We start from the raw sequence: 121,896 nt of genomic DNA, 5'->3' as shown, positions 1-121,896 counted from the left end.
TTAGATCAAATCCCCTAAACTTTAAGTGATATAACTTAAAGGCATTTTAAAAGGACCATTATAATAGCTTTCTGGCACTTAAACTTTCCTATCCATCTATTAAGGATGGAAATGTACTTTGTCTGGTTATAGGAGAGTTTTCCTTCAGAAGAATGCTAGACAGTAGCAGGCTGTTTGAATCTCAGAGCCGACACCGCTAACCCAGGCTGTTCCAGCAGCAGAGCGGGCTGTGGGTGAAGCGCTCTCACCCAGGTGCCACCGGGCTTGTTGCAGCGCAGGGACTCGGCTGCAGTGCAGAAACGCTTCTTCCCACGGTCGGGGTCACGGTCGTTTTGGGGCAGGTTTGCACCACAAACACCAGCCTGTGGCTGGCCAGTCCGTACCTGGGAACCCAACGCAGCTGGTAGTAAAATTTCAAAGGAAGGAACGTTCAAGAAAACCATACCACACTCTTGCTGGGTTTTTTGCAGTACTTTAATACAGCATTAAAATGCTAGAATACTAGAGGAAAGCTGTATACTATCCAGCAAATAAGGCACATGTCGGAATGCCATTTTATGGACAATCCACAACAGAGGTTTTACAGTCTCTTTAGCAACACAGTCACCAGATGAGCAAGCTGTCATCTCGATTGCTGAAGCAGAACTGGTACCTCTGAGGCCTTTGTCCATAGGTTTTGTTTGCTTGTTTTAGCTGTACAAGTTTATTAACAGTTACAGGAAAAGAAATTATACAAATCGCCAACTGAATCTGACAAGGTCAGTGGGTACAGCTAAACAAATGTAATAATATATAGGTTATTTTTTTTTTAAAGCTGAAGAAATTCATAAGATACAGTGTTAGTTTTAGCACTAGTACACAATGCAGTTGAGTGCTGTACTAAATAACCTTTTAAAGGAAACAAGAATCCAGTACAGGGTTGGGCAGACCTCCCATTTCAGTATGGTAAAATATCAAACTAAAACCCCAATCCTTCATAATATAATCAAACTACATGAAATGTAAAGTGTAAAAATGCTTCAAATACGTGCACATGCATATTCTATATTGCTATGAGTTCTAATTAAAATAAACATAAACCTCTACAATAATCTACTTCAATCCTTTTCTCTTACATCCTTTGATTGATATTATTGCTGTAGCCGATACTGCATAGCTGAGCTCACAGTCTGCAAAGAGTTGTGAAAGTCAAGTTGTCAAATAGTGTCCCAAACATCTCCCTTCCCCTCTGCTTACGGGAAGGAGCCACCATCTGAAACCCAACGCTTGTGCTTCGGAGTTTCTGAAAGCCGAGTCTCTATGGTGCTTTCAGCATCTTCTCTCTCTCTCACAAGGCCATAAAGTGACAGTATACTGTTATTTGCTCCTCACTTGCTATATGTCTAGTGATAGCTTTTTCTAGCAATCCTTCCCCAAATACACATAAATAAACTGTATAAGCATTTTCATATAAGTCTAAGCACTTGAATAATATATTGGTTACTTAATACTGATATTTTCATCCAAGGATAACAAAAACAATATGGCTTAAAGAATTGCAAGGTTTTTTTGTCAGAATTATGTACCAACTTTCATATAATATTTTACGTAGACAATATTTCCTTCTTAATGTAGTTCTGTTGCATACTTTATACAGACAAAAGCATTGTAAAAAAAAAAAAAAATTACTTCCATAAATATTTTCTTGAGGATACATCCTTAGTTCTGTAAAATACTTAAGAAAATCCTTACCTCTGTTAGTATCCTAGTTGAAAGGAAGGCCCTTCTGAAAGCTTCCAAATTGTAAAAACTTTTCCCAAAAAACAAACAATACTTTTTTAAAAAGGCCCTCAAATATATACAAAAAAGTTACTGTAAAGAGTTTCCAGGTAAGATAACAATTCAGTATTACAAGAAATATTTGTAACCATTCAAAAATTTTAACATCTAAAAAGGTTTCCAAAATACACACATAGTATTAAAAAAAAAAATTGAAAGAAACTCTATGTCAAGTATAACTCAAGATAAATACACATCTGCAAGTAAAACTGTAAAATACTTCATACGGGGTAAACATTTGTATCAATCATCTATAGCTAGTAACTGCACACGATTGTCCCTTTGAAATTCATCCTAGAAACCCAAACCATCGTCCCTATATCTAAGCTCTCAAACAGCCCTCTGAGCACTTCAGCAATATAGCAAACTGAATGGACAGCAGTGGTTTTGCAGATAGGAAAGAGATACGTCTTGAAGCCCAGTCGGGAGTGGAGTGATATCTTGAAGAATGATTTTTGTATGGGGATAGTTCCGTCACGTTTTAAAATATGTTGGCAAAGGCAAGTGGAAAATGTATGTTGATTCGCTTAACTTGAAAAACACATGTTGATGATTTATTGCGTACTGTTCGCTGGACACCTCTCAGGACTCACACTAGGAAAAAAAAATATTCTGTGTGACTGCAGGACAAAGAGAATGAATCTATGAAGTTTGACATTTTCAAAAGTTCTTAACTTTCAATGTTTTGTTTTATTTTTGGAATAACTGCTTGAGCGTCACAGGTATGCAGCCCATGTATAATCTAAATTTCATGTTCTAAAAAAGGTAAAATGTAGAGAATACTTCTCGGTATAAGGCTTCTCTCAGACATACGTAAATTCACATTTTTAGTTTATAAACTAAATCCCATATAATGGGGAACTTCAAAATACACCTATTTTCAGAAAGAATATATACTCTTGTGTATTTATCGGATATTAAAAAGCAACTTTGAGACTAAAAAGCCTCAAACGTTGCTTCTGTGGCATCATTTTACATCCATGGTAGCAGCAGCAGAAACTGGCTAAAATGGGGCCATCCTTTAAACTACAGGGATTTTTCTTCATCGCCATTAAATGAAGTATTTGTAACAACTTCATTGGAACCGCATCAAGTTAGAGCAGCAAAAAACCTACACCACACATTTCAAATCACTGATACTTTTCTCCAGAGTAGTGCCAATGCCAAATTCTGTGTGAAATGTTCTGACCGACCGAGGAAACAAATTGTGTTTATTTTTTTAAAGAAATAAATGAAAGTTTAAAAATCTCCAAAGGTTTGGGGGGAGAAGAGGAAAAAAAAAAAAACCAAACTCTGTGCTGGATGGATTGGGAGACAGGCAACAGCAAACATCTGAGGTTAAAAATCCAGTTTGCCAAATAAGTGCGCAGAGCCAAATTTCTCTTAGGTACATCCCTAAAGAGTACTCGATCTAGGGAGTACTGATTTAAAACTTTTACTGATGCTTGTGTTGCTTCGGAAAGACTATCTAAGAATGTCTTCGAGGATTGCTAGCTGATGTTGTAAATGCAGAGCTGGCTAAAGAGAACGTCAGAAAGCATTCAAAAAAAATCTAAAAGGTAAATCAACTTACCTTCTTTTCAGTCAAAAATCTCAATTTTTAAGCTTTTTTTCATTTTGGAGAGAGTTAGGTCTATGGGTGAATTACCCTGGTGGGGCAGGAGGGGGAGAGAAGAAATTTACATTTTGTAATCAATCTTTTTTTTTTTTTTTTTAATAAAAATTCAGAAATTTCCCTCTGTGCCATTAGCTTACGGCCATTGGCTTTCAGTTATTGTATGTTACTTATGCGGACGTGTTTTCCCAGCAACCCACAAACTATATACAGCCGAGCGCGGAGCAAACGCCCAGGGCTGAACACTGCGATGGAGTTGTGGTCTCTGAGTCAGGCAGTACAAACTATGGCAGTGTCGCTCCTTGCTTTCCTGCACGTTTTGTTCTTCAGCTGCTTTTCCCCTCCGTAAGTGCAGGGGAAAAATCTGATCTCCTCCTCATTATTTCAAATATGCTGAATATTACTTAAATACTTTATATGTCTGCTGCTTAGGAAAATAACAATGATATAAATATTGAACTCTCATAAGTATGCTTTTAAGAATTATTGTTCTACACCTACAGATACTTACTGTTTTAAAGTCGATCATCTATATTTTTAGGAACCTTATTTTAAAGTACAGCCTAAAAATCCATATGCTAAAGGCATTGCCATGCAGTGTTGAATCTGGATAAAAAAATTTTAACACTGTCATGAAAATAGCAACAGTTGCATTTAATGGTATCTTTTAGTTGGTCTTTGTTCAGAACCTGGTGGTATATTGATGTAGCTGTATCACGGATGTGCTGTTTTACTGATGTAGTGATTATCATAAGATGGAAATCATTTCAACACAGAAAAAATGGTTGATAGCAACATCATAATTTCAGGGAGAAAATAAAACAACATTTTCCTTATCTTAATCTAACAGAGTTTTGCTCTACTTGTCCTTTAGCTGGATGTGAAGCATCAAGGCTTTTTTTTTTTTTTTTTTTTAAATGTATTATTAAGCGCTCAATAGGAAAAAATAGATCTGGTTTAGTATGTGTCTATTTCAATACTAATTGTGCTTGAAGAAAAATACCAAGATTAATACTGGAGGTCAAGCTTTGAAAATCGACCTCTAGATTTGCCTGTCTATTTTCTTATTCTTATTTGCATGGGCAGATTAGTATCTTTGCTTAGAAAATTTGTCTCTAAGGTAATTTCTGAGTCTGTGCAAAAGAATGTGTTTCCATTTGAAAATACTCAAACTGCATATCCTCACTGAGGCAACCGAACTGTTATTAGTGTTTTCTTTCAATACTATTTTAAGCTATTTTAGTTGATGGAATTGCCAACTGGGCAAAGCTAGTTTCAAAGTGATTAATTTAGTCAATACTATTTTAGCATTACATAGCACTTTTCATCCAGTGATGTCAAAACACGGATATTAAGTAAGTCTCACAACTCTCCTGTGAGGTATGTGTACTGAAGTATTATTATCCTCATTTGGCACTTGGGGAAACTGAGGTCTAGAAGCATCTTGTGACTTGCCCCAAATCAGGGAGCTAATGGAAGAGCCATGGTCAAAAGCCAGGAGTCCCAAGCTTTATCCATTGCTCCGACCAGTAGGCTGGGTCACCTGGGCTACCCATAAATAAGGGAGTTTGCAAGATATGTACGTGACATTACCACCAGAAAAAGCAGAAACAATTTTGTCCCACTGATAGAAAGGCAGGGAAATGGCAAAAATTTCACCCTAGAGCAAAATTGTACAGAGCTTCACATTTCCTATATGAATACTCACTGTTAAGTGTTCAATTTGCTTTACAAGCGCTTGACTGTACCTACTGGTAACATCCTGTTATAACTTGGCATAAAAACCCCTCTGACTTAGCATTATGGAATTAATCCTCAAAACAAATTTAATCCGCATCAAGTTTTTTAGGATTTAAAGTATTTCCACTAAGTATCATTCAAACAAATCAATCTCTCTAAAGGAAACTTCATAAAAAATACAAATTGTTGATTTTTTTTTTTTAAAAGGCAAACATTATCCCTGTAATTTTTTTAGTGAATAATGCAAGTGAGTTGCTTGTTGTGTCTTTTTGCCAATGTACACTTATGTAGACATACAAACAGGATATTGTCTCGAGGTACTTTCAGTTCATGGTATTTCCAAATCCCTGACAATATGCTTCTTTGTAGCAGGATGCCCCTGCACAAAGTTTTACCTGAAATGGGACACTGAAATATAACTCCTACATTTCTCCTCAGATATGTAGGTGTTTCAGGAAGACATAAAGAAGGAAGGTTATATAGAGTGTTCTCCATGCCTCGAAACACTCCTATGGCCAAGAAGTTTTATATTATTACAAATTTGTACAGTAGAAAACAGACATAAAAATATTTCTAGAAAGTGGCTTTAAAACTATTATAAATAGTCAGTTTGGCTAATATTTCAATTAAGAGTTTTAGGGACAGTTTTAAGTATTCTTATCCCCCCTTATTCACAGTAAATTTAGTGTGCTTGTGACCTAAAGAACAGCCCATACACATACAGGGACCATTTGAACGGGATTATATGACAAGAGAAGGATCTGTTAGTCACACAAGCAAGCCAATTTTGTCTCCTCCAAAAACCTCTTGGAATCCTTCCTGATTCTGGGTCCCATCATGGCATTCCCTTTCTACCCAACCCACACCCTCAAACAATTATTCACTTTTTTTTTGCCACATCCTGCAAAACTGATTTTATCTAAGCCCTGCCCAAGCGATGGCAACAAATAGAAAAAGTCCAAGAAAGCAGCAGCACAAAACTTCTCAGACTTTCTAAAACTGGGAAAACGATAATTTTCCTTCTTTTATGCTGTGGCTTGTTTCATTTCCTTTGTCTTGTCATATAATAGGAATAATGTTCATGTTGTGGGTGAGTGCTTGCAATTAGTGGCCCCACAGCTATTCAACCTCTGCAAAAGCCATACATATAACATATTTTCCTTGTGAAACCTTGCCTATTGAATAGTACTTCTTTTCACCTGGCCATGATATAGGGTCTGTGTAAACAATCAGCAGAACCTGCAACCACGGTTCTGTTGTGAACACTATCAGTAACGCTTCATATATGTGTGTGTACATATACATATAAATTTACATATATGTATGTATAAAAATCATAGTCCCGTAAATACCTGTTGCATGCATGTGCGTGCACAGGAGAAATGTTACATTCTATTAATGGTAAGGCATATTATTAGATAGGCAATATTGGCAATTATTTTAGCTTTTATCTTGATTTGTTGTGTTGCTGTTGATCGCGTGCTGCCAGAGGATCTTTAAGGATGACGGGGATGGGAAGAGGCCACTTCGAAGGCTTATTGCACACGGCGGCAGTAGTAGCCCAAAACTTTGCACTTCTCACACAGATGCTGAGGATGTTCTTTGCTCTGATCCGAAACATCCAGGCCATCTGGCTTTTCCAGGGGCCTCTGCAGTGAAGGGAAGGAAATCAGATTAGGTCCCAGGTTTTGTCACTGTTACTCTTTACTGTGCCTGTGAAGCCTACTTTCATGCTTAAACTGAGCTTTCTCTGAGCAATTATGACGGTACTGTATTTATTTCCTGAAGGGATGAAATATTTGTTCAGCTCTGCATTGGTTCAGAGTGGCCTCACAACTTAATGTCATTATTCTTCATAAAGGTGGTGGTATTTTTATCATAGACAAATTACTAAAAGACTTAATTGGGGCCTATATTTATAAAAGCAGTAACACAGAAGAGTTTATTCTCTTGGCCCCAGTAACCGAGATGTCCCAAAGGCATTAACTAATACCTCAAGCATGGGAATGCTATTACCCAGCAATGCCAGCAAGGTTTACCAATGTTTGGATTAGCTACTATGACAAGAAAACTGTCTTAACCATGCACAGGTATTATGTAGCTAAATGAGGTTTTCCCAATATCCAGCGCCATATTCCTGAGGCTGAAGTTTCTGAAGTAGAGCAGCTGCAAAGCTAAACAATAAAAACAAAACCAAAAACCCCCAACACAAATCCCTCAAAATAAATAAACATAAAACCAAACAAAAAACCTCCAACAAAAACCAAAACCAAAATGCAGTCAACCAACCAATCGAAGACCCCAAACAACAACAAGAATGAACCTCACACCACTTTGCCTGAACCTGAGTAATAAATTGACTACATATTTGTAATAATATTTGTGAAATTGCAGGGTCAAACGTGTATTTGGCTAAAGAAGGGAATGAAACTGCTTTGGGTTTAGTAGTTCTTTGATCTTTAATGTTCCATGACAAGTAAAAGGTTTCACAATTATTCTGAAAATACCCATGTGAAGTAAGGTTAAGTGTTTGGGAAGTCTAACAGGTAGAGAGGTAATGGAGATGTGAGGTAGAACACCATAAAGTGCACCATTTGTTTGAACAACAACAACAAAAATTCTCTAACCCATAATTTCTCTGTTTTCCTGAAATGTACCTGAAGGACTGTTTCATTACACAGTGCCCTCCCATGAAGACAGTGGTTGTTCTGGGGGCCTGTGGTCCATGCAGCCAGCATGTGAAAACAGGCCAGAAGCTTCTCACTGTTCTCACAGGGATACTAGACTCTCGCTTATCTCTTCAAAACATGATTCTTGGAGCAGGTGGTGGATAAATATAAATTACAAAATTATTACCATTTATGTTTTCACACCGTTCCTAAATACTAAAGATTTTCCTTTAGCTGTAAAAGTCTTAAAGTACACCTCATGATCTAAGTTTTCCTTTGTAAGTTCTTCATTCCAAAGCCACCCACCTGAGATCCTGTGGATAGGAAGAACAGAGACATTCAAACCTTTTTTAAAATTTTTTTGGCTGTGTAGCATTGCAAAAACAGCTCATAATCCAGAGAACAGAAGGGTTTTTCAGCTCTCTCAATAGCTTAAATGAGACAAAATATATTCTATTATCCTGAACAAGGGATGTGTGCAAATTCTTGCCTGGTTGTATTGGATTATAAGTGCAACACTTATTATATTGCACAGCTAGTAAAAACTATATCTGGGAGTAACTGTGTAGTGGATTGCCAATGGTTTGTTACTGAATCAGTGTTCTTACCCATGATATTCCCTGAAGTTTTGTCTGTCCTGGGCCACATATTATATGTCTTTCGGTTTAACTTTTTTTTACAATTTAATTGAAAATTGGATTTCCTGTATCAGGTGGAGGATAAGGAAGGCAGATGGATCCCTCATCTCCTCTAAATCCTTTAATTTCCCCCTGAAACCCCTCTGAGCTTTGAATGACTTGTTGGAAGTTAGTACATTAGGATTTGAGATCAGAACCAGCAATCCTGTTTCTAGGCTTGCAACCCAACCCCTGGTGCAGGCAGCGCTTCTGCCACGATACAGACAAGTTGAGTAAGTTCGTTTGGTCAGAAAAACTGCCCTTCTGCGTCTTATACTACTTATTCCATCAACGCCTGCCCACAGACTCTCTACAAGAATTTGCGTTACATAAAGGCAGTCAAAGATGATGCTCAGGTTCATGTGTCCCAGGAGTTAATTTATGCTCCTCAACAGAGAATTTGAGAATTTTTAAATGTTACACTTAAAACAGGCTCTTCGACTCAGCTCTGATTGCTTCTACATGCTAGCTGTGCTCTGATTAAAGAGGAAAAAATACAGCAGTTATCATGTTTATTGATATAAGCCAGATTTTTTCCTTTTTTTTTTTTTTTTTAATACGCAAGGCCTTGGGAGTAATTTTTCCTGGAAATAGTGCAAAGGACATTGGGAATGCCTTAAAGCGCCAAGAGTTTTTGGATGGTTTTCAGAAACAATAGCTTTCCGTGGTTTGCTTTCCCCCTGCGTTGATTGAGCTCAGCTTTTTGGCCTGCAAAGCATTTAGATTTCAGAAATGTTATTGTTACCAGCGTGTTACGACACACAGGCTGGGGAGAGAGGGGTTACGAATGCAGGAAAGCAGGTTGCCAAGGGCCAGCTGGAAGAAGCTGAGCTGAGCCCACGCTACGTTTCTGGTGAGGAGATCGAGGGCTAGAGGCTTCAAAACTGGTACTGTGGTAGTTTTTACGTCCCAAAAGCACTCCAATCCAACTTTTGCATAAAATGAAGTCCCAGCTTATCTCCATTTTTTTTGTTTTCTCTTCATGGGTTTCTTGTAAGGCAAAAAACCCCCCCTTCATATACCCTGAGAAGTAAGTGTTCTTGTCCTGCTGCTATTTGTCTGTTATTAATTGTAGAGAACTTTAATAACCTTACACCCTTTCAACCTTTCTTAGACCACACTGAAACGGTAGGATGTTAGCCGAAGAGCTGTGTGTCCACCAAGGTTGGGCTTCCTTGGCACAGGCTGACCTTGGATGATTCCCACCAGCTTTGGTGTGGTGGAAGCAGAGGGGCAGGAGAAGATGCTGGCACAAGAGGGGTGCAGCAGGATCAGGCTGCTGCACACTGGGTATTAGTTTTTGGGATTGCCCGAATTATGCAAAAGATCTGAATAGCTGAGGAGTTTGGTGGTGATGCTGCTGAGAGGCTGGTAGCACAAAAACTCAGCCATGGGTTTGGAGAGAGTGTGGAGAAGAGGACGAGCTATTTGGCTGAAAAAATAATTCCTTTCCTTAGAAAGATGTGAAATGGAGTTTGTAAAACAACAGAAAATCCTGCTATGTTTCTCTGGGAAAGGCATACTTTTTTCCATTAAATGGAGAGTTTAAATATAATACTTCAGTTTTCATCGTCTTTTTTTCTAAAATGTAAGCATCCTGGATTTGGCAGTCCATATTTTCAGTAAAAACTGCAGGGATGGGCACTCTTACATTCTTCATTTTAGTGCATCTTTGCTTCATTTTCTCCTAGTAGTTGCCAAATGGAAATAATCTTGTGCAGCTCCACCAGAAAAACATTTGGTGGTTGTGACTAAAGCTGTTGCCTCAGGGGAATGAAGCTGAAATAAATTTAAATTTATATAGCAATTCCTGTCCTGCAAATTAACTTTTGACTGTGAACTATTGCTGTCCCAGTCTACATGTACTGAATGAACTCTGCACTCCCCACAAGTCAGTTAAAAAGCCCAAACCCTCAAAACAAAAACGCAACCTTATGAAGTGTTAGGTGTCAGAGAAAATGTCAGTAGGACATCCTTGAGGAAAATTGCTTCCACTAAGAAGCAAAATGGAATAATGTGGCTGCTTATGCTTGCATTTAGAAGACTGATTTTTTTTTTTTTTTTTTTTTTTCTGTAGAATGTAACTATTTGATTGCAGCACTGATGGATTAAGGATTGCATCAAAATTCAAATGTAAGAAAACACTTCTAAATAATTTTCTGGATGCATTACCTCGAGTCTTATTGCAGCAAATGAGATGATTAAATGACAGAGTAGTTACGCGAATAGAAATGGATTCTATAACTATGGCTGGCAGGATAATTGTTAGGTTAACAGTCTTAAGGAGCCATAGCTAGCGTGGATTTGTAAATTTTTAGTTCAATAAAAAGTGTGCACTGGGGATAAAGAATGAAATGCAATGTGCATTCTTGAACAGCAGACCCTCTGCTTTTCTGTCTGCCTAAGGGAACAGGGATGTTGACAAGGTCCTCAGTAGTTGCTCTGGACCCAAGAGAGAGTGACAGGAATGCTGCAGATCAGAGGCATGATGCTTAGAGAGAGCAAGGATCCTCTGTCAGCAGCATGCCACTGGGACAGGCCAGCTAGGAATGAATGATAACTACATGGCTAATGGTGAAAATCTCTTTTTAGAATTTACAGAAGGAGCAGTCTGGGGTGACCTGTATTCCTACTGCTGAAGCATGCAAGTATGGGCATGCTAGGGAGGGTTTATTAAATCTGAAGTGTCAAAAAATTGTATGCCTGTAAGTGTTGAGAAGTTTATTGGGCTTGAGTGATCAGACCCATCTCTGCCCATACTGAGAGAAGAGAGGTGGCTGTGGCTGCACCCAGGTACGGGAATTGTGATGGGGCCATTGCATTGCCCATGGAAGTAATAGCTCGGATATCGTGAAGAACATATTTACATACCAAATTATTTCCCATCCAGCGGTAAATTCCTGACAGATGGAAAAAAATAGTGTCCAAGAGGACAAGTTGGTCACCAGATGGCTGGTTCTGCACTGGTGTGACAGCTGTCATCACAAACAGCACTGGAGTTAGCCACAAAGTCAGAGGAGAAGCCTTGATAAGTGGCCAGCCAGGAAGCAACCACAGGCGCAGATGTTGCTGCTATAGCAGACAGGGGAGGAAAATGAGAATTCAAAGCTTGACGTCTGGGCTGTTATAGTGCCAAGAATGCCGGTGAATGGCTGCAAGGACTAGCTCCATTGCTGGAGCAGGGTAAGAAGGAGCATAAACAACTACAAAATCCAAATTCCTTGGAAGAATAAGAGGTAGGTTTAAGTCCCATCTGAGTAGCTAAAGTAACTACCCAGGAAATGGCTTTTGGAACAGCCATAGAGCAACTTTATCGGGGTAGTTCTTTGGTCTCCTGTTCCTCAATAAGGGTTGAGCTCAACTGGCCTTCAAATTTTGCCCCGTGCCCTGTGGATTCCTGCAAGCACTCCCACGGGGAGGTTTACTGTTTGAGGGACGTGGTGGAAACCCAAAAGGAGGAACACAGTGGCATCATTTGGCCACGAAACCAAAAATGCATACAGAGCTCCCTTGGGACAAGGAGCAGTTTTACAGGTCAGGTGCATGAGCCACCTGATTCCCCTCTCTGTGGATGAGATGGGGAATGAATGGCAGCAGCCCTGCTATCAGGATCTTGCGTTACTTATTGTAATATGTGCTCCACCCATCTCTCTTAAATGCAGAGGTTTAGAGCTGTATTTATAGAGCACTCTGAATTATATACACAGCTGTAAAATTGCTGAGAAGACTTTTCCTGCTCCAGAGAGATTAAAAGCTCCTTCTAACAGATAGGGAATATGGAGTGAGAGCACAGGGCTGAACTGAGACATTCCTTGTGGGGAATTGGCACAGGATCGTTTCCTGGAGTGAAACGAGCCTTCGGAAACAGAGAGCAGGTGGCAGGGAAGTGTGGCTGCTCTCCTCTCCAGGGACTCACTAATGAAAGGTATGCATAGGAAATCAAAATTTGAGCATAGCTGTACAGGCCATTTACAGAACCAGCACGTGCTTCAACAGCTCCCCCAGAGCACTCCAGAGCGGAGATTATTATCTTCAGTACTCTGATAGTATTGCCTGAGCCAGTTAGATGGGAGTACTCTGGCACGAACCATCCCTTGTGCGACAATGTGGACAAGCTCTACTGGACTCAAAAGTCCATAGATTGAGGAAAGTAACCAGGGAAGATGAAAGAAAGATGGAGATGAGGACTGGAGAAAAGGGCAAGCCCAAGTATTGAGAATAAGCTCCTAATTCACTGCAATGTCAGGCAAACCTGAATATAAGGACTTCATTTTTTTTTCTCCTAAATTGGACAAAATCTCAAATATTCAGGATGATGTAGCAAAGCATGGTGGCCCATGTGGTTGTATTTCAGCTATTGAATAGGCTCCACAGAGGCTGTTCTCTTTGGTGAGAAACTGGGGGAATGGAGATACTTGGCAATACCAGAGGATGGAAAAGTATCCTCAGAGGTGGCTCCTGTGTCTTGTCCTATATCCACACCTTCCTTTAAGTGTCCTCTGCTGCCCAGGATCACATGTGGAATAGGGAAGTATGGTGTGATCTGGTATGAGTTTTCATTCTGTATGCACTATTGTGAATGGAGACTTCTATAATATGCCCTCACCAGGGAAAGGTGGCACCTGAGTGGCTTCAGACATGGTCCAAGTTGCTTGCAGTTAAGTAATTTCTGTAGTTTTGGAGGCTTTTGTTGAGGATCCAACAGTGATTTGCATCTGGTGATAAAATGACCATTATTTTTTAAAATAACGTTTGAGATAACTTTTCACCTATTAGGCCGCAATGATATGTTTACCAAACAGTAGGGCAAAGAGTAAGAAAAGGAGATAATGAATTTCCAACACATTGCAGAGAAGAAATATTTACAAAATTGCTTTGAAGCAGAAATAAGACTCTTTAGTGGTGCTCAACGACAGGATGAGGAGCAAGGGGCACAGACTGAAGGATAGGAGGTTCCATCTAAACATGAGGAGAAACTTCTTTACTTTGAGCGTGCCAGAGCCTTGGAACAGGCTGCCCAGAGAGGTTGTGGAGTCTCCTTCTCTGGAGACATTCAAAACCTGCCTGAGCACATTCCTGTGTGATCTGCTCTGGGTGAACCTGCTTTAGCAGGTGGGTTGGACTAAATGATGTCCAGAGGTCCCTTCCAACCCCAGCCATTCTGTGATTCTGTGATAATTTATTTTACTAGAGCTAAATAGTGTCTGGGCTTGAATGGAAGTTGAACTTCTGTATGGCCGATTCATTGGCGTTTTTTTAAATTCAAAAATAATCCACTTATGGATTACCTGTACTATGATCACATCACACAGTGTGGTGACTTTGCAGTGGAAGAGTAGATACTATAAAACAATATTGATTTCTTCATTTTGAATGGACTTAAAATGGCACAAGAGAAACATGGCTTCTAGTAAGAGGCAGCATCTTCTCCTAGACAAATTAAGTTGGAAAAACTGTTCAATGGAAGATTCAGATGAGAGTGAAAATACTCTAATCCCATATAATGAAGGCAATAGGAGCACATAACTCGCTGAGGACATACACTAATGCACTGAGGAGGGAAAAAAGTGGTTGCTAGAAACTTACAGAAGTGCATAGGAGCTTAAACATGAACGAGGACTCTCCTATTATAGTTGCCAACAAAGTAATCAAAATCTAAAGAATAAATAGGAATTATATACAGAAAAAGCTAAGGTGGTGCTCACAGTGCTAATTAAGAAAACTACTAAAAGAATGTTATGTGCACAATAAGATTTTTTGTGCTTTAACTCTCAAACTAGAAATATTTAACTTTTAATTAAATATTTTTCACTGTGCTTTTACGAAATATAGTTGTTAGTGTAAGAGTATTGGTGACTGGGTAGAGCATATTTTCCAAACTGGGGCAGAATAACACCACACAGATAAATGTTGATCAATGTTTAGAGAGAGTCTGGTGTGGAGCTGGATGCTTGGACGAAAAACATGTATGGGTGAGCAAACACTAGGCTCTGTCAAGAAGCAGTGCTGACCTCATGCAGCCCAAGTTAGCTCTCCTTTGCTGCTGGCTCTGTGCATGAACTGGTGCCGTTTTCTTTACTGTCTGGCTATTGCTCATAGGTTTAATCAGAGGCAGCACAGGGCACCTCTGGAAGAATGAAAAAGTATAGAAAGAAGGATGATAGTAACACTGAGAAATAGAAGCTAACAGAGGAGGCTGTCAGTTCAAATTTTAGGAAGGAGAACTAGTGACCAGCTGCAAAGTATTTCTATCTGGAAGCCTGGTTGAAATGCACTCTTGTCTTGAAGACATCAAATAGCTGCAATACCTACTGGTGGGACATGAACATACGGATAGATAAGAAGGGTAATGCTCTTCTACATCCTGAGTTATGGTGTCCTGAGGGAATGACGTGGAAACAGTGATGGAAACCTGCACCGCACATGCTGTGATTCTTCCCTGGAGAACACCACGTATGTGGCTCCAAGGCAAGCACAGGTTACAGAAGCACTGTAGACCTTAACCTTTCCACAGCATGTCCTTGATGTTAGTACTACTGTGCAGATTAGACTCCTCTAGCCCTGCTATGAGGGGCAATTCTGCCCAAGGGACTACTTGCAAACCTTCTTTACTACAAAATATACATATTCCCAAGTCTATGCCTCTTGTGTACTGTGGATGGGATACCTTTTGAGCAATTTCTTGTAACCCTTTGAACAGCAACATAAATGATGAAAAGAATTTAGAAGAACAAAGTAAATACTTATAAACTTGTATTGTAAATCAGTGGTCTTGTAATTTCTCTCACCCTCAAAACTGTACTTCCATGCATGTGGTGAATGACTCCATTGCTCAGCCTGGATTTTGGTTCTTAGTCTACACAAGCTGCCTAAACAGGGGCAAGGAACCAGAGACCTTGGAAGCTTTGAGATTGTCTCATGTACTTTAGCGAAAAAGTCCTTGAATTTTCTTGCAATATAGTTTCCAGACACGGTTTTGTCAGGGAGATTAGACTGCTGATTCTAAAGACGACATCTTGTTTTCAGGTTTGGAATCAGAGTGGCATTAGCCCAGAGAAAGGGGAACAGATCACATCATCTCAACTGGCCAACAAAGATATTCACTGTCTCAGCCAGGGAATTGTACAAGTTCATTGTAAAGTACAAAAATTCCTGTGATAGAAAGAAGGGATGATAATCTCACAGTCAGGTTTAAACCAAGGCTTCTGCCACAAGCATGGCAAGCTTCAAGCACCACATTTTAACTGCGGTTCGTATTGCTTCAAGGTACTAGTAATTATAAATCAGTATTTTGGGCTGCATATTGGAATGCAATGTTGCTGTAGAGACTGAGCCAAGTCTTGCCTTTAGAATTAGATGAATATGCATATGCGTGCAAGAGGAGGAAATATAGCTGATTGGATATTCCTGGGTGTGATAAAGCTTAATAAACTTATTTGTATCTCCTCTTCTTGTCTATTGCAATACATTTCAATATTCCTCTGTCTTTTCATGATAATAAAGTCACAGTATCCTCATTTAGGATTTTTTTTTTTCCTGACACCCTCATGAAATGGTATGACGTGTTCCTTATGAGCCCATGGAAAGAGCAGAGTGTTTATAGCAATTTTGCAAGCACTTGAGTAACTAATGAGGCACCTAAGGCTCTTGATGGAACTTCCTTTGCACCTATTGCAAGTACACCCAAATGATCTGTCTATGGTTTGAGCAGTATCTGAGTGGGCAGCAGGCAACCTGACTCATGCAGAGCTCTATTTACTACTGAGATTCAGCTAGGATGAATTACACCTGAGGCAAATCACACCTCCCAAACTCTTCTAAAATAATTCTTACCTTTTCCATCCACAACCATTTTCTGCAATATGCCCCTCAAACTTTTCTGTTATGGCCAAATTTATTTTTCATGGGGTTGTCAAAAGTGACTTTCTGCATGAAAATACAGCTTTGACAGCCAGTCTGTGGTCTGGTTTGTCAGCGAAACAAAAGGGGTATGAGCTCATGCGGATGGTCCGTCTGTCTCCCTCTAAAGACTGCTGAACTGGTTGACTGTTTGTGACCAATGCTGGTGGGGTACAAGCAGGAACTCACAGTCAGTTTTCCCATCGTGAGCTGGAAATGCAGGAAATTACTTCAAGGGATGGGCGCGAGGGCAGGCTGCAGGGAGCAGGAAGGAAGGCTGTGTGCGCCCTGTGAGCTACGGCTGACAGGATGGCAGACACAGCTTTCCGAGCAGAGCTACTGCTCAGATTCAACCCTTTCGGCTTAGTAATAGACTTTCTCTCAAAGTTCTTTGCTTGGGCATCACTTGGTATTATGGAAACAGAGAAATCACTCTTTAACCAGGTTGTCTTGGTTTACTGTCATTAACCAAGGAATTCTGTAGGCAGGAGTCATTTTAGTATTGTTCTCTTTTATCACTTATCTTTATAAATAGACATAGCCTCTTGGCCAAATCCAATCTTATTTCAACAGGTGAAAAAAGTACTGCACCGGTGAAATAACTTCACTGACGCCAGTGGAATGAAACGTTAAATTGGTGTAAATATTAAGAGAATCAGAAGGACTGGGAGGCCCATTGCTACTCCTGAACTTGTTTTAATCTTAGATTACAAGGCCCCACAGCCTGTTTCTGTAATAAAGGCAGCTGTGGCAGTTGCACTTCCCCTCCGCACCCTGGGAACTGGTGTGGCAGCTGCCCATGCCCCTCTCAGAACTGGGGCCTTCAATGGGCACCTGATGGCTCTTTGTGGAGACCCAGAGTGGGTGGGCAGGGTCGTCAGCAGAGGAGGGGCCAAGCATGACCACAGCCCAGAAGCTTCTGGAATGCCCACAGCCAGACCTGATCAGCCTATAAATGAGTTTCCTGCCAGAGACCCCCTTTGTGTGGTCTCCTCAGAGCTGCGGGTCTGCCGTGCTGCCGGAGTCCCTCCCCTCAGACGGAGCGGCCTCTGAGGTAACCTCCCGGGATGGGGAGCGCCTCACCTCCGCGTGTGGGTGAGTGATAAATGACTGGATATATGCTTTAATAAGGCCTTGTCTGGGACAGACAAGTGTAGAGTCCTGGCCACAGTAGGCTAGTGTTTATCTCTTATGGGCAAAACGGAGCAGAGAGGGCTCTGGTTTGTTTTCTTGCGAGTGCGTGTATGCGCGCTGTGGATCCTCATTATTCTTATTTTGCTGCACCCCGAATAATCTCCTAACCTGATATCCGAACCTGTATCTTATGTTATTGGAGTGCTAACTAATTGTATAAACCCCGTTTCTAATTGGTTTATTGGCGGTACTTTTCCAGCTAGAATGAAGTTTGGTTTGGACCTTGTTGTCTGCCTAAACTTATTTTGGGGTGCCTCTGTGACAGCAGGAAAAGATTCTGGTTTGCAGATATTTTTACTGAAAGATAGGACGTTCAAACTTTGCAACTCTGATACCAGTTCAGATTCCCAGGACCGAGAACAGCAGCTCATCTAGGGAACAATTTTTTGTGGCCTCTTGTAATCCGTGTCGAGTCCTGTTTAAGCCTTACCCACGGTTTACAAAGGCAGGAGCACTCCTAGTTCTAAGCCTGTATGCTAGCAGGTCTGCACTTCTCCTACCTGTTTGTGAGGATAAACATTAATGTGGCACTTGATACATTCTTGTCCCATGTTAGCCCAGGAGTTTCCACTCATCCATTTTCTCTTGCATTTAGGGCACTTATATTCACCGAAGCAGCGTTTCTTGCCCTGGTATGGAGTCAGGCCTTCTCCTTTTGGGCGAGCCTACAAAACAAAGGGAAGTAGCAATGAATGACCAGAAAGGGGTCTGGGGGAGTGGTAGGAAAGTATGGGGTTTTTTAATTAGGAAATTTTGCGCAAAAGATACTGGAGACAGACATGAAGGTCATAACCCCTTAATGAAGAGTTCATATGTTGAAGTTCAAGTTTAACTGTTCTGGGAGTTACTTCTGTGAGAAGTATGCAAAAGATGTAACACTTGCGACACTGAACATAGTATTGAAACATATGCCTGTGTGCTTTTTGCAGTGAATAGTTTTGATAGCCATTTCATTATATAAGATCGTCTCTCTTGAGGATGTATTGCTAGCATTAGATACAGCATCTTGAGAAGTAGCTTTGTAGTGAAGGACTATATTTCTTCACTAGATCCTTGCCTATTCCCCAGTAGAACCTACTATTAAGACAGCTTTTTATAAGTTAGCTTTGCACAACCTTTAAATGACGAGATATTAGGAATTCATTAGTATATGGATCTGCATTGCTATATACATGAGAGTGAAAAATGGGGTTAAGCATGACAGGAAGACATGTTTTTGATTAGTGGAAATCATTAATTTCATGACCTTCTTTATTTTGTTTGGGGTTTTTTGGTGCTCTTGGTAACAACGTTTCAACAATTTCTACATTTTGAAGGAAATAGGAATAGATTGCCAAATATAATGGGCTGATGTGCTGTCTAAATGTTAAATGTTCCCTAAAGAAAGCCTTTTTATCTAAGGAAGCTAATAGAGTAGGTAATGACCTTATGCAAATACTGGTTTTATTTTTTCTAAATACACTTACTAAAACTGTGTGTCGTACTTAACAAAAGTAGAATGCATAATATGCTAATATGTTAAGGTGAAGATGTGAGTATTGCATACAGCTGTTCTGAAGATAGCTGTAAAGATGAAGCCATTTTCCCAGAGTCTCAAGCAGGTGTTGAAATATTGTCCATGTGTTCGCTGTATTTTGTTTATTGTTGCCTAGAGGGAGATATTTTGCCTGTATAGTGGCAGAATGGTATGATCACCTATCAAAGGATTCTTTGTCATTTATTTATGTCATGCCTCTGCGGCTTTTTTTTTTTTTTTTTTTTTCCCAAGGTTCCCAGCTGAAGTTTACAAAAGTTAAATGACCCATCATGCTGGGAAAACGTTTGTTTTTGTTTTGGGAGCTTGTACGATTTCTCAGTATAGAGGTCCAAATTGCGTTCTATGTGAAAACAAGGGCTGAAAAAGCAGGTGGCTGGCAGAAGACCCGAGCTTGGCAGGAGCTCTGGCACTTGAACTCCCATGGCTGATAGAGATGGTGTACGCTGTGTTACCTCCAGGGTCGCACTTGGGAGCAAGTGGGAGCGGAACATTGAGTGCACTTCACCCTGCATGCTGGCAGGTGGAAGAGGAGCAGGAGGACCTCAAACCTATTCTGGACTTTTTTTTTTTTTCTCTGTAGCATCAGGAAAAAACATTCTCTTAGCATAGCAATGCTCTTCTTTAATAGGTCAGATGCAGGAGCAACATCCATCACAAACAGGCAAACATCTATAATAATTTGCTTTGTGACACTCAATCTGACAAGCCAATGTAAATATTCTGGCTTGTAGCAAAGACGAAGCTGACACTAGGACGCGCATATTTACAGAAGTATTGCTTAGAAGGCAAAAAAAAAGTTCATTGGCATAATGAGAAACACTTGGACTCTCATGAGTAGATGAGTGCTGGCAGGCACCCAGAGTGTAATCCTCTGATCCGTGGTGTCCCTTGATAAGGATGGGAGATTGTAGTTGAATGTAGGGCAGGAAAATGTAAATTTATGGAGACATTCTTATTCTGGACACTTAATTTGGCTTTGCATCTGAGGAATCTGTAGCAGAACTCAAGTCAGTGTAAGAAGGAGCGACATGCTATCTTCATTTAGGAATTGAATAGGAAGCCTGTGTACAGAGAGCTCCCATGATTGAGAGATGTTTCCCCTCCTCCTGAGGTGTCACAAATTGCTTTATTTGTAGCTTCAACTGGGGCTATGTTATTGAACATAAGACAAGTTATTTCTGATTCTCAGGTTTGGTTACGCTCTACTTAAACCCCTCCTGCAGTCAGACCTGGAAATGCAGCTTCATGGCCCCTCCTAAGAAGCAGTCCTTCGAGAAAGCATGCAGGTCACTGAATGTGTTATTTCCAAAAGTAATAGCACTGACTTTGGAGATTGAGTGTGTCTGAGAAGTCTTGTAAATGTTTACAAACAGTATTTAAACATAACACTCCCACTGCAGTATGTTACGCCAGCCATAAAGAGCATTTAAACATCAGACTCCCACAGCAGTATGTTGCGCCACAATTCGCAGACAAGGGACACTTGCAGAGACAGCCACTCTGAGCGGGCTGATAACTGCAGGTTTCTCCAGCTCAGGTAGCTGACTTCAGAGGTGCCAATGCCCCAAAATGTTTTGCCCTCACAGATGCATGGAAGGGTACTAAGGAAGATAGTCAGTGAAGTCCTCTGTGTGTACAGCTGGGCATCAGAAATGGAAGTTTTCCAAATTAGAAGCTACTTTCAAAACTTGGCTTCTTCACCTTGCTCAGTAAATCGGAAGCAGAACCAGGAAAAGAACGTAGGAGCCTTGACTCCAGCAGTAATTTCCTGTCATAATTGCTAGACTAAACTTCTGATTTATTTTTATTTTAACTTTTCGGCTGTCACAGCTCCCTACTCAGTCAGTGACTTTAATTAGTTTGCTGGCAAAGCTACAACATTCTCTGTAGGTGTTTCGCTATTCTGCTTTATGGATGTTTATACTTTGCCCTAACAGATATTATTTTCCTGCCCATATCTTCAGTTTCCCAAACTGTGCCCCACAGGGAATTTGGATTCTCAAACAAACAAGCTCATTTTCTCTAGTGAGAAACATCATTAGGAAGCACTGACAGCAGTGAAGGCAACTCTCCAACTCCCTCCACCCTTCATGTCCAAACAAAACAGAAATTTGACAGGTTTTGGTGGAAGGCAAAACCTGAGTGAGATACACTAATGGCCTGAGAGGTCTGAGGCTGTGTGATTTTTTTTTTTTTTTTTTTTTTTTTGGGGGGGGGGGCGGTGTGGTGTGTGTGCGCCTGTGGCTTCAGCAGCAGCAGAGTTGAATTGCATAAACATTTCCAAGAAGCAGGCTGCTCCTTGGCACAGAAGCTGCCGGCCCAACCTAAGCACCCAGTCGCTCTGCGACAGAGGTGTCTCAGTGCTCATCCAGCTGCAAGGCAGGAACTGTTTTCACCAAAGGTTTTTCTTAACTAAGTGCCAAAAAAGAGCAAGAAGACATATTTTGTCTTTTGGTATTGACCTAAAGACTCTTTATTTTATAAAATGTAGGATTTACCTTTTTAAGCCATTAACCTTCTATTCCCTCCTCATCCTGACTCGATTTGAAGGGTGTTTAATAGTAAACCTTGGTTGGTGTTTAGGTCCTACAATTACCTCACTGAGCATCATCTTTTCTTACGCTTTCTGAGATAGGGATTTGTTTATGTTCTAAATTAACCTAGAAGAGTTATGCCCCCTTTCATAGTTGCAAAATATCTTGGTTTTACACATAAACATAAGTTGTCCTGTTGCCTTTAGGCTCAGGTAGTCTTTGGCCCAGTTTCTATCGTTGGCTGCAAAAGCTTGGTGGAACCTCTTTCTCACCATGTTTGAAATAACATTCAAACTAGGTTACAGACCATAACACGGACAAGGTTTTTACATTTTCATCTCTCTTTTTGTCTGGGAGTTGACAATTTTGTGCTTTAAATGCTGATTTGACAGTCTTACTTGGTAAAAACCAAAGCTCCCGTTATTTTTCCTGCTATGTTACAGTTTGGCTCTCCAACAAATAACTCGAAGATTATTAAATGCACCCAGGGCAGGTAGGTCTTTGGGGATGATCAAAACCCAACAGTTTTCTACAAGGACCAGAAACTAGCCATTACTTGAAGTACGTTTCAGTGTCCAGATCTAGATTCTTTGTGCTGCTTTGACTTTGGAAATCAGCTGCGGGTTTGCAGAAGGGAGAGCCTGCCTTCCTCAAGGCACCCCTGGGGTGGGAGCTGTGGTGGCCCAGAGGACCTGCCCTCCTTGGGCACGGACTGAAGCCAGTCCTGGAGTGGTGGTGTTAGTGCCAAGGCTGATGGGGACTCCCTCTGGCCTCAAATTTGGGAAGCAGCACAGATTCTACAAAAGCCCTTGCTGGGCCCCCTATCCACTACCAGTTAGCCAAAGGAAAGGACCTTGCCCTCTGATTCATGAGACAGCCATATATCACCTCGATCTTCCAGACCAGCGCTAAGACAAATGACATAACCTCTGCAGGTTTACCTAGCCAGTGCACGTGCCTGCCTTAGCTACATCCAATGTACATACAACGCCGGTATCTTTTGTGTGGCACAGCAATGAAAATGACATTGATATTACATCTTTCACTGACACCCAGCTGCCTCTATTTTTCATCCTTCTCCTTTCTTCAGCCAAAACCACAAATTGGCCTCAATAAGATTTTAAAAGTGTTGAAGTTGAGCTTTTCTGTGGTAACTGGCCAGCCAAGCTCTCCCACAACATATCAGATTGTGCATCTCATGGAGGAATCTGCCAAATCACTTGGCAGTGATGGACATAATAAAGGACTCTTTGCTTTCCCTGGACAATTATCTCAAAGTATCAGTTTGCAGAGTCAGCAAAAACCAAAACACTCCCTGCCCCGCCACGCCCTGCTTGAAACTAGACTCGTTATAAAAAACAACAGGCAGCGAGTTCCCTCAAAGTGAAATGCAGAGGGTTTATTTGATGCTTCTCTTCCCCTTACCTTCTCCCGAGTTTGTGTTACACAGCTAAAAGACGTAGAGGACAGGGGGAAGATGAAGTCAGCATGACACTGGCAGGTGGGTCCCCTTCCTCGAAGAACTCTGTAAGGGTCTGCTTAGAAGGATGCTTCATCAAATAAAGCAGAAAAGCAATAATAGCACACAACAGCTTGGTGCATTGATCGGCTCTCAAGTGGTTTGCAGGAGTGGGACAGACAGAGTTGTATTTTGAAATATGAGCCCTCCAGCACTCTCAATTGTAAGTCAACACAACTAGGAGATGGCATAAAAAACCCTAGCCCTCTTATTTTGTCTTACTCTACAGGCACAGTTTTGAGAGAGGTGAAATGATGGTGATAAACCATACCCAAAATGTCCAATTAGAAAATGAAAAAGAAAGTATTGGGACAGATTTGGTATACTGGGTGTCCTGGCACTCTAGTTCTGACTCTGCAGCAAGCTGTAGAGAGTTGGGAAATTCACTGAAGTCCTCTGACCCTTCTCAGCGCTGTGTAGAGAATAAGGATGCACTTGTACACCGATGGGAGTCTTCAGCAAAAGTGATGCCAAAATGGCACATAAAAGGGAATCCTTAGATTGGTCAATTTTTTTATTTGTCCTTCCTGACTTTTGTATTTATTTAAATCTCAGTATCAACAGAATACATACACAGATGCAGAAGTTATATGTTTAGGAAATGAATTCTAAGATAGCTGGTCTATTTTAGCTTGCTGTGTGTACTCCATGTTGCTGGTGTATGGTATTACTGATGTGTGATGCTGGAGACTTCTGAGGTACTTAAATGAACTGCTGCTATATCTTTAATTAGTAGATGCAATATAGGAAGAGCATCTAGGAGATACAGAAATCAAATTAATGCTTTGTTTCAGCCTTCTTGTCTCTGGTGTAATCAGTGTATTGATGATATGGTGAGAAGTCTTGCTTGATATGGGTCAGTTAAAGGATAAGGACAATAGCTGTCAGAAAGCAGACTCTACTTGAAGCATTACTCTAAAAATAAAAACTTCTATTTGATTTACTGGACTATAGATTTATGGAGTTTCTAGATGTATTGGATATTCCAGACTAAGTATTTACTACAAACAAAATTGCATCTGAGCAAGATATGGCTGAAAAATAAAGAAAACTTGAAAACTTGTTCGTGCAGCTTAACAGAGGAGGTCAGTAAGTATTTTATTGGGCTGGGATTTTCTTGGGGGCCTTGCCTGTGACAAGCCTTAAGGCTACTTCAGCCTCTGACTGGGGTGTCTACTGTATGGCTTTTATCACCACTGGAAGCATCAGGAATTTGAACTGCTGCATTCATAGAAACAAGTTCATTTTTCGCTGCAGTTAAAGTTGATGGGATGTTGTTGCTGATCTGAAACCTTCTATCACATTCATACCAGTCTTCTCTAGGGCAGTGTTTGTATTGTGGCCTTCCTGTGCACCGCCAGTGTGTTGGGCTGGGGAAACGGGGACAGTGAGTTACTGGAGCTGATGCCTGGCCTCCCAAAGAAATGTAGAACTAGAAGGGGGTAAGACTGCTTAGGCCCTCTGTGTGTCTCTTTCCACTCCAGGGGTCACCACATACTGGGCTCTTGCTAGTAGCATATTCTGTCACCTTATGTGGACAATCATTTCACAGCCTCATGTGTACAGAAGTTTGCTCGTTAACACATTTCTCCTTTTTGTTTCATCTTCATACATGTACCTCTACTGAGCATAAAGAGAGTCCTCTACTTTCTTGGTCACACAGTCAGTGTCTTTCTAGCAGAGTGGTGTTCAGAGTGGAACACGACCCTCCAGATGCACAGCGTTAAGCAAAACGTGCAAGTTTGTAGTATTGTGCAATCCAAAATAACGTTAGTCTTTTTATTTTGCTCGAACAAATACCCTAGTACCGCTGCTACAAAAATGTTCATTTCCCCAAGTATTACTCTTTGGGAAAGATATCAATTAAGCTGTGTCAATGAACTTTTATAGGTAAATTTTGAAATGGCAGAAGACCAATTCTATATTCGTCATTTCAATATATGAGTATGTACCTCTGGGTTGTTTTGAAAAATCAGTTGTTGTCAACGTATCATACGTTGACTAAGATTTTGATCTCATTTCCATAATAGTAAACAAAGACCAAGATTTGGCAGTATTTGCTACTTATAACATGCACATGGTTTCTGATGATGATTAAGGTAATAGGCATGGTTGTCATGGACATGCTGATCGAAGTCTAGAAATCCAAGAAGCTGGCTTGGCAAAGATTCTAATATTTAAATCAAAATCTGTTGTTTCAGATTTTTCAGAGTCCTAGCCATGCTTTTTGGAACAAAGGCTTTTCTTCTGCTATGAAATGCCTAGTTGAGCTGATTATTAGGACCATCCTTGGGCCAAAGATATATAATACTAATTTCTGTGCTAAGTCAGTTTGAACCATGATATGTGCTGAATTGCCAAATATTAGTTACTATCTGATGTGTTAATTACTAAACACTGACTGGTCTGAGAAATTGATAGTGTGGGTTTCCTTCTTGGTGAATCCTAGTCATCACTCCACAGCTAGTATAGAAATAGAAAACGTAAAAGCTCAGGAGCATACGGTCTGAGAAAACAACTGTATTAATTAAATAATAGTATGGTGTTTTCATAAACGTGGAGTTATTGACACAACTAAGGAGCGTAACAGAAAAATATTTGGGAAGAATCGTAATGTGTTGACAGGACTGGTGTTGGACTCCCAACACCTGGACTGAGAATGTAGCCCTGACAGATTTTCTGCCTGATGTTGGTCAGGTTGTGTAATCAGACTGTACCTCAGTTCTTTATTTGTAGTAGGGAGAGGTCCTTTTGCTGTTCCCTGCCATTTCTGTGGTTCTTGTGGCATTTTGGGCTACGTATGGTGACGTAGATTGTGTAGCATAATGGAACTTCATCTGTGCCATCTCATAAGAGCTATTATAACATACCAAGCAAGTAACACTTGCAAAACTTTCAGTCAATCCTATTCACAGAAGAAAATTTGAGTGCATAGTGTATTGCATAGGAACATGTTCTCTCTAGATGAAGCATGTTAGCGGAGTCTTAATAGAAGGTGAGGCTTCACTTGCATTCACAATTCTAACCTCAGATTTTTTTTTTTTAATGCTTACATGAATTTTCCAAGTTTTAGAATTTCAAACACTATGTTTATACATTCAGTTATATCATGTGTTACATACAGGGCAACAGGCAATGATGAAGTGCTTAATGTGTTTGGTAGACTTTCAGAGCCGCACAGCTTGACTAACCCTACTCAAATCTTCTATTAAGGAAAGATGCAAATAATTATCTTGGTTGACTGTACTTCAAGGACTTATTTTACCTGTGTGTGCTACTTTTTGCTTGTGCACGACTGTGAAAGAGCTTTCAAACTGACTATTGACTTGCAGCCAATCACAGCTTTAATGTGTTTGTTCCCGTAGGACCTCGAAAACAATGGAATTACTTGAGCATATAAATAGCTGCCTAATGAATCTTCTTTTGAAAGTATTGCATAACTCGGCCTAACCCAGAACCTAAGATTTCAAGAACAGGGAAAGAATAGGTCTCTGGTCCTTATGCATGTGAAGATAACGGTCAAAATGTGAACCAAATGTGAACTCACAAAATGAAGGAAGCATGCTGAAAAATGTTCTTAGGGAATTGGGTAGTGAAAACTGTTTTCAATGTATTGTTTAATGCAATATGAAGTAAAAAAGGGGGTGGGTCTAGAAAGCGGTGGTGGGTAGTTCCTAAGTGAACCTGGGTCTTTGCTGTGTAATTCAAGTGTTGTATGTCAGACAGAAAATAGGGATTTGCATACCAAATTAGGCATGTGGAAGAGTTAAAATTACACTCGCCTGCTGGGATGCAGTGAGGCACTTCTTTTCAGTGTTACAAGATCATATTATTCCAAACAGTTTGAGATAAAAGGAAGTGGTTGAAATAGTTCTTTCTCCTTCTCTGATACAAAATTGGCCATGCTGAATTAATTATGAAGAAACTAGGAATGTATTCATTTTAATAGTTTCCTGATGTGTGGACTCTTTCGTCTCTCTTCATTCGTTGCTTGAAAACATACAATGGCAATACCTTTCTCCTCTCTCCCTCCCCCTTCTCCTCTGGTAGCACTTGATATTAAATATGTTGGCATTTTTTTCAGTACTTGGAATCAGAGTTTTGGAGCAGTGAGGGTCACACCCTTGCTATAATCAGGCATTAACTTGTCCAAGCTGAGGTCAAGACTCATGTTTTTGGAGCTGTTTATTTGGTCCAACTCAGATGGCTTCATGTGGGTTTCAGATTTCTCCTAGGGCTACTGTGGCACAGCCGGGGCACTGCTCTAGCAATGAGCTGATAAGTCTAAAGAAGATGATCTTCTGTCCTTGAAAAAGCAGCGGAGTATCTCTGGGAGCCCCCTTGCCTCCCCCATAGGTCATGAGACCCTTCCAGAGGCAAAACAGACAGGAAGGCAGTGAGGTGTCAAAGGAGGTAATTTTATTCCAAATTGAAGTGAGTGGCAGGTGCTTTTAAAGCCCCATTCTAAATGTGGGATGTCACCTTCTGCTTCTTTAGTTATGCCTATGCAAAGTCTCTACCTGAAGAGAAGATTTGGACTGAATTATGTTGCTGAGGTACAGCTGCAGATCTCCAATAGATCATGTGGCGGTACTTCTTTCCTTAATAAGTGTCCAGGTAAATAAACTGCATGAGAAGACTCTGTCCATACTAGATTGGGTGTGAGACTATTCGGTGAAAGCAAATTTTCAAGAGGATCCGGATCAGGGAATTTTGCAATTTATGCGGTGAGCATAGAGCCTGCATTACTTTTTGGTTTATGTTTTAGCTGAGACCTTTCTCCACAACAAACTACATGCGGAATAATAGTGTTGTCCCTACTACTTGATCTGTTTGTGAAAGGGGCATAGGAACTTTAATTGCAGACATGGCAAATGGCAAAATATTTAGTACTTACTCTTCATGAACTACTGCAGCGTAGTCTTATACTGGGTGCAGCCTGATATAAGTTGGTGTGAATTTATGGAGGGGAGCAGAGAAAGGGCATGGACTAAACATAAAGAGGACTGCAGGCACTGATGGGAGATGGTCTCCTCTGCTGCTCGAGTGGCTGCTGTATGACTATCCATATCTTTTGGTGCCTTTCTCCTTCTGTAAATCTGGACCTTCTGTGGCTTCCCTCCATGCCATGTATCTGCTGGGCTATGCTTGCTGAAAGTACTTTGAGAAGGATTCTAATACCTCAGTGGCCTTAAGAAGAAACCTTACCTTTGGAATACCTCTGGTATACTTTTGCTTGTTCATTAGAAACAGTCTGATGTCCAGGGATGTCAGGACAGACCACTGCTTTATGCTGAGATACTTTCTCCACTGAGGCAGAGTGGTTTGTAGGACTCAGATTACATTAATGAGGCAATTACAATAATGTGTTTTTTCAATTAGAAGCTTTGACATCATTCATATATTTAAAAGTAACGTAAGTTTCTTTGCCTAGTTTCCAAGTGAAACTGCAGAATCCCAAAACATTACCTGTTTTTCTTTTACCCTAACAATTTGTAGCCCACAGCAAGGTCAACCTGATACAACAGATATTTTAATATCATTAATTAAGAAAGTAATTTTTAAAGAAACAAATCAAATTCCTATGCAGTTTCCTGAGTAGTCTCTGTCCTGGGCTCTGATGGTGGCCAAAGGATGAGCACTTTGCTCCCTGCGGGCTGGGCAAGATGTGAGTGTATGGCACTGGGATGTTGAGAATTTACTGGGTGGGGAGGAGGAGAAGGCGGCAAAGCAGAGAATGTTTTAACTCAATGCAATTGCACAGCACAACAAGAAATGCAACTTTAGCAGTGTTACCACTCAGGAAATAGCTTGTTTTACTCTGATTTGATTTTGCTTGCTGCCCCCTCTGGACTGATACATTCTTTTCTTGTTCCTTTTCTATGTGTATGAATCATCATAACGATGGATTTCTTTTAGCCTGAATTAGAAATGCTTTTGCTCTTGTAAAGGTTTTATCTTTTCGAAACAACTCTTGGAAAGCAAAGGAAATATCGTTAAGACAGTAAGGATGAGTTTCAGGGGAAAGAATGTTTCTAGAAGATCTCAGTCTTCTTCCTTCCTTCTGCTCTGAAAGAGACAGGAACTCTTTCAACTGCCCACTAAATCCTTAAGGGTTCAAGACCTGGTTCATGGCATGTCCTGTGCACTGCATAAGAATAGGTATAACTGCAATAAGAAAAATCCACCAGAAGAGTGCACATCACAAGGAGAAGAATGTGGTCTTGTGGTTAAGGCACTGGACTGGGCCTCTGCAAGCCCGTTTCTGGCTTGACTACAGCCTCTTTCTGTGGGTTTGTGGACAAGTTACTTGATGTGTCTGTGCTTCATTTTTTTTTCATCTGGAGTATGGGCAGTACTAGCAGGCCTCGTGTTCTGGGAGTATAATTAATGTTTGTTACGACAAAAGTGAGCAGTATGCATGAATCTTGAGTTACACAATTCTCCGATAAGGGTTTTGAACACAGACTGCTATGGGCCTGCCACTGGTGACCATGACCTCACCTTTTGAGACAAATTTTTTAAAAGCTCTGCTTAACAGATGTTTTCTCTTTCATACATTTTATGTTTTCCCTACAGCCTGGTCGGCTAAAGTGGTCAGAAATGTCATTTTCCATTCACTGCCTGTGACATGTCCACTGATACATCATTAAAAAAGTAAACAAAAACCACATGGCAGAAGGTAAGGCAAGTACATATACAGTTGTTATAATGATTTCTAGCTAGGAAATTCTTTAGGCAAAAGATAAAGCATGGGCCCTCTTTAGAAATCTTCCCACTGCAACAAAAATGAGGCAAGGACGGCTTGCAGCCCCTCCAGCCTCCCCTCCCCAAAGCAGCGCTGTGGTGGGAGCTCCCAGGATGCCAGCACACAGAGCGGGCTGTGGCCTGTCCTCCTCCAAGATGAAATACCACAGCAAGAGTGTCATTGCTTCTAGCTGGAATGGGCCCTTTGCTTGAACTATTAACAAACAGGGAAAGGAAATAAAGACCAGATGAGCAACCACCCTCCCTTTCTCCACCTCAGCCTCCTTCCCTCCACCTTCCCCCCCCACCGCGCTGTCTCCAAGATAACACACAAAAACACCAATTGAGTCAATCAGCCTGCTTTAAATTGCAGCATTCTTTTTGAGCCTGGAAAAAGACATGCTATGCATAGCCCAGAAATGAAACATGACTTCAGCTGCTGATATCTAAACTGCATAAATGTTTATTATGTTTAATAATGTGAAAGGGACTCTTTTGTCTGGTCCCAGCATTCTTTCCTCTAGAAATTTTCTGCCAGATTACATAGGAGCATAATGCACAGAAGAAAGTCTTGGAAACCCACCCCTTTTGCCCAGAAGGGGCCTGTAAGTCAGTCTGCCTCAAAAGCCCTCCAATCCCAGCTACCTGACTTAGTTCATGTGTATGACATCACTTGAGAGCTTCTCGCTTGCTCACTTGCTTTGGACCCTTGTACAGGTGACTGGGAGGATCTCCCTTCTAGACTTTTCTTCTACTGTAGGCTCAGTCCCTCTATTATGGAAGAGCAGGTTTTTAGCATCTTAATTGAAGTGATTCAGAGAAGTCTCACTGTTTTAAACATAACCATTGGTTTGCAGTGAAAACTTATTGGCCTATACAGCTATACTTCAGATGACCCAAAGACAACTGTCCTTTGGTGTGAAGTTTGTGATAGAACATTATGAATCCATACCTCTAATCTCTTCCATCCTTCCCCCGCTCAGTCCATTCTGTTTCTGCAGTTGTATTTGCATTTTCCACTGTGTTCCTTCACTGTGTTTTTTTCCACTATGTGCAAAGCTAGCTTGAATCATCTAAGAAATCGTTTGTGTCATGCTACCAAAACAGCATCAGCGGCTGCCAAACTTTGCTAACCATTCTGCGACATTCATGGTTGATGTTTGTAGTGTTACAAGAACTTTGAACATTTAGCTGAAACTCTTATGAAAAGGACTGAGGCAAACTGGTTCCCTCTGCAATATCTTTCTTGATCACACGCAGAAATATGCAGTGCCTTGAAGGTGAGGAAGGATGGACTGCAATCGAAGTGTACAGAGTAAGAATCCTAATGGGTATCTGAAGGGTGAGAGCATGACATAGTTAAAGTGTTGGGCGAAGAGGGCTTCTCACATCAGAGTTCTGGCTAGACTGAAAGGAGAGAAGTGGCAGGTAGGAGATGACAGCACAGAAAAGGTATAGAATAAAATTTATAGCCTTTTCAGTGATTCAGACTCTGCTAAAAAGTTAGTTTACTGACTCTATCTCTTCACTACTAATTATTTTGTTCTTCTAATATGTCACAAAACGAGCCAAGAGAAGGACTGTTTTCTGAAACTGTTGGGGAAGTGGAAAGGTCATAGGTTGAATCAGGCCATGGATGTTGTATGTCTTGGTCCATAACTGTGGCTTTTGAGAGAAATAAAATCTCGTATGTGTTGAAATAGGAAACTCACATCTGACTCACCAGGCTGCCTGGCTGTACTGTAAGAAATTTAAGTCTTTTGGACACCTATGTTTTAGGCTTGTTCTGTACAGCTGTGAAGCAGGAACTTTGGGATTAAGGTAATCATTGCTGTTAAAAATTTTGAATGGAAACTGTTTTGACCAGAACGTAGTCAGAAAAGTGACACAAAATGGTAACTGTCTAAACAAGCAAGTTGTAATCAGAGTTTCCTTTAATGCAAGTAAATGACATTTCTATTCCAGTTTTTTTTTTGTTACCTCTTTGCCTACTCCATCTTTAAAAAGCAAACTATTCAACCATTTGCAACCTTCACAATATGTTTGTACAGTGGCTCCAGACAGCATTTCCCATATTGAAGCATTGTATTGTCAAAGACACTCACACACAGCATTTCCTTATCATGGATACCTAAAATCTCACTTCCTGAAAGTCACAGCTTTCCTGCCTGGGTACAGAGAAGTAGCTGTCACCACAGGAGTCTCACACTGGACTGCTCTGAGCACGTGATGTTGGCAGTACCCCAGATCTGTTGCTGGCAGCTGACCCAAAATGGGGAAGTAGTCAGAGGCCAACTAGTAGTTCCATATTCCTTGACATATACTGACCCTGAGGAACACCAGAAGACGAATTGGGAGATGAATGAGCCTTATAGAGAAAATCTTTCTCCCCAAAGGGAGAAATATTTTTCAAGAAAAAAATGAAGCCAACACCAAAGCCCACCAACAAACTAGGCATCTCTTTTACTAGTGAAGAAATGCTGCACCAGAAAGTACATGTGAAGGACAGCTGTGGTGTTCAGCTACTGTACATATTCTAGCAGCATTTTTCTCCGAAGAGGCTAGTTCTATTTTAGAGATTATACCCATCACCCTGTTCAAAATATCTGATTCCACTTTTGTCCTAGCAGACAGTTTCAATACCCACAGGCAAGTAAAGTGAAAAGCTCATTATCAAACAATAGAAAGGATGAATACTTGCTCTAATAGAAACCTCATGAGAGTGGAGGATCTACCAAGGGGCTGTACGGCACAAAAGGCCTGACAAGGCTTTGTGCTGTGTTCAGTACTTTTCATGGGAACGTTTATGACCAAGGCCATCTTCAACTTTTATAAAGTCTAAGGCAGCCTTCCTGACACAGACAGTGAGCAGGCCACTGCAAAATGTCTTCACTGGATGCTGTCACTCTGTTTGCTCAAGGCTAAGAAACTATTCATTTCTGAAAGCGTATTGTGCAAGAAGCATCTGGTATGAAATCCTTGCCATAGTGTTTGCTGCAGAAGATGACTGGAGAGGTGTGATGAAGATTTGGGGAAGGGAGGGAGGTGTGCATTTTTTAATCCCTTTTGCTACTCTCCTCTCCTGTTTCACCCTGATACTCTTTCTGTGGAGAAGAGGTTGGCTAAGGATGGACTCATGCATGCTCTGCTTGCAGAGGTGCAGTAGGAGTGAATTTGCCTTGATCTTGGAGTGGAAGGAAAAATTCCAAAGTACTGAGAGAACCCTAACAGGAGTTCTTGATTTTGGTTCTCATATTAAGGTACTCCTCTCTGTTGCATGGGAACATTTCAGCAGTGTTACCGATTTAAGCAAAAAAAAAAAAAAAAGAAAAAATCTATATGGAATGATAAAATAGAAGATGAACAGAAACCAGTGTATCCCACCTGACTTACTACAAGATCTCTAAGAGTGTTATTTTCCCAAATCAAGGAGTACCGTCAAGGCTGTGCTGTTCTGGTAAGCCACGGATTCAGACTCTTGTGTGGAGGCTGGCACAGCAGCAAATGCCTTCTAGCCCCTTGATTTATTTTTTTCCAGTCTTTCCAAGGACCAGTTAACTTTATCCGCTCGGCACTTCAGGGGGATGTGCAGTTCAGTGTGTGCCTGGTGAGAGGCTCATTATCCTCCGCAGGCCCAACACAAACCCTCGATTTTTAAAAGGCGACAAAAGAGGCAGTAGGTCCCAGTTTCCGGCCTCCCCAGGGTGGCGAGATCCTTGTCCCCGGCGCAGCTGCCGCTTTGTGCGCGGGGGCATCGCGGGGAGGGCTCGGGAGGAAGCTGACACAGGTGTGCCACGGGGCTGGGGACTTGGCTGGGGACGCTGCCTCGGGTGTGCGCGCACGTGTCCCCACACATAGGTCTTGTGTTCGGTCTTGGCCGCGTCCTTCAAGGGCATCCTTGTCGTGGCACAAAGAACAGCGTCACGCAGCCACCCTTGTGTGCTGCCTCCCGGCCGGCGCTGGCCAGAATAATCCCCTTCCTAAACTCTAATACCACAGCAGAAATGTCATCCTTATTCTGTAGCGCTGGCATTTGTCAACTTGGTGGGAACAAAGAGAGCATTCATTGAGCGGGAGACGGGCAAGGAGGGCCTCAGGAAAAGCCCTTTGAGGGGACAGAAAACGCTGAACTCCACTGGAGCTGCTGTTTGTCTTCAGGTCTGACTGGACTGGAGATAGAGGGTTGCCTTGCACTGACCATGTCTTCAGCTGGGGTCGCAGAGCAAATTCAGGTATATTTTTTTTAGGACAACTGACTAGCAATAGATGGTCTTTCTTCTGGGGCAGCCCCATCTTTAATAATTCTGGAGCTCTACTGCTCAGCTGAGTTTCCTCTTGCTTGGCAAAATAAAATCTACAAGAAATGGCTTTGTATTCACACTTACTTTACACACAGATGCAGTTATTCTACTGTCAGAGACTTGTATCTCCTGTCCAACATTTAGCAATACAAGGCCCTTGGCAGTGGCGAGGGACAGCTTGAGCTCTGCCAAAGGTACCGGTGAGAGGCGGCAAGATGAAGCAGGGGAAGCCTGCCCTTTCTTGGACATCCTGGTAAGCCCTGAGGGATGCTGAAAGACAGTAGACATTTCCACTGGAGACAAATACGTCAACAACCACCTACGGAAGAGATCAAGCCCTTTTGACAGTTTGCTTAGTGAGTGAGCAGACTCCTCACAAACAGCACTGGCTCCTCTTGCCTGTGCTGTTGAATTGAAGTAGATGGCTCAGGGCAGCACCACGGAAACAAGAATATTACGCTTTACTGAAAACAGATCCATTGGTTTTCTAAGTATCGCATTACCTACTAGCTGAGCACAAGCACTGAGCTAACTTAAAAAACTCTCCGCTTGGAGCAATGCTCAGAGATGGTTAAGCCTGGGGTATTTGTGTTAAGACAACTACTGCAATGGAGATCTCGGAAGGCTAATAATTTCAGACAATCTTATATTTTTATTTTAAATTGTCCTCTAATGCAGCTGTGATAAAGCATTATCATGCATCACTGCAGAGGTTGCTGTGTCTAAGTGAAGAGTTAAATGAATTTTGTGGGCCATTAATAACATAACCTGGGCTACTTCCCACTTGCTGCCATTCCAGAGCACTCATCAAATTTCAGAGTGTATCTGCTGGTACGGAAATGCAGCTACCTGTGGGGTGGACAGCAGGACCAGTCTGAACTTTGCATTCTGCTAACTCTTTACAGTAATAAATCTTTCGTCTAAAAGTACTGGGGTATGCTCAGTATGTGTGGTCTTCAGGAAGCGAAGCTCCTTCTAATAGCTATCAAATGCAAGGCTGTGTTAATGACAGTGGGATTTTAATCAGTTTTGGGAAGTTGAAATGATTTTTATCATCATACATAATTACTCTAAATGTAAGATTAATAACAGCAGCAATAAGGATATAGAAAGATGAGAATGTATTCATTAGGCATTTAACTTCCGTGGATAAATGGAAACAAAAGATGAATATGCGTTGTGTATATTTAGCATGAGGAATGCAATTGACTCAGCAAATGCAGGGAATTTTCCTTACAATGGTGAATGTTACAGTTCAATTTGATATAATGTTATTGCTGAATGGATCGCCAGTGAAGCTGCAGTTAAATAGGTCTGTACGGAATTTTGAGAGCTGGTGGAAACTGACAGAGAAGACTCTGGGACAGTGGATGGTGCCTTGGGTGAGCCCTTCCTAAACGTTGGTGTAGCCAAGCCAGCTTGGCAGGAGGACTTGTGTTCTAAGCCATTCCAGCTCCTCCTTGAAGATAAAAGGAAGAAATATGTGTCAAGTATGTCACTCTTACTCTATTCTGATGGTTGTGGGGAGTGCTTTGGTTGTACAACAAGACGCTACAGCTGCCTGACTGGCCTGTGGGCAGCACACTCCACGTCGCCGGGGTGCGTTCAGGGAAACATGCTAGAAATCATTTTAAAGACTGCCTGTCACCTGCTTCTTTTTAAGGACATGGTTCTGCACTTGAAATTGGGGTATAAACAGGAAAGGCCTCTTCTTTCATCTTGCTATCTGCATATGCAGTAGATGGGGAATCCGGAGTGTCTTCAGTTCTCTAAAGGATCCAGTTTAGTGCCGTATTCCTAAACCAACACTTAGGATTTGGGTTTAAACTGAAGTCACATCCTCAACATCAGGCAAAGTAGTACTTGAAAATCCCTTCCCTTGCTTGTCCTGTATTGCCTACTGGATATAAAACAGTGGAATAGATATTTTCTTTTTCTGCTTAGAAATATACGAAGAATGAGTAAGGAGAACTCTTCAGAGCACATGAACAGGGAATTTAAGGACTATAAACATAATCTGTAGTAAAGTCAATAGAAAGAGTGGATTAAAATAGAAGCATAACAATGTGTTATGAAGGAGAGAGATGTAAGAAAAAAGTGTGGAATTGCATATTCACTGTAATTTGCAGCATAACAAGAAGTGGAGTGTTAGTATCAAACTTGCACAGAGATGGATGTGCCCATCAGTCAGAAGTGCATATCTGTGCTCTCTCAGCAACTTCTCCAACAGTCAGCCGTGTTTCATGCTCTTTCACTGATACTTTCAGTGGCCTCTATTCTTCAGATATTACATATTAAAATAGTCGTCTTCTCTAGAAGGTGAGGTAGGATGATGGCTGTCCAGTGTTTTAATGTGAAAACAGTGATTTGTGTGTATGTAGTTTTAATTCTTTGCCTCTTCCGTGGTTCAGTTTGACTTGTGAAATGGCAAAAAATTCACTGTTCTATATCACATGGTATTAGGAATCTTAAATGCATTAAAACCTCTGAAAAGCTTTAAGAACTGCCTCCAGAATTTACTTAATTTTCCATCACTGATGCCATCATTTGCCATCAGTTTTTCCTTCCTGTAGATGCCTGAAAACATCCCAGGGCCATTAAACACAGGGAATCCTTGTTACTCTATTTAGGTTTGTGATCTAATAGCTTATTCAGCATATTAGGGTAGACGCATGTGAAGTGGGATGGGATGGAGCTCGTTTCTTACTATGCCTGTCTTTGTGCTGTTTTTCTCAGGCTTTATCCATGTTATTTAACACATTGTTCTTTTACATACAACTTGTAAAGCTTAAAACATATAAATATTTTCTGTAAGTAGAGGTAGGTAGGGAAATATAAGAGAACTTACCCAGACTTTTTAACAAAAAATTGAGGTCCTAATTAAGTTGGAATTGTCCCCCAGTTAATTTATATCTATGATACCCTGTAGTTAGCGTTAATTGAGTGATCTATTATGACTAAATTTGTCAAGCCAGAGGTGATGGGTTTTTTTGTTTGTTTTTTTAAAAAAAGGCTTTTGATGCCAGAAGACTTGTAACCACACAAGGATTATCTTTCAGTTCTCATATGAAGCAGATGTTTCATTCCTTCATATAGAGGAAATAGAGATCAGCTGATTACCTCACAGGTTGGCCTGAGAGAGAGAACATGCTGCTCCCAGTCAATGACTGTGAGAAGTGTTTTGGAAATGCAGTTTGACTTGGGAAAGGGGCAGTAGTAAACAACCAGCTTGGAGTGGTACTTAGCAAGAAGGTTGTGATGACAGTGTATTTTTGAAGGCACCGTGAAATAAAGTGTTCCAAAAAACCAGATATGCACAACAAATTCCAGGGGAAGAGAACAGCTGCAAAAATTTTTTCTGCCTTTATTTGATCTCTGATTTTAAACTGAACTGTTTTGTTTCACAGTGCCTGCAAACAACCGGAGCACTTCTAATGCTACTATGAATACCTGTTTGTAGAAAAGCTGGAGCTATTTGCAGCCATCTCAGTGTGTAAATGGATCTGCATTTAACAGGACTTCATTAACCAAGGAGGCGAGGTATTTGAAATGATTAGTTCAGATTTTACAGTTGTGACCCCAGCAGGGTGCCCGGTGGCTGCCGGTGGGCAGCACCGTTCTGCAGGGAGGCTGCAGAAGGGCTCAGCAGGGCTGGGTGTCACTGCTTGGTGCCTAAGGTAGCGTGGAGGACACAAGACAAGGAGTGCTGCTGTTTGGTGTCCATACGCACCTGTCACTGGGGTAACTTGCAGATATCTGTCTGCCTAAACTGCAGGTCCTGTCACATCCCTGGATAAGCACGTGCCACACATGGGGGGCAGACAGACACCCCGGCTTTGGTGCTGTTCTCCTGCAGCCAGCCCAGGCGTGCGCGCAGGAGGCAGCACGCTGCATGTGATGCAGATGTGTGCGGATTCTGCTCGGGTGGCTGGGATGGGCCATGGCAGTGCTCAAGTGCTGTCATAAAAGCCGGGTGGTCTGTCCCAGCTCACATGTACACAACTTTGCAGCTCTTTACATAGGAAAAACTCTTTGGAAAAGCTCTTTGGAAAACATTCTGTCCGTATTCACTGAAAACTCTTTTGGGATTTTGTTCAAGGGGACATTCAACACTGTACAAGGAAAACTGTGCTGAAAATGTAAGGCAACCCTCTTATAGCAAAGTCAGTTTTGTAAACTTGCAGAAGAACTTGCTTTCAACCACGACTTAGCAATAGTCTGTTGAAACGTGTGGAGCCAATCTAGGATTTGCATTCCCCTCTCTCTCAAACAATTAGTTCAGCTAAAAGTGGGTTATACTACAAGTGTTTAACCAAGAGAAAAAATGAATGTCTCTTCTGCTAACTAGCGTTATGGATTAACGAAGAACAGAAGTACAATTGCATATGGAGCTCCTGCCTGGCAGTGATAGCTCTTCAAACTACAGTTCAAAACTTCTCCCTAGAAAAGCCGTGACTGGAGTTGCCTGGGTCTGAGCCTGCAGTGCCTGTGTCGTGCACAGGAACAGCTGCCGCTCCTGGCTGGGAGCAGGACTGGCAGGGGGATGGGGACAGTGTGGGGCTTCCAGCAGCTGGGACTAGGTCATTTTAGTATTTGCACTGGTGAATAGGAAGGACAAAAGGAAAGAGCTGGACCTTGCCGGTAAACGGGCATAAAAATAAAGGATGGAGAATTTTTTCTTCTGTCCAGGAAACAGGGACTAACCATGAACCTGTTCACTACAATAAAAAGCATCAGAGCACAGAGTTTTACACTCATTTGAATATGGTAACTATCTTTAGGCCATTCAGATAAAAGATTAATATCCTCACAAGCAATAGATATAGTCATTCCCTTAAGTGAAGGGAGCCAAACAGCCCCTTACACTGAAGACAAGATAGTTTGCAGAAGGAATAAAGCACCCAAGGCACACTGATTTCTTACAGCTGTCTTAATATTCCTGGACAAATGATGTACCACCATGGCAAGATACATAATAGGAGGAAAGGGCCTGTGACCATTTTGGCCGGTGTGAAGATGAACTTCCCTTTGCAGCATCTGCACTGTTTGCACATTTGCTTTCCATAAGCCAAGTGATTAGTCACGTAAATGTTTCTAAAAACAAACAAGCCCAGATGCTAACTGAACTGGACTTAAACGAAGGTTGTTCAGGTGGCACTGTCAAACCAAGGCCCTAAATTCCAATATGTTCTGGTACCTGATTACAGAAGCAGCAAACTGAACAGTGTTTTCTCTCATATATGCAATGTGTTATTCCTTCTTTGTTTCTCTGGTCCTTTCTTAGTAGAAATTGCAGTGTGCTCTATCAGATTTCAAAGGGCATATTCTGAAACGATTGCAGACCAAATGTCACAAAGTAGACATAAAATGTACACTTGTTGTAGACAGTGGGAAATTTGGTCAGGTAAATGGAAGTAAAAAGTCTGTATGTTATGTCTGAAGGAGAAAAAAACCTGTCCAAAATCCTGACGAGTGTTAAAGGCAGGTAGGACTTTGCCCGTTTACCCTCAGCAGGTACAGTGTGAGCAATATGGTCAGTTCTTTTAGTCTTGCTTACACGCGCATCCTTCTTGATGATCAGCTGCCCTAAATCAGTCCTCTTCCAGAAAACAGAAAAGTAAATGAGGTGAAATGACCATCAGATAGTCTGCACCTTTTAGTAGTTAATCAACAGAGTTGTCTACTCTATTTTTTCTTTCCTGCTATGACTTTCATGCTCTTCCCTATTCTTTTCTTCTTCTCTTTTTGCGATGAGTGTTCTTAATGTTTAAAAAGTTCAACAGTGGAGGAAAAAAAAGTATATGTGTAAAAAATCTCCTCTGATTCTTCTCTGTAGAAAAGCAGTGCTCTGTGTCATCTACAAATGAAGCTTTCTTCCCAGTGACACCTCTCCCCTCTCAGCACTGTCCTCCACCCTGACTCCCCGCTCCTTTTAGTCACGTTATGATAAACAGACTTCTCTCTCTGGGGCTCAGTTGTTAGTAATAACTCAGCCCCATGAGGCAGAAATATAACTTTATAGTCTATGTGATCTGTCAGAAGTGGTGATATGTAGGACTGTACTGTAAGTAGTTGCAGGAAATGCAGCTTATGGACCTAGTTATTAAAATCTACTGTAGAAACAGACACACAAACCATAGCAATTAATGAAAAAAGTCACAGAAATCTGACTGTATACAACTTGCGAATTATTTTTAAACACAAAATTGCACCAGTGAAGTGTTTTCAATTAATGATTTACCAGTTCCATTTGAAATTGAGCAGGAGATCCCAGCAGAGTGTAGAAACTGTAGTAGATGGGAAAATATTGCACATCGGCTTTGGGTTCTTCTGAATCTTGAACCAAAATTAGTGCGGATAGTGGTCTTGCTTACAATACTAACAACTAGCTGTGAACTTGCAAATTTGCCTTTTTACCTCTCTTACAACATCAGAGTTGCAACCACTTTCTCAGACTTGACTGGGAAAAAAAAATGCTCCCGACTGATGGAAAAAGAGGTTCTCTCAAACAGGGAGCTACTACAGACAAACATTAACTCTTATTAAAAATACTACTAATACATGTAAAGAGACCACAGGAGCTGAAGTTTCTGCATGCATGCTGATTCTAAACCAGCAGGAAGATATGCATCCTTTAGATGCATAGAAAGGTGGGAAAAATATCTTAGAAAGTTTGTTATCCCAAGATAATTAGCATTAAGACCAAAGCACTTTCACCCAGCATGTTGTCATAACATCATTCGGCAATCTCTCTCACCCTTCTTTAGTGCAGTGGAAATCATGTTCTAGACAGGACTTTTCATTTTTAAATCTGTTGTAAAAATACATACTTCAATATATATTTACTTGAAGACAAGCTCACAATGTGCACACCTCGTACTCAGGGAGGCTTATGGTAGTCTTTAATTCCTGACCACCCTTATTCCTGAAGGTAACACCCCCCCCCCCCCATTAAAAAGGTTGCTGCCCTTTGGCACAAGTTCTTGGGGACCTCTTGGTGATGCTAGTGGGTGAACTGTAGGTACCCTTAGGTAATACAGCCCAGATCATGAAACAACTCAAAGATGAGGATTTTATGGACCACGTAATTAAAGAGCTTTAGAGTATCTCGTTAACTCAGTGGTAGTGTCTGTAGGATCTCAGCATGTGATTCAGCCTTTACTTCTGCTTTGAGGAAAGCCGTAGAAGACAAGCTGACTCTTCAATTGCTAGGGACACATTGAGCTATTCTTGAATGCCTGTATCTTCCTAAGAGGTGTCAGCATCGTGTTCAGGTACACACAGTATTGCACTCAAATAGAGAGGTGAGGAAGATGAGAATAAAGCAGGCTTGATCATCTCCTGCAAAGAGGGACTAAACTGCAGTATTTGGAGAGGGGAAGAAACACGTTGCTTGATAATTACGACAAGTTAGTCTTGGAGACTAGAACTATAATAGTCGTAAAAGAGTGACTAAATTTGACTAATCTTTATGTTGCACTAGTCCTAAAACATTTCCAAATGCTCTTTCCTCTGGCTGCCAGCGTCAGCTCTTGTTCTTGTTCAGCTTCAAGCAGCTGTTCTTCATCCATGAATTCAATTCACCCCACCGAACGTGGGCTCACTATGTAGAAGTGATTATTGGTTGCAGGCAGTGAAAACTAGCTAGTGCTGTGTGTCACATATATAAATATTGCTGGCATTTAAATGCAACCATCCTACCCAGTAAATACAACCACACAGATGCTGTAAAAGAGCAGAGGGAAAACTGAATCTTGTGGGATGCCACAAAACTGAGCCAAGGAAGAGGGACGGCTGTTGGAAGTGGTGTTCCTGTTGAAAAAGACTGAAGCCATCTTAACGCATCACTCTGGTTGTCTGCCACCTCTTCTTGGTGCAACAGCTGTATCTCACGGCCAGTAGTGTCAAATGCTAAAGAGGTGCAGGAGGAAGAGAATGGATGTGTTCCCTCTTCATTGCCAGACCAAGGTCATCCATCAGTGCCATTATAGTGGGTTCATTTGTGCCCTGGCTTGCATCCAAGCTGTGCTGGGACTGCTTCAGTTCGCTAAGACAGACTCCTTTAACTCTTGTAAGACATATACTTCTTGCCACAAGCAGAGCATTCCTTCAGAGAATTCTATTTTTATCTATACTTCTGTGAATATCTGTCAGCCAGACAAGAAGCTGTCCAAGATGTTCACATAGAAAAGTAGCAGATTGATTTGAACTTATGCCATACAATTAACCAAGCCTTTCATAAATATTACAAGATTAAGTATGCACTGTGCTGCTGAAGTTGCTACTGCATTGTCTTAACCCTCCCCTTCCCCCTACCCACTTCTGCCCTTTCAGTGTCAAGTTAATCAATTCTGCAGACATTTGGGATCAAAAACCACTGGCAGAAAAGGGGAAAAAGCTTTCCTAGTATTACTGCTGAGCTATAAGCTGGGTCTGAGAGTTTTTTAAAAAATGTATTTATACTACTGGCCACTAAATGGCTTAAGGCCTAAATCCTGCAGTAGGACTTCCTCCAACAAACCCATTAAATGATTAATCTTCAAGTAGCTTAAATATAACTATAAAATTGTATGCAAAATACACGTTGCACTTCACTGAAAGAGGAGAAACAAGATTCTACCAATTCCAGGCATCCATTTCTTTAGTCTCAGGCTCAGCAGCGTATCTTTAACAAGCTTGCAGGTAACAATTTAAAGCATTCCCAGCTTATTCAGCCTACCCAAGCGGTCTTCTGGTTTGGTTGCATTTTTAGTTTAATCTTCTTAACTTCATGATTAGGGTTGCTGTCTGCAGCTCAGAGCAGATATAGGTATATTATTATTTTGTTTCATTTTGTTTGTATTACTTGGGTTGTGTTTTAATGTGAGGCCATTACAGTGAAAATGTTTTATGTATCGATGTAAAGAGGATAGAAATTAGGTGGTATAGTTGAATATAGTACCTTGGAAAGGAACAAAGTGCGGTCAGTGCTTATTGAGGATGTCAGGGCTTGGCCAGTGAACCCCTAGAAAGGCTCTCCTGCAGTCAGAGACAGGGCCGGCCTTGCCAGCCAACCTGGGGAGACAGGCTGGGCCAACTCGGTGTAGTAGTCCTTTCCTGTTGGGATACAGATTTGATCAAAACAGCTAGCACTGTGAATCTAGTTTCCCTGAACAAGTCCTCCTGACCATCCTGGTGCCAACTCCCTAACTTTCACAAACTGATACAACTGTCTTTGATCAGCAGATAAGCAATCACCTGTTTGAGGTCGAAGCTGATGAAGCTGAGTGCCAAAACGCATGTAACATGCCATCTCCAGGTGCACCGCTAGCTGCGGGGAGCCAGCTGCATGGCATATCCTTGTTTTATTCTTGTCTTTTAGCTCTGGCACTACCTATGTACCTATCTTTCTCACAGAAATAAAGTTGTGAACCTGGGAGCATGTATGATTATTTACATATGAAATGTCAGGTGGGTTTCTTCAGGATGTGCTAGGAATGTTCAGCAACTTAAAAGGTGACTTAAAGATGAAGGCCTAAATCTCTTGCACAATTCCATTCTGTTCAGCATCCCCACTCTTTGGAAGGAGTTAATGAAAGTAAAACACATGGAATAAGATGATGCATCTAAAGGTAGTACAGAAGCCTTGACCTGCGTGTGGTCAGTAACACTGGACAGTTTCACACAGTTCAAAGATTGTCTTTTGAAACAGAAGTCTGGAAAGAACAAGGACCTGTCAGCTCCTGCCCCCTCCGTGACCACTAGCACCAGTCCTGGAGCTGGCACGGTTAATTTAGAGGACAGTTTATTTCACAGCACTGAAAGGGGCAGTCCCCCCTCAATAGTCTTTGATTTTGAAATGACTTTAGCTCTTTGCAATTGCCAATACAGCACCTGCACTAAGAACAGATTTTAAAAAGTAGGTCACAACTGCACATGCAATTATTGATTGCACAAAACAGGCAGGCTATAAAAATGTCCTGGTGTATCTGCTTTAAGCGCTGGCACGCAATGTCAGGAAACCCAGAAAACACAGGACCACCTGTGGAGTCCTCATTGCGGTATGATCCTGTTAAGTTAATACTCTCGAGCCTCTCTGCTGACTAATACAGGCAAACATTACAGTCAGCCAGGATTTTAATAAGCGGGACGCTTTTACCTAGGGCACATGCCAACCTGAAGCTTGCTGGGGAAAGCAAGCACAAAAGTAAGCAAGAGGTTAAAAAAGAAAACGTCTGGTTTTTTCAACAGCTGGGTTCTATTGTGAAAGGGTCATGTGGTGCCAAGGAAAACAGAAAATAGGAAGGCACACAGATTTGTTAGTTTGAAGTAATTGACCACATGGTGTCCAATGGTTTGTGTTCTCATGTTCTCCAGAGCGAGGTCCCACGGGAGCTGAGGCAGGGGTTCCAGTTCCTAGCACTCTATTGTTTACCCTGATGGTTTCCAGATGCTGGAGACAAGGACAGTGAAATCTTTGGGACTCTGCCAAAGAATGAAAAAGACTAAAGAAAACGGCTATTTTTTTCATTTTATTTTTAAAGAGACAGTGCTGCTTTTCACTAAGATCACCTTCATTTACAGTTCCCCTGCACTCTCAAATACAGACGTGCACACTGCTTCTCTCTCTTTCTGCCTTTCCCTGCCTCTGCTCTCTGTTTCTCTGTCTTGTATTTAAAGAGCTCTGTAATGCAACTGACCAAGGGAAAGCAATGTAGGTTTGTGGTGTGGGTTGTGTTGGATGGTTGGTGTGTGTTTTTTTTTTTTTTCTTTTTCCCCCTTGGCATCCATAGCTCATTTAGCTGTAACACAGTGGATGTGCAAAAATGGTCAGAAAACCCCAGCAAAAACTTCATAGCAGGCAAATCACCAAGAGAATGTCAGCAGTGATGGGAAAGCCTCAGAAGGCTGTGAGTGCAAGTTTGCTTTGGCATGGCTGGGAGAAGTTTGCAGAATTCTACAAAGCGTTTCCAAACATCTGAACCATGGAAAGAAGTGGGAAAGGGGAGCAAGAACGGGAGAGCAGTAGCCACTTTCACTGGCAAGGCCAGAAAGCAGAGCAGACCAAGGGAATGTAAAATAATGAAGAGAGGAGAAGCGGGGGGAAAAAAAAACACCAACCCCCACCACAACCCAAACAAACCTCCTGGTAATTAATTCTTAACTTCCAGAAGGATGAGGTCTAAGAGCAGGACTTCATGGTTTGGAGACCTGTGTTCTAGTCAAGTTCAGCTGCCAATGCTCTGAGTCAGAGGAAGTTTCTACATTGCACTTACACGAATGTATGTACTTGGGGTTAGGCAGAGACACTGGAAATCCACGAAAGGGTTCCTGTTGTTGCCTTCAAAAGGTGGTGAATGAGACAGCTGTCTTGTTCACACCTTAGAAATATAAGGTTGTGCCTTGCCTTTTGTTTAATGAAGGGTATCTGCTATAGTCATTTCTGCTGCACTCTTCATACCTCCTGTGAGGGGTGGTAAGTGCATGGAAATGGGTGTTTTGCTGAAAAAAGTTCCTCTAAAGTAGTCTTTGTAGACAGTTTAATTTGCTAAAACAAAACTTTAGCAAAAAAACACCATTCAAAAAGAAATAAAGTTTTGAAACATTCTACAAGCTTGATTCTAGATTTACTAGTAAGCGTAAAAATCCACTCAGATCATTGGTCAAAGCACATCTACCCTCAAAACCTCAGGCAATCTGCTGGCCAGACTTCAGATCTGCTCCTTACTCAGTCTCTTCCAAAGAACCTCTTACAAAACCCAAAGATGCTGAAATCTGATGTTCTGGGTCTAAGGTACAATAAAGGGGCACAACTTCCCTTTCTTTTTCTTCTTCCCGCTGAAAGGGCCCTGACATCTCTTCCCTTTTTGATTTGGTCATCCTTGCCTGGAGGGCTGATAAAAATTGCATCATTTGTTTCTAGTGTACATTTCATAGCTTTTTAATGTTAAATGTACTCTTTTTTTTTTTTTTTTTTTTTTTTTTTTTACTGTGTGGGTTATCGTTAACACAGAGGAGCTGAACCCTGACAGCGCTGAAATCAAAAAGGGTTTAAGAAAGCGACTTCTCAGCAGATGCTGTAAACAAGACTTTCAGTGTGAGCCGATCCTTGAGCAACTGAGTGCGGAGTGTGTTTGTACATTGACCTGGACGTGCCTTGTTGTTCTGTGTGTCAGACCACTGAAGGGCTGCACTGACACACATCTCAATGCGCACACTTGGTAAATCCATTCCGAGACAAATGGAGAGGCGCATGATGAATAAGTTTACGTGTCTGTTTGATGACATGCTAAAAACATTAGCTGTCTTATTTTGTCAAAGAATTGTGCTACTTTCCAACTGTAAACCAGATCAGACCACGCTGAACGCTAAAACAGTGCAGCCTTTTTATTGTCCCTGATGTGATGAAGTACAGTCTCAACCTTCATTTTCCCACTTCTTTAAAATAGAAAAATCTAAACTATATTTGAAAAGAAAAGAGTTCCTGTGATTTTCTGATTAACCTCCTTCCTTGTTGCCAAATAATATGTAATAAATGAGCTGCAAGCCTGTTTCCCTCTCCACAAACTGCAAATTATTTCTAAGGTTGTTATTACCTAGTATTTGAATCACAATTTGATTGGTGCTTGTTATCAGCAACCGGTCAGGTGGTTCCATGTCAAGATTCTGTTTTACAGTGTGGCATGCCTAATACCTTCATTTTTTGTTAACATAGATCTAATGATAGCTATGGTAACTGTATCACCTCTTCTGGAGTCGGAGCTTTTTTTATTTTTATTGTAACTAAAGGCAGTTGTTTCCTTTATTAAATAACTTCATTTTGTACAGGCACATACATGCCAGAACTGCTGTACTAGGCCAGACAAAGGTGCTGGTCCAGTCCCTGGCAGGGCCAGCAGTGGATATCAGAGGGGAATACAAAGCCAAGCTAAGCATAAAACAGTACTGACCCCAGTGTGCTCTCCCAGCCTCCACCAATTTGTACTTCAGGAGTGCCCTGAACCAGAGGTGGTATCTTTTTCCAAATTCCCTTCTGGCTTTGCTTCTCAGAAATATAATCTGAAAGCACTGTATCTGATAGAGCACAGCTGACGAAAGAAAAAAAAAATGAATAACTGTGTAGTGAATGTGCTAACCAAGTGGCAGGGTTAGGTCATAATTCACTTCCACTGAAAAAATCAGAAGTGACTACATGCTCCATATTTCTTACTTCAGGTGGAGATAATGAACAATGCGACTGTCAAATGCTACATGAAAATCCTTATGTTCCCCACGCTTTGCCTTCTAATGTAAAGGATGCAGACAGAATAAAAAAATGATTTACAGTCAGAATAGAAAAGATATTTTTCCTTTCAGGCTTGAACTTTTTGCAGGCTCAAAAGCAAGGAAGTTTTTATAAAGAGCTCTGTCTCTGTTGAGGTGCCTTGGTTTAAACATGCTGCTTGTGCTGGTGACCTATCAAGACGTGCTTTTCAATGCAGCTCCTGAGAGACAGAGCCCTGCAGACAGAAGCCGCCGCCAGAGCTCCCTGTGCTGCTGCGGGCTCGGCTGGGCACTGCCTGCCCGGTGCTGGGCTGCCTGGGGGGCGGGAGCACGACTGTGGTGATATTTTCCTACTTATTTTCATAACCCTAGATTTGGAAAAGATAGTTTAGGACTGATCTTTAGCTGGTCTAAACAGATATAAATGGGTAAATGCAGCTTGATGGCTTTCTAGTGGCTGCAAATCTAGGTCCTAGCATTTCCCTCTTAAAACCTATTGTAGAGATGAACTGTACGGAAGGATATTTACTGTGATCTCCTAAATACAGGTACTGCAATTTTGACTGGTTTTTAGGTACCCCCTGAGGAATATGGTACCAATTTCCTTGTACCTTCTGCTTTTTCAGGCACCTGAGTTTCAAAAACTTGACAGAAATTAGTACACAGATCTTTGCCAAAGAACTGTGAATATCTAACACACTGTGTTAAAGCTCAGTGGCAAGATGGAAACCTTTCAATTCCATTGCACTTTCAACCGCTGCCAACCTGGCACTCCAGTGTGCAAGTTTTGATTCAAGCCTGGTGTATTTTTTTCCAGGCAGATTTTTTCCTTACTTGTAAAAACTGACTGCTCTGTTTTAGAATAACATTTCATTTATGGTAGGTAAAGGGTGGCTTCAAAGAGCTCTAGGACAAGCCCTTGGTGGCTTAAAAAGAAGAAATAATTTCTTACTAAATATGTTTTTTTTTTCCTCTCTATCTGTATCCACATTTTTGTTATTGGAGAGATGAGCATGAATCCTGGGTATTTATCGGCCTTTTTTTTTACAGGTGCTACTGAAACAACTGAAATGTTTAAAATAATGAATATAAGAAGGGGCACCTAGTGCTTCATAAGCAGCTAGTGCTTTGGAGAATCTCTGGATTTGGATGTTCAGCTTCAGATATCAAGAAGGGGTTTTGTTTTCACAAAGTATAGCTCAATCTGTTTTTCAGATATTCAACATTCTACGTTAGTATTTTATTTTTGAGTGTCTTCACTTTATGATTTTTTAGAAAATTAGAAGGAATACAGTACAGAGCAAATTCAATTACCTAGTGCCACAAGTGAGGGTTGTATTTTGCTTTGTAAGTTTTTCAATAATTACTATTGCTTACAATTCAAGCATTTAAAAGTTTGAACTCTTAATCTAATGCTCTTTGTCAGCATTGGAGGTAGAGCTCTGATTAAGAAAAGATATTTTAAATGGGATACATGGATATATGTATTTGTTAGAGAGACATAAAAAGACAGAGATACTTTCAACATTTGTGACTCCAGTGTGCTAATGATGTGCTTTCTGCAAGCAGCTGATTCTCGTCAAGTCCATCTGACCCAGCAGATGTCTTAAAGTTAGGGAGCTATGACCTCAAGCACTGGCTTATGGAGAGGTTGGCTCCCAAAGAGACAGTCAGAGAGAGAAAATAAGAAAGGAAAATGGTTTTATTTGTTGCATCCGGTTAACCGGTAACAAAACAAACAGAAAAACATACACAATTATATCCTGGATTTCAAGAGCTTCAGTTCCAAACTTTGTTTGACCTGTTTGCTCTGGGCTGGCTTTAGAAAATGAAATGCTGTCTTTCCTCCTAGGCTTGAAAACTGTTTCCTGCCTGGGATTTATGACTAGTGGTGGACCTCAAAGGACTGCACAATGTTCAGTATCGTAGGAAGTGAAGTGGATTTAGCTGTGAACAAAAACCAAGGAGATTATCAGGACATTTCTGTAGTGCTTGCGTCTGTCACGTGTAGCAGACTCCAAGGAGTTTTCCTCCCTCTTCTTTTCTCCTGTTTGTACTCAGTAAATTGCATGCCAGGGGATCGTATGCTGCGGTCAAAATGTTATGAGTTAAAATATGAGTAGTTTTAAGGTGGTTACATTGCTCTAAAGTATTCTACATTAAGATACTATTTTGTTTCCATATGAAATAGAGACATTGGCTATTTCTGTTGCAGCTGTTTAGTGCCTTTTTTTTTTTTTTTTTGAGGTTCAGGCCTAAAATAGTGGTTTATGTTATACGTCTTTTGAACTGTAAATTTTCTTGTCAGAATGCGTGAACAGATTACAGTACAGGCAGATCATGCTGCTCTTAATCCACAGGGAAATCAGATAGCAGAGCACCGAATGACCCATGTGGTTTCAAATTGGGCTTCACCGATGGCTGCAGAAGTTGTGCTGTAGAAGTCAGTGGGAATAAGATACAGCTCCCATTGGATGAACATAAATAAGAGAGGCAGTAAGATTTTCTCACTTGCAATTGGTATCTGGTTTGAGGAGAATTGAATGTTAAGTGGTAAGAGATCAGGAGTTTTAAAATTTCTTCTAGTGAGAGCCTTGTAACTGATGCAGAACTTACGACTACCAGTAATATTTTGCGTTTGTTGTTGCTGTGCTTTCCTTGAAGTACTATGCAAATATCACTTTGAATCCCCAATTCTCCTGTGCTCTGGCACACTGGAATAAGCCTGCATGGCAGTACCTTGCCTCCTCGGCACTGTGTTGTCGGCCTCTCCCAGAAGCCTGGGTGTTTTTGGAAGTCACTGAGTATCATCCCCCAGGCCATCTTAAATATGTACAAAACTGGTCACTTCAGAGAGAAGTGATAATCATTGGGAAATCTTGGTCTCTGTACGCTTCTAAGAGAGTGGCTGCTGCCAGGAGGGGGAGGATGCAGCTTCTTCATTGCATGGAGCTGCACCGCAGCTGCTTGGGCAGTTGGCACCAGTAAGCAGAAGGGGTTCAAGCCTTGTAGCCCCTCCAGAAAAGTCATGGCTGTGGTCTTGTTACATCTTTAGTACGCTGGTTGCCTCTTCCTTTTTTTGTATATATTCTATATCTTCTCTAGCAATACACTATTGTTTCTCAGGTCATATCACAGAAGCCAAAACTTCTGCTCAGAAACTATTTTTGCAAAATACTGAGTAGACACAACTTTCTGTTTCTCATGGTAGGTCTCTGCCTACCTATATTTTTCTGGCTATAAAGGACAAAATATAGCTGAAGAAGAGCCTGCTTTGAAGGAAAAAAAACCTTTCCAGAGCTAGAAGAGGACTTGAAGGGAAGAGGGTTTAATTCCATTATGGCCCTTAGGACGTATCATTGCCTTTCTTATTCCTCACCCTTCCTCATGGATTACTAGTTACTTTTGGTTTAATGGGAATGTGCTAAAGCAAAGCTAGTAATTTTAGACTCTTATTATTATAGCAATGTGGGTCAAACAATAAAAAGAGAGTGAGAACACAAATAAGAGGAAAAAATGGATTAAGTTCTGTAACTGAACAAGGAAAGCTCTCTTTGAATTTAAGGATTAAGGATTGCAAGATAAGGCAAAATATTTGAGAATGTAAAGGCCGTATCTTTGGCACTTGGTACCTAAAGCCGTAGGCACGAGAGCCAAGATCGAGGTGTTTGTGTGTATCTTCTGTCACAAGCCTAATAACCCAAGCAAGCAAGTTCTTAAATACATATTTAACTTTGGAAGCACATGAAAAACTACACTGAAATCAGGTAAATTTTGCTGGATTGCGGTCTTATGACTCCAATAGTAAACTTAATTTGAAGGAATCTGAACTTAAACTTTTTTTTCCTAAAGAGAGAGAACCCCCCTCTTATCTCAACCCAATTTAATTCCTCTGTGTGAGTTGTGTATGTGGGGAAAGGTTCAGTACTTGTTACTCTTCCTAACACTCAGACTATTTTAGAGCAGACAAAAGAGAAAAGAACCATTGCTGAATGAGACTCTGTTTCCATTGCATAAGATGGCTCTCATCTTGCTGCAGAAATACATGTGAAAGCAAAAGAGACAGCTGCGCCAAAGAGCCCAGTAACCCAGAAATTTCCTGTCCCATTCTTTCCTGTGGAGAATGCGGGGATTTGGGAGCTCTCAAGACAAACATGCATCTATACTCCCATATGAGACGACAGTACAGCTGCCAAGATTGCAAGATGCCACAGAGTCTGTAATTGTTTCTGAGACAAACTGTGCTAGGAATGGATAAACCTGCCTTTTATCTATACATAAAAAAAAGATTTAAAAAAATTCCCTATTAGGTTATCCATTAAAGCCAAAAGGATGCTAGGGTAAACTAACAAGCAAATGGCTAATTCCTAGGCTCTAGGACTATTTCATTGGGACTGAGAGTTTGTGACAGTTTTTGCTATAGTGCTTGCTCACATGCACCAGAAACACCACGAGAAATGACTGATTGGTGATGGCGGGTGTCATCTTTTTCTTCTTGTGATGCACATATAGAGCTACCTAAAACTGGAAGTTAATAGTTGTCCGTCACGCAGGACAAAGATGTTTTTCTGCTGAGTTCAGATGCATTTAAATTCAGAGCTGTGATACTGACTGGGATGAACAGTCATAGGAGACCTATGTTATTGATTGTAGCACAGGCTTTCCCGGCAGCTGTGGAAGTTAGAGACTGTGTACCTACGGCTTTGCTCTCATTCAGTTTGAGAACTGGCAGACATCTCATCTTCTGCCTGCAGAGCACCCTGATGCCAACCCTGAGTTGTCTTCTGCTGCAGGCGCTGCTTCTCCTTGGGAGTGCCGCTCTCCAGAAACAGTGCCTGTGCACAAACTGACCAATTTACTTTTTCCACTTTATCTTAGTTCTTAAGGTGTGAAAAGATAACAAGTACAGAAAGCCTGTTTCAAAGTGACATTTCCCTATTTACTGGGGAGCACTAGGGCATTGCTATCTGGATCCTGACTAGAGATAAAACCTTATAAGCAGGTTTGACCAGAAGAACTCTTTGAATGTGCCTGAAAGGAAATCCATTGTTCCTTTCTCTTTCTCTCCCTCTTCTCCCCTTGCACCTTCTTCCATTGTATGGTAATGGTGGAAAGAAGTAAAGTGAAAGAAAGGAATAAAAATAAAAGATCAAAGATGTTGATATGATCAGATAAAGTGACTGCTTTTCCCCACCTTATTTGAAGTCCATACGTTAAAAAAAAATTGAAAGTGTAGGTCTGCAAAGTTTCTTGCTGGCTGCATTGATGTAAACGGAGCTACTCTTTTGTGACCTGCTGCTGGTATTTCTGCATAAGAATACTCCAACACTACCAGGGAACAGTTCAGCAAACAGTTCTGATCAGAGAAAACTGTGTTTTAAACATCACCTTATTAATATCTTGTGCTTGTCTTCATAGTTGTTTCGTGGTTGTTTTTTTTTTTGGCAATTGATCTGTAGTGTTTTGATATCTGAAAATATACATATTTTTGTTAAAGAGTACTCAGATTGTGTAATAGAATTGCACTACTGCACTCTGTCTTTCAGAGGTTAAAACCAGTCAGCTAGAGTTTTTGTGGGAAATAGTAACAATCTTAGATTCCAGTCTTGCAATTGGATTAATGCAGGATGACCTGTAGTACAGTTGGAAATTCCCCTGAAGTTTGGGGAAAATCTTCATAGACACAAGGATATGACTGTAAATTCATTACCTTGAAAACATATGTTTTGTCACTCACCATAAGACAAGAGCTCTAGCCACGTCTCAATAGTTGAAACGGATATATTAGAAATTCAGTCATTTTCCTTTAGTAGATTATCTAATAATTGTTTATTTGGAATTAAACATCAGCCTTTCCTCAGTGAAGTACTGAGAGAAACACATGTGGTCAGAAAGACCTGATCTTCCAGTATAATGGGAAGAAGATACAGAAATTTGCTTTATATTGGCTTGCGAGCATTTGTCTTATTAATAGTTAAAGTTCAACAACAAAAAACCCCCTTCTACCATGTCTCCAAGAACTAGGCATGAATCCGATAGAGACATCTGTGCCTGGAAAACGTGCTGTGTTCTGGCCAAGCTGTCTCTGCAGAATGAAATACAGGGTAAGTGAAAGCACTGCCCTGGAAAAGTGAGTAGTATAATAGTAAAGCTATATAGACGCGAGAGAGTCTTCTGCACAGTGGATCCTCCTGCCAGTGGTGGCCAGTGGAAGACAGAAAAAGAAACACTCAGGGATGAAAGGAAAATAAGGATGAGTGAGGAGAAAAATCAAGTGGCAAGTGAGGGACTGCAGAAAACGCTATGAAAACAAGACCAAAAATAATGTTTCTTCAGCATTCAGGTTTTTTTTCTTTTTTCACTTGTAACACATTGCTAAATCACCTTGATAAGTCAGCCAAACAGCACCCTGTCCTGGAGTAAACTGACTGACAAAAAGGAGGAGAACGATGCATTTTAAGAATCACAGAATGTTAGGGATTGGAAGGGATCTCAAAAGATCATCCAGTCCAATCCCCCTGCCGGAGCAGGAACACCCGGATGAGGTTACACAGGAAGGCGTCCAGGCGGGTTTTGAATGTCTCCAGAGAAGGAGACTCCACAACCTCCCTGGGCAGCCTGGCCGAACTGAGCATGGTATCTGTACACAAAACTGTAAGGCCACCTGTAAAGAGCTCATTTAGTCTACAAGTCAAACAAATGTAGCTAATATTTCTTCAGATTTATGACTGAGTTGTCCAGCACAGATTTTCCTCTAATTTGGCAGTATATTTCTGTCCAGTTCCTCTTGAGAGGTCTAAAATCTGCACTGGTTATTTTGCTTGTTGTACAGTCTGCAGAGAGACTGCTATCTCTCTTGATTTGGGCTGTGATAAGGCCACAAGGATGATCTGGGAGAATAAAGGCTGGTCAGCCTCTCTTTGGTCCCTGGCAAAACCATGGAGCATATCCTCTTGGAAACCACTTCTGGGTTCGTGAAGGAGATCATTGGGAGCAATCAGGGTAAATCATACCTGATTGCCTCCTGCGATAAAATAACTGATTTGTGGATGAGAGGAGAGCAGTGGGTGCCAATAACTTGACTTGAAGCAATCTGTAGATGGGTAGTAATAAACCGTAGAGATTCAGAAGACAATTATGAAGGCCAAATAAAAACTGGGATTGTTTAGACACAGCAAGTGAAAAAGTACATGACAGAATTGCAGAGTGGGTAAACCGGAAGATGTCCTAGCTCTTTTGCAGAGGAAGATATTAAAGTAAATTAGAAAACACACAGAAAAGGTTTAAAGGAAATACACATTATACAATGCATAGTTCCAACTTTGCTCCCTGAGACTGAGAACCAAATTGGATTCAAAACCAGAATCAGGGATTTAGAAAGAGTGAGAACAATGAGTTAGGCATGGTAAAAACTCTTATGCAATTAATAAAAACCATTATTCTGCAGAACATGGGGCAACTACTGCTCATAAAGTGGTTTTTTTGTCACACTGTATTAAAATTTTACATCCACTAGAGGATTTCTTTAAACTTCTTGAAGTATCTGTTCAGTCATTGCTCTTTACTAAGAGTGATATCTCTTTTGAGGCTGTTCCTGTCTAACGGTCTGAGAAAAGGTGCTGGGTGTCTCCAGGCTTTTGGCAATGTTGACAGAACTTACACAGCAGTTGTGAATCTGATGGTGGAAGGTGATGACTCTATGGAAAGGGTTGGAAGCATGAGACAAGCAACACAGAGTGCAGAATGCTGTGAAAGTGTGGTTGCAAGCAAAGATGGGGCTGTGGAGATCTTACCAAAAATGAAGATGCTCATGGGAAGAGGCCACTGACAAAGATACTAGTGTTGGAGAGGGACAGAAGAGGATGTAATCAGAATAATAGAGATCTGAACTTAACTAAAGTGGCATTGAGCTGCAGACATGCTGCTATTTTAGTCCATCTCCTGGAACTGCAGTGTTATTTACTGGAAATCTAGCCTGAAAACGCATTCTTTGTGTAATGCTCTAAGTAGGAAGCCACCCCAAGGGATGTGAATTACCAAATACTGTGACGCTTTCGTGTACAACAGAAACCCAAACAAACCAGGACCCTCAAAGGCCTATAGCTAAATATTTATTTCAGACTCAATTTAAAAACAGAATTTTCATCCAGCAAGAGCACACAGTAATCCTGCAGGTCTAACTTGGCCCCGCTATTTGCTCACGCCACACTCCCGGCCCGCACAGATTTTAATGCTCCAAGACGTGGGGTCTGCAGTGGGGTCAGTCCTGTCTGTCAGGTAACAGAAAGGGCACTTTTCACAGCACTTAACAGTACAACACCTATTCAACACACATTATGGAAACTAATAGTAAATATAACCAAAGTCTGTTAGAAAAATGACATGGAACAGATGGGATTTATGTTTTACACTAGATTACCACAGATGTTTAATAATTAAAATGCCATTTAATTCTTCGACCAGTCTCAAATTAAGATTCATTTGCATTCATCCAGTAGTAATGTGGCAAACTTACCTTTCATGAATTTGAAAGAGACTCTTACCACAGATTAATCTGTTGCTGATGAACAAATTTCTAAACATTTGGATTTTTTTAGGGAAGTTTGTGAATGTTCATTCCTCTTACTGAATACTTTTTTCGTTCATGAATAACCACAAAGATGCAAATGCAATTATTTTTTGAGCCTGTGGTCCTCCTGAATGAATAAATGTCTCCTCATTTATCTTCATCTGTGGACACATAAAACTGTGGTGTCTCCATTATTTTTTTTATACCTCACAGAAACTCTGTGTCTTAGATTAAATTCTATGATGGCCTAACAGCTAAATTAATTCCACAGGTACCAAAGTAAGGAACAGCAGAGCACACTTCTATTTGTGTTATTTGTTATTTTACACATGCAGCATTTTTGCTATAAAAGGCTGATCTTTTTTGGCATGGCAGTTCGAGCATAAGCAGATTTTATGAATTTAGCTGTGGAAGTCTGTTATCAATTTTCTACATTTAAAAAAAAAAAAAAAGAATAGGATCACAGTGAGTTCTCCAAACTGGCTAAGAGTTTTCGGCCACATGCATAATGTTTTTAACTGGTCGCCAAGGAAAGTCAGCTGTAGGTGACACAGCTGGTAGGTTTCAATAATTTTGATTCTAAAGAAACGCTTTAAAAAGGTATGGCTGATAGGATAGCACATGGAAAAGGTTTTTTGATTAGTCTTATTATAATGAGCTTATGCAGACCCGGAGGCTGCTTTACAGAGGTGAATGTCATGATGCCCATTTTACAGAGGAGAAACTGAGGCATAGATGGGTGGAAAAATGTGCAGGGCAGGAGTAGGGCTGGGAAGAGAACCCAGGTGTCCTGGCTCTGGGCTCAGTTCCTGATTTCATCGCTGCTTATGCATATGTTGTCATTAATAATGCAACCCTGAGGCAAGACAATTTAGTGCAAAAACGATGTCTCTCTAAGTTGTCTAGATTTGGGGCCTGATTTATTTGCTATGAAGCAATCACTTTTGTCTTCCTGTTAGGACGGCTGCCATGTGGCCTCTGACACTGCTGAATCATCCCCTCACGCTCATACACACTGGTAGTATTTATTAAATGAAACACTTATGTCAACAATCAATGCTTGGCAGTGAAGAAAACATGACAGGAAATATCTTTAGTATCAAAAGGGTTGTTACACAGCAGGATAAATGCACTGCTTGAAAGTAGAAGTTTATGGCTGTTTAGCTGGGCCTTTATTGATATGCATCTAGAGAAAAGACCTAGATTCCAAGGGGCCGATTGGTGTGTTAACATCCCAATCTACCCTACCTTTTTAAAGCTCTGCAGATTGTCATAACACTGTCTGGAACTACAAGATTCGATACAAAATCAGCAGCAACTGCAAAAACACACATACCGTTTTGCTTACTAATAAGTATTAGGGTAGTACAAGAAAAAGGAACACAAAGAATAAGACACAGATGTGGCGTGCCTATAAACCAAAAGAACTGCAAGCTGAAAGCAAGACAATGGTTGTAGGGAACAGCGGGACTCGCGTGTCCAGTTCCATAAGGTTCCTTCAGAAATTTTAGTGAAGTGTGGGAAACTTATTGTGTGTAGCATCATTATGAGATCCAGAATCTCTTGGAGGTTTTGTGGGGAATGAGGAGTGACCAACTGCTTAAAAACTAATAGCTACAGGATTTTGATTAGGATTTGGATCAGGATCTGGTTTTATGTCTTAATTTCTAGGGGAAAAAAGAAAGAGCCACAAACCACCTCATTACCCACCTCAGAAATGGCTGTGGGTGAATTTTCCTCTGAGGCTCTGCCCTGTGCCATTAACCAACATGACTTCCTGCTCAAAAAATCCTTCCTTCCAAGAAGCCATGAAGCAGAGACTAACAGGAGAGAGAAAAATACTATTTTAGCTACTTTAGGGCTCGGGTTTCCACTAGGGAAGTGGACTTTCCCAGAGAAATGCTTTGTTTGAAGGGGGAAAAACAAACAAACGCAACCAAACAACAGCTAAAAATCCCAACTCATTTGGAATCTTGCCCCTTGGACATGAAGCTCTTCTGTTCCCATCCTGTCATGCTAAGCTTCAGTTTCTATTTGCAGTCCTTGAGTCACCAAGTGACCAGGCTGCAAGCTCTTGCACATATACTCACATACTCTTCTGCTCTGTTTGCCTCCCCCTTTGTTCCACTGGGATAAAGAATTATTATTTTGCTGAGGGGGAAGAATGTCAATGATTATGTGCAAGATGAATTCAGAACCTGCTTAATGGAGGTGCACACCTTAAAGACAAACATCCTGCAATTGTAAATCCCAGAACTGCCTTTTTTTCTTGAGCCTGTGCTTGGAATCTGTGGAAGAAATCTCCGGGTGCTCTGATCCAGACTCACTACCTGGGGCTTTGCTTAGTAAGCATTACAAGTATTGAATGGCATCCTGATGTTTATAAATGAGTGCATGTGAGTAAAAACCCAAACCAAAAGATTCAGAGATGTCTTGCATAAATAATTAGGAGTGGGCTCAGCATTAAAAAAAAAAAAAAAAATTGAATCCAGGAACACTGAATTCCCAGGAGCTTAGGGGCATCCAGGTCCATGGTTTGGATTCTGTCCTTTTTATAGCTGCATATCCAGAGTTGGGCTGAGCTCAGACACTGAACAGTTTGAATCAGGCAGATTCACAGATTCTCTGGTCTGGAGCTGGGCATCCAAATTATTTCCAAGAATAATTTACATTTACGTTTTTTCCTCTTGTCCTCCAAGAGCCTAACTATATTGCCCTTGGCTTATGGAATGTGCATGGACATCAAAGGGGATCAGACTCTACACTAAAACAGAGAAGAAAAAAGTCCTTTATAGGTTTTAAAATGATGATCTAAATTTTTGAATGAATTCTCTGGATGTCACAGGCTGGTGCTGCTTGTTGCTCCACACTGCAATGAGAAGTGAATGAATATTGGGTTATGTTATCCCTATCCTGATTTACCATATTTCATGGGTTTCACACACTATTTCCTGAAGCTAGAAATCTATCATAAAAGACGGGACAAAATCCAGAAACAACAGTGAAGTTATCACTCGTAGCTTTCTCTCAACATACCTACTTTGTTCTTTGTTCTAATTTTTAGCTCAGCCAGGCTGAGGTGATCGTGGTGAAGTGTAGTGAGACCACAGAATTATTTTTCTTAGCTGCTATGATATGGTGGATACTTGTTAGGCAGAATATATATTCTTCCAGACACGTCTCGAATGGCCTGCTCATAGAAGCGTTTATGTGGAAACCACAATTCCTGGAGGAAAACAAAATTAGGGAGGAAAATTTCTGTCCACTTGCTAGGATTTGCCATAACCTCTAGCACCAGATTGTGTTCTAAAAAGAGCTGATTTTTTTTTTTTTTCCCTTAATGAAAGGATTTGAAAGTATAGTCCTGTGCTAATCAGGTTTTTAGCTTGACTGCAGGAGGAAAGTGTTCTTCTGTTGGAATATATTCAACATATCTGTACGCAGTTGGATTTTACCTAACTGAAAGAAGATATGTAACAGGGGCACAAAAAACCCCCAACTCTGTGAAGATGCATTTTAGCCAAAGATGCCAGCCACCCTGCTGACCTAAGTCTGGACTATGCAGCTGCTGAGGATGGTTTGCTTAGGTATCATTGCACAAGGGAGACCTGAAAAGTTATCCATCCCAGTTAGTGATTTTTTTCATGCCGTGGAAAGAAAGGAAGAAAGAGAGGAAATATCTTTTCCTTTTTTCTCTCTGTCTAGATGATATGTGTGGGATGAAACAGTTCTCCCTGGAACTGGCAGGAAAGCACAGGCAGGAGCAGATGTTCCTGGGAAGTTTAAAGGCCTGGGGCATCTAATGCATCCTCATCCCTACTAGTGAAATGGCCAACAGAAGAGGAAATAAGAGATTGAGCAAAGCCATGTGCTTGTAGAACAACACTGGCATGATGGCAGTGGTAGTAATTTCAAATAGTTAGTGAGCAGTAACAGGCTTGATTGCAGTTACAGGAGGGTCACGCACATTATAACAGCTGGCATTTTGGAACACGGCCTAGAAAATCCACTAAAATGGTAAGTCACCTCAAATTTCACTCAGACATTTTACGTGCTTATGTGCACCCATGGCAGGTTGTCTCTCATCTCCCATTTCCCTCTCTGCTACAAAAACAGAGCCCAGTTCAACTTACCTTAGTAATAAATTTACATACCTGCACATCCAGAGTGATGGAAAAAGACTAGAAGTCTACTGTAAAAACAGAACTAAACTGGGATTTCTCTCCTGAGGGCCCAACGAACACACTGTGAACAGAACATCTCACCGCTGCTTAGCCTGCTAATCTTCCAGGGCTCTGAAACCTGAGACTCAGTGAGCTACAGCCACATTTAAAGCCTGTGGGTTGAACACAGCTTAGCTCTGCTAGAATGACCTGTCCTCCTGAAGCTGATTCTTTCTCTCCTGGTTTTAATACATTTCCAGTTCTAATGACAATTAGAGCCTTTTTCTTCCTGTCAGGTTCCCGCTTTTGACACACACAGATATGTTTCATTTCTTAAAGCTTGGGAATACACAGGCAAATCTATCTCTCTGGATCGCGGGTGTCAAACTCATTTTTCACAGGGGGCCACATCAGCCTCACGGTTGCCTTCAAAGCGTAGGAGCAGTTACATTTATACAGCCCTAAAATTACATTTGGCCCTTTGAAGGCAACCGCGAGGCTGATGTGGCCCCTGGTAAATGAGTTTGACAGCCCTGCTCTAGACAGATGCTAAAGAAAAGGCCCAAGTAATAAATCCCAAATTCAGCTTGAAAGCACAATTTCAAACAAAACAGTGAGTTTAGCCTTTTATAATGGGACCCCTAAGTTAGACAATTTAAATTGAAATGAGTCGTCGTTCCTGTTTTGTAAGAACTCATACAAATGACTTGAGTGCAGGTTCTATGCTTGCAGGTAGTTTTTAAAAATTTCGAGACAGTATCCTTCCTTCAGGTCACAGCACAAAAGATAAATGAGTCTAAGCAAAATATTGGTAGGAGAGCAATCTTTAGAGGGAGAGGGATAAGCTTGCTCTCAGCATGCAGAGCTAGGTCCTGATTCTTTGTCTGTCTGCTAGAATCGTTATAATGAAAAAAATAACCCAAAGAAGTGCTTGTTGTATGAAAGAAACATTGCAGAGTGCTGTTTTCTGGAGCTGTCTTCAAATCAGAATCTCTTGTGTGAGTGAGACTTTAAGAATTCCTTCAAACATTACTTGGATCGCGAGACATCTGCCGAGCATTACTACTCAGATCCCTGGACCACCACTTCTGCATATGGATAGCTTCAATGAATACATTGGCTTTTTGAGGGTTTTCTTTTCCCCTGATTTAATGTTGTACCATCCTCTCTTCACCAAGGGGGTGGTTTCCTCATTTGTGATGTGGTAGCTTTTGCCAGTTCAGGAAATTCCAGCTTGAAAAAAACCCAGACACATGAGGGTCTACATGTTGTTATAATTATGTCTGAGCCAAAAATCATTTGCATTATCTAGTCAGAGGGAAGTTCCTACTCTGATCTGCAACTGAACTTTGCAGCTTGGCTGGCCTGCTTTTCTATATTGCCTTTTTATGCTAAGAGCTTCTAGAGGAATGAAAGCTACCTGACATGGGATAAATGCTGATGGAGCTAACTGCATGTAAATGGGTATCAGCAATTTATTTAAATGCATTTTCAGACCTGAAAAAAGGAGGCCTTAAGCTGCCCACAGCACCGCGTTCATCTGCACGTTTGCAAGCAGGCTTCCTTTCCCAGGGCAGCCGCACGAGCTGTGGAAAGAATTCCCTGGCTGGCAGCAGCCTGGACGGCGGCAGGAAAACACAGAGCAGAGTTGCTCTTGGCCGCACGGCCCCTGCGAGGCCCGTTCGGTGCAGAGATAAAGTTCAGTGCCCTGCGGTTTCGCAACCGGGTTCACGGTGGGGACTGCCGTTGTTTACTTTAGGGGAAGATGGAGGCGTGCAGGGGAGAAGGGAGGCACTCGGCCATGTGCTGCCAACTGCTGGACACCCCACGGCAGCCCCATTCCTGATGATTTATGCAGCTGCTGGATGGGGTCTGGTTTCAGGGGCTGTGAGCTGCAGGAGCAGGTGAGACTCCCAGGCAAGGACTCAAGACCCTGGAGACAACAGAAAGAGAAATGTGTCCTCTTCCCAGGGTGGTGAGGAGTCTGACAAGTACTTTGCAAGCTTAACTTTCCTCCATGACTCCAGCCCCAAGGATCCCTGCAAAGCCACCTGCCATTTCCAGGGTAATAGGAGCCTGTGTAAAAATGCCGGAGAACTAGTCCGATGTATAAGAGCAAATGTTGTTGCACTGCTCAACACCTAAGGTAATTACAGCAGTAATTTTTCTGTGTGCTAGAAATTCTTTGTTTAGGTCTATGTACACACACATCCTTTCAACGCATCAACTCTGACGTGCAGGGTCAAGCTAGGGTTTTATATCACCTCCCACATTAACTGTGGCATAAAGAGGGACAGGATGTTCTTTATTTACTGCCATTTTGGGGATTCTTCCCCTGGGCTTGCTATCCATGTTTTTACAATTTAAAGTAATTAGTAATTTAAAGCCACAATACCCAGGCCGATGATAACAGATCTCTTATTGAGCTCTGTGGAAGTTCACATCCTCTGCTTTGTATTCCCCTTCTCCCCTGCCTGCACTTGATGTGTTTTACCAGTAGGCTGATATCAGATGTAACTTTCAAAGAATAGAAGCTTCTGTGATATTAATTTCAAATGCTGTTTTTACACTGAAGTGTGTGCATAGGGGAGATCATTCCGAGGCAAAAGGTTAGTGGTTGAGGACAGGGCTGGGAAGGGCTGTTTTCCCGGGAGATGTCAGGGACCAAACCGGGCTTCTCAGTTCGCTCCTTACTCCTCTGTGCACCGCTTAATAGTCTGTTGTGGGGACCATGCACTGCCTGCCTCAGGCAGGGGCTGTGATGAAGGTAGATGTAGATGGGAAGCCTTTTGCCTCAGTTTGGTTGAAGTTAGCGGGACCTTCGCACGCGTTTCGGGCTTTGTGACCCTAGGCTTATAACTAAAAATTTGTTGGTATCAAGTTAATATCTTAAAAAAAAAAAAAAATTATTCATTTTCCAATTGGGCTATAGACCTTCATGTATGATGTATTCCTTTAAACCTGGAGGTTTTGACTGTTTCTTTTGGAAGATTAAATGTTATTGGAAGGAAGTCTAGGCTCCGAGGAGAAAGAGGGGGGAAAAAAAAGCTTTTAGACTGCAATTTCAAAGTGACCTCATTAGCCCCTCTAAGTGAGCAGCTCTCCAAGACATGGCAGCGATTGACCGTAGGACACTACTATGTGTCAGGCCTTCCTGGCCTCCTGCATGCCGTTTATATTTTTCCCATAGCCTTCTTTGCACTCTGACCAGGCCAAGATTTCTGTTCGGGATAAGTTCTCAGGACAACTGGAGTCTCCTTTAGTCCAGCTCTGAGCTCCTCTTTGGTCTATTAGTGTTGCTGACGCAGATGCTGGAGAAAAGCTGGCGTGAAGGTTACTGAATGAAACTTGTGACAGGAGCGAGGGACACTGAGCAATCTTCATCCATTAAAGAACAGAAGTTGTAGCTCTTAAGCTGAGGACATAGAGAAAACCGTCAGCTTAGGTATTCCTTGTTCTCACCTATATGCATAGGTACAGATTGATTTTACACTCAACCACATCAAAGAACTGCAATTCTGTTTTTTCTCATGCCTGGTAGCTGGTTCCTATCAGTGTTTAAGAACTGTAACAGAGTTTTTGAAAGAATTTACTATGTGTACATGTTATTTATTTTATCACTCCCTGCTGGCACCCTGCCCTCTTAGCTCTGCTCTAGCAAAAGAGATGGGATGTTTCTAGCAGAGCCTGCAAAGCTGTGCACAGCCCTGCGTCATCTGCAAGCATCTACGTACCCCTGTAACTGGGACATGGAGAGCAGAAAAAAACATCCCTCTGCCTCCAAATAGCTCCCTTTTGCATCATATAAGTTTTCGAAAACTAAAAATCCACCCTGCACTAGTTATTTTCAGGATTGCAAACTAGAGGATGGGATTTTTGGTTTCTTTTTGTACAAGTGTAATGAACTCCTGCCTCTTCTGTGCAATAACTCAAAGATCTTAGTGCCTAAGAAGATTCCAAGGGAGGTGTCTGGGCTTTGTCTTCCAAAATAAGAAACTCCTGGAAATTTAGGCCTGTGTTTACACACATCCACGTCATAATGTCTTGCCCTTCACCTTCCTTCCAAAGTCAGGCAATTCCACAATAAACAGCAGAAATTCTTTGCAGGCATCTTCTGTGTCATAGGCGCTTGGGTCGATGGCTTTTGAATCAATTCTTTGGATGTATCTGGATTTCCTAGTAGAATACTGATTTTCAGGTTGTGTATTTTAGGAAGTGGATAGATATCAAGAGTCACTTAATAGTTATTTCAATGAGCTAAGCACCTAACTAACTATTGAAGATTTAAGTTATAGAGTGTATAAGTAAACAGTTTTGAGATGTTATTTCTAAACAGGCTTATCAGCAAATAAGCCCGGCCGCAGAAATTTTTCTTGGTCTAGTTCAATGACCCTAAACAGCAGGTTTTTTTATACTGGTCTGTATGGTGATTATGTTCTCTTCCTAACTTTGAAGTCCTTAGCATTTGGTTTGAAGAGGACAGAAGGACAGCCTCATCAAAACCAGAAATGAAAGGAAATAGAAGGGAGTTGCAAATATCTGAAGACTTTATGTATTTGGGCCTGCCTTATGCTGTGTTTGAGTCTCATTTCTGAATATGCATAATATCCTCACTGTGCACCCTGAAAAATGGGGACTTGCTTTATAGCTTCACTCGCTTTTAGTTTCTCTGGCAAGAAACATGAAAATATATTTTGCATGTTTATCACAAAAAACCAAAAGTCTAGTTCCTCACCTCCCTAGAAAATTACTTACTATTTGTCTCCTACCATGTAACATAGAGACTTCTGAACCCCTCTGATCAGTAATATAAAATACATCAAATGGTGCAGAGCACCATTGGTTACTGGCTGTGCCAGTTTGGCAAGGCACCAATCTGGGCAAGCAGGGAGGAAACTATTACTGGAGGATAAAACTGTACCGTGGGGTTTTTTTTAATTGTTTTTTAGTACATTGAAAGTTAGGACTTACAATGGTCTAATTCTCCCTGTTGACGTGAACTGCATTTAACAGTGAAACTCTGGTGATCTTCCTGTCTCTTGACATATACTCGATCTCTGCAGTCAGATCATCTGCACATCTTCTCTTGACACCTCTTCATGCTAACTATGTGTATTGCAGGATTTTCTCAACAAAAAAAAGCAAAAAGCAGGGACTATCTCCTGCTTTCTCTATTTATTTTAGTTCTAGAGTTAAACTTATTTGCAGCATCACTTGCTTAGACCAAGAGGAATAGCATAGTCAATACTTTTTGCTATAGCTGAAGCCAAAGTATAGGTAGAATGAGTATTTCCAAGCTTCCTAAGGTGATAGTATAAGCAATATGACCAATCAGGTTATTTCCAAATGGACAATTTCCCATTTTTATTGTTTTTCAGTATCTTTCTTTCCTAACACAACAGAAAACTTGCTCTTGTTTGCTACTCCAAGCTTCAAATAAATGCATAGAAATAAAAATTAACCTAAATGTTTTTTAACCCAACAGTCCCCTCTTGTTATCGTCAGCAGAAAAGTCCAGTTGTGATTAAGAGAACGTGTGCTGGTGAGAGCAGGGGGACTGTGACAGCTGAATATAGATGCAGGCACCCATCAGCTTTACCTAGTGACTAACACCACAGTGCTCCTTTAAGTTTCCTTTGCAATTCAATGAGTGGGTGTGTTGAGAGACACAAACAATATGAACTTGAATAATACTAATAGCAGTAAACAACATAAAGTGTTTTAGCCAAGGACTGAACTCAAGTCTCACGTATGGCAGTGCCAAACATAGCCTGAGAAGCGTAAGCCAAGGATCAGTAATAATGTCTTAGCCCATAAAACATGTCCTCACTCAGCCAACTCAGATCCAATTCTGAATTGAAAACATTTAGCTCTGATATTTATATACAAGCAGTGAGGTTGACACATGTTAAGAGAGAGAGCTGGTACAGTTATTCTTCACTATGCTGGCAAAATAATATTTCATTCTGGATCAGCAAGACTTGTAGGCATCCATAAGTGTTTTTAGGAAATGCAGAGTGTGGCTCTTTCAGTTCATCAGAAATGCACATAAGCAGTTTGGTGTGCATTTAGGGAGAGAGACAAAAAAAGGCAGCAAGGCGGACCTGGAGTCACTGTTACAAAGGTAGCTTCCACTTTATCTGCAGCTTTTATGCTTTATGTTAATTGATTTTATTTGGATGAAAACTAGTGTTAGACTCGGGGATGATATCAAGGGCATGACATTAAAAGAAAAGGAAAATACTTCTAACCTGCATCAAGCTCCTCAATTCCTCTTGATAACGGCAGCATAACCCTACATGTATCTAGCATCATCCAGCTAGTATAGTTGTTAAATAATATTATATAATGTAACATTAAGTAGTAAATTCCAAATTATTAAGTGCTGATGATGACGCACTGTATTTATAGGAAGGGTATTTCTCCCATCTTTTAGTAAGCTTTGTGGTTTGTCTGTGATGTCAGATCTGAACATTTATAGCATTCAAACCTTAAGGATATTGGTTCTTTTTTAATGTCCGAGCGCAAACATGATTAAGAAATGTATTTTATGCACATAGAGTATTTACACATAATATTTTTAGTCTTGAAACATTGTCCCTTAAAGTCTGATTGTATTATGAAAAGCAACTATCTAAAAACTCTATCTATTGAGTAGGTCTCAACCACCCAGGCTCATTTCAAAGCTTGCTGAAAGCCAATGGACTTTCCATTGCTTTCAGTCAGGCTCTAGATTATTGCTTACTGGTCATTCAGTGGATTATGTGAAAGAAGTAACCTCTGTGGGTCTTGTTTTTAGTGATGAACCAATACATTTAGGATACAGGGATCTGGATTACATCCTTGCTGGCAAATCTATCCTGATTTACATGTTTTCTCATAGTGGGTCTTTGGTTAAAAACATAAATAATGTCAATGCTTCTAGATGGCATGTGGTAATTAAGCGCAATTTTCCTTTCTTCCAAGAAAGCCTGATAGCTAACTCTTTCCTGCCCAACCTCAGTTGTGTACTCTTGTATTCCTGAGGCCCATTTAAGGCTACTGCAGGCTTATCTGGCAGCCTTTGCAATGCCGTTAGGGCCGACTGGGATGTTTTCTGGGTTTCCGTAGAGGTGGCCTGTAACAAACCCTGAGGCTCTGTCTTGTCGGTGCCTCCTCCCATATAGACACCTCCTGATGGGCTCTCCCACATGCTGAGCCAGCAAAGCCCAGCGGCCGGCCAACCCCCTTCTGCTTGTGGCAAATGAAAATGGGGAAGCCTCTACATGTGCTTTCAGGTCACTCTTTAAGACCGGTGTCAGCAACTGAGGAAACAGGGCTCAGATCTGGGATCCAGAGACAGGTCTCGTACATTATTAACACTGTCGTTGAAGTGGACTTACAGCTCAGGTAGAGACAGGGGTGGAAACAAAGTAATTCCAGAGAACTGTGCCACTGTCTAATCGTCAAAAATTGAAGTTGCAAGTTCCTCACAGTCTCTGGTTTTCACTTGTGGTTTATTCTGTATTCAGAGGAAAGAAGAAATATCTGTATGTGATGCTGAGGCTTGCAATGTTTGCATTCATGATTTAAGGACTTACTTATCTGATGATGCTAGGAGAGGAAGCTTGCTCTTACTCCCCAGCTTTCTACTGTCACAAGCCACATCACTGAATTTAGAAGATGATTATTTGAGCTATATGCAGGAAAGGACTGTGATATAAGAACTACAAGTGACTGCTTTGGGCTTCATGGTTTTGGGGACTCTGCAGTTTTGTGTGACAGGGCAAGAGATCCCATCCAGTTTGCTGGCCACAGCTCTCTCAGCAGAAGTAGCTGCTGCCCAGACCTCCGGCAAATTGAAAAGCCAGACTTAGCCATGCTGTTCCTTAAAAGTGACGTAGTTACAGGAATGGACTTGTGACAAGATGGCAAAAGGACAAATCCCACCATAAAAGAACAACAATGAAAGGCTGTAAGGGGGGAAAATAAAGAATTCCAGAGTGGGCTGATGTGCTTACGCAAGACAATTTACACAATCACAGCATTGTACAAAGAAACAAAGATATGGCCTTGGGGAAGCCACTGCCATTTTGTAAGTAATAGTTAAAAAATGCTTGCGCTGCCTCTACCAAGAAATGCCTGTAGAGGCAGGGGCCCTAATAAGGAGCAGCAGGCAGCACCCCAGTGGGTAAGCAATAAGGCATGGCTGCCTGAGCAAGACACTGGCCCCTTGTAAACACAAAAGGCTTCATGCAGAGTTGCATGCTCTGGTTGTATCTCTGAGCCATGCAGCCTCGCGCTGGCCTTCGTGTAAATACTTCTGGGCTGAAGATATTCTTAGAGATGCATGGGGACAAGAGGTTTCACAGCAAGAGCTTCCATCCTCACTTTATATTATTGTCTGCGTCTCCGGTGTGTTGGGAACTCGGCATGCTCAGCTGTGTTTTTAGAGCAAGTTCCTCCAGCATGACAACTTTGTTCCTGTTCTGCTCCAAACTGCTTGTATTTAGGCTTCCCCAGCAGGGTGGGAAACCTCCACCAGTGTCAGTAAAATATTAGTGTTTGTTTTCTTCTTTCAACCTAAGAATCTAGCAAATGATAAAAAGTTGTGGGGAAAAAAGTGCTTTTGCAGATAGGAACATAAATATAAATTATTGATGACTGATTTGGGAATTTGGTAGCTGTTGTTTAAAGCAAGCAGTAGCTGCCCAAGGTCATCAAAGCAGAATGCCTTTCTGGATGAGGTGGCTTTAGAGTGCTGCACTGAGTTTCTGAAATGCTGGTGAGAAGGATTTCAGACCAGAGAAATCTCAGTTTGATGAGGCAACTCATGGCAAGATCTGTTGTTGCTCAGAATTTCTTTTCTTCCTGTGTTAGCATACCTTAAGATATGAGCAAAAAAAGGATTTTTATAAAGTAACAAATAAAACTTGGGAAAATGACCCATAAGATTAAAAACAAAACAAAACAACAAAACAAAACAAAAAAACAAACAAAAAAATGCACACACACACACAAAACAAAGCCAAACCCAAAACCCCAAACAAACAAAAAACCCAAACACAAGTCATCAGGTTTTCTAAGGGGGCCTTAATGTATGAAGTACTCAACTTCATGGAACTGCAGTAAGACTTGGTGACAATGATGTTTTGTTAATAAATAAGTAAATATTCTCTAGATTTCAGAAGTAGGAAAATACTTTTGTAGCTATATCAAACACAAGTTCCACAGGAGTAAAGAATTATTGTGGACAGGTGTAAATGAAGAGTGTTTGTCTACTGCAAAGTAGTGGTGGTAGTGGGTGTTGATTATTGTTATTGTTGATGTTATTATTATTGTTAGTGGAACTTCAGTTTAAATGTCTAAGAAGAAAACTTGTAACAGTAGGGTATAGCTGTCAGGGCAGGAAATGGCAGAAATGCCACTCTTTCATCTATCTGAAGTCAGGCTTTGTAGAGCACTTCAGAACACACTGCCTGAAATGCAGCAGCATTAGTTGAGGAAATGGCAAGGCTAACTCAATGGGCCGGTCCATTTTGGTTTGTGATTGTCTCTTCCTCCAAGCCTCCAACCGTCTCCTTCCCCTTCATCCTGCTCTGACTTTCACCTGCGGATAGAACTGTGCAAATATCTACGAGGGTGAAACAGTGTGAAATTTCATGTGTGTCTCTGTTTTCCCCTTTCTGATTTGCTCACTTTCTAGTCGGAAGAGAGACAAAGACTTGCCAGAGTTGAGATGACAATTCTGCTCGTGCCCTTAGTTGGACAACATATACAAAGTTATGCTTCGGTTTCCAGGTCGGTAGAGTCAGCATCAGAAAGTAGCAAACCATCTTGGCACAGATATATATATATTCAGCTTAGGTGAGATTTAGGTCTATGTGAAAAAGAAACCATGACTTTTAATGCTACCAGTAGCACTTAAGATACCTTTACTAGTGTAGTTTTAGGTGCCTCTGCAGTTCTACAAAGCTCTCTGTTTAGCAGATGTCTAACTTGAAACCACTACTTCGTCACTATGGTATCTTAAGCAAAGAGCTTGCTGGCATGGCGTACCACGCGGGGAGAGCACTGCTCTCCTGGTGCACCCATCATCTTTGGATTCTTTTGTGCTAACAGGATCACTCTCTCTTTCAAATTCACAATGCAGCCAAAAACTTGGATGCATTTCTTCTCCTCCACTGTGTTTTTTGAAGTAATTTGATAGACAGATACTCCTATATGTGTGTCTGTGAGATTATGCTGATTTGTTACTAGCCTGCCTGATAAAATAGTCCAAGTTGTATTAGTGACCAGTGATTACACACAGTTGTTTTGTTTGATTTTGTTTTTCACTTGAATATAAATCTTCTAGGATCAAAGGACTCTATAGTCAGAAAGAGGTTAAGAAAGAAATGTTTCCGTCTCTTTCTGCCATGTATCATAAGGCTACAAAAGCAGTTCTCTTTCAACCCTGAAAAGAAATGACAACAAAAAGGCAAACCATTAATTAGAACGTGGAATTGACTTTAGTGTGAAGCATGGTAGCTTAGTCACCAAGGCATTTAAAATGGGACAGTAAGAGGGGGAAATCCTATGTTAGGGGAAGACCGTGCCAACCTAGATGACTGAGCAGGCGTTCTCTGGTGGGATTTCTAGGAGTCTGCTGCATAGCACATCAGCAGTAAACCCAGGAGGGGTTATACCAGCTGAAACATCAATGCAGACCATGAATATGTTGAAACATTATATTCTCTGAAAAGAGCCTTTTTGGGGGTTGTATTTGTTTATGTTTGTAATTCTGTAATGGGAACTTCAGGTTTGTGTATAAACAATGGCGATAGTGAACTAAGAAACACAAACTAGTATTTTGCTTACTTTTGAGAAATCTTTTGTAAAACTTGATGTTTACATGACAGTTAGCACTGTCCTCCTGCCAGAAGATATTGAAAAGAAAGGAAATGAACTGTGCTGTCATTTACACCCCATGAAAAGACATTTGATAGCTTAGAAAGATTTCCCGGTTTCTCTAGTGACTTGTTTCTAATGTAAGCTTGCTGTCTTCACATTCTGGTCACGTATGGAGCCAAGCACAAGAGCAGTACTGAAAAAAAAAATATAAAAATTCTGGGGCAAAATACATTCCAATGTAGCTTCACCGCAGTCAGTGGAGTTAAGCCAGGAGATAATTTGTCCTGAAGACTTTGGAACAACAACGAAGTATTAAAATGAAGCCTAATAGAGCATTAGAGCTGACATGAGTAACAGAAATTTGTTTGCAATTAACTTTCAGCCAGAATATAAAGAAAAATGGTAAGAGGAAAACTTTCCAAAGCTGTAATGAGCATACCTCTGTCTTCTCTGAAAAAGAAGCTGGCCTTTCCCATAGGTTTCCACAAATGTATCTCCCTATAAATATACGCTGTTATCTCCTGGTTTTGATCAGTTCACTTGTCCAGCTAGGTCCACACAACTGCTAACTTTTAAAGCTGAGTCTTTGCCAAAGCTGTCTGTGCTCTCAAAGTAGAACAAAACATTGCACATGTAAAGGAAAAAAAAAAAAAAAAAGCCTGTCACTGATCAAGACGACAATAGGAATGACCTACTAGGACAGATGCACACCACATCACATAATAAATATATTGTTACGGCATATGGTATGACATCACAGATGTGCCTGAACACACTTGATGATTTAGCACCTTTTGCTGTGAGATAAAGCTGTGCCAGATTAAGGCAGAAAGCAATCCAGGCAGCCGAACTATGAAATGCTTTCACAAAGACCATAAGTAAATCATTTAATAAAGTGTTCCATTCTTTTCAATATTGCATGTTCAAGACTAAAGGACAACAGGTGCTCCATGATCAAAGATCTCCAGTTACAAAGATGTGTAGAATATAGAAGTAACATTGTAGGAGGATGAGGGCTGTGGGCTTTTTTGCCTTGTTTGTGGTGTGGTTTTTTGTTGGTTTTTTTTTCCTCTTGTGGATCCTATCAAGAGACTCTTTTCACACAATCCAAGTAATTTGCTTTTACAGAGTAAGGATTCAAGGAATTTTTGTTTAAGTCCATCCATGGCTAGCAGTTAACCTGATGTTCTTCACTTTGATCTGGGCTACATGATTTCTCTTTCCTAATCCAATTTGATCATGGCAGAATTTGAAGAGTTTCAGATAAATGTTCCCGGGTTTAGATTCCTACCAAAAACTTTCTAGGCCTGCTAAAGTGAATATATCTAGACAAAAGACTTTTAGTATCACCTGTACCCTGGTTGTATGGAATAAATTGATAATAACTTTTCCTGTATTACTTGGCATGCCTGTTTCCTGTCCTTCTGCAGTTCAGCTTAGCAAAGGTCTGTAAACATGCAACAGGATGAGGCAAAGCCAAATATCCATACTCTTTCAGAATTCCAAAAAAGATTGGTTGGGATCTGGTTCAATACAGACTTTTGGAAATAGTAATATTTTATCTGATTCAATTAAATCAACTGTTTCTAATTCTTGATGAGTGTTCTCGCTCCTGTGACTGAAAACAGTAACCTCTTGTGCTGCTTCCACAGCCAGTACCTAACGATGCATGAAAACAGCACAAGCTGTTGATTAGGTCACTAGTCAAGTTTGAGGCATGTAACTGCAAGACTACTTGAGTTTCCCGAACTGGCCTCATGTTCTTTCCTAAATTCTGATTGCTGCTGCTCTGCACCACTCCAATGACCTCTGAAGACCCAAACAACTGTACTAGTTAGAGATATTTGAGACCAAGTATGGTATTGTCACTGAAACTAAGTCACCCCAAATGTTAGTTTCAACATTTTTTGAAGGTACTACTGCAGGGTTTCTGAAGCAGTGCAAAAAGTACTTATAAGGATGACTTCTGTAGAAAGGAAATTCATCAGTACTGGAAATAACAGGGTACTGTGCACTGTATTTGTCTCTGTCTGCTTGGAGGGCAGGTGATGCATGCATTCTTTAGAGTAAGTTCATTACCCTCTGCCCAGGCTTTACCACTCTTCTTGCCGGACAAAGTTTGTTGGTACCAAACTATGGAATGTCCCTCCACCCTACTCCTTTCCAGTCCTGCCTGTTATGAACCTGGCTCTGAATGTGTGGAAGTTCTTTTGCTCTAGCTTGGAACAGTAATTTGAGAGAGGCACAGACCTTGAGAATTGGAACAGAATAGTGCAGTGGATGTGACTGCTTTGGTGAGTCCATCTGAAGCCTGACACAGGGATCACTGTTTTGTGGTAACTGCTGCACAGGCTGATGCCAGACCCGATTCCAGTCCTTAACTCCTCCTTTGGCGTGTGGATAATGATACAGAACTATGCAGTGCTATTTTGTGCTTGTCACAGGGATGAGCAAGGATCAGCCACTGACTTTCCCTTGAGCTAATTGTTTTGTCATGGCAGATACCTTTCTTCTGTTAATACATACTAAAGAAACTGAGGTACTGAGACAACTGCAGTGTAGCGTTCTACTCACTGCAATCTGCAAACTCTAGGAAAGGCTTTAAAAAGGCTTCAAAGTTTGGGAAGTAACTGTCTGTTTCTTGCTTGTTTGCCTTCCCCTCAATTTTGCTAGAAAGAAAACGTTGCTTCACCCTTCCCTTACTCTAGATCACATGGATCAGAACAGGTTCTAGTCATACATCTTGTTTTAATCAAAATAGGCAGAGATAGCACCGGCACAGGAGCCTATTTTTATCATCTGAGAAACAGCTGTAGTTAAAACAAGAAATAAATTGCAGACTAAATGAAATTTCAGTGGTACAGAGTATGGTTATCACCTGTCTCCAGAATGCAGTCTGAGAACATATGCGATAGGTCCTAATATGCATACATGTGTTCTGGGGTGAGAATGATTAGGTGAGGACAACACTCTGTGCTACTCTGAAGAAAGACTGAAAGGCTCAGTCCATCCATCTCCTATTCCCTCCTACTCCCCACTCCAGAAGAAAAATATAAGGTTTCTTACTATAAATCCCCAAACTTCAACTTTTGGTTTTGGCAGATGATTGTGCTAAGCAAGTGTTTGCAGATAAACAGGGTGAGAGAGAAAGCAGGCAGGCATGCTGGCACAAATGTCACTGTATTTCAAGTAAGCATAAGCAGGTTAGATAAGAAGTCCATGGGAACAGTGTCATCAGAAAAACTGGGGGAAGGGGAAGTGTGATCTTAACTCTCTTTTTTCTGTTGGCTAAGCCATAGTCAAGATCATCAAGGGGAAAATGCAGAGTCTCTCCATCCATCTGGGTAGAAGCAAAGCTTCCTCATAAGAGGGCCAGAGATCCTTTCCTATTAACCCTTGTGTGTTCCATGATTCTCTACATCACATGGAGGGTAAAAGCTCCAAAGGAGAAAGGTCTGGTATTAACATTATTGCTCACTGTTTGTGAGCAGCTGCCTGTCACGCTAGAGCTGGTAGAAACTCGTGGATAGAGGCAGTTCCTGCCCCAATGAGTTTATCCTCTAGATGATAACATAGACTGAGGACTGGAAACCCATGTAGGATTACTTTAGTTTCGAGGGTCCATGGAGTACATGTTTATCGGATCTTGTGGTCTTGTTACTGAATACAGTGGCTACATCAAGTCCACATTCAAGTCAGTCACACTGTTCTGGCATCAAGTAAGGAAGTTCTGGGGTAAAGTAGATGGTGCTGTTAAGGTAGTTTCAAAGTTGGCTTTATGGACAGTGCATTTTTCTCCTTAATACGAATGTCTCTTTTAAGATTCAGACTTCATTTTATGTTTTCAGTTTCTTCCTGAGATGTTGATGAAGGATTAAGCTGTATGTGAGGCTGCACATTTACAGCAGCAAAGGAAAGCGGCAAGAGTTAAAGTAAAAAAATAGGCTTGCGAATAACAGTTGAGCATAGATAAATTATGAGAAAGAATATGAATCTTTCAGGCTGTAGCTGAAGATCAAATGCATCGAGAGAAGTTGCTTTTTCCATTAATGTTTTCACATGGCTCTGCCTCCAGGCTTCAGGCAAGACCAGAAGCAAAAGTGCCAAAATATCATGAGAGAGGCTGCTCTTGCAAAATTTCTGGCCTGACCAGAAGTAGGAAAATCTCATGAAAGACTGTTCTCATCTGCTTTCCAGCCCTGCCTGGCATGTCCAGGAGGCTAAACCAGACTCCACTTAGAAGTTTTGAACCATATTTGAATTTTTCTTTGGTTTCCCATGCCTTTTGTAAACAGTATTCTGTAAACCCGTGGTGTGTCAGCTGTGCTAACTCGATAGACTCATTCCCAGACCTGTGCAGACCAGCAGTGATGAAGTGTTTTTAACCCCTGTCTAAAAATTATTTCTAGTTTAGTACTAAGCAGAGATCCTGAGTCTATTGCAGTAGGAGCTGCACAAAAGACAGAAAAGTACTTTGGCCACATGAACTTAGACTTTGTTAGGTAAAATGGGATTTTGCCACCGTTCCTCATCTGTAAAACACAGACAATATCACTAACCCAAGCACGTGGTCAGCATTCAGCCTAGATTTTTTTGAATCCTAGTCCAGAACTTAAACCACAAGACCATTCTCTCACATCCAAATGAATGTACTACACATTATAAGAAGTCTAAATGCAAACAAAAATATCTGAAAAGCCTGTTGTGCAGGAAACTGGCTGGGATTCAGTCTGTCCCCTCAGTGAGTTCACAGTCAGCCTGACTCACTCCAGCCACGAAAGTTTGTACGTCCTATTGTTATGCCTGTGGTAGACAGTAAGCAGAACTGATTTGAGAGTCAATATGCGCAATGTCTGTGCTTACTAAAAAACAACAAAAAAGTCTAACTCCCAGGTTCTGCAACTAGTAAAACTGATGATGACCTGCAGAAAAAAAAATATAGATATAATTTTGAGATTACACGAACTACCAAAGAAAAGGAAGAAAATTGGAAGACCTTGCTGACTCAGTGAGCCTCTGTGGAAGTCAAGTTTTCCAGGAATTTCTCCATTACTTCAGTGTCAGTTACTGAAAGCTTTGTTATTTTGCTCACTTGAGTGCTCTCTATTTTAGTTGCTATAATGTAATTTAAGTAGTAACATGATTTCCATTAAACAACCCCCTTCCTCAATGCAATAACCAATAATGATTGACTTTGATGAACTACAGACACATAGTCCAGTCACTCTTTATATTAAAGAAATAACACAAAACTCCCATGCTGTTTCCAACCTATACTTTACAGTTAGGACACGTATCCAGTAGCAACATGCTAGACTGAAGTTCCAGGGATGCATGCGTTTACTGAGGAGGACCTGGCTATCGTTTTGAAAAGCATGAATTCCCTGGGGAGAATGTGTGGGGTACTGCAGTGCCTGGAGGCAGACTGGTAGAGCCAAGGAACATACTTCTGACTGTGCTAGAAAGATACCCCATGCAAAGTCCATTAAGCAGAACAAACACAGCTCTGTTTTACATGATGCGAATGGATTCTAAGGGCACATTACCGCCTTCTTGTAAAAAAAGATCTTCTTTGTGACCAAAATTCCTTAGCATACTGCACACTGCAGCTAAACTGGGGAGGTCTGCACACAATCTCTCTGTTGTATTATATTTCTGTGGCGAATATGTGGTACTGCAAAAGACAATAGCAGATGGGACAGTCCTCATTGAACAGTGAATAGGATTATCTTTCTTTAGGCTTATAACGTTTTCATAATCTGCTGAGCAGAATTGAACTGTCTAGGTTCTAATACGTAAGGTAGTTTGAAAGAGCAGTTTCTGAACCAAAAGTATTTAAAAGTAGTCCACAATTTGGACTAAAGATGCTGTCATGCAGCACTCTGCACCGACACATTACAAGGGCAAAGCATTACCAGTGGATCTTATATGCAGGATGCCATGAGAAAGATCAGAGTCTGTCATAGAAAACCTCATAGATTTTAGGAAGGCTTCTAACTTTTGTTTTCCTTATTCCTTTTGTATAAAGTAATTGTCTTTTCCACTGTTGACGTTGCCCATCCCCATGGGACTAAGGACCTTTGTGACTATGTAGAAGAACAATGCCAAGCAGAGTGAATTCAAGACAAGTGACCATACTATAAATTACTAATAGTCTTGTTCCACTTCTAGATAAAAGGGGACAGTGGCTGCAACTTGTTAAAAAAAAAAAGTGTGATATTAGCTTTTGTTTGCTGACCAATGCATACCTCAGGGTACTGCTATGTTCTTCATTTCATCTAGTTCCTGAGAATTAGAACTTTCCTCCAAAGAAATAATGAGATTTAACTTTGATGGCAAAACAGCAAACCATTGCCTTCCAGAATCTCTCTCCTCTGTTGGTTTACCACCCCTAAGTGCTTCAAGCACATATTCTCTAAACTAGTAGGATTTTGATTGAAGAATATTTTCCATAGGCCCATCATAGTGTTCTGCCAGCCGTGCTGGTTTTCTTTCCAGAAATACAACATCAATTAAAATTCCATCATCGGTATCAAAACAAATTACTATCTGAACGCTTACTAGCATCCCAAAGAATGTAATCAAGTCCCTAATATGCAGGAATGTCACTGCAGTTCAACATGAGATGGGAGCTTCAGACTCACCTCCTGGAAGAATGGGACAGCATTCATCTCGCATTTCAGTCTGTGACTATGTCATGTAAAAGCCAGTTATGCTATCAAAGGGACAGGTGCACATAAGAATGATGTAAAAGTGCTTATCTGGATTTAGTTGGTTGAGATTGATTAAACCACAAAAAATTGTCAGGCATCTTGTGAAACTCTTCTGTTTGGATACATACAGAAACATACACAGTAGGCTGTACTTTGCAGATAGCTTTTGCAATCCACAGCTTTTAGGTTTTAAACCTCTGCCTTTAAGGACATGAATGGTACAGTTTGTTACAGGCAAGGCTTTGTGCATCACTTTTGCCACAGCACAAGGAAAGGCAACAAGTCTGAAAGCTGCACCTTGGCTGACCTAGAATTATTTTGAGTGACTATACCAGCAGGCATACCACACCTCATTTTGTGCACAGGGCATCTTTAGAAGAGCTGGTAGGGGACAGTGTTTTTTCCATTCTTGGCCCATCTGCTGGAGGTGTGAATAATGGTGCTGCAGCCATTACAACAGCCCTATGTTATGGATGCCTGTCCACAAAAAAAATGGACTGATAGCACCCATATGAATATACCAAAGGCCATCAGACAAAATGCTTGAATGCTAGTGACCCTCTTTCAAACCTGAACAATAACTTTATAGCTCTTTCACGTCCACTGAGATTTTAAATGCTGTGTGTTAGTATTTTCTGGTAAGACAGGCATTGATAGAAGTTCGTTTTTGGCCAGCACATGACAGCAAAGGGAAGTTCTCCTTTAGATCAGAAAATGAGAGGCGAGACTGTGTCTCTGCACAGCTCCGTGCAGCTGGCAGGAAGCCTCTCTCCTGCTCTTTACGTTTGATTCCCTTCTCAGGGTTCTCAGGGAATTCGAGTGAATGTGTTCTGGTTCCAAGCCTGCCTCCCCTCAGCACCCCCTGTCTCCTCACTGCCAGCCACACACATATGCGTGCGTACATGTATGCACACAGTCTTTCTTCGGGTGTCATCTGTTTTCCTAATTTAGATTTTAACCACCTTGGCCTGTCAACAGAAGTATGAACAGAGCTGGGCTGTAAGGCCAGTGCATTTGGAGGTTGAAATCAGGTGTCATGCAGCCACTAAATTTTGTGTTTACTTGAGCCATGACAGATCCTGATCCTACCATCAGAATCATACAAGATTTATGATGTTTTGTGCTGAAGAAACCATTATATGTTGCTGGCGGTTATGTACCTTAAGGGGAGAGCACACTTTTTGCTGTTTCCAAGTAACAAAACATATAATATGTAATTTGAGGCAGGTAATCAGGGTATGATCTTCCTTTTTATTTTGTTTTCTTGTAGCAATGTATGCAAAACACTGACTAAATAGAAATTATGGTTGGATTTGAGCTCCAGATTTGGCAAATGCTGTGAACCGCTAGGTTATGCAAAGTACCAAAGATTAAAAGGAGAAAAACATCACTAATGCAGTTAGTGAAACTAATACTGAGATTCTTGCCTCCAGAGCCATAGTTCCTTGTTTCATGTGTCAGAGTTACGGTGGAATTCATGAGGAAAAAGTCTGAGAACAGGGCATGCAGGCATGTCTTCAATGATGTAAGAGGACCAGTAGCTGTGTTTAAACTCCACCAGTTCACTGATAACTCTAAAAGACTTGATGCTCTACTTCTACTAACAGCGAATCTAAATAAGAAGTGAGGCATGTCGCAGGGGATTTTTTGCCAGGAGAAACGCAGAGATGGTGCTTTAGAAAGATGGCTGATAAAGCCATTTAGCAACAAAAGTGAAAGTTGTCAGTGCAGCTTTTCAAAGTGTCCTTAGCAGGGGAGTACAACAGATCCTGCTTCCACCTCCCTCTCTGTAACAAGCTGTTGAGGTATTTCAGACCATGTTTCTTTCACTAGAGATATATAGTTATTTTCTCCATGTGGGCAAGGTACTTACTTTTGATTTTTCTTGCTGTTGTCTTCCCTCCTCCATCTTCTCGTTCATTGAGAAGCACTACCTTGGCTCCTCCTTCCAGGAAGCATAAGATCTGTCAATTGCTCGTGTTTGCATGAGGTCACACTGCAATCAGTGCTCCACACAAATGGGGCATACACGCCCTCATCAATTTGGTCTCAGGAAAAGAGCTAAGGAAAAAATACTACTTTCAGGATATGTCCTTGTAGACAGGAGGAATTGAGTAGGAACAGAAAATTATAAAAGAGGAAGGTGTGTCTTATACCCAACTTTGCGTGATGTATCTGGCAAATGTTATTGCAGTGTGGTAAAATGCAGGAAGTTGAGGTTTTGATGAGAAACAGAATTTTAAAGCAAATGAGAAAACTGCTGCTTTGTAACAAATGTCCTCTTTGTTCATTCTTCAGCCAGCATCCTCTGCATGGTGTTGTTAAGGCTGTTGTGTATAACTAAGATGCAATACAGGAAAATGGATTATTATGTGCTTTGTCAAATGTCAACATAACCTACTCACTTTCTACAAAGATGGAACTTGCCTAGACTCCTGGGCAGAAGCACATTTATTTATTCTTTTGTTGACACATAGAAAGGATATGATCTTGTAATCTGATATCTGAAAGGTGAATGACTATCTGCAAGAGGTGGATGGGGGAAATGTACTTTGAAAGCAACTTGCATCTCTAGGCTGGAATTTTTCATAGGTGGATTTCTGTTTTCCCATACGGACTAAATCAAGGTTGTGAGGTTGACTTGAATGAGCAGTAAGTAAAAGTTCCAGGGCCAAAAGGGCACAAGAAAGCAGCATTTATTCAGACTGCTGTTCAACTGCACCTGCCTCTGTAGCCTGCAATAGCTTTGCGCCAGTCCTGCAGGCCATCAAGTTATTTGCTTTCCCTTGATGTTTGGCATAACTTGGTGTATTTGCTACATCTTTAACTTCTCTTTCTGAGCTAGCCTTCTCCAGAGTGAAACAGTGTTAGTTAAAGGAGAAGATAAGTAAAAGGCAAAAACATCCTCATAAACAGCTCTAGAAGGAATCACCACTATGATACAACTCCCTCACCAAAATGATGAGCAGCAAAAATACAGATGTTTAGTGTAACTGCTGCTTATTCCTTCCTGGTCCTTAGTTTCCTGTATGTCTTGACTGGTGTAAGCCACAGCTCTTGAAAATACAAAGTTGAAAGCGAAATTATAGTTGGGTAGATTTAACGGTGGGAGAGAAATCAGAGTGGTGACAACAACTATTGCTGTCATTTAGAAACCATTACTTTGAGTGATGATATATACTTATGGGCCTAAAAGCGCTCAGGATTGATTTGTAGGACTTAAAAATGAGATCTTGGCCTTAGTCTAAGCCCACAAAGTTTGATTGAAAGTGTAAGAAGCAAATGGGGAGGGAGAAAAAAGATTTCAGATAAACCTCTGTACCCACAAAATGACTAGTATGACAAATTCTGATATCATTGTGTGATCATGAAGGCAAGTGAAATAAGTTTTCTCTAAAATTATTTGAAAAAAAAGTTCAGAAAATAATATATGCATTTATTTCTAAATGTTCCATTAGTTTGGTAAAACAGAAACTGTTGTTTCAGCTCTAAGGCAGTTTTTTTTTAGTTTTTCTATTTTCAAAGCATAAAAATCCCATGATTTTTCATCAAATGCATCTTTGAAGTGCTTTTAATCTAAAAGTTTTTTTGCAGAGGTTTCCTAGGATTTTTATTTATTAGTTTTCATAGTTAAACCTTTAAAACATTATATTACCTGCTTGTGATTATATAATAATCCTACAGGACAAGGGACTATAGGCAGAATTTTTACTACACCAATATAAACAACTATATAGATATGGGTCAAAGCCAAACATTCAAAGTTAGAAAGGCTTTTGTATTTTGGAAAAATACTAGAACAGGTTTGACTCTTACTCATAGTGATGACTAGTAACTCAGGCTCACAAATTCACCATTCCCTGAATCATTCTCATAGTTGACTTGGTTGTAATGATGTGTTTTTCACACTGTCAAAAGCAGTCTAGGGGCGAGCTAAATCTGAAAATAAAAATTCATCATTTTTAACACATAGATGCTGAAGCAACACCTTTTGTTTTAGTTTGATAATGTTGCACTGAGTTGTAGCCAAAAAGAGGAATAAAGGTGACATAAAGACTGATAAAGTCTGCAAAGGATGGTGTTTGGGGTGTTGTAAATAATTAAGAAGTCAGGTAACTGATACAGTGATCTCAATCATTGGGTAGGTTGCATACAATCATGTTTTAGCATGGCTAAATGTAAAACTAGAGGGGTACAACTTGTTACCATAAGTACAGGTCTCTTCTCACAAGAGTATTCTGAAAATGACCTTAGACCACTGCTGTTAATCAGCAGAGTTTCCACTGTGACGCTGTAAAAAAAATGAAACTTTTTCTTCGTTGCTGATGATCTTGTGTGCTACAACACTGTCTTTTGGTTTGATTTGGTTTTTAATCAAGACTCGGCATTGAAAGGAAAAAAAGAAAAGTACTCCAACTCTTTGAGCAATTAGGTCAGCTGGACAGAAATGAGCATAAAGTTGACTACATCCAAGGACTGAAGCGGACGCACGTCCGCCGCGAGCCAGCTCTGCAGCACCACCGGTGCATCCGACCCAAGGGTCTCAGCGTCTGCTGAGATGCAGGTATTCAAAACTTGTATCTCCAGCCTTGGATCAGAAAGAAGCAGGCAGCTTTCTGATGAGGGGCACTGTACAGAATGAGGAACGTTTGGTTTGCATGGAAATGCTTAGAAAAATACGAGGTACAATAAGTGGTCGAGGGAGTTGCCTTGCCATTTCTGACTCAAGGTTCACATAACCGTTGTGCAATTTGAGCTCTTTCCACCACATAAACACAGCAGCTACATAAAGTCAGAATGCCATGCCAGCTGAAATTCTCAGCTAACAGCATTACCTGGCTTTTCCTGTTTGTTATTGTGGGCCAGATCATCCAATATTACAAACAGATGCATCCCCACAGACTTGAAGAGAATCACTCTCATTTGTCCTTGAGTGCTGACCCTGTTAGGCTTGCCTGCCTTCAGCCTTAAGGCCTAACACACAAAACACTGCTGAAAATTGGGAAGTTGTGAGGTAAAGCCCAACAAGGACAGAGAAGAGGGAGTAAAGATTTTGGAAATCCAAGTCCTGTAATTCTTTTTAAAATGGAGAACTAATTGCAAACTGCCTACCTGCAACACAAAATCTGCAGTACAAAGAATATTCTCTGTCAAGAACTTGATGAAAATACTAAAGCCAGTGCAGATTTTCTGACTTAAGATAGAGTTCTGGGTTTTTTCTTTCTTTCCCCTCTCTTCCATTTGATTGGGACAGAGAAAGTGGAATTTGAGGCTGAGCACCTGCCTGCTGAATGAACTCCTTGTTTTTCATTGCTTGCATGAGCAGCTTTTGCTTTACTTATTTACCTGTTTTTATCCCAACCCATGAGTTTTCTCACTTTTACTCTTCTGACTCACTCCCCCATCCCAATGGTAGGGAGTGAGTGAGTGGCTGTGTGGGGCTTGGTTGCTGGCCGGGGTTAAACGACGACAACTCTTCTCACTGGTATCCAGTGGCAGAGGAGATGCGATCCAAAAGGTAATGGGCACAAACTGAAATACAAGAAATTCACTTTAAATGTAGGAAAAGCTGTTTGATTGTGAGGGTGACCGAGCACTGGCACAGGCTGCCCAGAGAGGTTGTGCTGTCTCAATCCTTGGACATTATTCAACACCCAAGTGGTGTCGAGCAAGGGGTTAGACTAGCTGATCTCACCAGATCCCGGCTAGCCTCAGCGGTTTTGTTAATTCTGTGATTTAACATTCTGGAGTCACGTGGAAGGTTTCCTGAAAAGTACCCGCATTCTGAAGAGTAATGGGGAGAGCAAAAGTGGTATTTAGTATGAAAAGTTTCATATGGATGTGCTGAAGAACTCACTTCCTTTCCCTCAGATTGATCATAAATGAAATGAAAATAGACTGATGTCCTATATTGTGTCTGTAGGATAGTTGTCTAGTTCTACCTGCATGAAGTAAGGCTACACCAGCAGAAAAGGCTCAGCTACGTATGCTGGAACACCAGTTCTGTTTTCTGTGGGATGTTTATCTGATCAGACCATGTAATTTATTCCAACAGAAAAGTCAGGGAGGACTTAAAAGAAAAAAATCTGCTCCAAGAAGATTTGTCTTCTGGAGATGTACAGGATAGTACTTCTTGTAGTGTCCAAATTCAGTTATTCATCCTGGTTAGAACTGCCTCAAGTGAGAAGGAATCAGGTCTTTTAAGAAGCAGTATGAAAAACATCAATTTTACAAGCAGACATTGAATATTCACTGCTGGATATTCAATTGTTGGCTGACAGTCTGACTTATGGAGTCTTACTAAAACCTACAACGGGCTTTTTCAAGAACTTCAAGTTGCTTTTCCATAGATCTAAATCTATAGATTTAACTCTTGGGGCTCACTGCATTTTGGGCATGTTCCTTGTTGTAGTATAACCACCCAAGGTATGCCAAAAATATCCAGAGATTAAACCACTGTGTCTTTACTTGCAAGATGTGCTAAGCAGATAAACAACATGTTTTCTAGAGTGATTAATAAAATGACAGCCACTGGAGACTAAAAGAGAAAAATGTCGGAAAAAATGTTGAGTTCGGAAAAGCTAGATAAGGCTTGTGTCTCTGGGAACTGTATACAAGGAATACAAGAGCTGTGCTTTCCATTCCCTATTACATCTGTTTTGGTGCACCACATATTTATTCTTCAGCCTTAATTCTCCTACATGAATGGAAGGCACCTTGGAAAGGAGACTGAATGGGACAAAATATTGATCTTACACACTATGGAAAAGGAACGAGGGATTTAACTGTAGCAGCTGGATAAGGAGTGGAATTGATTGGGAAAGAATCTCAAGAATGGAGGTGAGATAAAGAGGAGGTATGACAGGATGCAGAACGTGGGGTCAGCAGGGTCAGACCCTCTGTACATGCTTCAATAACTCTGCTGGAGCAAGAAAACAGCCTGTTTCTGAAGGCTGACCATCCAAAATTGCTCATGTCTGTCTCCAGCTCCTACTGAAACAAGTAGGTCTTTTCCACAAACATAGCTGGGAGTTAGACTAAGTCCTTATTTAACTAACCTTAGGGTGATGCTGTACACTGCCCTCTCTGATTATTTTTCAACAGCTGGCAGACTTCAGGCAACAGCTGTCTCTCACACTTCCCTGGCTCTTGTCTCTACTGGCTTCTGCTTTTGGCCCTTATCAGCCATCAAATGTATTAGGGGCTTGTAAGAGAGAAGACTATGGGGTAGCAAGAAAAGACATGATAAGAAATGTTTATGAAGAGCAATGCTTTCAATAAGATACTGCTCTTCCTCCTGAGAAAGATGGGCAAGGTCCAAGGGATTGCACTGAGGCGGCTTGCATCCTACATGGAAAGGATCACTCAGTCTGCTCTCCCCAAGTGACCGATTACAGTTCTGCCACTGGTCCCTGCTGTGGGTTCTGAGCACACTGATCCTGTTGAATCCCTGTGCAGAACCATCAGATGAACTGGTTAAAACAACACAGGCTTTGATGCAAAGTCTGCAGACTGCCCCCAGCTCTAACCATCCATCATCACAAGTAATCACCGAAGTGAACCAGGGTTCAGATAAGATCATCTAATGCATAATGAACAGCTTGATAACCTCGGCCAAATACACAGTAGTGAACAAGTACTTTGAAGTGCCTGTAGCTACGGAGCGGTTCCTTTCGTAGGAGGTAAAAACGTTCAATAGCCCTGTTCAGTCTGACAGCAGAGAGCTTCTGGAGTCTATGCGGATGCTAAACTGCCACTCAGCAGCACCCACAAGTAATTCTGCCATTTCCGGATGGTCAAAAGATTTATCTCCATCATAACAGGTATAACCACAGTCCTCTATGGAGAACAGTCACACACGTCAGGAGAGCAGTACTCTTTAGTAAGCAAAGGGGAGCTTTCCTGGGTTACAAGCTGAGCTAAGACAATGTTACATGCCCTCACAGGAACTAAAGCTCTCCATTCCAAGGGCAAGGTACATATATTTTTCTGATGTTTAAGGAAAACAGTAACTAAACAGAAACACTATATTACATGCACAAGGCTGACCCTGGGAAGAGACTGGGAGAGAAAACCACAAGGGTATGTCTTGAGAACACTCAGATGATAAATTGTATGAGGGGGGAACAGAAGTGAACAGAACAGAGTGACTGACAGGTAGCTTTCCTTCACGATAAGGCCATCGACCCACCATCCACAGATGGGGGAAGTGCCTGTGTAGAAGACAAGTCTGCTGTTACAACAGAGTTGGCAAAGAAACCTAGAAAACTTTTCTCTCTTATCTTGCCAATCTAGAGGAGTGTGGCTGTGGAAACATAGATGCAAAAGTAGCATAAAAGCAACTTCGTGGCTTGTTTTAAGTCAAATACAATTCAAATGAGGGAAGCTCACAATGCCTCACAATCTGTGCCTATGGAAACGCCTCTCGGAGTCAAAGCAAACCCTGGTGCTTCCTAATGCTATTGAAAGTAAAAAGACACCACTTTTATTTCAATTATTCACATGTCTGAAAATTAGTGGGAACATTCCTTTAAATTAGTCACATAAAAAGCTTGAGTAAAATTGATTTTTGTTAAGTATTTCCTCTAAAAATGAAGCAAACTTCTTTTTCCAATTGGTTACTCGGCCCAAGTCTTTTGGTACAGAAACTTCTGACCCACTCAATTTCTTTTCACTTTTCCTTGCCTTGCTATCAATTTTACCGCCAAACCATCCCCCTGTTGCCCTCTGCTCTCTGAAAACACACTGAAATCTAAAGTTTCAGACATTCTAGGAATCTCTCCTGATCCTTTTTTTTTTTTTTAGTCTCCAAGAAACCTGATCCACCAGACGGGTAGGAGAGCTTATTGCTTTTTGTCTGACATCTGGATTTCATTAGCAGACTCATGCATGCTGAATCAGGAATGGGAGCTCAGAAGAAAGCAGATGAGAGTTAAAATTATGTTAATGCTTAAAAAAAAAATCCCCATTCTCCTCTCCAACTTTGCAAACAAATGCAAAATGTGAGTCACGTTGTGAGATCAGTATAAGCAGTACAGCCCTTATTAGCTGTACCCACTTACATTAATATTGCATATATTGTGCCTCAAGCATCTATAGAGGAGAACATTGTATTATTTACTTATATATGTCAACATTATTTTTTTTAAAAATAGCCTTTCCAATAGTTTCACATTAATACCACCTCTTTTCACGTTCATAGTAAGTGTCTCCTGTCTATTTAAAAAGATCCAGTATAGTACACAAGGAAATAATCTATCACAAACCAACCATAAAATTACAGTTAAGACTTGCTGTTCAAGAGGCTGCTATAAACGATACTAGCAAGAGAAACTTTTTTTTTTTAAAAAAAGTTTAACAGGAGTGTTAGCAGTTGCCTAAAAGTCAGACTGTTATTAATTACCATAGTTTTCATTACTGAACAACAGAAATAGTAATACAAGTGGTAACCATCCATCAGTCCTGTATGTGGTGCTATGCTAACAATCTCTGGATGACAGAGATCTCATCTTATTTGCTAAGGCTGATGGTCACAGGCGCACAACATCCAGCTTTACAGCCCACCTTGTCCTTCCTCTCCTTCCCCAGCGCACGAAGCCCTCTGGCTCTCATGTGTCAGAAGGGCACTGAGCAGAGATGAGGAGACTCAAAGTATCATGTGTGACTGAGTTACACGGAGGAAGAGGGATAGACAAGAAGCTTTTGGTCGTGTTTGAGAAGATCAGATGGGTCTAGGGTAAGGAATCAAAATTACAAAATGGTGAAAAGCTGAGGGGGCAGAGTGATTACAGATACTAGAGAAAAGCTGAGTGTGGAAGTCAAGCCTTCATGCTCCCCTGCAAGTCACCTCAAGAGAACTTCATACATCATTGTAACAGATGTCTGTTCCCTCTTCAGAGCTTCAGCTTACACGTCAGATGTCCACATTACATCATGTAGGATACAACTGGGTAATAGACTAGCAGAAGACTGATAGAAACTTTTGGTCACTAATGCCAAATGACTAGCACACTCTAAAATTGGAGTATGATTAGTTTTATATGTTTAACAGCACTCTGTGCTATCTTAGGAGATATAGATATCACCTATCCTGAGAAAGTTATATGCCCATGACAGGTGAAATGCAGGTGGATATGTATGTCACCTGTCACAGCCATATAACAATCTCGGGATAGGAATGAACCCCTAAATTTACATAAGTAACCACTTTCAAGGAAACCTGAAAATTCCCAGGCTTGGTTCTCTGTTTTCGCATGTTTTGTGTAAACACTTTAACAAGTGGCAAGCACAGCACAAAAACCAGCATGACCATTTTGTCCTCACGCAAAGCGTACAGAGAATTAGGCCTGGGGACACCTGAAATTACAGGAGGAATGTTCCACGATTCTTGGAAAAAACAATGAAGACGGCAGTGCAGTTTTGTCATTTAGCTCTAATCTACTAACCTTCTTAACCAGAGTTTACAGAAATCTTTTTTAAATAGCAGAGCTCTAACTTGCATTGAGAAATACAGAGTGCAAGTCTGGAATGACTCCTATTAAGCTTTGTTTTTCAAAGCTATTTAAACCAAAGCTGCCTTTCTACTGTAATGATACATCTCCTTCAGTCTTTTGGGAAAGCCTTGTGGTTTCCCATTTCTCTCAAAGGAGCCTTTCTCTCCCCTACTTTTTGGTCTTCTGATTTCCTCAGCTGTGTAATCAGGCATTTAGGAGTAACATGACTGCTATATAAAACCATCTCAGAGGTCATCTCTGCTCTCATGAAGCCTCCCGAGTGTCTCCTTTCCTCACCGACCTGAGGCCCACAGGGGCAGTCTTTGGGAGGGCTGAGTGTGTGCTTAGGCTGGGTGTTCTTGGCTGCCAGGTGGTGAGGGTACGCTGGCTCAGCTGGAAGTATTGATTTGTCTGTGCTGTTAGAGAGTTTTATCTATAGCTGCACACCTGCAACGTGGGTTAAAATTAGAAATGGACTTGAAACCAGTATTTTGTATATGAAACTCTTGAACCTGGGAAATGCTCAGTGTTACTCTGAACGCATGTCTGAAATTACAGCTTGAGACCACACCTAAGTGTGGTTGAAATGTGCTCTTTCTTTGCAGAATGAAAAAGAAGCTGTTTACAGGGCTTAGTAATACAGAAGATTTCAAAAGGTGCTGCTGTACTCCTGTGCATATTTCTGCACAGTCAGAGAAGCGGTTACAAACAAAGAGTAACAAGTGTCTTGTGGAAAATCAGAGGATGAACTAGTAATCAAGATTATGTCATTTCCAAAATGTCTGCTGTTGCTGATAAAAATCCCCAAATGTTTCAGCTTAAGTGCCTGTCTGTGGGCTTTATTGCCTTAGCTAATAATTTGGCACTGACAGGGTTCTGAAATGAAGGGCTTACTCTTTGTTTAATTACTGCACAAACATTTTACCTTCTCTACCTCGTGAAGGAATTCTGGAGGAAAAATTTTGGTTTTTAAGAAAAAAAACCCAAGCTTCTACAAACCTAGGAACCGTTTCCTTAAATAACAGTCTTCTATCAGTAACATGACAGATAATTTCTAGGGTAAAATATAAAATGTAAAGAAACTAAGTTTACAGTAAGCTTATAAGCAAATCTATTACTTTCTTTGCAAGGTGTGTTTTGCTATTAAAAATAAATTAGAAATTTTGAGATATTTAATACTGGTTTTGGTGAGCTGATGTAGAGAAATAGCCTAGGAGTTAAAACAGGACTTGTGTCTGGGAACTAACGCTCTGTTCTCAGCTCAGTCTAACCGTGGGAGAAGTTATTAGGTTTCCAAGAGTCACATTATGCATTTGTACAACATAAATATATTGTATTTCTGGATGTAGCATGGAGTCAGACCTAACGCTTCCAGAATATAAACATGGAAAAACAAAATTACAGAAGTGACTGCTTAATGGTACTAATTTTAGGGAATCAACATTTTTTATAATATTGAACACACTAGGAATGGCCTGATGTTAAAAAAAAATAAAATAAATACAGATTCTGTTCTCTCTTTAACATGCAAGAAAATTAGCATGACTAGGCTCACAGGTCTTCAAAGTCTTCAGGTTTGGTGTTTCAGCAAACTTAGAGAGCGCAGATAAACACTGACAGATGCTGCTGCAACAAGGAACCTGCAGTCAGTTTTTGTGCTCTGAAATACCATTAATGTAAGGCTAAGGCATGTGACTTTTGCTCTGTGGGCAGCAAATGATGGCTGTATCAAAATGTGCTCCTTCTGGGAGGGAACAGTGACTAAAGAGCTGCTCTAAACATACAGGGAGAGCCTCTCGAGGATTACAAACTGAATGCTAAACAAGCCGTTGAATCTTAGCATCACTACCAAGATAAAATGGTCTATTCTTCAAGAGGTGCAATGTCTTCTAAAGCAATATTAATTCTCACGTATTCCTTTGTAGCTACAAGATTGCTGATTATAAGTGAATCCAACTCACATACTATACACTGTAGGTAATACTGCTCTGAAAAGCATCACTTGGACTATTTAATCAGATTGCATGGTGCCTCCTGAGCTCGCCACCTGAGAGGCTGATATCCATGCATCAGTATGGCACAAAGACTTGTGTTCCTGATCCACATGCTGCTGCCGTCTCTCCTGCTTCTGGTCTAACTCACTCAGCCAATCTGAAGGATATGTAAAATCCCACAAGGCATAGATGGGCTTTAGTTACCTGAGAAACTCTGTTTCCATCTCTAAGTAGACCTTTTTATAGCTACAAAATGGACCATATCGAAATATACAAGGCTCCTTTTTCATTTATTGTCATAAGCCAGATACAGACAAGGCAGTTCACTCCTCTGACCATCACTTTCTCCTTGCCAGCCAGCGCACGCCCCGTTTCTCCGGCATCATCCCAGCCTCAACTCCCACCTTGTAGGCCTCCTTTCACTGGGCATGGCGGTTATCAGAAAACGCATTTTCACTTTGGAGAAACTGGGAAATGATATATATAAGAGAAATAATTGTTCGCTTGAGTAAATGGAAGTCATGAAACATTGCAAAGCGAAGAATGTTTCTTCCACTTCAGAGGTCTGCTTCAACTTTTTGCTTTTTCAGCTGAGCACCTTATTGAAAGACATTTTACTAAACAAAATTTCTTTTAAAAAAAAGTTATTTCCAAGGTTTAGGGTCTTTTGTTTTCTGGATTTGTTGTTGTAATAAATGCCTATTTGCTTCAACTTTCATGTTTTTGCAGTATTGTACTTTGCAAGAGTATTTTATTTAAAAGCACAGTGAGGAAGGATTGTGGTAGATATTAGAGCTGGGAGATACAGAGATTTTAAAGAACAATCAGTGGTCTTTTATTGCAAAGCATCAAAGTTTAATTATCGAATAGAATCACAGTATCATGAAGTTTGGAAGGAGATCACAAAGTCCAACATTCTGCTCAAAGCAGGACCAACATTGAGTTCAGGTCACGTTTCCCAGGGCTTTGTCCAGTCAGATCTTGAACACTTCCAAGTATAGATGAAAATTCCACAACTTACATTTCACATTAAACCAAAACACTCTTATGAAGTGAGAACACATGATTGTCTTCATCTTCCATTACTCCCTTCTTCTCAGTGCAAATGAGGAATTGGTAAACTAGTGCAGTTTTGACATGGTAGTTCTCCCTCTGACTTATTTGTAAGCCAGCTTGTGGAGGGCTGGAAATCAGACGTTACTTTCCCACTCAAGAGGAATGCTCACAGTATTCATTTCCAAGCTAAGCACTTAATTATGGTTTATCAGGAGTTTTACTGCAAACTAAGCAAATACCAAATTGTTGGTAAACAGAGTTCAGCTTTAGACCAATGCAATGTTCAGTCTACTTCAAAGGAGTTTATAAAAGTCTCCCAGTGACTTGCACAGGATTAGGATCTAGTCTGTTGTGCGTGGTTTTTAAATATAAATCATACACATTTAAGATAATGACTTGTATTATTAGTATGCAGATATACAACAGTAGAAACATAAGGCTGGGAAATGCTTTGGGATGTTCTCTCACTTGGCCCTGGATGGGATCACCTGTGAAAATCCTGATGTATGTTTATCTATTTGTTCTGAAAGTCTTCCGATGATCAAGAGCCTTCCTAGGCACTCCACTTCCATGCCTCACAGTTAGAAAGAGCAGCCTAGCTGAAGTCCAGTACTCTGGAATCATTAGCTGTGGATCTGAAAAACAAACTATGCCCTTAATGCAAGGTTTTCTGCGTATTTGCAACTTATTCATATGTCTTTTTGTGGGAGTAAACACCACCGGTTCTTCAGTCTTTCAACAGAAGTAGTGTTTCAGAGATCCCAAATTAATTCTTCTCCTCTCATCATCTCTGAAATACTGTGCTCAATCTGGACCAGCCAAGGCTTTACCAATGCCAAAACCTTATTCAGTTGAAATGGCAGGTATCCATAAGGGTTTACATTTAAACCGTAAGCTTTTCCTGATATCCCCCTTGTTGTCTGTGGCCAAGCAACTTGAATTTATCTCTAGATAGTGGAAATGCAAATGAGATTGAAATGTAAACAAAAAGAAGTTGGAAAACCTCAATGAAACCTCAAATTCTGTGGCAGGTGATCCTCCAACACTTGTCACACAGTGGTAACCATTGCACAGGGCCTGATATTCCACCGCAAGGTCTCTGCAAAGACCAAGCAAGCACGCCTTCTTACAGCGTTTGCCTTTACCGCATCTGTTTACGTTGCATTTCGCATGGAAAACAAAATAAATAAATAAATAGAACTTGTATCAGTAATAAAGACAGAACCACAGTAATAACAGCTTAGTGATGCTGCAGAAGGAGGAGGTTGGTTTTGGCTGGTCTTCCCGACTTTTGGGAATGTAATATCTGGAGTAGTATGCTAGACCGGAAAGGGGCAGAGACACAGGTCACTAGATATTTCTGTTTTCTTTTTCACTATCTAACTGTTCTTATTTTGGATAGTTAGGGTTCAGTATCTTCTTTCCAAGCAGCAGTTTATCAAACAACTGGACATAAATGCCACAAACTATAGCCACAGTTTTGAAACTAGTACTTTGGGAGCATGCTGTCAAAGCAGGGCTGGTTGGATCACCTCTGCTCTCATACAGCTGTCTGAGTGACTTGCCTCTCCGATAAATGGTTTAAAGCCATAACATGCACAGCTTATTCAGAATTTCCAAAACAGAGAGAAACGAGTATTTTCTGATGTTTCAGACTCTTAAGCAGTTTACATTTCCAGAGGTAAAATGGATGTGACAAAATTACAGCTCACCATACTTTTATTACAAGATTTCTGCAAGTCTTCATAATAAAAGTAGAAATGATCTGAGAAAATATATCCAGCTAAACTCAGAAACTCTGAGAAAACTTGGCAGGGCTATATTCAAGCATATGAGGGGGAAAACAAACAAAAATTTTGTAGGGTTTGATATCTTAGAGTTGTCAAAATGGCTGCAGGTGGTAAAAAATTTAAAAATTCTTAGCCAAGTCCAAATAATCTAAAATAACTTTATGCAGGTTTTGAGTGGAAAAATATGAATAAATGAAAGTAGTATATTGTGTATAAACAAGGCTTTTGAAAGCCTCAGATCGTTGCAGTTTGTTGTAAGGTGGAAGTTCGGTGTGTGCTTAGATATTTACAGAATGAACACCTAAGAATCACAATTTCTTATAGAGGTATATTTAGGTGAAGAAATATGCACTATACAAAACAGGTTAACGTATCAAAATGTATTTCAAAGATAGAGAACTGAGGGTCTGGAGATTTTTTTTTTTTTTTTTTTTTTTTCTTTCTGGAGTGCCACATACAGTTTGAAAACAATTATACATAATAGGGATCAACAGCTTTTCCTCCTTGCAGTAGAGGCATTCAGGTTCTCTATTGGTACCACTCTTAATAAAATCAGTGCTACTACACCAGAGATTAATTTAGCTGGATGAATTTTATTCTATGTCCGCTATTTTCACCTTTATCTCTGTACGAGGCATACTAATTTCAGTGATTCAACTACTGCTTTATCCATATCAGGGACCGCACAGTGAGGCTTCTAATAGCTCTCTAAGCCAAAAGGATTGAAGCATAAATAAGAGACACCCATACAGCTCCATATCAAACAGCAGCAAGTATACTCCAATCAAAAGCTATGGTGGAGCCTGCAAAATTGAGCCATACAAAGTTTCACATTCCTGAGGGACTGGAGAGCTTGACCCCCTCATCCGATAACTGAATAAGAATATAGATATTTCACTCAGTTCAATGGAGAAAAAGACATGTTTATTTGGAAGCCATCACCCAATATCCAAAAGACTACTGTAAAATGTAGCAACTGCCAAAAATTATTACTTTCAGAGTGATGTGGAAGAATTTTCTAAGTTGATGATCTCCTTTCATTCCAGAGCTCTCTGAAACATCATCTTCCACATAAAAAGAAAAATACATTTCAAGAGGTTTGTGTTTGTTTTGCCCCCTTTTTTTTAATTTGTTTAATTAAGATCTCTAAGACAAAAGACAGAAATGTAAAATCTTTTTGTCTTCATAAGGATGGCAGATTGTTCATCATTGCCATCTTAGCCAGCCTTTGGTACCTGGAGGAAGCACAGCTGTGGACTCCTTGCATTGCGCAGACATATTTGAGATCCTCGCACAACCATAATGCACAAGACAAATTAGATTAATGCTTCAGGCATGAGAGTCACTGCAACCTTGCAGCCAAATAGCTGCCTGCTGAGCCAACTCTACTGCCAAAGATCCACTGTATCTGACCACAGGAAGGGACAGCTTCAGGGCAGCGTGGTGTGGCAGAGCAAGCTATGGACTAAGAAGAAAGGACTAAGCTCAGCTTGACTCTGATTTCTTCCACATCCTGCATGAAACCAGAAAAGCAAATCTATGCAAACTCAAGCAGCTGCAGTTATTACCTACTAGTCCCATTGACTTGAATATGTGTTCTCAAGGTACTTCAGTTTTACAGGATCTGCTTCAAAGATCACTGTTGGCAACGGAAAGGCTCCCACCGTTGGACTCATTAACATGGATCACGCCATACATTTCATTCACAAATTTAAAAATGCAGTGCAAAATGAGGCTAATATTGTTTCCTGATACGTATATGTCTGGGCTAGCATGTCTGTTCTTCTGTAAACATGCACATGCATTTTTGTCTACGAGTACAGTGTAAAATTTGGAAACACACTGCGTAATGGTTCTGTATCTCTCAGGGACTGGACTAAATAGTTGTAGTGCACCAGGGATTTGACTGCAGAACAGTGATATTTGCCCCCTTTTTTTTTTTTTTTTCCACCATGTCTCCAGGATGTGAGAGTTCCTTGCCTGTGTAGAAATTTACAGGAATTGTCAGGAAGAATTTTCAGAGAGCTTAGCACTGGCACAGGTTATCCAGAGCAGTCTCCTGTTCAGCATTCAGAAAAACACGGCTGGAACCATGTATTTTTTGAGTGATCAAGCCTGTACATATTATCACAGAAGGACTTGACAGCACCTGAATAAAGTTAGGACAGAGAGACCAGTAGATAGAACTGGTGCTTGGCAGAGACACAGGGCAGAGCAGTTTGGAAACTTTGCATACAGAGGTGCTTTGCTGGAGCTCTGAGCTTGGACTTCGACAAGTACAAACTGTTGCTGCCTTTGCTGTTAATCCACTACTGCTGAACTTAACAGAAGGAATACCATATGCAGTAAGTGAGGCCTGCGATCCGTGTCCACATATTTCCTTCCCCAAGAAGATTTTGGACTATGGTAGGGGTTCAATCACTCAGCCAGTGAACACTGAGCTAGATGTTTTATTCACATACGTCCATATATACTGTATCTAATGGTATACCCCGTTATCCTGTACTTTCTGCATATTAAACCTACATGATGGGTCTCCATTTAGGGAGACGACATCATGGAAGGGTGGTAATGCCAGTAACATCCCTGTACTGTAAAGGAGCAAGATACATTTTGTACAGGCCATGCACAGTACAAACAATGCCACGGTTTATATTTTGTAGGATTTAAAAATACAGACTATAGCGATAATGGGTGAAAATAAACAATGGAACTTTTTAAAAAGGTCTTCTATGAGTTTCTACATCTGCTATGTAAATAAATGTCATAAAGAATCATATATCTTAACTATTACTGGCCCTGAAGCTCATCATTATTTGTCCTGGCAAGGGAAAGAAAACCTATGGTTACCATGCATATGTAAGATGGACACTGGCACAGTACCTTCACATACACAAATAAGTAAACAAAGCTTTGACAAACCTATGTATATATTTATATATCATGCAACTAACCACTAGTAAACAAGACTGGAAAAGTACTCTCATTCCTCGTTTTCCTTCCTACTTAAAGAGAAATACTTTGTATACTTGATGGCACTGTCAATGATAATTTAAGAGAGCCATCATGGTAAGATTAAGAGCATTGCTTTTAACCTTTATTCTCTCGACATTTTTAACTTCATTCAAGTCAATGAGAGTTCTGTATGTGAAAGAACATCAGAGAGGTATGAGTAAGATGTTATCATCTAAGCCACTGAAGTTGAAAAATTAGCTCAGAGAAAATGTAGGTATGCTATAAAGATGACGCTAAACGTAGAAAGTGCTGTGCGTGTTATAGACAAAATAATTGCAACAAACAGTTTTTGCAAATGTAGGCAAAATGGAAATGATGAATTGTAGTCATAACATTGCTCTCATTTCTGGTAGTTTCTACAACAGAAAGCACACTTTCTATCGCTGCAGATCACACAAACTACATACTAAAATACTAGAAGTTTGCTAAATCCCATTTCAATTTCCCAACATAGTTTTGGACAGGATATTGGAGAAACTGCAGGTACTCAAGGTACTCAAATACTAAAGCTGGCCTTTTTCGTTTACAACTATTTAACCTCCTAGAATATGACCACCACTTAAGATATCAATCTGAACTGTTATATGTATTTTCCTCAGTATGCTATACCATCAACTTTTATAGCAACAGAAAAAGAACACACGTCTTTACACTGTTTATAACAAGCAGAATTAAGGGAGGATATAAAGTCTCAAAGTTATTACACAATTTCTTTGTTATGCAGGAAAAACTCCGTAATGCACTCCATTTCAAAATCTGTTTCTTATTAGACAGTTACTTAAAAAGAAAGTAAAAATACAATATGATTTACTGATATCCATTTTGCCCAAATCCCATTAGTTTATCTCTTTTCTCTATCTGAATTTAAATACTTTAAAAATGCATAGCTACAGCCCTTTTTTGGTAGGATTTGCACAACAGCTTTCATTTTTGACAGCACTAGAAAAACTAAGCATCAAAATCTAAGCTATTAAGTAGTACACATAATGTTCAAATTAAGAAATCGGTTATCATCTAAAGCAGTAGTAACCAATGGGGTCTTTCTAACAAAGGCCTGATCCTGCTGTTGGTGCTCCCTTTTTGTGCAGAATGTTTTCAAAGTTTTGAACATAACTCATGCACACAGGGTCATCCCCTGTAGATCTGTCCTGAGATTTAGATAAAATATGGGAAGTGCTTAAGTTTCTGTGAACACTTAAGTCTGCTCTTTTTCAAGAAAGCACTTACATGTTGACCATAAAACGCTTGAGTTAGAAATGTCCAATGAAGCAGAACCAATTTCATACCACCTGTTCCTTAAATAACACAAACTTTGATCTGTTGAAACAGATAGGTGCACACACAGCAAAAGGCACTGATGAGATAGAAGCATAGTGTCATAGAACCATTTCAGTTGGAGGAGACCCTCGGGATCATGAAGTCCAACCATAACCTAATTCTAGCACTAAACCGTGTCCCTAAAAACCTCCTCTAAACGCCTTTTAAACCCCTCCAGGGATGGTGACTCAACTACTTCCCTGGGCAGCCTGTTCCAATGCCTGGCAATCCTTCCCATGAAGAATTTTTTCCTAATATCCAACCTAAACCTCCCCTGGTGCAACTTGAGGCCATTTGCTCTCGTCCTATCACTTGCTACTTGGGAGAAGAGACCAACACCCTCCATGCTACAACCTCCTTTCAGGCAGTTGTAGACAGCGATCAGGTCTCCCCTCAGCCTCCTTTTCTCCTGGCTAAACAGCCCCAGTTCCCTCAACCGCCCCTCATCAGACTTTTGCTCCAAACCCCTCACCAGCTTTGCTGCCCTCCTCTACACTCCCTCCAACACCTTAATGTCTTTCTTATGATGAGGGCCCCAAAACTGAACACAGGTTTCGAGGTGCAGCCTCACCAGTGCTGAGTACAGTGGCACAATCACTTCTCTAGTCCTGCTGGCCACGCTGTTCCTGATACAAGCCAGGATGCTGTTGGCCTTTATGACCAGCTGGATCTGTTCTGGGATGCCACACGTACATGTAGTCATGCATGTGGGAGGAGGTGAGAAGCACAAGAGGACAGCCATGAGAAGGATAGGGAAACAGAGAGTCTGTCTACTTTTTGTGAACAGACTGAGCAAACCTGGCTCAGCTAGTCCTACAAAATGAATGCTGAGAGAGGATATGATTGCAGTCTATTAATACATCCTGAGATAAACACCGGGGAGGGAGAAGAGCTATTTCAGTGGAGGACAATGTTGGCAGGAGAACAAATGACTATGTAGTGGCCATGAGTTACATTTATCGTAGAAACTGGAAGATTTCTAACTGAGAGAGGACTGAGGTTCTGGAGCAGCTTCCCACATCAGCAGAAGTGAGGGCAAAATACTGAAATACTTCCCAACTAAAACTTGACCTGTTTACGGAAGGGGCTCTATGATATGGCTGTCTGTAACTGTAGAAGACCACGTGCAGAGAGCAAGCAGATGCCTCCCAGTCCTGTGTTCCTTCACTCATTACTCACTAGCCAGCTACAGGGTACGCTCTGCAGGAAGTCTTTTTGTGTCCTGGTTCACCAAGAAATTGAAGACATTACTAGTAAAATCTTTAAAAATACATAAGATGTGCAATTTAAGTTAATTAATCTTCCTACAGGACCCTTAATTTGTTTGCATCTCCTGGATTTCCACGAGTATGTCTTCAATTTTCATTATTCTTTAATTCCTAGTCCCTCAAACTGTAAAAATACCTATGAAATAAAAAATGCGTTACTGACAACATTCACATTCACTTGGGACCATCTGTATGAGCTGCAGCTTGCACGTATTGATCGTCAAGAGACCTGTTGCCTTCATTTGATTTCTTACGCCACACAGCACAACCATCTCCCTCAGTTCAGCACTCTTACTCTCTGCCACATATTTGGTAGTTGTAGTTTTAATCCTTTTTGTTAAGTAATGTATGCTATTACATGGTTCTATCGCAGCGTTTTGCTGTAATATGATAAACTAAGTACTTTAAAAAGAGAAGTATACAAACCAGAGTATTTTTGTTCTCCTAGCAAAGAAAATTTGTTTTGTTTTGGTTTTTTTCCTGAAGAAAACTGTCTTACTCAACATATATTGAAATAATGAGGTAAAATATTTTTGAGTGCCACACCCAACACTGCAAATGTAGTTTAATTCCACAGCTTTTGTTAGAATTAATAAAACATATACAGCAAAAATCCTTGAAGAAAACAGTTTAGACTACACATGACAGCAGGAGGAATACGTTCAGTTAAAGCTCATCTAACATTAGACTTGATTTCATGCTGACCTTGCTCAGCTGGCAGATGCTTTTCCACCTGTGTTTTGGCTTATAGCTGTGAATTAACTGTAGTTAATTCTATGTAGACTAATTCTGCTGAAAAACACACATTAAGAGGGTAGGAGGTTAAAGTCATAGTGAAGTGGATGCTAGTAATGTCCACATCTGTATTTCTAGAGTATTGGCAGCACTTTAATTTCCTTGGGACTCTACATAGAATATTGTTGGAGTTGTGAAAGTTTAAGCCAACAACATAGACTGCATCCAGCTGAAACCTGAGAGGATGGAGAAACCTCACATGCTGTAGCTTGGAGGCTCAGAAAAAAAAAATGGCGTGTGGTTTTAGTGCACACAGGTTTACACCTCTTTTCTAAGGAAATAAATATTGCCAGCTTTGCCACTACAAAAAAGTTCTAGGAGTCCAAGACCATCACATCTTGCCAAGTAAAGCAAACCTCTTCTTTGAGACAAAAGACATTTTGCACCAGATATACTTGGAGCTTGTGTTACTGATACAAAGTTCTCATCCAGTGTAACAATTTATTCTACTTTAACATATGTAACTTGTTATATTTTTATTAAGTGCCATTGCCAAACTGACTATACAGCGCGCTGCTTGGAAATGTATTTTACATAGTCTCTGTGATCGAAAATTACATAGTAGCCATTTCTAAGTTTCCAAAGTCTACTTATTCATGTACCCAGATTAATATCTTTTGTAATGTTTATTAGGCAAATGAAATAGCATATTTTTCCATAGGCATTGTGATAAAGAATAGATTAAAAGAACACATGGCTAGCTTGGCACTTTGTCAAAATATTTCTTCAGCGCTACTCACTCTAAATAGGTATTTCAGTCAAATTCTGTGTTACTACATGAAGGAATGGTGAAAATTTTCACAAAGATTTTTCCAGAATATTGTATATTCCTTACCTGTGGGCAGTCTTTGATGTAGTGTCCCTTGTTAAAGCAGAGGTGGCACAAGTAGTTAGGAGGTGGCCTCTTGCTGGGTTTTCTGGCTTCTGAAGAAAGGGATAGGTCAGAGAAATGCTCAGTGAGGGAGCTTAACCCATCCACAATGTTATTAAGAGAGCCATACGGTGATGCGCTCTTGTACAGACTGCTGCTCAGAGCCTGCAAAAGAAAAGAAAAAGGTCACATCAAACAGTATTGTATTAAGGATTGTTCTGAGACTCATCTGAGTAGGGGAAGGATAAAAACAGCAGAAAAAATGTGATTGATTTTTTTTTTAACTAGGAACATGGCTGAATATTTGAGGAGAGCAATATACAGGCCATTAATAAAGAGGTTTCATGAAGGCAATGCAACGGAGCTGGTCACCCCACTGCTGAGCAAACTGTTGAGCTTGCCTTGGTTCACCTAATCCAGCCTTTCTGCTAGCTATGATTGCTTTCTTGTGTGTGATCATAACCACATCCATGGTACGTTTAGAATATGCCGGCAAAAAGCCTGAAAGAACAACCCATAGAAGGGAACATTTTTGTGTCCAAAACTACTTACACAAACAATACTGAAGTCAGGGAAAGGAAAAGAACACCAAGAAAAATGTAAAGTGATTTTTAGTTTCCAGTCTGGTTAATAAGACAGTCAACATAGAGTCACATGTTCAAACAATGACAAGAAACATTCAATAAACATCTGCCTTCGATTTTCTAAAGGGAAACCTGCTGTGATTTAAACATTCCTGATAAACAGTAAATACCTAGTTTTTGTACTTCACCTCAGTAGGATCTTCACTCAGCCTGCAAATCAAAATCAGAAACTCCTAATTTGCCATTCAGTAGTTTTAGAACAGCAGGAAACCCATGATCACCTAAATAGCTAATCTCCCTAATAGAGATAAGAAGGATTGATTCACTTTAATGTATTAGGGCTCAAAAGAAACTGTGTAGTAGAAGTTTTAAAAGTAAATAATAACTTAAAAAAATAAATTAACACGGTAATGAATCACTGTAGAAACAGGACCAACCATTGACAGTCCTCTCCACCCTGAAATGATGGGACGCATTTCACAGGGTGTTTCTTAGTTCTGGTACACCTCACAGTAATGCTATGCTCGTGTAATTCTGGCATCAGAATTACTGCTGGCTTATGGGAAAGTGAAGTAAGAAGAGGTCCGATCTGTCCCTCTGTGGAAACCTTGTTTTTCAGTGCTATTAAATCAAAATATTTCAATGGAGTCTTCATATATCTCATATATGTTTATATGTGTTATATACATACCGAAGACACGCATTGAAATTGATTTAGAGAGAGATTGTGAAATAAAACTGAAATTGAATCACATTTGTCTCACACATCTCAAACATTCGGGATGTCTGCATGATGAGTGCATGTTTTGGGTAACAGTCACATTATGAAATAATCATACAGAAGCTCGAGGCACAATTACCTGGATGAGTCCCAACTACCACTGAATCTCACCCCACTGCAGATGGTGGATAATGTAAATAAAAACTCAGCCTAAGTGGTAGGCCACTGCCATACAGAAATCTGTTTCATCCCAGCCTCACTATAGCCAAACACAATGTGCTGAGCTCCACTGACCCCTCTGACAAAGCTGAAGCTGGTGCCCACCAGAAGGAACAATTCCAAGGGCCACAGGGTAGAGTCTGATCTCACAGGGGACTTCACACATGTCCTGGCACTGAAACACCCATCATTTTACCCCCAGCACAGCACAGTTCTGTGCTGATGCAAGGCATTCTGGCTGCTCAGAGGAGCAGCAGTCATGTTGATTCAGGGCTTAAACCTGTACATTTTAAAAGGAAAAGCTATTTCAAAAAGCTAACAAAAAGGTTTTAGCTGCTTTAGCCATCAAGCAACCAAAGATACCTCCAACGGTCACTGGAATTTATTTTCTAGGATTTATTGGACACTATTGGAATGAGAAATTCTTGGCATCAAATTGTTAAAAGGAAGAGGAAGTGCTATGGATGCCAAAACAGTATTAATTAAGGGTCTTCAAGAAGTTCTCGTCTCCCTAGGAGCCACTTTCTCTTACATACGCTTGGAATAATACAAAATCTTTCTTTTTAAGAGCCCCTCTTGACAAGAGATTCTTAAAGCACTTCACATGCATTACACCTATCAGTAACTTTGCAAATTCTCTATTATCTGACTTTTATAGAAGGGTGTATGGACATACCGAATGTGTGAAATCCCAAATTCTTTACCCATTGCAGAAATCTGGAACATCCCCCGGGCATGTACAACATAAAACTCCTGCCCATCAGGAGGCTGCTATTTCTGCCTCCAGGACCAACCCACCGACAAAACAAAACATACCTATCTGCTGCCTTCAGTGGGCTTTGAATTGGACATATGGCTCGCAGCGGTGACTATTTTCTTTTCTATGTATCCTTTACGCTGAGTTATTACCCCCATTACAAGGGAGCAATCTGGCAGCACGACTGGATATTACATAATTCGCTCCTCCACCAGCCCTTCTTGGCACATTTCAGGTCAGTACAGAAACATAAGGGTTGCAACCACCACAGTTTTGCCCACTCCATCAGCAAAACTTCTTTACAAACTTTTGTTTGTTTGAATCATGGCAGCCAGAAGCCAGGATCCCATCCGACTACAGGCTGTACCAACACTAAATCATAACCCTAGCAGCCACCAACAGCTCTGTGGCCAAAGCATGACATATGGCTCTGAAAGTGGCCACCTGGTTCAGCTGGCAGGGTGTTTCTGCAATACGTGCCAAAGTTGGACATGCCAAAACATCCAGTCTGCATACACCACCATGAAACTCTTCCCTATAATAATCTTGAGGCCAAGTGTTGAGTAAAAGACACAAATATAATGTCCCAGAAGACGACAGTAGAGGAGAAGATGTAAACTACTGATGTCACTGGTGCTTCAAAGAACAATGAATTCATTAAGGAAAATTCCTAGACGATCCCAAGATGCAGCCCATCCCTCCTGGTATAGAGTCAGGCAAATTGCTTGAACAGTTCATGCCAATCTGACCTGGAAAACGGTCTTATATCAGTTCAACCCTGAGTCCATGTGAAAAACACATCAATCTGGCACTTGAAAGATGCTATAAAGAGCACCAGCACAAACTGTGCTACATCCTGTTGCTAGCTGTGGAAATCTCCGGTTCCTCAGAAGGAGATGAGGAAAAAAGCCGTTCCAAAAAGCCAAGTTATAAGGGGGGGATGGTGGGAAAGATCACCTCAGCCCCTGGAATCAAATAGCAAAAGCCCAGGAACATGTAATTAATATCATAGAAGCAAACCGTGATTTAGTCTTTGTAGAAGACAAGGGGTGAAACAGTATTGCTGAGACGCATAAAACAGTTTTTTTTTCATCTGGGGCACTTAATTGAGCAAATCAGCAATTCAGCCCTTACTAACTGTTTGCGTTGCTGCAAAAGGGAGTTTTAAGAAGGGTTTTGAACAAAAACTTTGAATTAGCTTCACACTCAAAAGGAATGTATAGGGGATGATGAGAATGACAGGGAGAAAGTTGGTTTCATACAGATGACAGTAGAAAGGAAAATAACGAGGAGGAAGGAAACGCATTCTGGCTTGTTCTGGTCTCCAGTGTATTGGTACACACTCAGAGGTGGCGGGGAGACTGCTCCTCTGATGAATTCCACCAAAAGCAATAACTGCTTTGTGTTCATGGTGTGCCCCTAGCAAAGCCAACCTGTTTCTTCAAAAAGAAGATAATGCTTTGAAACCAAAAATAATGCCTCACTTGGATTCTCATTTTGAGCTATGACAGAATAGAAGGGATTTGGCAGTGAAAGGGTTAGTGCTCTCAAGAAGCCAAAAGACCACACTGCAAGTCCTAATTACAAGGCTCATCAGGCCAGCTGCAATGAATTCAGGATTTCCTTATCTTGCTTTAGTGGGAGGATGGGAGAGCTGGTGGTAAACTTCCAAACTGGCTTGGTGGGAAGATGGAGCTGATAATGTAAGTTTGTTTGTTGATTTTGTTTTCTTCTTATGAAGCTTATTGACTTAGTTGAATGCAAACCAATCTGAAGATCTGGTGTTGTACTTTCTAAAGGCAACCTCTCTGCTCAGAAGTAAAGCTTCCTTTGTTATTTGTTTGCTAAGTGTTTCCAGTTAAAGGGCAGGTAACCTGTAAGGTTACCACGTGGTCCTTTGTGAAAGAGGCAGCTATTGTCTTCCATAGCTCTGTTACTCTAGATTTCCAGTTGGGTGACGTATGTGAGTGACTCAAGACTTCGAGCAGCTAACTCACCTCTAAGAAATTCCTAGTTATGTGAATGATCTGGCAAACGCTCTTGCTTCCCTTGGCTGGTCTCTGCCTTTTAGAGACAGCTTTTGGGACTGTTGAATCAAGAGATGGATAAGGAAATACTGAAACAGAATTTCTCTTCAGCTTCTCTTTTAGTAATGGTATCGTGTTGAAAATAAAGGTGACTGTACTGTTAGGAATATGCAACAAAACATTTGAACAAATAGGTGGTAAGTCTTCCTTTCCAAATTTCCCACTGGTATGGCAATTGCTTTAGCTGTAAAGATACTTTTTAATGAGGAGCAGAAAGCACAGATAGTATGTTGCATTTCAACTGTGACAACACTTAATTCTGCCCAGAGGTGATGGGATTACCTATTTCCCAGAACACCTGATATTAATAAGTGACAGCAACTTTTTAATGTGTGAATGGCACCTTGTTATTAGGAATTACAGGAATTAAGATGCAAAACTTGTAGGCATGGGACTGGAAGTGTAGGGGCATATCTGGAAAATTCAGTTTCTGCCTGTGGCTGCTGGACCCTTCAGGCAGTGCTAAGGGGGTACAAATCCATCAGTTACCTGAAACCTGAACAATTTGTGCTGGTTGGACTATGCCTGGCCAGTACATTTGTTTGGTGTTCTTGGTTTTATTTTTATTTTGGAGTTATACTTTAAAACTACTTCACCTACCCCTTTGAAGGCCTCCTTCCCACACACCTATGCAAAAAAAGACGCTACACTGGTACACGCACACACAATACATCACCAGTTAAAATAGAGAGAAAGAAATATTTAAACTGGCTGAATGAGCATGGAGAAAATGCAACTTCTTGCCCTCTTTGAAGTTATCTACTGTTTAAGTGCAATAGCTAGAACTGGATAGGAGGAGCCATATAATGCTCCAAAACAGTTGGATTCTGCGTATATTACCCTTAATCACAGATGTTCTTTTTCATTTCTGCTAGTTAAAAAACTTGAAGTTGGCAGAGGTGGCTGTTTTAGCGGGGTAATTTCGTTTGTATGTGGCAGCATTGTTGTGACTATTCCAACTGAAACGTAGCGTGTTAACATAAAAAAAAAATCCAACACACAAAAAAATTCTTCCCTTTTTACAAGCATCTCTAAAGGACTTGTGAAAGAGCTTGCTCAAGCTATAAATTGGTAAGATTTGTGCTAGTGGTTGTCTGTTTGCTTTAATTGCACATATTGAAGTGAGGTCCTGCAGCATTTCAATATTCCTATAACGTAGTCCAATCACTGGTTCTTCCACTACATTAAATAGTCCGTAATTAAAAATACTTTGCTCATGACTTTTCAATGACTGACTTTTTAAGTATGTTGCCAACCTAATAAAGTGAACAAAAAATAAAGCAGTGTTAACCTCCAGCATGAAGTTTAAGTCAACAGGAACCATGGCTGTTTAAAGTTTGGAAAAAGGAGTAGGGTTGCCCTATCATCAGTGTGGAAAAAAAGTAAGGTTTTCACATACTGTAAATTATAAACATTCACCAGTCTGTGAGTCGGGTATGATGGTAACCAGACTAGCCGTGCTAATTATTAGCCCTGCACTGAAATGTCAAAAGGTGCTGAGGTTGTTTATCAGCTTGGATATTCATGAAGATAACAACTGATCCCCGTGCTGTGTCATGAGTGAAACAGTAGGATAGATAAGTCATTGCTTTCACTCAGTTGCTATTTTCATGTCAGAGGAGGGGGAAATCTGAAGCTATCCAAACAGTAATTCCGTGGCCTGTACATGCTAATACACAAAACTTAACCTGAGGGCACTGGTCTTCCCAGCAAGCCTTCCCCAAGGCTTGCTTCTGATGTGGGATTTATCTGTGGGGCCAAGCAATGTGTGTGAAAGCACGACAGCTGCACCTGAAGATGATCATGTGTGGAGAACTGCAAATCTGTGACCTTTCTGAGCTTTAACCCTTTGTAAGTGGTCAAAACAGTTCCCTGTTTTTGTCCCCAGAGAAAATGTCCAATGCAGAAATAATGGTTTTGGCCAACTCCAAAGCCTTCTGAAAATAGAGAGGTTAAATGAAAATACTATTATAAATTTAGTTGTAGTAATTTAAGCCAGAAATAGGGAAGTTTAATTACCAAGGCTGAACTGGAAAACCTCAAAAACTGCTCCTGTATGGCTCATGTCTGCTTTAGCTCCTCTGATAAATTATAGATAACTTCTACAGAAAACAGCTTAAGAGTTTACTCAGTAACATTTTATCATTGGATAACCGCAAGAAAAGCTCATCACTCAGTGAAGAAAATGTTTGCCTGGAGGAATAAAAAAAGCCTTGGGCTTCTGTTTCATTTTGAAGTCGATGTTTAAGTTAACTGTCAAAAAAAAAAAAATCCAGTCTTTGGGCTGACTTTGGTAAAACGTGATTTAGTCAAGCTCCTCACCTAAATACAATGATAAATGTAGATTAGCCAAGTAAACCTTAATTAATACATTCCTAGCCAGTTTGATTAACCAAGTATAACTTAATTCATCCTTTTTCTGTAGAGGGCTTTAGATAAATACATGCTTATACTGACCGCTGGCTGTGTCTTCTCATGTCGTAGTTGCTCATTGCGGCTGAGACTGTGCAGATGAGCAAGTGGGTGCAACGTGCTCCTCTGTGTGAGACTAGCACACTCTCAGCTCATGGCAAGGTCGAAGAGCAATGCATGCCACCATCTTGCCTTGCTTTCTATCTGCTTATCTTTAATGTCTTGATCCAAAGTTTTCAAAGAGTTTCACAGATCCTTACATCTTAAAAAAAAAAAAGCGTTGCTGCCCCTCTTACTCTACTGTGGTATAGAAGTAACTAAATGCTGACAGTTAAGAAGTTGCTCAGTCACTGTAATCAGACTTGCTGAAGCTCAGGTAAAGCCTCTTAGCTCTCTGCTAGCAGCATGATTCTCCCTATTCCAGCCTCAGGGAAAGGTTTGCTGTGGATGTCAGTGGGCCACGCTTGTTTTACACAATGTACGGGGGCCTCACAAAAAGCCTTTAATAGCAGATGTGGAAAGATGGGAAAGGAGAGGATAGAGATTTCCTCTGGTCAGAGGTGTACAGTCTTGGAGGAACTCTCTAAATCTTGCATCAAGCTCTGCAGGGATCCTTTTCACCCGCTGAACACTAAACAACTGCCCACCTCTGTTAAAGAGAAGCTCTAACACATGAGCACTATATTAGGGACAAGGGAGACCATTCACATTGCAAATTACTTTAACACATCCCCACAGGAGGTTTCATTCCTCGGGCTGTCCCTCGGCTGCCTGCAGCTGAGTCTCCCCAGGCTGCAGACCGCCAGCCTCCCTGACCTTTCCGAGCGCGGCCGCGGGGAGGGCCTCCGCCGGACACCTCTGTCCTACCGCCTCTTCATGTCCTCCAAAAACAAGCCTATTTTGTCGAGACGGAGTTCTCAGAGCAGGAGGCAGTTATGAAGGTTGTACGGCATAAAGTGAGGGGAGAAACGGACGGACAAGTTTTGACCCCTGCGCTTTCTGTTAACATCTCTGTTTCCTGCGGGAAATCTTGTCTCAATCTGACCTGCAGTTTGAAAAACAAGAGTCGGGTTTCCTCTCATTTGGTGGGTCTTTTGACACTCCAAACATAAGAAAAATAACACCCGGAAATAGATATGTGCCTGTTCAAGACACACTTAGGAAAGCATTTACCTCCTGTGCAGCTCTTGCATGATGAACGGTTTTGCTAAGAAATGTCCATTTTGGGTTAAATCTAGCTTAAAGTCTGAGACAGTGTTGTTTATATCATTTACATTCAGTAATGCCTTCTTGGCACAGAAACCTCTGCGACAGCTGCCAAAGTTTAAAAGAGGCAAAGCTAAGGTCACTGTCAGAGGTAGAAACAATACATCATCTGCCCCAAATGGGCCCCTTGCAATGCATTTAGGGCCTCAGTTCCTGCACTCATGGGAAGATAAAAAATTTTATTGAATTGAATATAGTGAGGAAAATAAATTATTTCCATGTATCGAATGCCAGGCTGGAATTTCATTTTGTGATTCCAGCTTTTAGATAGTTTTATCTACATTCAGAGCCACGTTCTTAATCAGCTGTGATACAGCACAGCTTGAAGTGTGATCTGAGCAAGTAAACCTAAAACTTCACAATCTGCTTCAGATAAATCATAAAAATAACAACTGAGTCATCTGGTTTCCAAGCGGACTTAAGGATTTTTTTTCCAGGTTGCGACCGTTAGAGGCACGAATCTATTACTCTTAGTAGTTTCAGTTGCGATGTATGTTGAAGAAAGATGATTATAAAAACATCTCTGTATTTCAAGGATGCTCAAACCCTCTTAAGAGCTCTTACTAATCCCCCATTTTCAGCATGCAATGACTGTACAACAGTTCCTTTGCTTTCCGTTCAACCACAGGTATCCACAGCCCTAATGGTTACACACAAATAGCGGCCTAGCAGGCTGGCTTGGTGTGAAGAAATACAGGTTCCAACTCTCCTGCTACAAGCGCAACCAAGTTTAGAAACCTGGAACCCCTAGGTTGACAAGAGAAACCTATGGGAGCAAGATGACCCCTTTAAAAAGTTTGCTTTGTTGGCAGTTAGTAGGCTGAGATGTAAATATAGATTTCCAGATTCCTGCGATCCTTCTAGGGTATTGCACTTGTGTTCATTCAAAAGAGACACCAAATCCTGCCACGTGCAGGGAGTAGGTGTGGGTGGTCGTTTAATACGGCAGGAATTTATTTCTCCTTTGGATATGAGAGGAAGAGTCCCAGACCATGAGGGCATTTGCTTATCTTCAAACTAAATCTGTAGAAACGCAAAATGTATTTCCTAAGATATGTATTTGGAAGACCATGCAGCAGCTCTCCTATCAGCAGCAGTTACAAGAGCTAAGGAAAAGGGCCTACAAGAGGCTCCTTAATATTGCTCTTAGTCAAAGTATTGCCCTTGTTTAATATTTGCTTCCACCAAAACACATGACAGAAAGTAATGGGCTAGTCTTGTTGTATGTTAAAACTTAAAAAATCATCAAAACTCTGAACAGCTGTGCTGGCCTGGTTAGACTGGGAAGGACACAGACAAAGACCAGGCCTCATAACCCTGCATTTATTCTGCTTCCCTCAAGTGAACCTGTCTATAATTTTACGTTCTACTTTTAGTAGATCAGAGACTGTTTGTAACATTTCTGAGAATAAAAACCAACCTGCAGGAAAAAAAAAGTGATCTAAGTTGTGACACTTATAAAGTACTATCTGTCTGAATTATGACAGCATTACTGTAAGATTTGAATAGCTTTGTAAAACTTAGTTGGTTCCTTTGATCCTTTATAACTTCTCTGGAACCCAGACAGAACTTAAGTAAACTGCCATGAAGTGAAGACTTATATTCTTTCCATTTAATCACTCCATTGTGGCTTTGTAGAAGACAAAGGGCAATCCACGAGGGTGGCAAAATGGGCATCAGGCTGCTGGCAATTTCTCTGAGAAAAAAACCCAGAAACTAAGGTATGAATATTTCATTTCACAAAACCATTCAGAATCTTTAAGGTGATAACCAGTATCACTTTTTAGGCAGCATTTGTATTTGTGTCTAGTTTAGATAACAGAACACCTTTGCTTTCATTTCTATGCAAATACAGATTATCAGTATTGTATGATTTAGCTCTGTAATATCTGTGCCTGTAACTTTCTGCAACTGCACTGCATCATTGTGTTTTATGCTTCTTAAAGTAGCATGGAAAAGATCCTCTGGTCTTAGATTTAAATATTGCTTGAATCAGGTGTCAGTGTCTTTTTATGGCCCACTTAAACTCTGAACTGGAAAACTTTTTTTTATTTGCATTAATCCTCACCTAGTGACTGTCAATAATGTGATCTTTTATTCTAATTGTTTATTACTAAGATAACAGGGCCATTGATAAAAGTTGTTTGCTGTCTATCTCCTACAGCTCCACAAAATTCCACAAACAACAAAAAGGTGGGGGGCGAGAGTAGAAGTAGTGAGGGGGATTGGCTTTTGGATAAAAGCAGTTGTGTACACCTTTTGGTTATCCATTGATTCCATATACTTCATAAACTTCTGTGTTCAAGTCAGAGTTGATTGCCTGATCATCTGTGCAGTTCATTGGAGAAAGATCTTCCTTTTTTATTCTGAATAACTGAGCCTGTGTCTGCAGAGCAAAAGAGGAAGGGATGAAAAATCATTACCCAACACACAGTTACATCACCCCTTTGTTTGGGTGCCTTGGGATGGAAGACACTGTAAACGCATAAAATAACTGTGTAACTGAAAGCTGTGTGTATAAAATAGAAAAAAACCCTCCAATCCATAATTGGAGGCAAACGCATGTAGAATTCTTGTTACAATTCTATGTATTGCCTGGCAAGTTTTTCAAGACATGGATGTATTTGTGAGACAGAAAGTGAATGCCAGTGCTCCTCTCAATGAGGAGTTTGCATAAATCTAAAGTCACAAGTGTTTTAAAAGTTGGCAATAATTTTCAACTAATCAGAAAGAATACATATAATTGGTCTATCTTCTATTGTTAGTTTTTTGGTTTTTTTTTTACCTATCAAAAAGAAATCAATAGTAAAGCAGAAAGCCTATATCCCTCTTCTGGAAGACTTGATTTAGGTTCAGCAATTAATATTTTAGCTCTTACCAGTAGCTGCAGAAGACTATGGTGGATAATACCCTTTTGCCATAAAGTAAAGCCCAGCTGTGAATCATGTTTGAACTAGTCAAAGCTAGAGGTAGTGCAGGTGTGCTGCAGAGCTACAACAGCATTGGCTTCAGGTGTGGGGAGGGTGAGGAAGCCACAAAAAGAGGCTCTGGCTGTTAGAGTAACTTCAACGTATCATTTCTTCTCCTCACTTGTGGGAGCTTTCTGCTGTTCTTATTCAGGTAAGGAAGCCTGAGTAAAAGCAGCATAACTGTATTTAGCGTACTTTCTTAAGAGAAGCAAATTTGGCTCTTGTGTATTCCCTTCTGCAATCAAATTGCTATTAGGTAATTTAGGCTCAGTGTGAAGAATAAGATGGGTGTCTACCGTATGCAGCACAGAACAATAACAACAAAAATAATTCTAGAGAGTAGAGAAGCCTAAAGCTGTATCTAGGGGATACAAATAGAAGAGTGTAATTTGTACAATAACTTGAGTTTCCCATTTATACAAAACATAGATCTTATTTTCAGACTCCACTTCATATAGTAAATTCATGTATGTTTTCTTTCTTCCCTGGCAAAATAAGGTGTTTTCCAAAGAGAGAAATAGCAGGGCAGGAGGCCACAGCTGCAGAAATAAGAACAAGGAGCAAAAAAAAAAATGCTTGTAGACTTAAAAACCTGAATTTTTGCATTTTAAAGCACACATCCAATTGGAATTGGAAGTAGAATAGTTGTTAGCTCCGATACCTGTAATAGGATCCGAGACTCTGGGTCCAGCATAGAGAGTGGGCTGTGAAAGCTGCAGTGTGTGTGCTGAGGCAATATTGTCAAAAGGGCTCTAGAGCTGGCTGTGTGGGAGGATGGAGGAGGCTAATGCCACCAAGATCCCCAAATGTGTATTGTCTCCTGACTATAGAGATTAAGGTCCTTGGAATCTCTTACAAGGACCAATGTGAGAACTGACATTTAATTTCTTGAAAAGCAGTTTGAAAGGAGCTGACCGGCACTTTATCCACGGAATATCTGTAACGTACAATCATTCTGAGGCAGGGAGTGCAAGCTCCCCCAACATGGAAATTGTCGAGCTATTGCCTTTTCAATACAGTTTGTAGAAGGACAAAGCCACTGACTTGTTACTGCTTACATGAAGAATAGTGAAGAAAAATGAAGAAGAGGAAATCAATCAAATAATAATCCTTGTTAGTAAAGGATGCTTTCATGTACTGCATGCAACCTGTATGCTGCACTACTCTGATCGTAAATAACTACTCGTACATAAAATGAGATAAAACTGTGGTTGTTTAGTCTGAAAGTGAGAAGCAAGAAGTCCTGACTGCACATTAAGCACTCTGTGGGTCGGAAATATGCTCTGTGTTAGAATAACTAATAATATTCCACAAAATCAAGGGAATCAGAAATGTTTTGGAGCGTATGGCCATTTCTGCTAATCTGCATCTCTATATTTGCCTTAGGACTGTACTGGTTGTGAGAAGACTCTTACAAGGTGTTTTCTTCTCTCATTTTTATATGTATTAGTCATGGCCGTTCTCAGAGATATGACACAATTTAGTGGGTCAGTTGCCCGACCTTGTATGACAATCCCTGTATTCTTCTGATACTACGAGAATGGTGAAACTTTTTTTTAATGTTATCATCCTCCAAATTAATTCATCTAGGCTAAAGAACAGATCTGTCTTCATCAAGTATCAGGCTAGTGTGTATTCCTCTAATTCTTTGGAGGACAAGTGGAAAACAAGTTGTTCTGATATAAAAAGTATCTTCTGTGGAAGTGCCAACTTCCTTCCATATATTTTTCTGTTCTTGCTAGTGTTTCATGGGATTTGTCGCTGTCATATTAACTTTATTTCTTTGGGAAACTGCGTGATAAGCAGTATCTATCCCAGTGCTGCAGACCTGCTTCTGTTCCACAGGGGCTTGAGTGTCTTTTGCCACAGTACACTCGAATTTTTTTTTTAATTCCCAAAATTTTCCTGTCCAAGTGAGTGATATCCACCTTACTGTAGCAAACTGAGCTAGCTCCAGTTCTCTCATTTGTAATTAGTTCCTCTCTTGCCTAGAAGGATTGGACCTGGAAGTCCCCAAGTCACAAACATGAACTACTTTCTGAAAACACTGATTATTTTCTAATCTAGTATATGCAGTTATTTGTGCTTAAATAAGATCTGGTTTAGATCAGGAAAGTGGCTGCTATAGAGGTTTCTAGAAGGAATTTTCCTCTTGAAAGACACACAGAGTATTGCACGTGGGCAAAGAATTCATTAGGACAAAGGCTCCTTCTCACGGGTAAATATTGGCTTGTGCCAGAATTAGTGCTCTAGGTTCGAAGAAACGAGTTTGATTACTATAACATGGTGATTTCTAGTTGCTGTCTCTTCTTGACAGAAGTCAGCATTGAGCTGGTTGGATGCTGACTGTGAGTACAGAAAAATACTATAGGAGTCTCTTACACCCTTACTATAGGTTTCTCAGTTATACCATTCAATGACACAAAGCCACAGTTACCTGGCTGTGTCTCAAACATGTTAAATCCCATGTAACCAGCCCCACAACAAAACCTCAAATACTTGGCTGTGATGTATGGTGTTATAATGAGGCTGGAGCTCAGTTCACTAGCCAACTTAATGCATCTTAATGTTCTAACACGCTTTAGTTTCATATCTAGGACAAATGCTGTAGTAAAGTTTTACTTAAAGCAGGTCTGTTTTGCAAAATGAGTCTTGCATATAGAACAAAACACTCATTGTCACTTTACTGTTTAAACCTTTATTATTGCTGCTTTTTTTTTCCTGGTACAATGGGCTTTTATGTACCAAACAGCTGTGTTCATCATGTTTATTTAGAAGGCATCCATTGTAGTGGGAGAAGTCTGGAGGACAAAAATCTTGGTGCAGTGCTAGACTATTCTGTGGGTGCTGGCACTTTTTTTTTTCTGTCCAGTTCCTTTGGTCAGCATGCAAGTCACATACACAGGCACTGCCATGCAGACTTGCAAACCCTGTATAATAGCGACTTTTCACAAGTGCTGTCTCTTATTCCAAGCGTCCTTCTCCAGAATTTTTCAATTGCAAGGCAACATACAGGACACGAGACTATTTTACACCCTATGATCCTATCATTTCTCCATTCGTTGCTATTTTGGCCCCTCATTAGGTCACTTTCCAAATATTGTGTACAGCTATGTGTCAATCATTGTCACAGCTCAGCTCTAGGCTAAGCCAACCCAGGACAAAACTGAGAGGAAAAAAAAACAACTAACCAAAGCAAGCACTGTGCAGAAAACAGTCAACAGTTTAACTGTGGAAAGCTATGTGTAGTTCCAAAGATAGCATAAGCCCACTTGATGCAAAAGCAGCATATGGTACTAATGTTCCCCAAAATAATTTTACGCAGTTGAAATACTTAGTATATACCCAGTGGCACCTGCAAATAAACACGTTAGAATCTCAAGAATTAAGAGCATGATGCCGTAGGAAACTCTTGGGTGACCCCTGCCAAAACAGCAGTCTAGTTTCTAGTTTTTGGAAAGAATAGAGCATCTAACATATTGACAGAACTTTTTTTGAGCAACAGTATCTCTAACACCTTCTAAATATTTGAATGAAAGCTGCTGTAGAAGCAGGCAGCGTTAGCCTGTGGAAACGAAGGGCTGCCTGCTTTCTTTGGGGTGTATCCAGCAGGTCAGATTCACCCCCATGCCGTATGAGATGGCTGTGCCCCCATCCCTCCTTTCAGGTTACTCTGTATTGACATACAGTTCAGGTAAAGATTTGAAACATAGAAGCGTCTCCGTCAGCCACACAGTCAATGCTATTGTTGTCACAGGCTGGAAAATGAACTGGAACAAACGAACATACTTCATCTTTCAAAAATATTAAAATATCTACATAGAATGAAATGGCTCCTTATTTCCTGAGCGGTGAATGCCCTAGGCTTTCTACAGAGCTGGCATTCTCAGTTGTTGTCATTCATGTGGCTCAGGAAACTGTAATGAGGTTAAAAATAGTGTAAAAAAAAAAAAAAAAAAAATTGCCACCGTACAGCTTATAGATTATAGGAATCCATGCAGCAATGCAGCTAAGGTGACCGCTGGGATCCAAAAGCAGCATGGCTGGGGAGGCTGTGAAGGGGCTGATCACTCCGAGCTGGGGCTGGGGAAGGCCTGGCATACCGGGGAAATGATTTTCCAGAAGAAAGGAGAAGACAGTTTGGGGTGAAAAAATGGAAAGAAATGTGAGCCAAGTGGAAAGGGAGAGAGTGTGACAAAAGGATTAGCACCTATTTGCAACCAGTACAGTGGATGCAGAAAATGAACTTGGAGGGAACTTTAAGGAAAAGAAAACTGTTTCTCAGAGACTGTTTCAAAGGCTTCCTGGATGCAGCCTCCATTTACTTGTTTCTTCCTTTTTTTCCCAGGAAGAAAAAGGACCCGTTGTGAGCAGAATGCATCCCAACTTGATCAAACACAGACCTGAATGGAGTCCCAGTTTGGAGGAAGTCCAGGTAGGCCAAACCCCTGGAGTCTTGTTGCTACCTGGGCGCCATGAAGCTTGTAAGCCAAGCAGAAAGGGGCAAAATCTACAATTTGAAATCAACAGGTAGGTGGCTGGAAGTTTACATTACACTGCCTGTTAGTGTTTTTGCAAAATCAATGTGCTTGATAAGTCTCTGTGTATTTTTAAACTAGGTATGGTATGTTGTGCTTAATAAGGCTGGGTAGATCAGATTGAATGGATTTGGAAATAGACACTATTTTTGAAAGTATATATTTTGAGACTGGATGTGTTTTGTGGAATTCTTAAGAAGGAAGAAAGAATTTCTTATTAAGGAAAAAAAGGATGTGTACATATAACTCTGGCTCTTAACTATGAAGAGCTATAACACCATAACAGTTAGGGAATTTGATGTGGTTTTAACCACCTCGTATCTTTGGTGAATAAACAGAAACATGTATTTTGACTGAGAGTACTTTCTAAACCTACGCTTTAACTTAAATGGTGCTGGGAGGGCTCTGAAATGTCATTCTGTGGGAACTGCTAGAGCTGGTCGGCTGCATAGCTCATCTAACCCTGATCAAATGGAGCCACTGTTGAATGTCTGTAGCAGGAGGTCCGTGGTATGGAGTAATGACATTGTTGGATCTTTTCTGGAGGGGCTGTGAGCGGTGGTGTGCGAGGTGCCACCTTGCAGTATCTCCACGCATGTGAAGTCCCTCCAATGCAGAAGTGCTTGACCTCAACAACTTCCTGTGACAGGGAGTTCCACAGTGAATTGTCTTTGCATACCCTGGTTTTTTAGCTTCCTTCCCTTTGGTTTCATTTAGTCGTGTTCTTGTGTTATGAAATTTGCACAAAACTTTTTTCACTCTGTTTTTGTCACGTTCCTGTTTATATCTCTTCCTTCCAAATAATGCCAGCCTCTGATCTCTCTTAAACTACATAAAAAGCTTGATATAAAGAATATGTCTCATTAAAGGGGGGGGGTAGAGGGATTTTTCCATGTTGTTACGGTCGTAGCACTTTCTGTGTGTCCCCCTCCTCGTACCCCGGCACCGTCCCGGCAGGGCAAGGGAAGTCGGTGTAACCATTTACCAGACTGTCAACACGGGCGGCGGGCGGAGGCGGCGGCGGGGGCAGCCTCGCCAATGCCGCTCGGGCGGCGGCGCCTCGCCCCGGCGGCCCGTTAGCGGGTCGGGCGCCGCCGCCAGCGCCGAGGGGCCGCGGGGAGCGAGGGAGCGCGCTCCGGCGGGGCGGGAAGGGACCGGGGAACGAGCCTGCGCCGCCGGCCGAGCGTCCCCAGCCGTGCGGGGCGCGGAGCGGGGCCGCCCCGTCCCGCCGGCGGGCTCGGTGCTGGCTCGGAGGGTGGGGGGGAAGCTGCCCAGGCATCATGGCGGTTGCGGCCCGGGGGGGGCTGGGGGCTGCGCGCCGGACTCACCTCGCTCCGCTGGAGCTGGAAGAAGCTGTTGAGATAGCTGGAGCTGAGCGAGGAGCCCAGCTCCGGGTTGTTCTTGGTGTAGCCGAGGTCGGGGTGCTGGGACGAGGACGGTTCGGGTCTGAAGGCATCGAAGGCGCTGGCCTGGTGCGTGTCTTGCAGCGAGAGATAGACCCAGTTGAGGAGCTGGGCGGGCTGGTAGACGGACGCGGCGCTGGTGTCGATGGCTGACAACAAGCTCATCTTTCCCCACGGGCTCTGCCGGCGGCGGCTGTCCCCGCGGTGCCGCTCCCCCTCCCCGCGCTCCGAACGGCGCCGCTCTCTCGTCCCTGCCCGGGGTGCTGCCTCCTCGCCGCCCGGAGGAGAGGCCGGGGGCTCGCTGCTGGGCCCCGCGCCGCTCTCGCTGCCCCTAAGGCCGGCGGCGCCCGCCCAGCCCCGACGCTCCGCGCAGCACGGGCATCGCTGCCGCCGCCCGCGGGCTCCGCAGGAAACTTTCTGCGCTCTCCCGCCCGGCCGGTGCCTGCCCCGCTATCTGTCTTTATTCCCACTCCCGCAGGCAGCGGCGGGGAGGGGCTGCCGGCGCTACGGCAGCGGCGCCGCGCCCCCATAGGCCTCTTGCCCGCCGCGGGGGTGCGGGGGGCGGGCGGTGGCCGCGCCGCTGGATGCAGGGGCGTCCCGGCGCCGCTCCGCCCCCGGCCCTGCCCGGCTCTGTGTGTGTGTGTGTGTGTGTGTGTGTATATCTGTTCTACGTGTGTGCGTGTACCGGCGGAGGTCCCCGGGCCGCTGGCCGGGGGTGTCCCCGGGCCGCTGGCGACTTGCCCGCCTGGTGTGCGCTGGCTCGCTCGCTCCCCGGCCTTCCTTTTCCTCCTTCCTGAAGGTTTTTACGCGCAACAGACGCAAAGCCTTCCCGAACGCTGCTCGCCGGGCCCTTTCGGGGTTGTTTTTAACTCTGCAAGTTTCGCTTGGTGACTCGTCAGCCCGCCCTCCCTTTTCACTCTCGTGTCTATTTCTTGCCGATGCTAGGAGCTCATCGTAACCTGAGATTCCTTCTCATTAAATCTCTGTCAAAACTCCAGGTTTATGAAGGCTTGCTCGGTCGCTGAGGTTGTGCCAAGCCTTGCAGAGTCAGGGTTTCCCAAATAAGGCAGGCAAGCGGGCGATGTTCCCTTTGAAATCCATCTAGGTAGCCCTGGCGCAGGCTCTCGGGGAGCCTGGCTGCGGTGGGATACACTGGAGTTAAAGCTAAGTAGGCCTTTTAAGGAGTTAGTAGCACAAAAGAGGATGATGAATGATTCTCCTTTTAGGAAGGAGCCTGAGTGGGTAAGCTGGTAATTACAGTTCATAAACTCTTCACCGCTGCCTTCCCTGCAATGAGTGGAGCAGGGCAGCTATTTCCCACTTGGGTACAAACATTTGTAGCAATCAAACTGGGAGTTTTCTTTTTAAACCCAAAGGAACTCCCGGGAAGTAACTTAAAAACTTGAGCAGAGCTCCTTGTACTCTTCTGAGCGACAGGAGGATAGAAATTTGTGTCTTCCCAGTGTGGTCTTGCAGGGGGTGGGAAGCCTTCCTTACTTAGACAACAGAAAAAATCTGAGCTTTGAAACATCAAAGTTAGCGTCTAGGTTTGCCATAATGAGCCATATGTCTGCTAAGATTGAAGAAAAATTGCTGTTTCTGAAAAGGCATGGAGACAACCAATAGAAAATGCAGGTCAGCATATGCACAGCAGAAAACGCTATTAAATTGTCAACTGCAAACACCAAAGATGGATGTGTTTTACTTTTGAGAGCATGTAGTTAAGGCAGCACAGCTATCTGCTTGCAGGAGTTTAAGTGAAGGTGAGGATTGTAACTTTGCAGAACTTTGCAGAAGGTGAGGGTAAAGTTTGGAACAGCTGAAGCAAACTCAGCTCCTTCAGTGGTGCTAATATATCTTGTTGGTTTTTTTTTTTAATGACAAAGTCCTTGCTGTATGAATGCAGTTAGCTCATTTATAAGCTGTCTTGGTCTGCAAGCCTTTTGGAGCAAATCCAAACATGCATATCAGCATGAGAGGGCAGAAACTAGCCAGTGTAAAAGGTCTCTAGCTCTAACTGTCCACAGCACAGATCCTAACAGAAGAATTAAATCAAATTGCATCCCAAACTCAAACAATTGCATAATGTTTCAAAGAAGCAAAAAAGATGAATGAGGTTTAGTGACTTAATAAGTTTTGGTGGAGGCGGATGACTTTCCAGGATTTGCTGGTAAATGGAAGAAGAACAAGAAATAGATCACATCTGAAGAACTTGCCTTTGTGGCAGATGGTGATAGTGAAGTCAGGATATGGCAGAAAGTCTGTGAGGAGGAACTAGGCTCAAGCTGCTTGTTTTGTTGTTGTGGACTTTGGTTTTTGTAGGCATGTGAATTTCTTCCTTAACGATGATTTCTGTTCTTATCACTTCCCTCTTTCACTTGATAAATTTAAAACAAAATACATGTATTTTTCTTTGACAGCTACACTGTTCATTCTGTTTAGTAACATGCTGTGAAGCAAATGGGAGTCCTGAACAAGCAGAGAAGATAATGTAACAGGGCTCTTGTCGTGAAGGAGGTCAGACCGCAGAGTGGCTGAGGTGATACAATGTTTTGGACCCAAGTGTGTTTGGTATATTTTGATACTTCTTTTCCAAACTGAATATAGCCCGCACTGTAGTCGGTGGGTTGGTTTGATTGCTTCAGTTGGGCAACACAGTTCAGATTGCAGCAGAGCAAGGGCAGGCAGAGTTGGAATGCACCGATGGCGGCAGCTGCTCTCAGAGGTGCAGCAGCCCCCAGCACGACAAGGACAACATGCTTCCCACCAGATGCATTTGAACATTGAGAGGTTTTGGCTGGAACCTCCCCTTGATAGTCGCTCTGGTGGCGTCTAGTAACCACACAGAGAAATGAGTGAACTGAATAGGTGCTTTATTTAGCATATCAAGAAATGGAAAAGGCTGCATATGCCTCAGCTATGAGTAGCTTAACTAAAGATCACCCTCACTTTGAGATTCAGTTGTCATTCTGGTCTTCTGCTGAAGGTTCTGCTGGAGAACAGTTTCTAAGCAGTTTCTCTCCCTTTCTGGCCTTAATGCTGCTCTTAGTTTAGCAAAATGCTGCTGCCATATTTGCTACAGTCCAGTTATGCTCAAGATAGTGTTTTGTTTTGGTTTGGTTTTGTTTTTTCATAGTAAGCCCTCTTTCTTCACCTCTAGAAGCCGCAGATTAGCAGGGAGAAGATTGGTACAAACGGTCTTTTTAGCAGACATGTCACAGTAGAGAAAAAAAGTTGTGAAGGGCAGTTGCATCTGTTGTCCTCTAAAATATTTGAGACAAAACTGTTCAATGAAACATCCAATGGCTGCATGATGTCTCAGGATGTGCACAGTCCCTATTGATTATGTCAAGGTAGTGTATGAGTGACATCAACTATATAGATTATGCATCAGCCTTATGGTGCTAAAACAGTTGTTTTTTTATCATCCTGATTTTATTCATGAGTAGTGCTAAGAAGTAAAGAAAAAACAACTGGAACTGTAACATGAAACTCTAAATAATCTGAATGGCTTAAGTGGCTTGGAAAATAGAAGCCTTGAAACAGTTCAAAGGCAAACACAGAGATAGGATCCAGCATCTTCAGACCTATTCCCTAAGTAGTAGGTGACCATGTCATTTATTCAAAATTACTTTATAACTGCTCACTCAGCCTGTCCCCTTAGTGAGCTGGACCTCTTCCAGCTGCTCTCTTCCCAAGGCATCTCTGCATGAGAAACATGATTTTCCACTTCTGGCCAGGACTTGTTTTTTCCTAATCTATTGTAGTTATGTTCCTGCTTTCAGTGTTCATACCTTTAGATGATGTCAGCCTTACACTGTGTGATTTTTTTTTTTTTTCTTTAATGTACTCCATATTTTAAAAATGAATATGCCTTAAAAGCAAATATCCTGGATTCTCAAACTTTAAAAGGTGTCTTGATCTGAACTGCTGTCTTCTTAGTCTACTTCTAGATTAGATGGGGCTTTGAAAGGAAAACAGGATGAATACCCCAAACTGCCAATAAGACTAGAGAAACCAGGTAACCTGAACTCACCACTGTATTCTCTGGATTCTGTAATGAGGATATACATAATGTAAGAGGCCATTCAGCTACAGTGTAGCTGGAATATTCCAAGTGAATGTTTTTCATATGCTGCAGCAGAGATTCTTATCTTATTATGAAATAATTTAGCTATGTGATGGAAACAGTGTGTAAGCACTCTTCAAATTATGAGAAGCTATTTCAGCAGAGTCGTAAACTGTAAAAGTACATCTGCATGTGGCATTTCTGAGTTATGGACATTACAGCCACTTGTGTTTGCTATTTAGGTACAAGAGTTCTGCTGCCAGCAATGAAACATAATGTAAACCGCTTTGTGAAACTTGGTCTAGGAAATGCATGTGCTTGGGTGTGTTATACCATGTATTTTTGCAGCTATCTAAAGGCTCATCTTCAACCTAGTGCTTGGGTAAAAAAATCAGAATTCCTGTTTTCTTCCTCTAAGCAGAAGTGACTTATAGCTACTCTTCCTTCCCTAGCTTTGATGTAG

At 41.1% G+C, this 121,896-nt stretch overlaps 1 protein-coding gene across 1 annotated transcript; it reads right to left on the bottom strand.

The window, feature by feature from the left end:
* Positions 1–456: 456 nt before the first annotated feature.
* Positions 457–117,895, bottom strand: ZCCHC24 (zinc finger CCHC-type containing 24). The gene is made up of 4 exons (XM_065638554.1): positions 117,290–117,895; positions 100,373–100,573; positions 18,113–18,277; positions 457–6,822 (listed from the first exon to the last, which is right to left on the bottom strand). The coding sequence occupies exons 1-4, from the start codon at positions 117,527–117,529 to the stop codon at positions 6,709–6,711; spliced, it is 720 nt and encodes a 239-aa protein (XP_065494626.1). The 5' UTR covers positions 117,530–117,895; the 3' UTR covers positions 457–6,708.
* Positions 117,896–121,896: the final 4,001 nt, after the last annotated feature.

The sequence above is a fragment of the Caloenas nicobarica genome, chromosome 7 (assembly GCF_036013445.1).
Source record: "Caloenas nicobarica isolate bCalNic1 chromosome 7, bCalNic1.hap1, whole genome shotgun sequence".
NCBI classification, from domain to species: Eukaryota; Metazoa; Chordata; class Aves; order Columbiformes; family Columbidae; genus Caloenas; species Caloenas nicobarica.
This window is presented reverse-complemented; position numbering and strand designations above follow the sequence as displayed.

Bases quoted from the DNA above. Each gene is read 5' to 3' on its own strand.
- ZCCHC24 (XM_065638554.1), bottom strand. From the start codon at position 117,529: ATGAGCTTGTTGTCAGCCATCGACACCAGCGCCGCGTCCGTCTACCAG. The intron at 100,574-117,289 runs GTGAGTCCGGCG...TTTCTTTTGCAG, and splicing joins TCCAGCTCCAGCGGAGCGAG to GCTCTGAGCAGCAGTCTGTA. The intron at 6,823-18,112 runs GTAGGAGAAGTG...CCTTCACTGCAG, and splicing joins ATGTTTATCCTCACAAACAG to AGGCCCCTGGAAAAGCCAGA.